This window comes from Brienomyrus brachyistius, chromosome 12, assembly GCF_023856365.1.
Source record: "Brienomyrus brachyistius isolate T26 chromosome 12, BBRACH_0.4, whole genome shotgun sequence".
Taxonomy (NCBI): Eukaryota; Metazoa; Chordata; class Actinopteri; order Osteoglossiformes; family Mormyridae; genus Brienomyrus; species Brienomyrus brachyistius.
In genome coordinates this window covers 1873791-1992251 of record NC_064544.1, presented here as the reverse complement: position 1 = coordinate 1992251, position 118461 = coordinate 1873791, and the positions used below count along the sequence as shown (strand labels likewise).

The 118461-nt window shown below is 43.7% G+C and overlaps 12 protein-coding genes, 1 long non-coding RNA gene and 1 gene segment (V, D, J or C); 6 read left to right on the top strand and 8 right to left on the bottom strand.

Annotated features, from left to right (window-relative positions):
- Positions 1-12445: 12445 nt before the first annotated feature.
- LOC125704706 (Ig kappa chain V-III region MOPC 63-like) lies at positions 12446-20311 on the bottom strand. The segment is given in 4 exon segments: positions 12446-13004; positions 14372-14403; positions 19769-20078; positions 20212-20311. Coding segments are annotated over 4 exon segments (717 nt in total).
- A 1022-nt stretch (positions 20312-21333) lies between these two features.
- On the bottom strand, positions 21334-27510 carry LOC125704686 (E3 ubiquitin-protein ligase TRIM39-like). Its single transcript, XM_048970616.1, has 6 exons — positions 26866-27510; positions 25303-25398; positions 23994-24227; positions 23515-23537; positions 23293-23408; positions 21334-22677 (listed from the first exon to the last, which is right to left on the bottom strand). The coding sequence occupies exons 1-6, from the start codon at positions 27346-27348 to the stop codon at positions 22133-22135; spliced, it is 1497 nt and encodes a 498-aa protein (XP_048826573.1). The 5' UTR covers positions 27349-27510; the 3' UTR covers positions 21334-22132.
- A 3985-nt stretch (positions 27511-31495) lies between these two features.
- LOC125704703 (endonuclease domain-containing 1 protein-like) lies at positions 31496-33303 on the top strand. The gene is made up of 2 exons (XM_048970658.1): positions 31496-31958; positions 32453-33303. Exons 1-2 carry the CDS (start codon positions 31656-31658, stop codon positions 33056-33058), a joined length of 909 nt encoding a protein of 302 aa, XP_048826615.1. The 5' UTR covers positions 31496-31655; the 3' UTR covers positions 33059-33303.
- A 147-nt stretch (positions 33304-33450) lies between these two features.
- LOC125704687 (zinc finger protein 287-like) lies at positions 33451-36282 on the bottom strand. Its single transcript, XM_048970618.1, has 4 exons — positions 35936-36282; positions 35413-35546; positions 35234-35339; positions 33451-34800 (listed from the first exon to the last, which is right to left on the bottom strand). The coding sequence occupies exons 1-4, from the start codon at positions 36174-36176 to the stop codon at positions 33794-33796; spliced, it is 1488 nt and encodes a 495-aa protein (XP_048826575.1). The 5' UTR covers positions 36177-36282; the 3' UTR covers positions 33451-33793.
- Positions 36283-36480: 198 nt separating this feature from the next.
- Positions 36481-40114, bottom strand: LOC125704726 (uncharacterized). Its single transcript, XR_007381219.1, has 2 exons — positions 39515-40114; positions 36481-39015 (listed from the first exon to the last, which is right to left on the bottom strand). It is a non-coding gene; the product is annotated as an uncharacterized LOC125704726 (long non-coding RNA).
- A 231-nt stretch (positions 40115-40345) lies between these two features.
- On the bottom strand, positions 40346-44268 carry si:dkeyp-121d2.7 (zinc finger protein 233). Its single transcript, XM_048970598.1, has 4 exons — positions 43947-44268; positions 43446-43645; positions 43141-43228; positions 40346-41970 (listed from the first exon to the last, which is right to left on the bottom strand). The coding sequence occupies exons 1-4, from the start codon at positions 44266-44268 to the stop codon at positions 40691-40693; spliced, it is 1890 nt and encodes a 629-aa protein (XP_048826555.1). The 3' UTR covers positions 40346-40690.
- Positions 44269-44858: 590 nt separating this feature from the next.
- On the top strand, positions 44859-48377 carry LOC125704677 (zinc finger protein 79-like). Of its 2 annotated transcripts, XM_048970602.1 has the most exons (5): positions 44859-45292; positions 45685-45974; positions 46225-46334; positions 46560-46635; positions 46857-48377. In XM_048970602.1, exons 2-5 carry the CDS (start codon positions 45695-45697, stop codon positions 48059-48061), a joined length of 1671 nt encoding a protein of 556 aa, XP_048826559.1. In that variant the 5' UTR covers positions 44859-45292; positions 45685-45694; the 3' UTR covers positions 48062-48377. The 2 variants fall into 2 exon arrangements, with proteins under 2 accessions (XP_048826559.1, XP_048826558.1); XM_048970601.1 differs by having other exon boundaries at positions 44859-45974.
- A 498-nt stretch (positions 48378-48875) lies between these two features.
- On the top strand, positions 48876-52126 carry mif (macrophage migration inhibitory factor). The gene is made up of 3 exons (XM_048970691.1): positions 48876-49133; positions 51418-51590; positions 51849-52126. Exons 1-3 carry the CDS (start codon positions 49026-49028, stop codon positions 51913-51915), a joined length of 348 nt encoding a protein of 115 aa, XP_048826648.1. The 5' UTR covers positions 48876-49025; the 3' UTR covers positions 51916-52126.
- Positions 52127-53512: 1386 nt separating this feature from the next.
- LOC125704682 (zinc finger and SCAN domain-containing protein 5B-like) lies at positions 53513-57403 on the top strand. Its single transcript, XM_048970606.1, has 4 exons — positions 53513-54561; positions 54958-55109; positions 55228-55333; positions 55770-57403. Exons 1-4 carry the CDS (start codon positions 54276-54278, stop codon positions 56741-56743), a joined length of 1518 nt encoding a protein of 505 aa, XP_048826563.1. The 5' UTR covers positions 53513-54275; the 3' UTR covers positions 56744-57403.
- Positions 57404-58853: 1450 nt separating this feature from the next.
- Positions 58854-70362, top strand: LOC125705200 (uncharacterized). The gene is made up of 8 exons (XM_048971641.1): positions 58854-59982; positions 60142-60284; positions 60377-60479; positions 60953-62194; positions 63844-64224; positions 65592-65764; positions 65955-66081; positions 67146-70362. The coding sequence occupies exons 1-8, from the start codon at positions 59703-59705 to the stop codon at positions 67943-67945; spliced, it is 3249 nt and encodes a 1082-aa protein (XP_048827598.1). The 5' UTR covers positions 58854-59702; the 3' UTR covers positions 67946-70362.
- Positions 70363-70510: 148 nt separating this feature from the next.
- Positions 70511-95665, top strand: loxl3a (lysyl oxidase-like 3a). 5 transcript variants are annotated; one of them, XM_048970579.1, is made up of 17 exons: positions 70511-71858; positions 74171-74491; positions 75329-75492; positions 77726-77934; positions 83096-83158; positions 84183-84239; positions 84964-85156; positions 86141-86321; positions 88119-88273; positions 89599-89769; positions 90202-90357; positions 91411-91570; positions 91731-91974; positions 93861-93976; positions 94471-94607; positions 94779-94890; positions 95090-95665. In XM_048970579.1, exons 2-17 carry the CDS (start codon positions 74185-74187, stop codon positions 95161-95163), a joined length of 2499 nt encoding a protein of 832 aa, XP_048826536.1. In that variant the 5' UTR covers positions 70511-71858; positions 74171-74184; the 3' UTR covers positions 95164-95665. The 5 variants fall into 5 exon arrangements, with proteins under 5 accessions (XP_048826536.1, XP_048826537.1, XP_048826539.1 ...); XM_048970580.1 differs by lacking the exon at positions 83096-83158; XM_048970582.1 differs by lacking the exon at positions 89599-89769.
- A 419-nt stretch (positions 95666-96084) lies between these two features.
- Positions 96085-99338, bottom strand: tubb4b (tubulin, beta 4B class IVb). The gene is made up of 4 exons (XM_048970629.1): positions 99181-99338; positions 98179-98287; positions 97527-97637; positions 96085-97307 (listed from the first exon to the last, which is right to left on the bottom strand). The coding sequence occupies exons 1-4, from the start codon at positions 99235-99237 to the stop codon at positions 96247-96249; spliced, it is 1338 nt and encodes a 445-aa protein (XP_048826586.1). The 5' UTR covers positions 99238-99338; the 3' UTR covers positions 96085-96246.
- Positions 99339-100591: 1253 nt separating this feature from the next.
- Positions 100592-108811, bottom strand: aup1 (AUP1 lipid droplet regulating VLDL assembly factor). Its single transcript, XM_048970634.1, has 12 exons — positions 108590-108811; positions 107973-108110; positions 105768-105918; positions 105482-105669; positions 104327-104399; positions 103523-103596; positions 102661-102727; positions 102362-102467; positions 102130-102273; positions 101735-101877; positions 101253-101341; positions 100592-101018 (listed from the first exon to the last, which is right to left on the bottom strand). The coding sequence occupies exons 1-12, from the start codon at positions 108628-108630 to the stop codon at positions 100973-100975; spliced, it is 1260 nt and encodes a 419-aa protein (XP_048826591.1). The 5' UTR covers positions 108631-108811; the 3' UTR covers positions 100592-100972.
- A 971-nt stretch (positions 108812-109782) lies between these two features.
- Positions 109783-112689, bottom strand: mrps26 (mitochondrial ribosomal protein S26). The gene is made up of 4 exons (XM_048971664.1): positions 112358-112689; positions 111870-112016; positions 110797-110920; positions 109783-110204 (listed from the first exon to the last, which is right to left on the bottom strand). Exons 1-4 carry the CDS (start codon positions 112615-112617, stop codon positions 110073-110075), a joined length of 663 nt encoding a protein of 220 aa, XP_048827621.1. The 5' UTR covers positions 112618-112689; the 3' UTR covers positions 109783-110072.
- Between the last annotated feature and the right edge of the window lie 5772 nt (positions 112690-118461).

Sequence of the window (118461 nt, the reverse complement as noted above, 5' to 3'; positions counted from 1 at the left end):
AAGCAGTTCAGAGAGCAGCGGAGCAGGAACTGAGACTGGGGGAGGTTTTTGTACGGCTCTCTATCACTGTGTGAGGTTTGGTAAACTATACCAAGCAAAACAGTAGTAATCAGCTGCATCGTCAGGCTGGACGTCACTGATCTGTAGAGTGAAGTCAGTCCCAGATCCAGATCCACTGAACCTCACTGGAATCCCAGTGTAGCGACTGTTTATGCTATATATTAAAAGCTTTGGAGCCTCTCCAGGTTTAACCTGGTACCAGGATAAAGCACTACCAAGCCCACTGGAAGTGCTGGTTTTACAGCTTAGGGTCACCGTGCTGCCTGGGAGAGCAGATTTCACTGGGGGAGTCTGAGTCACTGTGATCTGTCCTCTGGATCCTGAAACCAGCCGAAGAATTAATATATAACAAAAGGTTATATTATCAGCATTAGAGAAAAAGGAAAAGTCAAGCACTTTTATTACTCATTACTGTACAGCAAGTAAATGTTCTGCTGCAGTGTGATAAATGTGTTATAAGTGAGCAGTAAGAAGCCGCCTCCTACCCTGACTGCAGAAGATGAGCGTCCAGAGGAAGATGATGATGATGAAGCTCATGTTTGCCTTTATCTCCACGACGATGAGACCCGACTGTCAGTCATGAAGAGCTAAACACACAGGACTAATAAACACTGCCAGGGCACTGAAGTGTGTAACACTGATGCAAATGATCCTCTGCATGCAAAGTGTCTCTCGTGTCTCTCACAGTGACATCAGCTGTGTCACACTTACTGAAATGTGCCCTGACTGTGGCTGTATTGCGATATGATTGCAAATCAAACATAATTTGTTATTTCACAGTGCAGTCATGTAACTAAACGACGTTTCAGTCAGTGATGGACTGCATATACCATGGTTGTCCCCTAAGATTATACTGTAATGGAGCCGAACAATAACTATCACCTAGTGACGATAAACTGTCGTAACGTCATAGTACAACGCATTATTCACGTGTTTGTCATGATGCTGGTGTTAAAGAACCTACTGCGCTACAAGTCATATGAAAGTACAGCTCTCACGGCTAGGTACAGTACATAATACTTAATAATAATAATAATAATCACCTATCTTACTGCTTTATGTATTTACTATACTGTACTTTGTAATCATTATCTTGGAATGTACTCTTTATATTTATTTATTTATTTATTTATTTATATTTTCAGTAGCCTAGCTGTGTAGTACGGTATCCCATCTAGGTTGTGTAAGGACATTCTGTGATGTTCCCACAGTGATTAAATCACCTAACGATGCATTTCTCAGAACAAATCCCCATCAATTACAATGCAAGACTGTATTTTATTGATTTATTCAAAAATAAATACATAATGATTTTCTTCAGAGTTATTCATTTTTACCACTATTAACGAAATCATTAGGAAGCCAAAATCCGCCTTGTGAGAAATGTACTTGCTAGGTACTGTCCTTATCCAGATGTCACTAATGGTTTTAATGTTGATCGTAATATGACATCATAGTGTTAATTTAAGAAATCAAGGTTTTTTTAAATGATTTAAATATGATGTAATTTAGTATTTTGTACTATTTCTTAATGAGATTTGAATAACAGGATCAACATTTAAACACTGATACTCAGAAAATCCTGACAAATCAACATGTTTATCCTAAGCATTGACATCATTGTAATTTGGTGTTTAATGTCTAATGAAAACTGGCATATTCTGCAGATGTGACGTATCATTACATGTTAGATTCCTTTTATTGTCTATGAATTAGTGATTTTTTAGGATGAGAAACTTAATCGGTATAAAAAAAAAATTGTATAGCAAAAATGTTTTCAATGGCATAATGTCAGTCTCTTTCAAAAGGGATGGAAGACGAGGTTTTTTATTCTCTTTGTATAGTGGGGACACTATTTTTTAATCAAAATAAAAAGTCTTTCTATCTAAAGAATATTTAACAGGTCATTTAATCAGCACTGCAGCTGTTTCAAAGAGACAGCAGAAGTTCTGAGGACAGCGGAGCAGGAACTGAGACTGGGGGAGGTTTTTGTACGGCTCTCTATCACTGTGTGGGCATTGGACCACTGTAATAAGCCAAACAGTAGTAATCAGCGGCATCGTCAGGCTGGACTGGACTGATCTGTAGAGTGAAGTCAGTCCCAGATCCAGATCCACTGAACCTCACTGGAATCCCAGTGCATCGATTGTTTATGATATATATTAAAAGCTTAGGAGCCTCTCCAGGTTTGACCTGGTACCAGGATACATAACTAGCTGAAGCACCGAGTTTACAGTTCAGGGTCACTGTGCTGCATGGGAGAGCAGATACCACTGATGGAGTCTGACTCACTGTGTACTGTCCTCTGGACCCTGAAAGCAACCAAACCAAAGAATTAATGAATAACAAAAGGTTATTGTATCGTCATTAGAGACAAATAATTGAGAAGTGAAGCACCTTTATTGCTCATTATTGTACAGCAAGTAAAAGTTCTGCTGCAGTGTGATAAATGTTTTATAAGTGAGCAGTAAGAAGCCGCCTCCTACCCTGACTGCAGAAGACGAGCGTCCAGAGGAAGATGATGATGATGAAGCTCATGTTTGCCTTTATCTCCACGGCGATGAGACCCGACTGTCAGTCATGAAGAGCTAAACACACAGGACTAATAAACACTGCCAGGGCACTGAAGTGTGTAACACTGACGCAAATGATCCTCTGCATGCAAAGTGTCTCTCGTGTCTCTCACAGTGACATCGGCTGTGTCACACTCACTGAAATGTGCCCTGACTGTGGGGCACAAATATTGCAAAATAATTTGTCTATATTAACTGATGATTGCAGCTGTACCAAAAATCTTATTTATTGTTTATTTTATAGTATTTGTGATTTTTATCAGTTTCTTTAACAGTAAATATAAGCTTATTTTGTTGAAAGCTGTTTATATTTCTCACAGTTAACCCTTTGAGCCAAAATCCATTGAAGCAACTAAGTCCACAACTGTTCTTAACGTGTAAAAGTTAAACTGACTAGATTGGTTCAATTCACAGAATTTTAAGGTTTTGATCACAGATTTCTGTCTTTCTCCTGAACACTCTTGGTCTGATAGTACATTAATGACATTTTGGAAACATAAATAATCCTTAAACTACAAATAAACTTTGTAGGCACTGTCCACGCCATCCAGCTATCACCAGTGTTTTTAATGTCGCTCAGAATAGAACTGGAGTGGTGCAGTGGTTACCGCTGCTGCTTTACTGTGAGAAGGTCCTGGGTTTGGTCCTGAGTCCTTTCTCTGTACAGTTCGCACACTCTCCCTGTATTCACATGGGTTTCCACTGGGGGTTCCAGTTTCCTCCCACGGTCCAAAAGCGTGCAGGATAGGTTGATTGGTGAGTCTAAATTGGCCCTGTAGTTGTGTGTGTGTGTGTGTGTGTGTGTGTGTGTGTGAGTGTGTGTGTGAGTGTGTGTGCCCTGCAGTGTGTTGGTGACTGCCCAGGGGTGGTTCCTGCCTCTGCTCATTGTTCTGGTGATGGGCTCCAGTGATACCCAGTTGGGTTTCAGAAAATGGTGTCACTGGTCGTGGCATATTTTCCCACTATGTTTAATTGTGTCCAGCCCTGTGTCACTCACACTTGTCTCTTGTTGATAGCTTATTATCTGTGTGCATATGTGCTTGCTATTGTCCTGTTCCTTGGTTCAGTCATTATACAGTAGTCATTCAAAAGGTTAATATGGTTAATGTCTTAGTTCCTGCTTTGTTGTTCCCTGTGTGTCAGTTCCGGTTCCTCCTAGTTGCTCCGAATTGCCTCCTGTTTGATCCTTTGTGGTTGTTCTGTTTTTGTTAGTGTCTGTTTTTGCCAAACAAAAACTTTCTGAGTCCTAGAAGGCTGCATTCGAAGTGTCCCTCATGTTTAATTGTGACAATAACTTTGTGATATTTGTTATAGAAATACAAGATTTAAAATGATATGAAAATGAGGTCAATTATTGGGATAAACATTTTTTTATAAAACTTGATTAACAAAAGCTGCAGCATTTCAAAAACTGTTTTCAGAAGTTCCAGGTAACTTACTGTGCAGGTTCTAAAATCATTTCTCATTGTGAAATATTACTTGATGTTTTATACTATCGAAAAAATGTATTCTGAATGTATAACAATGCATTAACAACTAAATTTTTTTTATTCTCCCAAAAGTCAGGAATTCTTCTTTTTATGATCAGAAATTGAATCTGTGTAACAAATGCATATTGCAGTGGTCTTTTTAATGGCACAGTGTGTGTCACATTAATGAAAGTGCATTAGCTCTCTTAAGGTCTTAAAAAGTAAGGGACAAGTCTTTTTGTTTTCTTCTGATATTGGGAATATTGCATTTTTATGAAACTTTTTAATCAATTCTTACGTACAGAATATGTGACAGGTGCTGTTTCATAGGGACAGATGAAGTTTTGGTTTGGATTAAACACTGGAAGTACTCAGATGGAGTCTGAGTCACTGAGCTCTATCCTTTGGATCTTAATACAATGAATAAAAGAAAATAACAATCAGAAATGATAGTACTAGTGGATGGTAAAATTAATATAAGATCTGAAACAGAGAGAGATCGGTTATGTTACGTTTACTACATGAGTTTCATGAAATGCAACTGTTAAAACGGTATAAATATGATGTCATTATTTTTTAATAAGACTTGATTAACATTTAAACAGCAGTTTTCATATTTAACACTGCACATTACCATTTACATTTCTTTTATCCCCTGAAAAGTTGTGATTTTCTTCTTTTTTTTGAGGGGGGGGGGGGGGGGGGGGCGGACGGGTTGGAATCAGAAACTATATCTGCATTATACAGCTGGATAACAAAACTGTGGTTGTCTCATCACTGAAGGTGTATAAGCTCTGTTAGGTTGTGACTTTTAAAAAGTGGTGGAAGGGAGGATTTTTTGTTCTCATCTGATGTAAGTGATATTATATTAAGGGGCCATTGAGACACTTATTCTTAAAGTACAGAGGAACTGACAGAAATCAGCGTTTCAAGTAGATAGCAAGAGTTCTGAGGGCAGCGGAGCAGGAACTGAGACTGGGGAAGGTTTTTGGACGGCTCTCTATCACTGTGTGTAGTCTGGAGCACCAAAATTAGCAAAACAGTAGTAATCAGCTGCATCGTCAGGCTGGACGTCACTGATCTGTAGAGTGAAGTCAGTCCCAGATCCAGATCCACTGAACCTCACTGGAATCCCAGTGTGGCGATTGTTTATGCCATATATTAAAAGCTTTGGAGCCTCTCCAGGTTTAACCTGGTACCAGGACAAAGCCCCACCCAGCCCACTGGAAGTGCTGGTTTTACAGCTCAGAGTCACTGCACTGCCTGGGAGAGCAGATTTCACTGCTGGAGTCTGAGTCACTGTGATCTGCCCTCTGGATCCTAATACAATAAACAAAAGGAAACGGTCATAAGAAATTATAAAATTATTATAAGACAAAATACATATAAGATATGGAGCAGAGAGAGATAAATGACTCTGTTTGCTGCATGAGTTTCAGCCACAGCCTCCCCTGGACTCTCACCCTGAGTGCAGAAGACGAGCGCTGAGATGATGATGGTGATGAAGCTCATGGTTCCCTGTGTCTCTGTGCCAGTGAGACCCGACTGTGACATGAAGAGTTAAACCTGGGGGGTTATAAACACATCAGGCAGGAAACGTCAGTGACGTGTGCAGTGCTGACGCCCGCGATGCTCCATGCAGAGTGTCTCTGCGGGTCCCAGCTGACGCCCTTCATCAGGAGTCCTCCTCCTAACATCTTACGCATTTCCAGTGTCAATGATTTGTAACTGAAAAGCATCATATTTCCTTGTAGTTCACGCATTTCTCTTTCCTCTTGTATATGTAAAGTTTCTGACAGGACCACAATTTAATTGTTAACAAAGAAAATGATTTATTAAACGATAAAATAGCACAAAAACATATTAATTTAGATTGTAAAAAGGAGTGATAGAAATTTAACAAATAACTGACTGCAGAATGTGAGAGATAAGGACAGTGATCAGAATCATTGCTGTTTGTAGATTTTGAAACCCAGCTCAGAGTGACAAAAATCTAAAGATTCAGGATCACAAACATGACGCGTGTAACTGTGTCACCCTGATGTAGAGTGACGTCTCTATGCAAAGTGTCTCCCCACATCATATCAACACCGGCCATGTGATGCCACATATTTAAAGGTTTATTAACTTTTTGCCCTTGAGATCCATCCATCCATCCATTTCCCAAACCGCTTATCCTACTGGGTCGCGGGGGGTCCTATCCCAGAAGCAATGGGCACGAGGTAGGGAACAACCCAGGATGGGGGGGCCAGCCCATCGCAGGGCACACTCACACACCATTCACTCACACATGCACACCTACGGGCAATTTAGTAACTCCAATTAGCCTCAGCATGTTTTTGGACTGTGGGGGGAAACCGGAGCACCTGGAGGAAACCCCACGACGACGTGGGGAGTGTCACGATCGGTCGCGGAGGTAACGGCAATCGTGCGAGGCGAAGCGAGCAAGGAGCAGGCAGACAGGCGAATACGGGGCAAAACGGGAGTTTACTAGGGAAACAGGGACCGGGAAACGCTTACAAACATCAATGACAGACAAGGAAAACTGGGGAGACCAGGACTTAAATGCACAAGACTAATTGAAAGCAAACGGACACAGCTGGGTACGATCCGGGAAACACACATGGGTAAGCAGGGGGCGTGGTACACAGGAGGAGCGGACGAGCCGGGCATGACAGGGAGAACATGCAAACTCCACACACATGCGACTCAGGCAGAGACTGGAACCCAGAGGTGTGAGGCAACAGTGCTAACCACTGCACCACCATACCCTTGAGATTGTGCTAAAAACATGTGGATAGTGCAGCAGTTTAAGACGAACATAATCTTTCAGTGCAGTTATTCATCAATTAGCATTGACGATACCCCGCTAAGGGACAAGTGCATTGGAGTTACCTTCCCCACACTTTAGCTTGACCACACTAATATAGTTCTGCCTGGTATTTGTACATGCCATGGTGTTATGATGTCATGCTGTTTAATAGGTGATAATTTTTTATATGTTAAAATGAATAACGTCATTGGATCAGAGTGTATAATTGCTGCGAAGCTGTTTGCATGGGCTGCCTACTGTTAGAAACATGCAGTCCGGTGAATCATATCCTTAATGCTGCCATATATAGTCTGTGAAGTCATCATACCCAGGGAGACCCCCGCTCCATGGCCTGTGCTCTCTAGGACCCCGTCCATGCTTACTATCGCCCTCTACTGGACTGGAGGGAAAGATGATGCATAGATGTTTATGACTGAAATTAAAGTTTTTAAGTGATATATGATTGCAACATTTAATACTTTTTAGACTTTTATCTCATTAGAGTAACAGAAGCAACATTTAAACTACTTTTCAGATATTCCTGGCAACTTATTGTATGGGTATTTTGTCAGGTTTTATTAGAACACAACGGTGTATGTAAAGATTATGATCTCAAAATTGTAAAATAAACATTATTAGAAATGTATAAGCTTTATGAAACTGTTTACCTATTGAACGTGTTTAAGAATTTGATGATGCTTGCAGTGTTTAGTTTGAGTCCACTTTCGTCGAGTCCGAGACAAGACTGTATCTTCGATAAATCAAGTGCAAGTCAAGACCAAGTCCAACAGGGTGGCGAGTCCAAGATGAGAGAGATGCCGGTACCGAAAGTCGTTAAGTTACATTAAGTCTGAGTTCAGAAAAACTTGAATTCATTTTGAATTTGAATTCAAAAACCACATATTAAAGACTTACCAAATCTCATTTTTTACATTTATTTTTTTTAAAATAAATAATTAGTTGCAAGTAAGAAATAAAATGTCAAACACAAAGGTAACAAACACACACGTCCAACATCCTGTTGAACACGTTCGAAATCGATACTGGAGAATATTCATAAAACAACACAAAGTTTCTTCAAAAAGGCTTTTTTATTTAACAAATATTTTTATTAAACACTCACGACGCAGCTAAAGATAAAGCGCAACTACAGCTATGTAACGGTGAGAAAGCTAATCTGATGACGCCACCAAGACTCGACGTCACGGACGTTACCTTTGCACTTCGCTGGTGGTTTTCCGTGTCTCTCTGGACTCTGAATTTATAACGCATTGTTTGCCCGCGGCATGGTGGCATGGTGGTGCAGTGGTTAGCACTGTTGCCTCACACCTCTGGGACCCGGGTTCGAATCTCCGCCTGGGTCACATGTGTGTGGAGTTTGCATGTTCTCCCCATGTCGTCGTGGGGTTTCCTCCGGGTACTCCGGTTTCCCCCCACAGTCCAAAAACATGCTGAGGCTAATTGGACTTGCTAAATTGCCCGTAGGAATGCATGTGAGAGTGAATGGTGTGTGAGTGTGCCCTGCGATGGGCTGGCCCCCCATCCTGGGTTGTTCCCAGCCTCGTGCCCATTGCTTCCGGCTCCGGACCCCCCGCGACCCAATAGGAAAATGGATGGATGGATGGATGGATGGATGTTTGCCCGCGTTCTGTGTGCAAATGCAAGAAGTACATTGTTTATCTGATATCCTTTCCCATTTCTTGAATAATTGTTTTGCTTCAATGATCCTCTCTTCATTGGCTGCCAGTTAAGTCCCGAATTGACTATAAAATACTGCTATTAACTTATAAAGCACTCAATGGCCTTGCACCAGAATACTTTAGTGATCTGCTGACCACATACAACCCTCCACGCTTGCTTCGTTCTCAAGCCATGGGATACCTGTTAGTGCCTAGGGTAGAAAGAGCTACGGCAGGCTGCAGAGCTTTCTCCTACAGAGCTCCTCAGCTGTGGAATGGTCTTCCACCAGATGTGCGGGTTTCAGGTTCACTCTTAATATTCAAGTCTAGACTAAAACACACCTGTTTAGTTTAGCTTATAGGGACACTAGTTCTAGCTCTAGCTAACTCCTCACTCCCAGTCAGACCTGTAGTGTGAGGTGTAGAGCTGGGTGGGGATCGGTGCCATTGGCTTTGGATTAACTGGACTGTCAGTGCTGTCACTCTAGCTTCGCAATCCCTTGTGGGTTTGTGCTGACATTTCAGGGACTCCCCATGCCTGCATTCCCACTTGCCTCTCCCTCCTACTGATGCTGCCGTAGCCATATCTGCCGGAGCTTGTACATTGGACTTCATATTGCACTCATCTAGCTTTTAACACTGCTGATAGCCTCCTCTACTTTGACTAATTGTACATTTTATTTCCCCTACTCCTCCTGGGGGGTGATGCCTGGAGACCTCAATCTATCAAGATGTCCAGCATACCCTACTACATGTGACGTCGCCACCACCAGTGACGTCCCTGCATCCAGCTCGCCCATCTGCCTGTCATCTGTCATGTCTGACCCACTGCCTTACCTTTAGTTGCCTGGCGATTGGAAGAAGACTCGGCATTGGCTTGTCATCTTCCCTGCTTTCCAGTTATTTCCCAAATCTTATGATTGGGACAATGTGACTTGACTCTTATTTGACTATCCCTGCCGGTCCCTGGAGGATGGGCTCCCCCTTTGAGTCCCTCCCAAGGTTTCTTCCTTCTAGGGAGTTTTTCCTTGCCACTGTCGCCTTTGGCTTACTCACTGGGGGCTTTGGGTGCGGATGCTGTAAAGCGCTTCGAGACGATGTAATGTTGTGATAATACGCTATACAAAAATAAATTTGTTGTTGTTGTTGCTTATACAGAACCCGAACTAATTAACTTCTTAGAACCGCTATACTGAGCTAAGTCTTGTTCTTATAATTAATCCAAGAGTTTAACACATTTTTCATTAATGGATGTTATACGTTCGCGTATCTGTTGAATGCAGTATGCGACTGCCATCTACTGGCTGTTTACGGTAATGTAGCTGAAATGTTGCTGCTGTCTTGATCCGTGTCACATTGTGCATTTATTTGCCAGGACCACACACGCATAAACACTCACATACAAAGATACAGACAAGCATACACGCCTACCAACACTCTAGTTCCCACTAGAGTGCATCCATCCAAACATCCATCCACCTTCCAAACCGCTCATGGTTCCCCTGTGTCTGTGTGGCAGTGAGACCCGACTGAGACCCTGAACTGGTCCGGTTTGCCGCCCGGCTGCGTTGGTTGGTCAAAAGTGCCGTTGAACGGATAACTTTGGTTATCGCTAAGATGGTTATTTAAAAAAAGACATACAGCAGTTTCAGTTTCCAGCAATATGCAAAGCGTGTGTTACAACAGTGGAAGACATCTGGTGCAGCTTCTTAAATTCAAACACCACCCAGTAAACCAACCAAAGCTGTTAAAAAGCCCCCCCATATTTTCAGGGTATGCAACTAGTACAAACCATGGCTCATTTCTGGGCAGTGAAACTATGAAGTGAAAAGTGGGGACCACAGAGCCGTGACTGATGTTTGCATGGCTACGGTTGGTGTGACCCAGAGGCTCTGAGAATAGAGCGGCAGGTTTCGGCAGGTGCTGGGGAGGATCCCCCGTGGGCTGCAGAGAGGCAGAGAGTGAGAACTTAGAAAACAGAAGAAGCCAGAGATATTTTTGACATTTGTGTTCAATGCTTTGCTGCTTAACCTTGGGCTCTAAATGAAGAGCAAATTTCCAGAACTTTCTAAAAAGTCCGTTTGTAGCAGATTTTCAGATGAGACTGCAAATGATCTAGAGTCAGGCTTCCTCCGAATATGTGACAGTGTTGGTCTTCATGTCTGACCGGGGGAGGAACGGCCCAGAGGAAGCATTTGGGCTGAACAAAAAAGGGGGTCGAATTGAATGGGACATGAACAGGCAGAAAACAAAGGACCACAAGGGGTTTAAAGCAGGGCAGGTAGGAGCAGTGAGACAGGAGTGAGGTGAGCTGGAACACGGGGAGCCCTGCAGGGAAAGGAGGCGCTGGGAACCTAGAACACAACAACCATCAGTAAGAGCGAGAATGACTGAGCTGGGGAACAGTGAGGGTGGGCACAGATATACACCACTAACGAGGGAATAACATAAGGCAGGTGTGGGTGATTATCACATTAGACCAGGAGCAATTAGGTGGTCAAATGGGGACGTGACTGAGGCAAATCATGACGACCCCCCCTCCCCCCCTCCAAGGTATGCACTCCGGGCATGGGAGGCACTGCCCTGACCGCAACAAAAACCACACTAGACTGGGGACATAAGACAGACTCCGGACCGGACCAGGGATATGGAACAGACTGGATCAGATGGACAGGACAAAACAAAGCACAGAACTTGAGACAGATGTCAGACGGATAAACCCAGGGATGTGGGACTAGGGCAACAGAAAGGGCAAAGGCAGTAGGGATCCAGAAGGGCAGCAAAACAGACAGGAAAGAAACAAGACAGCAGGACCAGGCCAACACAGGGTACAACCCAGGGGACAGGGTCATGTGACAGGGTCATGGGGCAGGGTCATGGGGCAGGGTCATGGGGCAGGGTCATGGGGCAGGGTCATGGGACAGGGTCATGGGACAGGGTCATGTGACAGGGTCATGGGGCAGGGTCATGGGGCAGGGTCATGGGGCAGGGTCATGGGGCAGGGTCATGGGACAGGGTCATGGAACAGGGTCATGGGACAGGGTCATGTGACAGGGTCATGGGGCAGGGTCATGTGACAGGGTCATGGAACAGGGTCATGTGACAGGGTCATGGGACCGGCATAGAGTGGACTGACAGAACAGGGCACGAGACGGTGGACCACAGGAACAGTTCTACTGGAAGGAACTTGAGACGGGGACTGGCTGAGGAAGGGGAAAGGCTGTGATCTGGAGGGAAAGCAGGACAAAAACCCAGGAACCCACAGCAGAAATATAGGGCCTCTAGGTAGTCCATGAGGCCTTGTGTACAGAGACGCGGGCTGCTGCAGGTCTACCTGCCGAGGGCAGTCTGGCTGGATCTGAGTCGCGTGGCAGGATTACTGCTGTGGACGGCTTTGAGGCTTCAGGAGCTGACCTCTGGGCACTGAGGAGGACCAGCGGCGGTGGATGAACCACACCAGAACCAGAAGGAACCCGCAGCGAAGCCTATACCCCCTCCGACTCCAGCAGGACATCGCAATCTGACCCCACCTTCTCCAATAAGGAATGTGGCCCCGGGGGCCTCCCAGGGAATGGGTGATATGTGGGAGACCATGGACCACTGGGAAGGATCCTAGAGTGATGCTAATGGGGTTTGTTGAGTTTGTTGCTTTATTTCCCATTTACTGGGGAGGGAGGCACCTTTACGTGGTTTTATCACTCAGAAGAGCGAACTACTTTACAGAGGAGCGGACACATTTTTCTGTAATTGCATTGTCTGCTTTTATAATTACTCATTCATTGCTTCAGTGAAGCTGGATTGTGGAAATATATTCAATGTCATGTTAGGGCAGTAAAACCAAAACGACTGTGGTAATGGCAGATAAGTCTTTATTTTCCTTCTGTCAAAGCTGAAAGCATCACATTTTTAAAACACTACAAGGCGTCGCATGCAGATTACATAACTCACACGGAATAACAAGACAGACACAGACTGTATAAAGTATGAGATTAACACACAACTTCGAGCAAAGCAGCTACCACAAGCTACAGGAGAAGCCGACTTGTCGGTATTAATAAATGACAGGCAGTAAGTCAGGGCTCGTACGGTCACCCCAGACAGTCGCTCTTCCTCAGCGTGCTTGGCTTCGCGGACTGGCCGTCTGCGGTGGCCTCGCAGGTCACCTCCTTTGCCGAGTTCCACTCCTGCTCGGTCAGCGTCAGCGTGCTGCTCCAGCCGTAAAGGCCGCCCCTCTGGAGCAGCCCGGTGCTGCTCGCCACGGAGGAGCTCTTGGACGCTCCATCCACTTTCCAGCTCAGCGCCCAGCTGGAGGGGAAGCCGCCGTTGGCCAAACAAACCAGCGAGGCTTTTTGCTTGCTGGAGAGCTCCTCGCCAGAAGGGGGCAGCACTGTGAGGGTCGGGGTTGTGGTTTCTGGGGAGACAGAATAATTCACGTGAAGGAGGTTAACAGCAAATGGACAGAAGGAGTATGAACTAGACTTACTGTCTTAACAGGCAGCTGATAAGTGCCAAGCCATTTCTAATCAGAATTCGAATAAACTATATGTATATATAAAACATTTGAGTAACTGTGAAATGGAAACAACCTCGTTACATTCACAAACAGGAATGTCCTTTTTTGCTCTGTATTTATGGTTTTCGATGCTGGGCCTGAAAACGGTTTAGGTTCCGCTGAACTCCGAGTTCTATACGACGTGTGAATAATATTTCCATCGCATTTAACCACTGATTTTAAATAAAATAATACTTACATCTAGTTTTATTATTAATTCGGGAGAGATCAGAGTGTTCAAGCGCTTAGAACAAGTATTAGTTAAAATGAATTAAGGTTTAAAAAAATTAGTTATAAAAGTAATCGGAAAAGCAACGACGTTAATAAACATTTAGTCACGTTCGCATATCGCTACAGATATTCGTAATAAATATTAATACGCCAATAGTACATTTGCTTGCAATTAACCTATTAACTTGAATTTTGACTTACCTGACAGCTCAGTGCAGTCTATTTATTTTTTAAAATAGATAAATGATAGTATAATATGTTGCGGTAAAGGTGCAAAACTAATTAATTACGTTTATTAAACGTATTTTGCGTTTTCATAGTAAATTCGTAAAAGAAAAGCTGCACAAAAAAGCGAGACAGTGTTTGGACTTTATAAAGTATGTATGCTGTGCATGTTCGTATGATTCCCGGATATTAAAATTCATTATATTAGTTTGCTACATTAAAGTTATCGCTCTGATATTTAAAAAGATTTCTCGAGTGAATTTACGTTTACAACTGCAGAAAAACATAGAAACACAAAAAAATTATATCAAATAAAAGCAAGTTTAAACGCAGATTGTGAATCCAGTCGAACGACTCTTAATTACGTATTTACGTAAAAAATACAGAATATAATAAGTGATAACCCTGCACTTTTGACATTTACTAAGATAATATATTATAGACTTATAATAGATATATTGTGTGACATACAGTAGTAGACTTAATGAATAGTTGAGCCGATTAACGTAATATAATCACAATTAGAAAACATTTTATACATATTTTGGCTTTCATTTTTGTTAGCCTAGTAATTCATTACATTATACTTATTTATTACAAAATTCGGCATATATTGAAGTGTTTCACTTAGCTGTACATAGATCAGCATTGAAATAACACGGTCTAACAAATTTGTTGTGAAGATGAGAAAATTATTTTTTGGGTGCTTTCTTACTTTTGGAACAGATACAGGATATGGTAACATTACGGTAAATAGAGTGGATACTTACTTCCAACATCAAGCCTCGTGCCACCGCCGAAGATGAGCACAGTGTTTCAGCCCCGTTTAGTGGCTGTACAAAAACCTCACCACCTTCACTCAAGCAGTTTTATGCCTGTTCCTGTGGACATACGTGACTGTCCTCCTACGTCTCACATTCACATGAATGTACATGAATGTCCCTCATTTCTCACATACATGTGAACATGTCTGATTGTCGTTTCACATTATATCAAATGATATGACCACATCAACATGCGTGACTGTATCTCTGTCTCACATTCACGTGAACATGTGTGACTGTCCCTCTGTGTCTCACATTTATATGAACGTGTGTGATTGTCCCTCTGTCTGACATTCTAATACTCTCCTCAATATTTATCTTCTTTTCTTTCTGTGAGGCAAATACACGTTTATCATAAGAATAAAATTTTAAATTATTAATTTTAATTATAAAGCTTTCTAAAACAGTTTTAATAAAAAAGATAATAAAACATCTGACTTACTTCAGGCTGAAAGATGTAGGAGATGAAAGGTCTCAAAGGAGAAGAACATCCTTTCTAAGAGGAAACAAGCACCAGCAGAGACGACTGTAACCTCCACAATGAAATGGAATCCTTTGTATTTTCCTCAAAGTTGGAAACTCGGGGAGGTTTTATAAATTTCCATATCAATATGTTATGTGCAGTTTGAATGACCAAAGTCAGTCAAACAGTAGTAATCAGCTGCATCGTCAGGCTGGACGTTACTGATCTGTTCAGTGAAGTCAGTCCCAGATCCAGATCCACTGAACCTCACTGCAGTCCCCGTTTCACAATAGCTTATTTTATCTAATAAAACATTATGTGCCTGGAGGTTTGAGCTGGTACCAGTATACATGATTTCCTAGATTGCTTGAAGTGCTGGTTTTACAGTTCAGGGTAACTGTGATGCCTGAGAGAGCGGACGTTTCAGACCAGTGGAGCATGTGTAGGTGCAGTGAGACTTTGGGAGGTTTTTGTATGACTTCGTATCACTGTGTACGGTTTGTATTATCAAAGTAAGCCAAACAATGGTAATCAGCGGCATCATCAGGCTGGACGTCACTGATCTGTAGAGTGAAGTCAGTCCCAGATCCAGATCCACTGAACCTCGCTGGAATCCCAGTGTGGAGGGTTCTTGCTTTATATACTAGGAGCTTAGGAGCTTCTCCAGGTTTGATCTGGTACCAGGATACATCATCGCCCAGGTTACTGGAAGTGCCTGTTTTACAGCTCAGGGTCACTGGGCTGCCTGGGAGAGCAGATTTCACTGGTGGAATCTGAGTCACTGTCTTTTGCCCTCTGGATCCTGAAACCAACCAAACCAAAGAATAAAGGAATAAAAACAAGTCATTGTATCAGCATTAGAGAATAATGATTGAAAAGTTCTGCTGCAGTGTGATAAATGTGTTATAAGTGAGCAGTAAGAAGCCGCCTCCTACCCTGACTGCAGAAGACGAGCGTCCAGAGGAAGATGATGATGATGAAGCTCATGTTTGCCTTTATCTCCACGACGATGAGACCCGACTGTCAGTCATGAAGAGCTAAACACACAGGACTAATAAACACTGCCAGGGCACTGAAGTGTGTAACACTGATGCAAATGATCCTCTGCATGCAAAGTGTCTCTCGTGTCTCTCACAGTGACATCAGCTGTGTCACACTCACTGAAATGTGCCCTGACTGTGGCTGTATCTTATAAAACGTATCTATTAATTGATTATTGCTGCTGGATTAAACTTTAAATAATTTGATATCACTTAACAATAAGGCTACCCTTATAAAGGGTTTATGAATGGTTTATAATCCAGTTATTAATTAGGTTGTAACACTTTGTAAATCACTAATAGACAATTATGAACAAGTTATGACAAGTTTTCTTTTCATTAATAAGTAACTACCATTTATAAGTGGCAAAAGGTGGCCTAATTGTAAAGTGATACCAATAATTGTTAACTGGACAGTATTCATGATTAAGTTTAATCTTTTTTCTCTAAAAACGAGAGGCCATTGGATTTAAAGTATTTTGCATTTATCATAATTAATCCTTTAACTGTAATCCTAATATGTACAATGTTTATTACTTAAATTGAAGTTTAAAATGATTTAATGATAAATTCAATTGTTGGATTGTACTGCACTATATTGCCAAAAGTATTGGGACACCTGCCTTTACACACACATGAACTTTAATGACATTCCATTCTTAATATATAAGCTTTAATATGGAGTCGGCCCACCCTTTGTAGCTATAACAGCTTGAACTCTTCTGGGGAGGCTGTCCACAAGGTTTAGGAATGTTTATGGGAATTTTTGACCGTTCTTCCAGGAGAGCATTTGTGAGGTCAGGCACTGATGTTGGATGAGAAGGCCTGGATCTCAGGCTCCACTCTAATTCATCCCAAAGATGTTCTGTCGGGTTGAGGTCAGGGCTCTGTGCAGGCCAGTCAAGTTCCTCCACACCAGACTCGCTCATCCATGTCCTTATGGACCTTGCATTGTGCACTGGTGTGCAGTCATATTAGAACAGGAAGTGGCCATCCCCAAACTATTCAAACAAAGTTGGGAGCATGAAATTGTCCAAAATGGCTTTGAATCCTGCAGCATTAAGAGTTCCTTTCACTGGAACTAAGGGGCCAAGCCCAACCCCTGAAAAACAATCCCACACCATAATCCATAAACACCTAATAAACAGTTTCAGAAGAAAGTTCTTTGTTTCTGACCATTTTGAGCTTGCAATCAAACCAACAATTGTTTAGTAGTGAGGAAATTCCACAAATGGGCTTATTGCACAGGTGGCATCCTATCACGGTACCATGCTTGAATTCATTGAGCTCCTGAGAGCGACACATTCTTTCACAAATGTTAGTAGAAGCAGTCTGCATGCCTAGGTGCTTGCTTTTATACACTTGTGGCTATGGAAGCGATTCAATCTGAATTCATTGATTTGGACGGGTGTCCCAATACTTTTGGCAATATAGTGTATTTTTAATGAGACTTGATTAATAGGAACAGCAATATTTAAATACAAATTGTCAGAACTTCCTGGAAAATTGTTGTGTAGGTTCTAAAACCATTATTGATTGTTTTTTCTTGTAATGACACTATATTGGCCCCCGTGGGGTAATTCTCTTCTCGCCGACCCCATCCTGCTCACCATGACACACAGGCACACATGTAGGTGAGAGAAGCTTGACAGCGTAGAGCAGCCACCTACAGCGGCGCCCATGGAGATGGGGGTTAAAGGTCTTGCTTTCAGGGCCAATGACATGTGACTCTTCTGCTGAAGCTGGACTTGAACTAACAACCTTCCAATCAGAAGTGAAGAGGTTTAGTTCACTGCAGCACTCGCCACTCCCTAAATGTTTTTGTATTAAATTGTGTGCAAAGGTATTTTCAAGGGCACATGACTCGTTACTGAACGTATGAGTTCAAGGATTTAAAAACTGATGGAAGAGAAGATTTTTAGTTCTACTCTGATATCTGGGATATGATGTTTTAATAAAAAAAATCTCTTAAGTAAACAATGCTCAACAGGTCTTTTAATCAGTACAGCAGCTGTTTCGCAGACCAGTTGTGAGGGGAGCAGAGCAGGAACTGAGACTGGGGGAGGTTTTTGTACGGCTCTCTATCACTGTGTGAGGTCTGGAAAATCATACCAAGCAAAACAGTAGTAAACAGCTGCATCGTCTGGTTGGACATCATTGATCTGTAGAGTGAAGTCAGTCCCAGATCCAGATCCACTGAACCTCGCTGGAATCCCAGTGTATCGATTGTTTATGCCATATATTAAAAGCTTTGGAGCCTCTCCAGGTTTAACCTGGTACCAGGACAAAGCCCCACCCAGCCCACTGGAAGTGCTGGTTTTACAGCTCAGAGTCACTGCACTGCCTGGGAGAGCAGATTTCACTGGGGGAGTCTGAGTCACTGTGATCTGGCCTCTGGATCCTAATACAATGAACAAAAGGAAACAGTCATAAGAAATTAAGAAATTATTATAAGACAAAATAAATATAAGTTATGGAACAGAGAGATAAATGACTCTGTTTGCTGCATGAGTTTCAGCCGCAGCCTCCCCTGGACTCTCACCCTGAGTGCAGAAGACGAGCGCTGAGATGATGATGGTGATGAAGCTCATGGTTCCCTGTGTCTCTGTGCCAGTGAGACCCGACTGTGACATGAAGAGTTAAACCTGGGGGGTTATAAACACATCAGGCAGGAAACGTCAGTGACGTGTGCAGTGCTGACGCCCGCGATGTTCCATGCAGTGTCCCTGTGGGAGCCAGCAGGCACCTGTCACTCTCGTGTGTCTCAGCAGCTGTGAGGTCCTGCAAGGCGTCTCCTTATGGTGGGGAAAGGCAGCCATGAGCTTCTCCAGCAAATAACCGATAGTTGGGTAAGATTTTTATAAAATACTGTTTATCTGTTTGTCATTTTTTTTCAATATGGTAAAAGATACCAATACAGGGTCTAATTCTTTCATATCACCTTGTTAATATAATCACTAAATTTACTTTTTGAATCATTTTGAAGCATTGTGAATCATTTTGAATCATTTTGAATCATTGTCAATCATTTTGAATCGTTTTGAATCGTTTTGAATCGTTTTGAATCATTCTCCAGAGAAATTGATGGCCAGTATGAGATTAGAATCTGTTAGGACAGCAACAGAACTGAATGTGGCACGAGGACTGAAGGGTGGATTTTTTCATATTTATTAATATTTATTTACACCATAAGGACACAGCAGACCTGGCAAACAGATCAAACAAAGCAGTACACTGCATCAGGGAGACTCTGCGCTGGACGGTAGCGTCCAGTTTCTCTCTCTCCTCATACAAAATCAGCCTGTTTTATACCTTAAACAACCAGTGACCGGTTACTGGGGAGTGTAGGGGCTCCTCAGCTGAACCCCCCCCTCCTCCAGCTGGAACATCCACACCCCCCCCCCCAGTCTCAAAGCCAGATTAAATTATTGCTCTTTTCTTGTTTATGTAAGTGAAGCACTTTCTGCCATCATGTTGTCAATCGGATGTTAGAACAACTGTGATACATGAGTATAGAAAAACTTTACAGGTGCAAATGTACATAAGTGTATGAGTTCTGTTACATGTTAGGCATGTTTCATCATGTGATAGATAGTGTTTGAGCTGAAAAATGTGTCCCCCAAAAAAAGTTAGCTGTTTTATATAATTTTTTATATTATGTTATATTATATTATATTATTTTTTTTATGGGGATCTAAGTGTTTGTTGTTAATTACAGATGAGTTAGTAAAGTCCATTTAATCAGCACAGCAGCTGTTTCAAAGAGACAGCAGAAGATCTGAGGGCAGCGGAGCAGGAACTGAGACTGGGGCAGGTTTTTGTACGGCTCTCTATCACTGTGTGAGCATTGGACCAGTGTAATAAGCCAAACAGTAGTAATCAGCGGCATCGTCAGGCTGGACGTCACTGATCTGTAGAGTGAAGTCAGTCCCAGATCCAGATCCACTGAACCTCGCTGGAATCCCAGAGTTGAGGGTGCTTGCTTTATATACTAGGAGCTTAGGAGCTTCTCCGGGTTTAACCTGGTACCAGGATACATCATTACCAAGCCCACTGGAAGTGCTGGTTTTACAGTTCATGGTAATTGTGATGCCTGGGACAGCAGATTTCACTGGTGGAGTCTGAGTCACTGTCTTTTGCCCTGTGGTTCCTGAAACCAACCAAACCAAAGAATAAAGGAATAAAAACAAGTAATTGTACCAGCATTAGAGAATAATGATTGAAAAGTTCTGCTGCAGTGTGATCAATGTGTTATAAGTGAGCAGTAAGAAGCCGCCTCCTACCCTGACTGCAGAAGACGAGCGTCCAGAGGAAGATGATGATGATGAAGCTCATGTTTGCCTTTATCTCCACGGCGATGAGACCCGACCGTCAGTCATGAAGAGCTAAACACACAGGACTAATAAACACTGCCAGGGCACTGAAGTGTGTAACACTGATGCAAATGATCCTCTGCATGCAAAGCGTCTCTCGTGTCTCTCACAGTGACATCAGCTGTGTCACACTTACTGAAATGTGCCCTGACTGTTACATCATCTTAAAAAATGTGTCTATTAATTGATGATTGCAGCTGAATCAAACATGTAAGTTATTGTTTATTGCGCAGTATTTATGATTAAATGACACATTTTCTTTGAGTGTCAGTCACTTTTCATTTCTCCTTCTAGTTCACACATTTTTTTCCATCTTCTGCATATAAAGTGTCTGATAGGAGCATTTGTTACTTACAAAGGATAATATTAATTGATAGACAAAACAGCAGGAAGATAAATTGTCAGGGTCTGTACTGACTTACCCTGCCTTTTGTGCCTCTTCCGCATTTGGCCTGCAGGTGTTGCTGTTCATCCTGTTTCCCCCGTTCCTTAGCCCTTTAGTCTTTCTATGTTTTTCCTTGTTCCCCCAGACCCCCACAGAGCTCATGGGTTGATTGGCTTTTAGCCTGCCTCTCCATTTGTTTATTTCTGGGTTTTAGTTTATCCTTATTAAGGCTTTTGGTTTTTTATGCTTTATCCTCATGCTCCTGTTTTGGTTTATTGTCTCTGTTCCTTGTTTTATTATGTTTGCGAGTCACTTCGTTCTTAGCTCTTCCTAGTGTTGTTAGCTTTCAGTGCTTCATGGTTACAGTTCATTGTAATCCACCCCACCTGTTTCTAGTTAATCTGTATTCACTGTTAGTTGATTACAAGTAACAGCTGTCCCCTGTTTGCCCTGATGCTTTGTGAGTATTTAAGTGCCTGCTCTCACTCAATTTGTTGGTCAGGCATTGTTGTTAATGGCCTAAATTTACCCCCCAACCATTCTGGTTGGTTACAGGATACATTTCTGAATCTGTTTCTACTCCTTTTGCCCCTTTTAACAGCTGAATCTTTGGCTGTGATCTTTGGCAACATTAAGCCACAGGCAAATGCAAAGTCATTGTTTATTAACTCATAGATCTTTACTACTGGGCAAGACAGACAGCTTCCGCTGACCAGGAACAGGCTGCAATGTATCATATTTCCACTAGGTGTCAGAAGAGCTGCAGTAGTAACACGTGGAAACAGAAACGTTTTAAGACGTTGAATTTGTTTCCCTGTCACTATTTCCAAGGTCTCCCTAATAGCGGATACAGAGATGGAAGAATTAAGAAGATTGACCACAAATGTCCCATGCTTAGTTCAATGGCTGCAGAGGGCCGCATTCATACACATTTTCACCAAGGTATTTACATATATTATGTGTGTGTGTGTTTTAATTTGTTTTATATTGTAGTGACCACCAAAGCATCACCCACTTAACCCCCAATTATCAGTTACAGAGGCCAGACATCGAAAAGGAAAACAAGAGACCGGTGTCTATTCATCCTATAAAGTAGACAGAATACAACATTTTAGAATTTTTGCGAAATACGAGGTCAAAGAAAATAACAAAATGTTGGGGGAAAAAACAGAATACAGCTTATAAAGCCAGAGGTTAAGGACGACACTCGGCTGTTGTTTCTGGCCCAGTAAATTAATCACACATTGACACACAGAACCACTAAATAAAGCAATCTGAAAATCGAAAGATTTGTGATTTTCTGAGGGGAAAAAAAGGTCCACCAGGGGGCGTAGTAGAGTAGACATCTGCGAGCCTCGAGTTCTCCATACTGCCGCGGGTCTGTGGAGCTGTTTCTCTTACTCACTGGTCTGGCTGCCCCTTTGCTTCTCCACGCGGGACTCTATGTTAAGGTGGCAGGGTGACTATAACCAGCGGCTCCCTGTTTCTCCCATTCATGATTGGCCAGGGGTTAAAGTAGGGGTACACCTTTTCCTTGAAGGTGTCTGTAAAGGTGAAGATATGGCTCATGTCTCTGGCATCGTAGAAGGAGACCAGTCCACGGGGGTAGTCCAGGTAGATGCCGATGCTCTGAGGCTGCCTGGGCAGCCTGAGCAGGTTCTCCATGGAGGTGCAGGCCTCGTACTCGTCCCCGTTGCGGAGCACCAGCGTCCAGAAGCCGTCCTCGGGGCACAGGTTGATCTCCTCCTTCCGGTTGACGGACTCGGCGGCCACCCCCAGGCCCCAGGCTGTCTTCTCCCCGACCTCCACCTCCCAGTAGTGCCTCCCGGAGACGAAGCCTTCGGAGCCCAGCACGATGTTGTAGCGGGTGAACCTCTCCGGATTGTCGGGGAGATTCGGCTGGATCTCGCCTACGCTTACGCGGGTGCGGCAGGCGGACACCATCAGACGCGGGTAAGCGGTGTCTGGGTCCAGGGTCACCGCCTTCGTATCTAGGTGCCAGTAGTGATACCAAATTAAAATCTTTGGGAATGTTTCTTGTGCTATAAGAAAATGATGTCACTGTCTGGTTGAGGCTCTTGTGGCTAGCTTTTTAGTCATCTAAAACAGGGGTGGGGTATCTGTTCCAGGGAGGGCCAGTGTGGGTGCAGGCTTTTGGGATGAGCTCTCGATCAGCCAATAATAAAACCGGTTCTCAACTCCTGTTCAGGGGACCCACTGTTATTGGGTGTTGAGAGACCCTGGGAGCTAGGAGGGAGCAAAATGTGGACTGCCTGGGAGGGAGCAAAAATGTGGACTGGCTGTAGGTCCCCAAAGACCGGATCGGGAAACATTGATCTAGGGTAGGGATATATTCCATTACATTTAATTATTTACAAACACTTTTTTCCCCAAGTGAGAACCAGCGAGCAGGGTCAGCCAATTCTTGTAGCAGTCTGGGTCAAGGGCCTTGCTCAAGAGCCCAACGGTTACTTGATCACTCTTAGCCAGGATTTGACCTCATAACCTTCTGGATATGGTCGAAAACCTATAACTCGCCAAGCTACATCAGGGGACTAGGCCGCTGCCGACTGACTCACTCTTCTGCTCAGCCTCTCTCAACATACCTGGATGCAAGATGGAGCGCATCTTCCTCCAAACCCTGTACTGCAGCGGCCCCACAAACTCCCCGGGCTGCAGGTCAACAGACAGCTCCTTGGGGGGGTGGAAGACAGGCTCCGACCTGGGGGCGGCGTCAGGGCCCACATCTCATCATGGGAGCAAAGTCTCCCTCCAGGCAGCATCTTAGTGGCTTTGATTCATGCAGAAAAGGAAGCAGGACATCTTACCTAAGAATGAAATCCCTCATACCCTGGGAAGAAGAAGTGAGAACCTTTAATTACTCCTCAAAGTGCGTATATGCAACAGGAATTTAAAATTACAATCATGCAGAAGTAAGTATTACTAACAAAACAGAATAAATAGGTGAAAATGCTTTATTTTAGCGTAATCTCGTTAGGAAGCCGGTGTCGAGAGCACTTGGTGTAACTCCCTGAAGAATTTGCTCTCTTATATTAACTTGTGGAAACACTCTGGGGAAGGTGGAATGTTCTGTCGTCTTTGTTGACTTTGTTCCCTTTACTCTTTGTCACACTGTCTCTCTTCCAGCTTTTACTCACTTTGACTCATCCCGACTTCCTCCACCCTAATCCAGCTTAACCCTTCTCTGCCTCTTCCTCCATGTCACTTCCCCCTCTGGTACCCCATTGGTCACCCTGGCCCCGCCTCTTCCTTTATGTCACTTCCTGTTCCGTCTCTTTTCCCTCACCCTCAGTAGAGCAGGATTCTCCTCCTGCTGCAGTTTGCGGTGCAGCTGCTCCTCTGCAGCCTGAAGCGAGCTGAGCTGTCCGGCGGCGTGCGCCAAGGATTCGGCCAGCCGCTGCATCCTGTGCTCCTTCTCGCGCTGTAGGCGGCCCTTCACGTCCTCTTCCTCGTGGTCCAGGAATTCACGCAGCTGCCGGAACTCCTGTGCAATCTGATCCTCCAGGGCGGCTGTCTGCTCCTAAATGACATTATGGACATTTCAGATGACACCAAAGACCACCCACCGATATATACATGTATTCGCTGGAATTGTCATACCAGGCACCGACCAAAAACATACTGCAGCCTTTTTACATATTCCTTTATTTATTACTTTATCATCTTCTATTACTGGTTAACTAGTACAGAGTCATGGTATCCCATGATGCAAAGGGCATGAGGCAAGGGACCCTCCTAAAGGCAATGCCTGTCCATCACAGGGCACAGACTACAGTCAATGTGCCGTCTCCTAACCATGTTTTTGAACTCCTGGAAGATGCCCAAGTACCCAGAGGAGAACAGATGCAGAAACGAAGGCTGGCGCAAAACCCCAAGCCCGGGGGTATTGGGCACCCTTCACTTATGCCGTTTAAAATATCTGTGGGAAAGTCTGGGTGGCTGAGCGAATAGAACCACATGATACAGGAATTTCGGAGCACTGGCTTGTGGTTTCCTGTTTCGGGGGCAGATAGGAGTTTGCAGGAAACAGAATAAAAAAAACATCCAGAGTCAACATATTTATGCTGCACAGTTCAATGGCATGAAGAGAAACCCAGTCAGATTAGTGACACTCCGCTTAGGAACAACCTCTCCAGAACTGATTTAGAAAATTATTTGAAAACAAAGATATCTAGCTATAAGTTTCTGTTTTTCATTTGGAGACTGATAGTTGCAGAAACGGTGTTTGTGGTAACTGGACTCAGCAAAGATGGTACCAATCCTTCCCAAAAGTTAGAAGTAAATAAACTTCAGGACACTATAGTTGCAAGGAAAAGCAGACAGATCCGGCGAGTTTGTTCTCACTTTTCTTTTTCACTTCCTCTGTACACAGCTGGCTAGGAAAGCAGCCATTGGTGAGAATTATCACCGAACTTCCTGCATCAAGCCTGTCACCGCAGGTGCCCTTTTACCCTCTTCAGTGACTGCAATGGCTATTGTAAGCAGCACAGACCCACCACATATCTCAAAAAGTGCAATAAATACATAAAAAAAGTCCAAAAAGGAGAGAGACACAAATACTCTCCACTCGAACCCACGACTGAGGGCCGCCTCACCTTCACCGCCACTATGGTCTGGTTGGTCTGCGCCTGGAAACGCTCCGCCTGCTCCATCTGCAGATGGACCCTCTGCAGTGCCACGGTCAGCTGCTCCTGGAGACCGGTACAGGACGGGTCACACGGCATCCCGGCCCTTGGCGTGTTCTTAACCAGCGGGCTGATATGTTAGGACACTGTTTCCCGATCCGGTCCTCGGGAGCTTACAGACAGTCCATGTTTTTGCTCCCGGCTCCCAGTAGAGAACTGGGAGGGAGCAAAAATGTGTACTGTCTGGCATGGAACTCAGAGGGAGCAAAAACGTGGACCGTCTGTGGGTCCTGGAGGACCGGACTGGGAAACGCTGGGTTATGAAATTCACTTACGGGCTCAAAAACAAAACCAAGTAAAGAAGCAGATAAATAATTTTTTTAATCCAGAGATGAAGAGGTTAATAATACAGTGAAAGCACTGGCCAGTCACCTTATAGCTGCCTTGAGGGGATCTAAAAAATAATAAAAACAAAATAACTAAAAGAGTTTCTGACAATCGACAGAAAGAAGAGAGTACAGGAATCATGAATCAGAAGCACAAAATACTACTGCAGTCCACCAGGCTTCCTTTGAGACCTGAGAGGAGATCCGGAGCATGGAAACTACTGCGAGAAGTCAAAGGCAAGATAAAGGCCCTTACGTCGTAGTCAGCACATTAAAATGATCTACTAAAGAACTAGTATTTTTAAATACATATTAATCAGCAAGGTGCTTTCAGTAATCACGGTTTTTTATTTTTTCTAGCTTTTTTAACCAGTTTGTGAAACTACACGGCTCATCTGCAGTGTTCCTGTGGGAGGCTGTAGAGACTAACTAGTGACGAATAGGTGAAAAATTCCGCGCGCACCCTGAATCTGTGCTGATCCTTAAATTCTTGTTTCGATATGAACTCGAAAGGAAGCAGAGCACATGCGCATTTGATTGAAGTTATTAAACAAAATCTGTTTCTATAGCTTTTTTTGTTCCTACTTGTCATCCGTTATCCCGTCTTCCTTCGGGAAAATTATTAAGATATATATTCCGATTATCATTAAATAACAGTAAACCACAACCTCACCAGAGTACGTGGTACACACACGTCGATAATCCTTAAGATTATTTTAAGGTCCTTCAGATTTTTTTACTTTGTTAGCAATGCAAGTCTTTATTTATGTTTATTTCGAGGGGGCGATCACACTTATTTTTAACTTTTTAAATCACTTTCTCAAAAGAGGAAGTTAGTGATACTATATATATATTTTTTTTAATGTTTGTTTATGTTTTGTATGTCTTACAGCCATGTCTCGGTATGTCGTGTTTACATTTCTGGCTGTACACCATACAGCAATAAAGATATGTTGACTTGACTTTGAGAATGTAAACCACACCAAATATAAACCTAATACATGAAATGCATCCAAATAAAGTTTAAATACAGCTTTCCTGTCCACACTATTTAAATGGAATCTTACTCCGTGAGCAGGAGGAACAGCTCATGATCCCGACATTTGCAGGAGGGAGAATCAGCTGTGCATGACCAGGTGAAATGTACCTTGTAGTTCTCAAACGCCTCGCTTATCGGTATCACATTGTGCATCCTGTGGTCCCTGGACATGCCGCATACCAGGCAGATTGCGACTTGATCGTCTTCGCAGAAAAGTTTAAGCTTCTCCTCATGTTCCTGGCAATATTCACGCCCTCCATCGCTCCCAGAAGCGGCTCCCGGCGGTTTGTGGACCACGTCTCCCTGAGGCACAGACTGCACCCTCGGACGCGTATCCATCGCCCTGGCCCGTCTGACGCTCTCCACCACATTGCACAGCAGCGAATTGGGCCGGAGGTTCGAGGTGCACGTTTTCCTACACTGCGGACAAGTGGGGCTCTCATCGGGCTTGGCGTCCCAGCACCGAGTTATGCAGACACGGCAGAAGTGGTGTCCGCACTCCAGTATCACGGGTTCGCGGAAAAGATCCAAACAAACCGAGCAAGTTAACTCGCTGTGCAGCTCTTCCAAAGCCCTGACTTCGGAAGCCATCTCCGGCCCCTGGCACGTCGCTCCAGGTGCCAAACCAAATCATGGCAGGGCTGCGGACCTGCCCTGCCGTCCTGGGTGTGGTTAGTGAACCAGCGTGTCAGTTGGCTTGGCTGCCAGTGATTGTGCGGAGGCTTGTGCACACAAGTCCTTTTTGCACCCCTATGCACACACCCTGGCATTTTTGTAGATCGTGGGAATTAAGTTACAATAGGCAATATTTCGATTTAACGCAAGTTAATTAAACGCAAGTAACAGGCAGACACGACGATATATTAATATTTTTGGTTCTAAGTCAAGGAACAAAAGGATAATTACAGACTAAAAGATTAACTAAAAGTAATATATAAACTAGAGACTAACGTTATGTTTTATGTACTGTCATAACTTTAACTACTATAGGCCTTATCAACTGCGTTTATTAACATGTTCCAAAACAAGGACTGTGAACATGCCTTCGATTCTCCCCAAATGTTTAAAGTTGTTGCCTCGGGGAGTGAGCCTCAAATAATCTGATTTTACATAAAGTTCTCCCATCTCTGACCAGGAAAAGTGGTTAGAAGATAAATGGATGGATTTTTTGGGGTTCGGCTTGACCCGGTAACATGAGTTCAAGGGTACGTCAGCATTAATACTTTATATTTAACGCAAAAAATTCTTCCGATTTAGCCTAACGTCCGCACTAACGCGAATCTTATTTTTTCCACATAAAATGGGAAAATCCTCGCCATCCGACGACTGATCTTTCCGTAAACGCGTTTGTGTGGACGCTCATAAACGTGAAAATGTAGCTCCGCCTACATCAGTGAGCTCTGATTGGTTCGCACATAGCTCGCGACTTCCTCTTCGTTTCAATGTGTCTTTTCCAAATTGGTTATTCACAGGAATGATGAATGTTTCTCCTATGTTTTCACATGGAGGGCAGGACGAACAGGACTTTTGATACTTGCCATATTTTCTTTTGCTTACTTGTATGCTGCTAAATCGTGTTTTGTGTACGTTGCATGCTGTTTACAACTATTGTAATTTCCACGGGCCCCTGCTCTTCATAATGCAGACAGTCTCTGCTTAATGTCGATAAGATGAAGGAAATTATCGTGGACTTCAGAAGGACCCCAGTGGACGCGTGACTCCTTGTAGATCGGCGACTCTGCTGTTAGCAGAGCTAAACGCGTCAGATTCCTTGGTGTGTACTTTACTGAGACTCTCTCCTGGAGCTAGCATGTGTCCTGCTCTGACCAAGACGAGTAGTGACCTCACTTCCTGCGGTGCTTCAGACAGATGAGAATGCCGCATCACTTCCTGTCCACCTTCTACACAAGCCCCATGAGAGAATCCCCACAAACTGCATCACAGCCTGGTTCGGGTCCAGCAATTCCTCACAACTCCAGTCCCTCCAGCAGAGAAGTGGCCAGAACCACTCTACCTTCTCTGCTGAATATCTGTAATGACCACTGCATCCAGATGGCCACTGAAATGACCTGGGGTCCATCGGACCCCTGTACAGATATACACATGTACATATACATTCCATAAGTGTATGCATGTATGTTCACTCAGTGACAAATAAAGCACCCAGGTGGAACGGTGGAAATGAAATTAACCTGCGCGTGGCGAAAGGTCATGTGACTGTATCGCAATGACTGTAATATCAATATGGGCACACTGCTGGTCCCATGTCAGTAGGGTGTGGCACCAAGAGGCCTGGATACATGCGGCGATATGGTGCAGAAGGGAGTCGTACAGCCGTTACATCCCCTCCGGCAGCAAGTCGGCCCACAGCTGTTGTAACTGGCCCTCGAGATCCTGCAGATTGGCATCGGGTCTGAGTTGACATCCAAGCTGATCCCACACATGTTCGATTGGGGAAAGGTGCAGGCAGTCCATAGACACAGGTGCCATGTGTGGACGGGCGTTGTCTTGTTGAAAGACTGTACCAGGGTGCAGGCAGGATTGGTCCTCTCCCCTCAGATCCAGCATACGCACCCACGACGGTCATCCAGGGTAATGCAGAACCGAGATTCATCGCTGAGCATGGTGCGATGCCACTTGTCGTCGGTCCATGCCTCCCGGTTACGGCACCACTCCAAACGCAGCTGTCACTGAACAGCCTACACGTGGCATGGTGAACCCGTAGTCCGGCTGATGCCAGTCGTGGAGGCACGGTGTGGGATGACGCGGTGTTGTAGAGAGTCCAATACCTGTGTCATGGGGTTCTGTAATGCTTAGCGCACAATACAAGTAACCTCCCTTGTTGTGGTCTGTCTGGGGCGATCAGAACCTTCTCGACATGTTTGGGTTCCCTCACGTGTCCATTGGTTCCAACATTGGCCGACTGTGACATCTGCATGGCCCACATGCCAGGCAATTGCACAATATGACCACCTGACCTCATGCAAACCCACAATGTGATCGCTATCAAACTCCGTCAAATGCCGGTAATGCTGTCTAATGCGTCTACGAGGAATTATCTGTGTCTGGTGCCTAGACATGCCAGCTCCTTGCAAATCTAATCATTTACATACCCATCGCTCGTCTGCACGTGTACCAAACATGTTTTTTTTTTGTCACTGAGTGTATATATGTGTGTGTATGTGTGTATATATTTGGTTGCATTTTCGTACGTCTTAAATCCATGTCTGAGTATGTCGTGTTTAAATTGTTGGCGGTGTATCATGCAGTTAAAGATAGCAATAAATATATTTTGACTTGACTTTGAGAATGTAACCCTGACCTCATACATAATGCACATCTATCCATCCATCCATCCATTGTCCAAACCGCTTATCCTACTGGGTCGCGGGGGATCTGGAGGCAGGGAACAACCCAGGATGGGGGGCCACAACCCAGGACGGGGGGCCACACTCAAACACCATTCACTCACACATGCACACCTACGGGCAACTTAGCAACTCCAATTAGCCTCAGCATGTTTTTGGACTGTGGGGGGAAACCGGAGTACCTGGAGGAAACCCCACCATGACATGGGCAGAACATGCAAACTCCGCACACATGTAACCCAGGCGGAGACTCGAACCCGGGTCCCAAAGGTGCGAGGCAACAGTGCTAACCACTGCACCACCATGCCACCCCTATGTACATCTAAATAAAGTTTAAAAATTATTTTCATGTCCACACTGTTTAAATGGAATTTTACTCAATGAGCAGTTTGTTAGATACACCTGCTCGTCAACGCAAACAGTCTGCTCCTCCAAACAGCCAATCAAATGGTTGCAACTGAATACACAAAGCATGCAGATGGTCAAGAGTTCCAGCTACAGTTTAGCTAAGCAATAGCATGGCTATTGTGGCTAAATGTGGTGCAATTGTGGGTTCCAGCATTTTGGGAACTACCACCTAACCACCTAAGATTTTACATGCTACAATGTCTAGACTCTTCGGTTCACAGGGAAATGGTGCAAGAAATGAAAAACATCCATTCACAAGGTAGTTTTGTGCAGGGCTCACGAAACAAAATGATTTAAAAAAATACATTCTAAGCAAAACCAATATTTTAACATTTCTTTTCTTGTCCCACAACCCCAACATATTGTTGCTAAACCAGAAAGAAATATATTTTTAGTATAATTGAATAGTTGGCTTTCATTACACTTCGCCTGTTCACCTGTGTAACTGTTCTTCCGTACATTGCTTAGGCAGTCAAGAGAGGCTGGAGATGCTCCATTGAAATCATATCAGTCGTTGGAGGCATGGCTGATTAAAATTTCTAAGTTGTTGGCTACATGGGAAAATAAAAAACCATCAATAACCAGTAACAGATATTTCAAGTTCAGTGCAGGAACAATCAAAAGTAATTCAATTTAATTGTCCTGATTAATGAAATATCATTTGACCTCAGTTTCTGTTTTCATTCATCAAACCTGATTCAATTAAACTATTGCGCAATTGTAGACATTTTACTTTATATGATCATCGTTCTGATGTGTTGTTCTGAAATATTCAGTTCTTCTAAATTTGGTTTCTTTGCAATGGTCAGTTTTTTTTTTTTAGCAGTTGCTTAGTTTCAATGTTGTGTGAATTGTCACTGTTCAGCATTTGTGTCACAAGTGAAGATGTAAGAGACTTATTTTCCATCGCACAACTTTTAACAAATGTGGAAGTGCTGCCCCAGTAGAGGAAGTGATGTCACAGTGAAGCAGCAAAGCTTGAATAAAAGCATCAAGTTCCAATAAGCCCTAAAGAGAGGGAGAGAGGCGATCTGATCTCGTAGAACCTGCTCGACTTTGATTCTTATCAGTTGTTTCAGGTCTAACAAAAGGAGTGTATAACTGCAGAGCACATTTCAAAAGATGCAGAATTTCAGGCTGTCCCACTCCTGCATGATAGGCCTGCTTGTGGGGCTCGCCACTCTTGCTCATCGAGTCAGGGCTGAGGTGGGTTCGTTCTCCTCCTGCCTTCAGTTTTTCCACAAGGCGTCTTCCCCACGCGGCCTGGGGGGCCCAGGCTATTCGGAGATATGCCAGCGTTATGAAAACACGTACCATTTTGCAAGCCTCTACTGCAAGCAGAGGCGGACCCCGATCTACTCTGCATACGTGTTCAGCTCGGGGGGCAGGAAGAGGTATAGAGTCGCATGGATGTACGAACCGCAGGTGAGAAAATGACTAATGAGTAATAATGAGTGATACGTTGTCTGTTACTTGTGGAGGAGCTTCGCCAGTTGAGCCTTGAGTAACCTCTGAGTTCACAGGCTCTGTATGACTGCTTCACTTGTGAATTGTATTAGTGGTTTGCCATTATTAAAAAGTTTCCCCTGTAGACATGAAATCAAACGTTCTGTGACATATATACTTTGTATGGCAATAAATAAGCAAATAAATAAATATGCACACTTTGTAAATGCACTTAAAATGTCTGGGCACCTGAAAGTAGTTACAGACTACTAAATGACAATGTAATAAGAAGTTTCACTAAAAAGTGTCCTTCGAGTCATTGTGTATTTGTTAATAGAATTTCCTCATAACTGAATTACGACTGGCCATTCGTTTCCTGACTATTTTTAGTATTTTCAGAAAACTAGGAACTTGCGGGGAAAAAAATATGAGAAAAGAAAAACCGAAAGTTTTTCCTGTGCCTTTTCTGACAGCTGGCCAACTCCAGAGCTCGGCCTGAGATGGAACCCATTCCTCCAAATATGACAGACCAGAACGTTCTGGAGAGCCAGGCTGTACTGCAGGATTACATGAACTCCACGTTTACCAAGGGCCACCTGAGTCCTAACTCACACCACAAGGAAGATCAGGACAAAAATGCAAGTTTCACGCTCACCAACATAGTGCCACAGAAAGCTGGTTCCAATTCTGGCCCGTGGGCCGTGCTAGAGAATGAGGTGGCGGCCAGATTAATCGCTTACTGCACTGGACCGGCGTACATCGTGACCGGGGTACTGCCCTACGTCCGGCCCCGCTGGATTCGCAACCGTGTGGCCGTGCCTGAGTACCTATGGTCAGCCTACTGCTGCCCCTCCTTCAAATCCAGCCTCCCAGAATCCCTCCACGACACTTTTCCAACATTCGCCGCCATTGGCCGGAACGACCGTCTCAGCCCCCAGGACATTGTGCCGGTGAACCCCAAGGCCCGCAATTCCACCAGGGGCTACGATGTGAGGCGTATGCCCCTCGAGACGCTGGAGGGGTATCTGAGAGAGCGGCTGGGAGGCCCCGTCAATGTCTTCCTAGACCAGTGTTTGTAAAACCGCCGATTACGAATGCAGAAATGCTAATCGCCCCCTGCTGTGTATGCCAGCTCTAGTCACACAACTGCCTGCACTGCATCTAAATGCTTCGATATATATTTAACAGGATCTATATGTAGAAATCTATTATATTTTATAATAGATCATATACATTTTCCTGTTATCTATTATTGCTTGAATTCTATTGTGTTTATCTATTTGTATCGTATCACCTTTAATAAAATGATTCTGGTAGTACACAAGTTTTAATGACTTATGTTAACTATGTGTCTTGCTTTTTTATATACTATCTATATAGTTACCCTTTTTCATGTAGTACTCAAACACCCCCCCCCCCCCACACGTCCTATGTCAGGAGAAAGAAATAGCTGATACTGAGTCAAATAATATATAATAAACTAGAAAAATACTTTTATTCTTGGTTAGTACAGAGCAAAGTACATTAACTAAACAGATCCAGTTCCAAAACCCAGAGCAAGCATGCATTTTAAAATAATGAATTACAGTATGATGCAATTTAATGTAGAATTTTTAAAACATTAGTTTGCATGTTTTTAACATGTAATTAGCATTATGTAAATTATGTACAGTTCTTGTAACAACTACAGAATGTAAGGTTACGGTTCTATCCAGGGTTGGGCAATACAACCAAAATATCATAATATTTTTGACTGGAATCACGATCCACAATATAGACCAGAATGTTTCGTTCGTCTACAACTGCCAAGTCCACTACCTATGTGTGACGTAGTGTTTTTTGAGATGCGCTGACTGGGTGAAGCACCTCCCACACAGATGGCAGGTGTATGGCTTCTCGCCAGTATGGATTCGCTTGTGCCTCTTGAAATTGCCTCGGTCCCGGAAGCTCTTACCACAGTGAGCGCAGTGGTGCTTCTTCTCCGCAGAATGCTCCTTCAGGTGCAGGTTCAGCATCCTCTTGTGCTTGAACTGCCTACCACAGGTTCTGCAGCCATATGAGATCTCTCCCGAGTGCTTGCGCAAATGAATGTTCAGATCCAACTTGAACATGAAGGTCTTGTCGCAGTACTTGCAGGCGTGCATCCTTTCACTCGAATGAATCAGCTGGTGCTTTGCGAGACTGAACTGATACTCAAAGCGCTTCCCGCACTGCGAGCACTGGTGCAGCTTCTTCCCCAAATGGATCTGATTGTGTCTCTTGAGCCCTCGCAAGCTGATGCACACTTTCCCACACTGAATACAGGAATATGGCTTCTTTTCGGTATGAATGCTCTGGTGGGCTTCAACACCTCGCTGGTTGTGGAAATGACATTGTGGTTTGCGTTGGGCCACGTCACGTTCCATCACTACTGCATTGACAGCCCCCACAGCCGACAGCTCAGCCACACTGCCAGCCGGGACAAAATCCACAAAGACCTCGTCAGTCCTTGAAAAGCTTCTGAGAGTCGTACACCTGGCATCCTCTTCTATGTAGGGGGCAAACTGTAGATCTGAGTCACTCAGCCAAGTGAGCCGATGCCCATCGATAGCCGCATGACTATCCTCCTCACTGCACACAGGCCAGAACTCACTGGTTCTCTCTTTATTACTATCTGTGGTATCGTTCTGGGCTTCTGCCTGGTGGGCTGCATGTATGTCTTGCACATTGCTGGACTCGGTCTTAGGAATCTCCCAGAACTCCCTTGTTTCAGTAGCAGCATCTGCTGTACCTACAGTGGCTGGTGTGTCTTCCCCATCATCATAGTCGTCCATTAAATGTTCTACAATGAAAAATTAGTAATGAGGCTACCACACATTAAAAAGTCGTATTGAAAGTAAATACAGGTAGGCTAAAAAAAAAAAATCATGTGCCTATTAACCATACAGGTACTTCAAAATATTCACAAAATATCACTTGGATATTTCAGGAGTGGAATATATCTAGGCTAGTACAATTCTCCAAATCCTCTGTTATCGGTAACCAAAAGATCATTTGTGAATTACAGTATGATGCAATTTAATGTAGAGTCATAACTAGTCACATTGTGACTAGTTAGACTAGTCCCAGTTAGACTGTCTACTGACCAATGCCCCGCTTCTATGTTCCTCTATTGCTGACAAAAAAGACCTTAAGAACTTCAAAGACCAGACACGATCACAGTTAAAACTATTCCTCAACAGACTGCAATGTAACGTAGCCGATATGTTCCTCACTGTCCATTGACGTTCCATTGGCTGGATCTCGGTTGATAGATGGCGTCTCGTGTAGCTGCTTACTGACCACAGGCAATCCAGACATGCACTCCTCAGGGTCACTCTCCTGAAAAAGAAATGATGCATTGAGACTGAAACTGTCCACTGATATGGTGAGCATTAGTTCCCTTGTTACTGACCTCTTGTTTAATAAGCACAGACTCTATTCTGGGAACCTCCTCCTTCTTGGGAATGGTCTCCGGCCCCCTGGTCGGAGCTGTGGTACCACCACACAGCCTTGGTGAGCAGTTCTCTGTGACCTGAGTGCATGTTTCTGAGCACAGAAGTTATTATAGCACAGTCAATTAGAATTTAGTGATCCATGGTCATTGTTAACACACCACAGCACGCAACAACGAAATTCGTAACACAGTTAACACACGTTAGTAGTAAACTCAACTTGGAATCCAATTCCATTTTATTCTTGCCGTTCACAGGTTTCATATCCTTTCTTTCGCGGAAACGGTGTCATAAAACATGTTTTTGTTAGCTTAACCTGATGTATAATTACTGTTAACTTGTTACATAATTTACCCATAATTATTTCTTTTCGACTCAGAAACAGAACGAAGTCATCATATTTTACTAATCAAAAAGAAGCAAAGGTCACAGGCGTCATATTTATTAATACAAAATAAGCCCATTAAAAACTCGAAGTGTCACCTTCACACTTTCCGCAATTTACGCAGCCTCCAGCCTCCTCCCGCGAGCTCGGGCGCGTGCCGCCCAAAGACATCAGACTCGATTTCAGATTTTCATTTTCTTCTTTAATATTAGCTATTTTAGCCCTCAGCTGGAAGACTCCCGTTTCAAAAAGTTTTGTGGCTTCACACATAACCGATTTGACTAAAACTTCCATAACACTGCCGAGCTGTGACTGAAAATCCAGTATGTTTTCAGACATACTTTCTTCGGTTTGTACAAGACACGTAAATTAATCTGTCCTGAGTTTATTGTCTTTATTCTAACGAAACCCTAGATCGCCTTCCTAATGGCTCTGCTGACCCGGAAGCACTTCCCATATGAAAATATGCGCCTTACCGTATTTCTTGGATGATACAGCTCATGTAATGTGTTCTACAGAATAACCGAGCCTACAACTTTTCAGTTTCTACGTCTCGTTGAGGAATGCCAGCGGCAGGTAATCCAGCCAAACATTATACACTAAAGAAATTCGTGAAGGAAAGTCAGTGACGTTTACAAACAAATATAACATTTTACTTTTATTAATGTCACATTATATGCATTAAATAAACGAAAAGGTCAATCTGTACATAACAGCAATGTTATTGAAAACAGTGGTATACATTTTCTATATGAAACTGAGCTGATAAAGTATTTACCATGTATAAGGCCATTTCTCTTGGAGTCCAAATCCAGCATTGTCATTTATGTCACAAAATGCTACGAGGGAGGCATCCGTAAGATCTTTCCCGGGTGTGAATACACTGGTGTCACTCCAGATCGCCCAGGCAGCTGAAATTGCTGTCCCTGTCATCTAACCATATAAAATAATACAATGATCAGAACAGATAATCAGCCATGTGCCCATGCAACTGCTGATTACTCAGTGAAGTCCATCATAAAATAAAGTTTAAGTCCTTGGGAATTACTATGTTTCAGGTCTTGCAGCTGTTTGATCGTAGCTGCTTAATGGCCTGTCTGGATGGTTAGTGTGGTCACAGTGCTCTTCTTCCATAGAGGTGGGAAGGGATACAGTTCCCAGCAAATGAGTGGCTTTCTTTTCTTTTTTTTTACTCCATAGTACCGTCCGTATTGTACCTAGAGAACAGACGGATGGAAAAAAAATAGGAAGAGGAACGAGGGACAGTGGACAGAGACGGAGGAGATCAAAAGTCAGGTTTTAACTGGTTACATATCCAACACAGAAGGCAATAATCGGCAAGTATGTACAGTAACAGTCAAAAATCTGGACGTGCCAAGCTGCCAACAAAAGAGCGCGGCAGTGTCTGGCCACCTGACCTAAACACAGGAGAAATGGTTTTGGAAGAGTTTGACCAGAGAGTGAAGGCAGAGCGAACAATGAGTACTTAGGATATGTGGCCTCTCCTTCAAGACAGCTGGAAAAGAATAACAAGAAACCAACTGGCGTAGAAACAGTAGGGTCAGCCGGTCCCTGAATGAATTGGGCTTAAGGGCCTCGCTCAAGGGCTCAATGGTAGGATCACTCTACCGACCCAGGGGTTCAAATCTTATGATTGGGACAGTGTGACTTGGCACTTAACCATCTCTCCTATTTGACTATCCCTGCCGGCCCCTTTGGGTCTGGTTAGGGTTAGGGCTTCCTCTGCTGCCCCCTGGAGGATGGGCTCCCCCTTTGGGTCTGGTTAGGGTTAGGGCTTCCTCTGCTGCCCCCTGGAAGATGGTCTCCCCCTTTGGGTCTGGTTAGGGTTAGGGCTTCCTCTGCTGCCCCCTGGAGGATGGGCTCCCCCTTTGGGTCTGGTTAGGGTTAGGGCTTCCTCTGCTGCCCCCTGGAGGACGGGCTCCCCCTTTGGGTCTGGTTAGGGTTAGGGCTTCCTCTGCTGCCCCCTGGAGGATGGGCTCCCCCTTTGGGTCTGGTTAGGGTTAGGGCTTCCTCTGCTGCCCCCTGGAGGATGGACTCCCCCTTTGAGTCTGGTCCCTCCCAAGGTTTCTTCCTTCTTAGGAGTTTTTCCTTGCCACTGTCGCCTCTGGGTTACTCACTGGGGGCTTTGGGTGCGGATGCTGTAAAGCGCTTTGAGACGATGTAATGTTATGATAATGAGCTATACAAAAATAAATTTGTTGTTTTGTTGTTGTTGTTTGAACTGCCGACATTCTGAGTCCCAACCCATAGAGCTGCTCCCCCATCTAATTATTATTTTTTGTTTAATACGTTTTTGGTAAGTGAATAATTCCATATGTTATTTTATAGTTTTAATGTCTTTTTGCTGGGTTGGCACCCCCTCCTGGGTTGTTCCCTGCCTTGAACCAGTAGCCTTCAGGATATGCTCCTGACTCCTCAGCACCCTGAATATGGTCAAGTCTGTTAATCACCTCCAATGAAGAGTACATGTGCAAAGAGTACAGTTTTGGAAAATGGATGGATAGATGGATGATGTCTTTATGCTAAAATGCAGAGGATATTGCAATTAAGCCTTTCTATGGGTGGTTGTGTCCAGGCTATTGAGTAATACGTGTGTGGTAAAATAGCTGAGGTCATGCACCGTAGGATCTGCAGAGGTTTTTCCAGTTCAGATTGATTTACACAGCTTCAGATTGCTTAAGTGCCTAAAGAAAGTTTACCCACATACCTCACACAGAATTGGAACTGGAGCGAGCTCCCTGCATTCTCAACTGGAACATAAATGTTTCATGTTTCAGTCTTGTAACCTCCTCTCAATCATGCTGTCTACTCAATCACACGCCATTTGTATGTGACCCCTTTCAAGGTTGGTTTGCTTCACGAACGTGAGCTACGAATGAAGCAAAATCGTCGGCAGGGAGACCAACTTCGCCCTCACGTCGCAGATAAATTGTGACGTAGTGGAATGTCATGTCAAAGATGGTGAAGTCGTGGATTCCAATCATGATCCCGGAACACAGGGCAGAGGCTTGTGGCTTGGGGTGGAGCAGGAGTTCCTGTAGATCCACACCTGCCTGCTCTTTGTCATTTTGCTGCAGAGCACATGACGTGTGTTTTCTTTAAAGCGATGCTCCTCCCATGTAGAAGCATCACGGTTCCCAGCCGGTGTCGCAGCAGCCTTTGGATGAAAACGAGACCAATTGAAATCATTGAAAATGTTGGAGAACACTTGCACTAGAGAGTATTTCATACACTGAATACAATGTTGCTAATATTCACTGCTGCTAAGAGTTTGCAATGGCGGACTTAACCCTGATTTTACACTGCTGACTAGTACTCTAGCCTCAGAATATAGATTTTCTCAGAGTTCTCTGACTTCCTCCCACAATTCTCCCTGGTGACTTTAAACTAAACTGACAATGAAGAGTGTTCCACAGACTGGCATTTCTATACTGTTTGCATTTATCAATATCAGTGGTTCTCAACCTGGTCACGACCCAAAAGTGGCTATGTAACCACTTTCAGTGGGTCGCGGATTTAAAAAAATAAATACTTTTTATATATGGTTCAAAATGCATTTGTATTATGATTGGTTCTTTGTGACCCGAATGCATGTGAATTATTACAGTGTCATAATATAGTTTATAACATAATACACCTTAGCTGTAACTACTTACAACAGATTTTATTAAATGCAAGTGAAGGAACACATTTTGGTGTAATATGCTTATAATGTCCTTCGGTCTGTTTTTCGTCTACAGGGTTTATAATCCGAGCCCTTCGCAAGTGTCGCTAAACATATTTATGTTAGTTTTACCTAGTAAAACAATTTAATTCTAAACATTTAATTCAGGAGTACAAACAGAAAAGGGCATTTAAAATGAAGAAAGCTGACTGCCGTCCTGATTACAGATTAAGCCAATATAACACACATGGGTGATACGTTCACATTTCTCGCCGTCTACACTCTCAGGTTTGAAGCAGCCTCCAGCATCCTCTAAAAAGCTTCACCCTGAGTTTTTCGTTCTTTTTTGATATTAGCTGTCTCAACCTTCGGATGGATGACGCTTAACTCAAAATGTTTTGTTGTTTCACTCACAACCGCTTTGACTAAAACTTTCATAAGAGCAGCGAGCTCTGACTGAAAGCCCAATAATTTTTCAGACATAATTTTCCACCTTTGTGCAACACGTGTAAATTAACCAGTCCCAAATTTCTTTTCGTCGTTATGCTAAAGATTCCCAAAACACTATAGCAGCCGCCCCCTATATATTCACACGTCACAGACTTGCTTTTGCGTCCTTACCCTTCACCCGGAAGTACTTTCAATGTGAACCAATTCCCTTTACCGTATTACCTGTAATGTACAGTGGTCTTCCTCGGAATGAAGTTAAAAGTTTACTATTCTTAGTCTCTTAAGCTTATTAATATTCAATACAAAGAAAATTAATTCCTTAATTCCAAATATTCCATAGAAAAGCATGAATGAAAGTCAGGGTCATTTCAAGCCAATATAACATTTTACATTTATTAATGTAATACGCAAGAAATAATACAAAAGAGAAAATTTGTATTAAACAGCAACATTGAATAAAACAATGGTATACATTTTCTCTGATGATTATTAAACTGAACGGATAAATTCTAAATATTATAAATAAAGTACTACGCCATTTTTCTTAGAATCCAAAACTTCACTTATCTACCAAATCCACCACTGTCATTTATGTCACAAAACATACACCTGTGAATTTCTTCCAAAAAGGTTTTTTTTCACCCAATGAATGCTGCAAACTCGATTTAAATGGCTGTGTGAAATAGTCACCATTAGAATAAATACTAAAGGATTCCTACTAAATGTTATAAAAACATTGGTGATTTTTCAGTTGTTCTGCCTCACTGAAAGATTTCCCGCAGTGACCGCACTGGTGTGCCGACCTCTCTCCGGTGTGAATCTGCTGGTGTCTCCTTAGGTATTCCACGCGGCTGAACCGCTTTCCACAAGCAGCACAGCCGTAAGGTCTCTCCCCTGTGTGAATACGCTGGTGTCGCTCCAGATTACCCAGGCGGCTGAAACTGCGTCCACACTGAGGACATCGGTGGGGTCTCTCACCAGTGTGCACCAGCTGATGTCTCTCGAGGGAGCGTGAATGGGTGAAGCGCTTCCCGCACAACTCGCACCGGTGCGGCCTCTCCTCGGAATTAACGCATTCGTGGTTCTTGAGGTTCCAGGACTGGCTGAATGATCGACTGCACTGGGTGCAGCGGTAGGGTCTCTCCTCGGCCTCCGCAGTGTGCAGACGCATGTGGGCCCGCAGCTGAGAGGCCTGGCTGAAGCTCTTCCTGCACAGAGTGCAGCTGTGTTGCTGGTTTTGGGCAGAATGAAGGCATGGGTGGTCTTCCAAGTCAGCAGCTGTATTAAAGGTATTACCACAATGGTTGCAAAGATGAACAAATTCCCCCGGATCTCCACTAGGTTCAACTACATTCCCACTCACAGGCTGGGTGATGTGGGTGCCCCCTGACCCCTGCTCTATCTGAGCAGGCTGTGCAGCCAATCTCTCTACACTCCCCCCTTCTCCCTCCCTCATTCTCTTCAGCCAATTGGACCTCAGCTCCCCACCAACTGCAGAGAGCGACCTAAGACCATCTTTGACACGCATGGAAGCGAATCCTCGGACCTCTACATGAGGAAGCACAGGCCCCAGTCGACTGTGCATCTCCAGCAGGCCATCGGTGTCCCTGTCAGCTGGCTGGCCAGCCTGAAGTCCAGATTCTTGCTCGGAGCTGCACAAGCCATCCAGTCCAATGTACTTCTGAGCCATAACATATTCCAGGTCTCCCAGAGCGTTAACTATACTTTCCGAAGCCTGGATGCCAAAGTCTTCGTTGTTATGTTCAGATACCGTCTGGTTGAGTCTGGGGGCCGGATGTTCGCTGCTGCGCTCGGCCTTCAAGGCGGTTTCCAACCCGCTGAGCTCCTCCATACCATGTCTGGCCCTGTGTTGCTCTGTGAACTTCTCAGGACCATCAGCAGATGTAAGCTGTGTGCCCCACTCATTCTGACAATGAGGTTGTTCCATAGCAGCCCTTTCCCGGGACACGGGAACTCCAGCCACAGGGTTTGAATTTCCTGGTGAAAAGGGTGAGAGGAGGAGCTGAGAGCAGCACTTGCTTTGTACCTCGCAGCGCCCAAACTTCACGTCATTAATGACAAGATGACTGTGTATTATTTCTCAGTGGAAAGTCTAGAAAACTCGATTCTACATTTATTCTGAGCAGAAGAAAAGTATACTGCTAACAACCATGAGCATTCCACGTAAGACTGTGGAAGATAATATCTCTCATAAAAGTTCTTCAGTGGTAGGCAGGATTCGGCTAATCCGTCAACTGCTTATTGTAAAGAACTCTTAATGCTGCAGCACTCAAAGCCATTTAGGACAATTTCATACTCATAACTTTGTGGGAACAGTTTTGGGATGGCCACTTCCTGTTCCAACATGAACATGACTGCGCACCAGTGCACAATGCAAGGTCCAGAAGGACATGGATGACTGAGTCTGGTGTGGAGGAACTTGACTGGCCTGCACAGAGCTCTGACCTGAACCTGACAGAACACCTTTGGGATGAATTAGAGCGGAGACTGCGAGCCAGGTCTTCTCATCCAACATCAGTGCCTGACCTCACAAATGCTCTCCTGGAAGAACGGTCAAAAATTCCCACAAACGCACTCCTAAACCTTGTGGACAGCCTTGTGGACAGAAGAGCTGAAGCTGTTATAGCTACAAAGGGTGGGCCAGCTCCATATTAAAGCTTATATATTAAGAATGGAATGTCATTAAAGTTCATCTGTGTGTAAAAGCAGGTTTCCCAATACTTTTGGCAATATCGCGTACCTTGCAACTCGAATATCATTGAAAGAAAATGTATTCCAGAGGTTCTACAGAACCCAACGATCCCAAGTTGGCTAAAACATGAATATGCCCAGGTAATAACTTCAGCCCTGAGGAACTAGATTGATAAACGGGTTACACTTTCAGCTCTCTAGAGGTTTCATAGCCCAATATCAAACCGATGCTAAATTCATATAATAAAAGTCAGGGGTTATCTTTAGCTTCCGCTAAATTTTTTTATGGGTTTATCCGTTTAACATCATTGAATTAAATGTTACTTGAAGTTAACTTTTCGGTTAGCTGTGCCCACAACTGAAAATAATCTCTATGGGGTATATTCCCTATCCTTTAAAATCTCATTCATATTTCCCTGGCTATACAAAAATTGAGAATGTGTGTGAAAAATTTACCAAGGTTTGGGTCAACCGGATCCATTTGAAGTGCTTCGTGTATCAGTCGAAGAGATTCGGGTCTGTATCCTCCCTCCATTTCTGTGGACTGCAGTAGAGAAGAGATTTTATGAAATTCTAAGTACGCTGCATGAATCCTGAACACATGTTGTGTAAATATGTAAAAAATCTACGTCGATGTCTAATGCTTAACAACCAAGACCAGCTGTATTTCATATAAACTGCGAGCAAAATCTAGGCTACATTTGAGAGAGCAATGTAAGCAAAATATGGGACTGATGATCCGTAAATAAAACCAGCCTCACCTCCTCTTTGATGTTGGTGGTCTCTTCCGTTGATCTGCGGGCACATTCGTCTTCCTCCTCCTCTTCGCCTCCTCCCGGGAGTTGGACAAGGTACACGTCTCGTGGCTCCTCACCAGTCTCCCCTGTGGGGGCGCTCCCTGCCTCCCAAGGGTTAGCTGGCCAGTCCTTATCAAAAGTACCACCTGTCCTCTGCTTAACTCCTGTAGTGAGGTGGAGAGACACAAAGCTTGAGTCCAAGTGGCACACCATTAAAACGTAAGAAACTAAATAAGTTTCTTTTTTGTACTAGAGTATTAACCCCTTCTGTCTAATCCTGGCCATGTAAGCAAATTACACTTCAATTTTAGGTTGTCATGTACCATTTAAAATCACTGGAATCCCGAAGGCAGAAACGGATACCAAGTAATATGTTGCACATGCTGTTTAAAGACTAAAATGATTTAAGAGATTGCTGATCTTTTGAAGTCTTTGAATTCGTATAATACGTTCAGTTCGACTTACTACTCATTTCAATTTTTCGTTTTTTCCGCCCACTCTCGTCTGATACCAGAAGGCTGGAGCTGCGCCGGCTCGCTGCCCACCCCATCCCGTATTTCCGTTCATTTCTCAGTTTGTTTTCAGTCAATCTTAGCCTTAACTTCAGGGCCTCGTTTTCCTTCCTGTTCAGTGATATCTCCACCAGGTAATCGTTGACAGTATCCTGAAATAGCTTCGTGATCTCACACACCGACGCCCTAACCAGGCTATCCATAACCGAAGTAAGGTGGGACTGGAAGGTCTTCACGGAGTCAGCCATGACTCCAGGATCGCCGATTTCACACATACGGTTTCGGGCACAGTCCTTGTATTACTTTTTCTTTCGAACAAAAATATATAAAAGTGTTTCACCGGTCCTGGGTCACCGATGCAGAAGATCGAAATGGCTGAAGATCCTCTTTTCGCAATATGAATATTGTCCACTGTTCATCAAGTAAGACTTCTGCTAATGTTTTAAATTGCAACTTAGAACAAGCATCACCAGTATACAAAAGTGCTTGAATCAGCCAAATTGTTAACTAGTCGAACAGAACTGCAAACTTTAAAGTAATCGGAGTGAGTTGGAAAAGGCAACATATATATCATGGCAATGAATCCAAGCAAATAATCGTTTGCTGACAAAAAAACATAGCAAGTTCGCTTTATGCAACATGCGGGTAATGAATACACCACGAATCGAAAATACGATTGAATTAAAAAAATAACGAAAGATGTTGCTCAAATCACTAAAATCACTGTATGTATACGATATTTGTTAATATAAAATACTTTCTTTATCCTGTCTATTAATCCACCGTGTTTTCATCATCACCCACAGTATTTGCGTTCCGGATGTTGGTAACTGAGCGTGCGCGTTTTTTTTACCGTAGAATCTGAAAAAAAAGCACAAACAGGCGAGCGTATTGACGGATGTAATGTCACAATCATGCGCCGAACGCAAGTATCTGCAGAATTTGTAGTTTTAGTGCTTTGTCGTTTTATTGGGAAATGCACCTACACTTTTTGTTTAGGTGCATTTGGAGGATTAAAGCGTAGTAATTAACGAACTGTTGTTTTAGTACATAATAATTTGGGGGTAGTAACGCAAAATACTAATTTGCATTTGGATTTCTATATATATAAGTTTCATATTAAGAGAAAGTATAGTCGCGTGAAATAAGGGGTGTGTTCCTTTTGTCCCTTTTCGGTATCCGTAATTTGAGTTTTTTTTTGACGTAGATCAGTATCTCTGGGTTTAACTAGCTACGAAAATGTTATAGGCTGTATTGACAGTGCAAAAATACCAGTGGATTTATAAGCATTAGGTTTCGGTAAGATGATTACTGTTGAGTCAGTTAACTAACTGAATGCTATCAGCGTTTTTGTGTTTCGAAAAGTGTCGTTCATTCTAAAATATCTTTTCAGTTATTGTTTTGTAGGTGGGTAGCAAATAATGTTAAGAATATCCAGTGTCGATCCTCATTGTTTCAATGAAGAGAGAATAAGGATATAGATGCAAAGATGGACTAAAATAACCATTTTGGACACTTTATATATGTGGGGCAATAACTGAATGTTTACTACATTATAAACAGATAAATAGCGAACTAAATACATCGCGTAAACTCATTTTTTTAATCGTTTCTGAGAAGTCAGTTGTTCATAAGAAGAACTTGGGGAATTTGACCGACGGGTGAGAAACGTCGCTATTCTGTTGTAACAGACTATATACAATGTCGGAGGACATTCTCACATTTCAAGCACAGCTCTCCGGCATCATGGAAATGGTCCTGAAAGCGGCCGTGCAAGAAATTACCACCTTGGTGGAGGGCAGTTTCCAAGGAGAGGTAGTGCGGAGCAGAAAGGAGGTGGAGAGCCTCAGACAGAGGCTTCAGTTTTCCGAGAAGAGATGGAGGGATCGAGAGCAAAGAATGAGAGCAAAGTGTGCGGAATGCGGTGGAGCTGGACTCTCCGCTGTGGCGATGGGTCCTGTTCCCACACTGACGGAAATTGGTGGGTTGAGATTAATAACGTTTTAATGGCAGCTGCAAAAATTATAAGTATTTGCAAGCATCACTGTTAAACACTTGAGGCTCCTCTGTCACCCACATTTGGAACTGTGCATGTATTTCCAGTATGTATATGTGTTATGAGACCTGTCACCATCTGCATTCTGTATGTCTGGTAGTAATACCCAACTAGAAAACCAAAGATGGCAACAAGGGGATGCTTCTGACCTCTAATTCTTTCATTTTGAGAATAGAGGAAGGTGGTGTCAAGGAAAACAATCATTTGGAGGGAGCCTGGAGTATTGCTCCCTGGACAGCAGTGGATGTGGAGGAGGCTGCTGCCAGTCCCACACATAGCGCAGAGGTTTGAAATGCCTTGCATATTTCTAGATATTATTACTGGCTATAATTCTGACATTGAAAAAGGCCATGCTTAGTACCTTATAACCAAAGAGTTGGCTGTTCATAAGCCAGGTTTGTAAATTTAGCATTGTTAGGAATTTTGCAGAATGTCTTTTATTATCTATTACTGTGTTTACAGGATTTTCAATGTGGAAGATTAGTGTGTACCCTTTTATCTTTGTCACAGACCACAGATACTGAAAAGGACGTGTTTGATGTCATACACAAAGGAGAGACCCAGAGCAGCAGAATGAGTGTGGAGGGTAAGCATTTACCAGGGGTGATTTTATTTGTGTTTAAAACAATTCGTGGCTTCAAGTGTTTGCATAATGTCATGTAAAAGACATACATTTTTTATCAAGGATGAAATTTTCCTGTTATTACTATTTCACAACAGTGCTGAACTTCTTTTTTTCTGCATTTGAGAAATAACTCAAATATTTATTACAGCATATATATCTTACCCTGTGTTTTTGTCCAATAGTTGAAGAGGTCTGTGTTCCGTGTCACAGTAAGAGTCCCACTGAACCAGATTTACTGAAAGGTGAAAAACAGCGGGACTCAACAGGAAAAAACACAGACTACCTCACTGCCAAGGCTCTCAAGGCAGAGCCAAAGGATGTGTACATCACCCCATACATAGACCTGAACAAACCCGGCCTTGGAGACTCACTAACTAGAAGAGGCCAACTGCAGAACAAGAAACTGTCTTGTCACATTAAAGCTGAGCAGGGTACCTTCAGTGCTGATATCCGCACCTTGGACAACTTGTTTCATGTTCAGCGTGGCTCGTCTTCAGGACCTTCTCGCGGCACTGTAAGTATGAGAGATCCTGTGAAAGAAATCTCCTATCCCCAGACTACTGGCAGTCCTGATGTGAAACAGTATAGAATACAATCAGTGGATGAAGAGGACTTGGAAATGCATCCATCTTATAACCATGGCCTTTGGATCTCACCTGAGAAATACACAGAGAATGACCTTAATATTAGCATAATTGAAAATCAGCACTTCTGTCCTTATTGTGGTTATGCCACAAGTAGCATCGCCAATTTAAATGTTCATCTCCAAAGCCATAATGCGGAGAAACTCTTCAGTAGCTCGCAATTCCAGATAACTTCACCTAGGGGGGATTTCCGGACTAAACCGCAACAGGACAAAAGACAGAGTTCTGCTTATTCTCGCTACCACGGGAAGAAATTTCACAGTGGGGGGAATCTGGAGAGACATGTCAGCGTTCACAGGGATGATGCTTTACACAGCTGCTCTGAGTGCGGGAAGACATTCAACCGTGCTTACAATCTCAAAATCCACAAGCGTAGTCACACAGGAGAGAGACCCTATCTTTGCACCCATTGTAAGAAGGGTTTTGTTTCTCCCACCGACCTGAGGAGACACAAGCGTATTCACACTGGAGAGAAACCATACGCCTGCATGCTGTGTGGTAGCAAATTCAGGCAGTCGTGGAGTTTGAAAATGCACCAGCGTATTCACACACAAGAGAAACCCCACTGTTGCATTCAGTGTGGGAAGTGTTTTAGGTGCTCTGGGGATTTGAGTAAACACATGCGTGTCCACACTGGTGAGAAACCCTACATCTGTAAGTCATGTGGAAAGGGGTATTCTCAATCCCAGAATCTAAAATCACACAGATGTTTTATTCAATTTCAAGGAGATGGTATATGTTAATGAATCTTACATGTCATGTATTTAGATGTTCCTGATACCTTGCACAATATTATTGGCAGCACCACAAAGGAAAATGTGAAATCTGACACTATTCTTAAAATGAACTGACACTGTGCCTATCTTGTTAATCTGTGCAAAATGTGTGTTTAAGGAAATTACTTGAATTGTGTAGGCTAGGACATGTTTTATAGTTTTCTTTTTCTCATGCTATATTGCTTAACATATTGATGTAGATTTGTAGCAGTTTAAATTCTAATGTTTCAGAAGTTGAGCCTCATGCTAACAAATACAACGAAAATATAAAGATTTAAGTTCATACTGTTTCTCTTAATGAAATGCATCATTTTACAGCAGCAACACTGATAAAAAAATTGTAGAATACATAAAAATATTTGCACGCATGAATACGCAGTCGGTTAGTTGCGGGTGAATTGTATAAGGTGCGAAAGGTTTGATGTCACTAATTTTAATTGTCTGCGAGTGATCGTCCTGTACTGAACTTAGGTCTTGTGCTTCCAGGTACATCGTAATTGTAATGCGTGGTTCTTGTTGATTGATGCGACATCGACGATATTGTAAGGTTTAAGAGTACTACAAAAATACGTTTCTGCCTGGATTCGTAATTTTTACACTTGCTGCACACTGATTTTCCAAATATCGTCACATACACTATAAAAAACGCGTGTATTTTATATAGTTACTGCATTTTCAGTGCGTTCGCATGCTGCCTGTCCGCACGGAGCACGCGCGGCCCGCCCTGCCTATCAGCCTCCCTGATTTGTCAAATTCATGTGAGCGGTGTATTGTGGGTAAATTGTAACTAGAATACGCCCACATAAGAGATCGAGTCATTCAATGTTCAGTAAGTTGCAGGGAAGGGACAAAAGCACATTTAGCGTGTCACCATATATAGTTTCATTCTGTAGCTGTATATCTGCAATCAGAAGATCAGATCGGAGCCACGATGCCTATGTTTCTCGTGAACACCAATGTGGCGAAGGATGCTGTGCCAGCCTCCCTCATGTCTGAGGCCACGGAGGAGCTGAGCAAAGCCATGGGCAAACCTGTGCAGGTGGGTTAGCCTTGTCAATGTAGCTGGACAGGTAGTGCATTTTCTGAATGTAATGTAAGGGGTCGCATTGATGAATAAAAATACGTCTAAATCGCACTCGGGACTCGAGCAGAAAGCAAGTTTGAGTACGTAGATCAGGGTTTCCTAAAAAACTATTCGTGTTTTTAAGTAACTATGATCTACGTCAGAGGTGCCCAACTCCAGTCCTGGAGGGCCGGAGCCCTATGTAGTTTCGTTATTTCCCTGTTCCATCATAAATGATTCAGCTCAAGAGCTGTGTGGTAATTAGCACAAGGAGTTGAATCAGGCGTGTTAAATGAAGGGAAACCCAAAAATGTGCAGGGCTCCGGCCCCCCCAGGACTAGAGTTGGGCACCCCTGACGTAGATCATAGTTACTTAAAACACGAATAGTTCAAATATTGTCTTTATCTGTAGAGGTGGTACGATAGCTGACTAGTCCCTGTCCAAGAGACTACAGTAGCGTACCTTCTATGACTATTGTATACTCCTCTGCCTCTTGAGTATAGATACATGTAGGTGCCGGAGAGAGAATTTGATTTAATGGGTTAAAGTATGACTTACAGCACACATTTGGAGGAATGAACTTGGGACTTGTGTCCTGGTTTGTCCTTTGGTAAGAACCGGAAAGCATATTTTATTATGCTTTATTTTGTTTTGTTTTTCTTTTTATTTTAAAGTGATCTCCACTTTATAATGCCTGTAAGGGAAATTTCAAAGACATAATTGTGGGGAAATAGCAGGATAGTTTTCAGATGCTTCTCGGTTTCATCATCATCATACTTTTGCCTAATTAACTGTATCACATTCCTGGTACTTGCACATCTCTTACTAAATCACCTAATGCGGCCAGTTTTGTGATGCAGCGTATTCTATATTGTAGCGCGCTGCATTTACTGTCGCAATTAAAAGTAGCGTCGCCACTCGTCTCGTATAATGCGTGATCGTCTCGTGCTGGAACTTAAAGTCCTCCTTACCGTATTATACTGGACCATCCCGCATTAAAAGGGACTTGTTTTTCCATAGTTGCTTTGGAGTCACACGATTTGGTGGCTGTTATGAAATATTGTGACCCCTCCGAAGAAGGTGGATGGCGCAAAACAGTTATGAAATCTTTCTAATTTTATCTTGTACAACGATGACAAGTCATCTGAAGTTATTTTGACTGCAGAGTCTGATTTTTTTCACCCCAAGTTTCTTTCAGGTCACGAGATTTGGTGGCTGCTATGAAATATCGCGATCCCTGTGCCATGGTTCATCCACAGTAAAGTCTCAGCTCTTTTTGGTCATGAAACCTTTTTGTCATGGTCTGTGCTTGATCCTAATCACAAGGCTTACTTTTCTGTTACTGTGTTAAAAATGCTCCGATGGAATTTGGTCAATGATTTGAAACGTAGAAATAATTCCCCAATTCTACAGCATTACCTCCGCAGAATGAAGGTGTGAATTCAACATACATGAGTGTTCACATTTTTAAGTATTGCCCAGTATATTAAAGTAACCAAAACCTTAATAAATGTAACAACTGAACAATTAAAAAAAAAAAGACATGCATACAGAATATGTTGCACCACAAAATTGGCTACATCGTCTGATTTGGTAAGAGTTGTGTAAGTACCAGGAATGTGAGACAGAAGTTAAGTTGTCTAAAGTAACATGATGAAACTGGGACACAGAAATATCCTGTTGTTTTTCCACAATTATGTCTTTGAAATGTCACTTACAGGCATTAGGAAGTGGAGATAACTTTAAAATAAACTTTCCCCCGAACAAACGGGGAAATTAAGACACAGCACTGCCGACCTGATTTGGAGCTGAGACATATCCACTCTCGTAGCCTCCTGTATTATTTGCAAGAACACGCAGTTAAATTGCATTGCGTAAAATGCGTAGACTGCTCATGCACGTGAACGGGAATCTTGCAAACGTGTGCAGCAGCACCTCTAGGGTCACGGAATTCGATGGTCACAGAACGGTCACTCCATTCCGGAAGTTTCGCACTTCTATACGTATATGCATTTAGAATTATATAAGAAATGACTATTTAATTCACAGTATAATGCTGTAAATTTAATAGATTGCAGAGTTTTAATTAGCGTGAAATATGGCATTTTGACCTACTTTGAAATCACACAGATGTTTGCAAAAGACGTGATGATATGCCCAAGGCACAGCTTGCTGATCGAGTGATGGCTTATTTCCCCGTCATTTTGGGAGGCTGATGTACTTGCCTGGCTGTTGTGTAACTTGTCTTGTGTTTGCCAGTACGTCGCGGTGCAGATTAACTCCGGCCAAATGATGACCTTTGGGGGGAAGCCCGATCCGTGCGCGCTCTGCTTCCTACACAGCATTGGAAAGATCGGAGGATCGCAGAACAAGCAGTACTCCAAACTGATATGTGGTCTGCTGAATAAGCACCTGGGAATCTCCCCTGAAAGGTACACTTTGCCGAAATCTACAAAAACACATACTTATTTTATTCGGACATTTACTTGAGTTGGATACCATCGCGTTCTGTGTGTGCATGTTAAAAAAGCAAGCCGTTTGACTAATCGGATATATAGTTTTCTTTTAATCTTTTCATATTGATATTAAGCAATATAGAGTCTCTGAATTTTGCAACTTGTCTTATCATATAGTTCACGTTAAGCCAGTTTTAAATGATGTAATCACTCCTGGTGCACTATCCCCTTCAGGATCTACGTGAACTTTGTGGACATGGATGCTGAGAATGTGGCCTGGAACAACACAACCTTTGGCTGAAGGTCAAAGCTGCTTGTGAATAACAATTAATCTAAATATCCTGTTTAGGGTCCGGGACGTAGTAAATTCACTGTTTCTCCTTCCTGATTTAAATCTGATGGCTACATTTACATACGGATCTACGTCAGTTTGCTTTGTAGGCTGTTAGAAAATGCTTAAACCGACATGTCTTATGGTGACATGGAAAATAAAGTGAAAATATCCTGTCTTATTTGGAGAGTGTTATTTTTTGCAGTGCCTGGTTCGATAACATTTCCCGCATGGTTGGTTGTGTACTTCTGACGAAGTAAAAAAATTCAAAAAAAAATTAACAAAATGAGTAAGAGAGGTGGATCAGTGTGCAGACAGTTGCGACATCAAACACAAAGGCAATTACAGGCAGTACCCAGGTTACATAAAATATCTGTTGCTTAAGTATATCTTTAGGTCAAATCTGTAGGTAAGTCAGAAAAATAATACAGTACATAACTATATAGTAATAATAAAATAACTGCATGCTGTACTGCACCTCGAGCCAATGAAGGGCCAAAGACGGAAATGTTTTCATGAGTGTCACAAAGTAGCGTCTGCATTCATTATTATAAACCATTGTTTTTGACACATTTTTTTATACAATAGGCTTTATGGCAGTTCAGTACAAGTTGTCTGTAAGTTAGAGGTTCTTAACTTGTGGATGCCTGTACAAGATGAAAAACAACAGAGGACCAGAAGAAGAAAAAGATGCGTAAGAGACTGCTTTACTTGGCAACTCTGCAGAGTTATGGAATGATTAAATGCGGGTGATGCATGTAATATATGAATATAAACGTCCTGTTGCATCTATGTGCCAAATCATGGCTGCTGCCTGGGGATGAGGCAGCCAACAGTGAGAAGAAGTACGGGGCGTCGTCTGATGGCAGCAAGCAGAAATGGTCACCAGCATCACCTCCTGGAACACCATGGTGGAATGTGCCGGAGGAGTTTCTCCTCAGAAAGCACTACCTGTTCTGGCCTGTGTTTGCATCACATCTACACTGCCTGTCCAGTCTAGCATACTGTTTAAATGTACTACTTCAGCATTCTCTCCCTGGACAGTGGCTAGTGTTGGAGGATCCCAAGTCGGTTGGTTCCTCCCCATCATTAGACAAAGACCTCTAGCTACCTGTAGTCTGTTTGTACCCTGTATGTATTCTTCATGTAGTCTGTATGTATTATTCCTGTAGTCAGTATATATTATTGCACCAGTGTACGGCAACATAGATTATTATTGGCCATTATAGTAAAAAGTGTATTGCACATTACCATCATAATTTATTGTACATATCTAGTGAGAGATTGAAGCGATTCAGTTGGTCCACTTGTATTCAGTGGGTCATCCTCTTCCTCTCTTGCCTTAATTTTTTTTCTGAAGGCATCTAATCCGTCTGCGTTTCACCGACTGCTCTCTTCAGCTGGCCTGGAAATGGCTCAATATATCGCTACTGAATCTAATGTCGTACCACATATAATATCGGTGCCGTCGCTCCGTAGAGATTACGTGAATGACAGCGTGAGATGACCTCGTTCGTGTGTTTTACAAACGCTTTGTAGTTCATGGACCTATTAGGCTTCCGTAGTATTTTCATTGCCGTGTCTAAGGATCTTTGGATGACCGTACTGATAATGTGTAGGATATATTAACGCCTTTATTCAAAATGTATATAATTGAATAACTAGCTGAACAGTAACGTTATCATTGTTTTCCTGCTGATGCGCTCGCTTCATTGCACCAAACGGCTAAGTTCCTAATAGTAGAGGTTATTATATTCGCCTCAGCTACTGTGAAGTGATTTTTTTTTCCAGTTAATGCTGTAAGTCAATAAAAAATAGCAGGTATGATACCTATTGCCTTTTGTCTTAGCTTTCAGTCGTACGAGATGGCTAAATGGAAACCTAATTTTCACTTGGTGATTCACTAAAACGTTTTCTTGTATTCCAAAAGGGACAGTTTACTTCAGGAAACTGTCCATTGCAAGTAACATTTACCCCCAGGATATTCAGCCTATGGAGATGATTGGGGCTTTTCCGTGAAGAGAAGTTAAACGAGCGGTGTATCACCAACTGATGCTTGTTGAATGTTTTTTAATGCGCTAAATATGATTTTCAGTGTTGGACATGATGTGCAGTTAGCTTAAGGAAAGGTCTGCAATACAAAGCAGATTTACTCTCTTGCGTTGCAAAAAATACACCTCGTAATAACTGAACGAGTTATAGGTTGATCGTTTTTCGTGGATTGTTCGTCGGGAATATATTTAATATAGAGTGATCGGTTGTATTTTGAGGGTGGTAGTCAGTACACGCTTCGGGCCTTGGTACCTCGCACCCTGAAACAGCAGCGCAGGATGTCGGAGGCGATTCTGACTTTCCAGTCTCAGCTGTCGGACATTATGGAGACGGTCCTGAAGACGGCTGTGCATGAGATCACCTGCCTGGTGGAGGACAGCTTTCAGGGGGAGGTAGTGCGGAGCAGGAAGGAGGTGGAGAGCCTGAGACAGAGGCTGCAGTGGTCCGAGAGGAGATGGAGGGATCGAGAGCGAGAGAGAGGAGGAAAGAGCAAGTGCACGGAATGCGGCAGGACGCCGGATCCCAGTGCAGAAATAAAAAGAAAATCAGCCGGTACTAAAAACGGTGAGTTCTGGAGACGGGTGACATTCGGTTGATAAATGATGCAATGCGACGAGAATTGTAATACGGCATGTTTTAATGCAGTACTGATCAAAACGGTGTGTATGGCTTTAAGATAAATAATTAATTACCTGGTGTCAAATTTATATCAAGATATTAATTAATTACATGTAGATCACGTGTTTAAGGCTCTGTTACTTTCAGAAAATCTCTGCTTTTTATTCTGTGATGCAGCTGCTACTAAATACATTAGGCAGATGAGATGGGATAACTTTTCTGTGCTTCAAATACATTTTTAAAAACGTAAGAAAAGAAGTACCACGTAATGCTTACATTATATCCCTCCAGTGGATCAGTCCTACTGATAGAGCTTTAAAGATGTAACCGTTTTTACCATAGGGTCTGAGGAGGGACGCGGTATCAAAAAGGAGAAGACAACAAGGAACCGTGGCAGCTGTCTTTGGGAAGCCTTGGCTACAGCCCCCTCTAGTGTTCCAGATGAAAAGGACAGCCCCGGATCCATCAGCTTTGGAGAAACGGCAAGAGCGACGGTGAATGATAATTATTATAATATTCTATTAATCTTTCTATCACATCCTAGTACAGTCCAAGTATACAGATGACATTTGTTTAATTGGTTTATCCAATTCCCTCATTTTAAAACCATAGTTTCCGGATTCGGAAGGTAGTGGGAGTGATTCGATCCCTGAAAAGGCAGACCTCCCCGGATCTCAAAGCATCAGCTGTGTTCGCAGGAGGCGACGGCGTCTGCTGCGTGAGTATTTTTCTCATGGTTAGTCTTGCGTTCAGTCTTGTATTCTCCCAGCCTTTGCAGTGCCGGTCCTTAACAAGACGTCCGAGAAGTAGGACAGCGGGTAGCTTAGTGAAGGGGGGGCACTGAGGCTACTGGTACTGGACTCGGGAGGGGTCCTGCAGCTATATAAGCAGATGTAAGCAGATGTATCAGGGGGGAAGTTACCCTTGTAGATCCCAGTGTTACAATTTTTCATTGTACTTTATATAAGGAAAAGCAGTTAATCCAAGGCTAATTAAAAAGGCTCAAAATAATTCATTAGAAACCATGAAGGATGAAGTGAATCTGGTTCTGTTAACTGGGCGTCGCTCTACCAAAAGCGCTTTTTAGTTATATAGGGAATTCGGCTCAGGGCAACGTGGTTATTAACATGTTTTGTGGCCTCTCCCCCTAACAGTTACTGTAAATTTTAGCGGTCACCCTGATCCTGAGAATGAACTGTCCCCAGATGAGGGATGTACAAAGGAGCTGGTTAGTGAATATACGATAAAGCAAAATGTAGAGGAACTCGATGAGGCAGCCCTCGAAGGAGGATGCGTGTACAGTGGGAGAAGCATGAATGGTCTGAATCCTGAGTACCAGAAGGTCACAGTGGACCACGACTTGGTGATCGGTGAACCTAATGTCTCCTGCATTTCACACGAAGACCCAGAACTTAGGTCAGGGCTGATTAATATGCAAGCAGAAGTTCACCAAGACACCAGGAAGAGTGAGGGAATACAAATAGAAGATGTGGTCAGTCTGTCTAGCCCACACAACGTCGTCAACCACATAAGGAGGAAGAACTTGAAGACCGAGAGTCTGTCAGTAGATGGGTGGGAGAGTATGGCACAGACAAATTCAGATATTCAACATGGTGATCAAGGAAGCTTCACCACAACCGGGAATATGAGAATATCTCATGACGGAGGCAATGGAGATAATCAGAATGTCTGTATATACTGTGGAAAGAGTTTCGCTTACGTGAGTCGCCTTAAGATACATTTGCTAAAACATACCGGTGAAAAGCCATTCAGTTGTGTTCAGTGTGGAAAGAGGTTTACTGTTGCAAGAAATTTGGAGAGACACCAGAAGATTCACTGGGGTGATGCAAGTTTTATTTGCGCCCAGTGTGGGAAGAGCTTCAGAAGAGCTGACCACCTCAAGGTCCATCAACGAGTTCACACGGGAGAGAGACCCTACTGTTGCACTCACTGCAACAAGTGTTTCCGCTTCTCTGGTGACTTAAACACACACAAAAGGGTCCACACCGGAGAAAAGCCGTACTGCTGTACGCTGTGTGGAAACAGGTTCAGTCAGCTAAGACAGCTAAAATCGCACATGCGGGTTCATAAGGCAAATTTGGGCAGAATCAGTCATTTGACACAGTAGTTAAATCTCCTGAAGGACTTCTTCAGAACCCTTTTATGATGTTTCTATGTGTTACCTCCATTTTAAGAAGAATATCCTGTAATACTTTACATTAACTGCCACCTTTATAACGCTTTTATATTGCATTCGTAAAACGTTAAGTACACCCTCATAATGTATTCATTAAGTATTCAGAAATCATTCATAAACATCATGCATTTATACCTTAAGGGATGTTAGGATGTTAACAGATGTAATATACATTAATAACAAACATTATATAATACTAACAAACATTATTGTTGTATAATCATGTGATATTTGTTATTAATGTATATTAAAGCTGTTAAGGGATGTTAGGATGTTAAGGTGTACTTGCATGCTGCTTATGAATGTTCTATGAATGCATTATGAAGGTGCACCGAATGTTCTATGAATGCATTATGAAGTGTTACCGAATGTTCTATGAATGCATTATGAAGTGTTACCGAATACCCTTTTAGAAGTATGAATCGTTTTTTCCATTAGGTCTGAGATAGGAAAATAAGCCAGATCTGATAATTCTTTGCCCAAATTTTTGAATATGCCACATATCCATATCCAGAAATGATTTTCAGGGTGGGTTCAAAATCATTCTGTCTGGTTATATGTCTGGTTGGGAGCAAAAATATTTCGGGGGGGGGGGGGGGGGGTTTCAAACTTATTTTCCTTGTTATCTGCCTATGTGTCTGGGGGGGGGGATGTCAAATTTTTATCAGTAATTTTACTGTGTGACTGTGCCTGATACAGCAGTTTTATGACATTTTCTTTCTTCACTTCTTTTTTGAAATACGAAGGACACCGTTACAGTAAATGTTAACAGGAAATGGCTGTCATGCATGTGGCAACAGGGTAACATCAGTCGTTTTCATGTTAATTATAAGCAGTAGGTTCACATTAGTTGTTTGTATCAGGTGCGTTAGGAGGGTGACGAGGAGAGCTAAATGACCAGGTTTATTCATGTTAATTGGTTATAATCCCTGTGTATTGGTATGGACAGTAACTCTAGAAACCCAAAACTGATACGAGTCCCAAGACCTGTAATCTCGCAATGTTTCAGTTCTCGGTCCGCCTGTAAAACATCACCCCCAAAGTTGTTCTTTGTTCCAACTAAGGATTTTGTGCTTATGTATGTTTTGGATTGTCCTCAGTTCTACCCTTGCCCTGTCTGTATAATAAACATATTCTTGCTGTCCAGTCATATGTTCTTGTTTGTTGTACTTAGCTGAAACCACATGACAGTCACGACGAATATACGAGTAAGGATATTAGTGTTTGATGATGATGTTGCTGTTTTCCACTTGATAAAGACTGTATGAAATAGATGCTTTTCTGTTCTTCGATTAATTTGACTATGTATCTACTAATAACTTATTTTCGTAATCATAGAAACAGGTTTCTTTTTCTGAATTGATATGAGATGCATACCGCCGTTCTATTTTGGCTATCAGCTGTATACCTCGCCCAAAACAATGCTAATATTAGCAATTTAATTCGTGTTTCTTGGATTTTAATTTTTTTTGTGAACTTTTGTGTGTGTTGTGCTGTATGTAGGTTTATACTCCTGTACTGGGAAATACGAAGCAAGCACGTGGTGCTCATTTGAACAGTCTACGAAGAATAAATGAATTATATGTATGTTTCTTTGGTATTGACCATTTTATTGCATAACTAATGCACTGACATCTATATATACACTGGAATGGAATGGAATTATAACGCTTAAAATTAGTTGCTAAACTAAAGTTTCCTTTATTTCCAGAAACAAAACACTTCGCGTCCATAAAGTTTCCTTTCATAAATAACATAAATATTATGAAACAGGGGAGGATTCGTGCCACGAAGTTCTTTGACGGGGTTAATATTTGTTGTTTCAAACCCTTGCACAAATTTATTTTAGTCTAGCATATAGTCTGGATATATAGTGTGGAGGAAAAAAACATGCGTGGAACCTGGAAGGACCATCGCTAATTTTGCATTTAAATATTATGCGTCGCATTAAAGCCCCATAAACTATACCTTCGCATTTTTCGTCCGTCTTTTTTGGACCTGCGCGTTTTCCGTACAGCGTAGTTTGGCGTTTCGGCACATATAGTCATTATGGTATTTTATTGATAGGGAAGCGGATCGTGAGCAGGGAGTAAAATAACTTTATCTTGATAAAAGATACCTTAGCGCGTTTGCACATCTGCCGAGTGGAATTTCTTCATTACATTTATTATATTACCGGCAAAAGGAGATTTTTAGAAGATCAAGCTGCAGTACTAAACCTTACTTGTACGTAGCACTTTTACACTCTGACCCTGACAGCCGCCAATGAATCTCATAGTAATATTAGCTAACTAGCTGCACATTTTATATTGAGCATTAATATCTGCAATTAGAGTGAGCTATCCCAATACAGTGCGAGTCAGATCGATACGAAACAGTTATTTCGCATAGCTCTAATTATAAATAAGGGATTAAATCTATAGAACAGTTGCTGCTCGTTTGGAAGTCTCAGTGCTTTTCGTGAGGGGGTGTAAATAACCTAGACCGATAGCACTAGATCTATAACCGCTTAGTTTACATGGTAATATATTACTAACTTTAAAGCGTCCAGCAGTATTTTGCCAGGACTGTATTATTAGTATAGTAATCATTAATATTGCGTTAGTGTAGTTTTATATGTAAAAGTAGTTGATCGTTGTTTTTGGGTAGTTAGAAAAGTATATGATTAATGACAGTATGCTACTTACTACAAGGTGTCTACTAATCATATTTTTTCGTAATTACTTTTTTTTCTCTTAGTCACGTTCTTGCAAAAAGGAGCATACCTGACCCAAATCTATGTGAAGTTTACGGCTATAAGGCTTATTATCGCCGACCTAGGAGTGAACCTGGGTCTTAACTGTTGGACAGCAACAATAAACCGTGGACCACAGATTAGGACAGTGGCAGAATGTCGGAGTACATACTCCACTTTCAATCTCAGCTGACGGGCATCATGGAGACCGTCCTTAAAGGGGCCATCCATGATATCACTAAACTGGTTGAGGATAGCTTCCTGGAGGAGCTGTTGCAGAGTAGGCTAGAGGTGAAGGCTCTGATGGAGAGGCTGCAGACCTCCGAGAAGAAGTGGAGAGAGCGAGAGGAGCTTTTGATGCTGAAGCACGCGGATTACAGCAAAGCTGACGTTTTCAGAAAGAAAGCAGTTCCCAAAGTCGCGGAAACACAGTCTGGTGAGTGCAGATTAGCATGCTTGCAACTGCTGTCTAGTTGACGTTCACAGAAGCTGTCCTTATTTTTTTGAGACCCCTCAATGGATCCAAACTCTCCGTTTGACTCACTCGTGCTGCTGTGAAAATTCTGATGGTTTGGTTGTTGGTCTTTTTCTCAAGATGTTGAGGAGTGGTTTGACGTAAAAGACGGAAAGGTAAACCACAGCGTCTGCCCTTGGGGTGCCCTGGATACAGCATCTGCTGTCACGGCAGAAGTAACCGCATGCAGACCAGCCAGGTGCCTGGATGTGGCCCCGCAAACTGTAAGTGGCATCTATACATCAGTTATAAATTCAGATCCATCATAAAGCTGTTTATGTGGGACCTTTAGCCTTGTTCTTTTCTTGCGTTACAGCCCACACATATGGATGCAGATGGTTTTGAGTTCACTTGCAAAAATGAGCATGACAAAGATACTAGTTGTGCGAACCAAGAAGGTTACAAGGCATGTTTGGATGGTAAGTGCTGTGAGTATTGTTTTACATTCTTTTGATATGAATAAGGTAGTTTGGAGGTAGTTAATGATCAAGCGAGTCCATAAAAGGTGGACCAGAACACGAAAGGGTTAGCCGAGCTTAATGAGTTTAAATGCTGCTTGACTTTGTTATTCATAGCATTTCTCATATTCTCTCTGCCGCTGAATCTTTTTTTCTAAATATTTTGTACCCATATTTTTTTTATACAATTGTGTTTTATTTCATTACTTATTTGTATTTCTATTTTAGATTGTGTTTTTATTTAATTTTATTCTTTATTTTTTACTTCGTTTAATTTTATATTTTCGCTGTCTTTGTGAAACACTTTATTTTATTTGTATAGCACCTTTCATACAATGGAATGTGACCTAATTATTATCATTATTGTTGTTATTATTCAGTTATGATTAACTATTTAAATTTAAAGCTGTAATCCTCTCGTTTTTCTCCACCAGGAGATGATCCCGCGTATTTGACCTGCTTGTACAGTAGCTCCAGGGAATCGGCCTGCACAGGAGTAGTGGACCAGAATCTCTGTGCTGACGCAGAGCTCTCCCCTGTGCAAGGCACCACTGACAGTCAGAGACACAGGAGGACTCCAGCTGAAGCACAGGGGGCGGAGCCTGGCTTGGAGGCAGCCAACGAGAAAGACCCTCAGAGGTTCGATCCAGCGGAAAACGACAATGAACAGGGCGCAGGAAGGATCGGCTGCCAGGGCTTTGATTTTGTCGCGCGAGAAACCCTCAGTCGGCAGCATGCCGCGTTTGCCCAGGGAGACCTGAGCGTAGCGACCGAAAGGCCAGGTTTACCTGCACTCGCAGAACAGGACTCGGAGTCTCAGTCAGCCCTGGAGCATGCTAGTCAGCGTCTCTCCTCATTAAGAGCTCCCGCCGAGAAACCGGACAGTGCCGATTCGGTTACTGTTAAAGACGAAGTTGAAATACAGTCCGTGTGGAGTGAAGAGGCCAGAATAGCGGCGGCAGGACACTCGCAACACGACCAGAACAGAGAAATCGGACAAAAGCTGCTGCAGATTCGCTTCCCCTGCGTAGCGCCCGTGGGGAATGCGACATGGCTTCAGAAACTGTGCTCGGTAAAGGCCAAAAACGCAGCTGCGGCGCATGCCGAGCTTCAGGACAGGGTGGAAAACCCCCAGACGGTCGATAGTGGGAGAAGCATGCCGGTAAACTCTGACTCCTCAAAAGACGTAGAGGGTATCCCGTGCGATACAGGGTTCCCAGGAAACACTGGTGTCCCCCAGCCCTCTTCAGCTGAAGAAAAATCATTCAGCTGTTTGCACTGTGGAAAGAGTTTCACTTTGCTAAGAAACCTCAAAGATCACCAGCGGTACCACACCGGGAAGAAGTCCTACACTTGCACGCAGTGTGGGAAGGGTTTTGTTTATATGTGCCACCTGAAAGTGCATCTGCAGAGCCATACGGGAGAGAGGCCGTTCAGCTGCACGCAGTGTGGGAAGAGCTTCACGTACCTGTGCAATTTAAAGTCGCACCAGATATATCACACAGGAGAGAAACCCTTCAGCTGCTCTCAATGCGGCAAGAGCTTCAGTCAGCTGAGTCATCTGAAGAAGCACAGGTTGATCCACTCTGGCGACCGGCCACACAGCTGCAAAGACTGCGGAAAACGCTTCTCGTCAAATGGCGAATTGCGAAGACATCAGCAAATTCATGCCCGATAGACTGCGTCTTACTGGTTCCTAGAGTCTTCCTAAAAGGTTAAACGTACATTTTTCTTATTGTAGACACCTGCTGTTATAGTTTAACTTAATCAAATGAAAACAAATGTACTTAAAGCCCTTTTTTAAAAAGAAAAACAAACAAACAAACTTTGTTTTATTATTAACGTCAGGGTTTTGGAACATGTAGTTTTAGCGTTAAGCCTTTGTAAGTTTGTTCTGACCCAAAAAAATAAATGGGGAAACTGGAATGTAACAAAATATCTATGACCTGCATTTGCACTGATGTTCGACACGATCTTCCCCCAACAAACGTGCGCTATTTAATCCCCTTTGTTCCCATCCATTGTCACAAATTGCTATAGCTTTTTTTATAGGAGACATATTTTGCAAATTACTTTTGTTCGTTTAGCAGAGTGAGGCAAATAACACATAAACAAATTTATGGCAAGAATGTCCTTCAGAGGTACCAAAAAAATCGGTGCATTGATTTGTACATAGCGCATCACTTGTGTGGAATCCACAGTGTAAAGCAATATGAGGGTTTTCTACTTAGCGATTATAATACCGTGGCGTCATGGTGGTGCAGTGGTTAGCACTGTCGCCTCACACCTCTGGGACCCGGGTTCGAGTCTCCGCCTGGGTCACGTGTGTGGAGTTTGCATGTTCTCCCCATGTTGTCATTGGGTTTCCTCCGGATACTCTGGTTTCCCGTCCAAAGCCATGCTAAGACTAATGGGAGTTACTAAATTGCACGTGTGAGTGAGTGTGCCCTGCAATGGGCTGCCCTCCCCCCCATCCTAGGTTGAGACCCCCCTGCTTATAGCCAGAAATATTTTAAAAAGCTGCCTTATCTCCAACTCTGACCTAATCATCTTTGGAAATTGTGAAAAGGGGAAAATGGTTAAGACTGTATTCTTCACCAAGGCTGTGTCTGATATGTGACAGTCTAACTGTTACAATATTCTCCACTAACCTAAATTACAGGTAGAGACTATATTTTACCATTAACATTAATGCTCAAACTTTTTTCATTTCCTCCAAAGAAGGGAAGTTCCACAGCTTCTTTTAAATACACTACCGAACAAGGATGCCGTGAATGCAGTACATCCATGCCACAGTGAGGCTGAATGAAGTATCTCTGGGTTTTAGCACTGTGTATAAACTGCAGTTATGATTAATATCCCTTTCAGCCTGTTATTAAAATATCATACACCTGGCATTGTGGGCAACCAATGTTGGTCAGCTGGATGGAGTGAGATTTTTAATTCGAGACAAGTCTGCACGCTCGTTTACATGTATGTAACGGTTTTATTACCTTGTAAATATTCTGTAGGGTTTGCAAACTGCCCCAGTGCTTTTGTAGCTAATTTTAGGTTCATAATGAATTAATATAGATTTGTTGTAAGATTTCTTGCGTATGCGTGTGTCACAGCATTATTCCCTCCTCCAAGGCAGTAGGGGGCGATATACGCTCCTCTAATTGAGTCTGGAAAATAAACTGACCGGCGAAGAAGAGCAAGTAGAAGAGACTCTTTTCATACGCTGATGTTGGGTTGTAAATATTGTTTGATACTGGCAGTTGTGATCACACCTCCGGATATGCTGGAAGCTTCAGATACTTGATTCTCACCTTTTGCATGCGCTGAGTTTTTACTCCTAAAACCAGGAAATATGCAGTATTAGTCGGTGTATTTTTTTTAGATAGTTGTGCCCTGCCCGCATCTCCTTGGGTCTCCAGCATGTCGGACTCCGTGCTGAACAGGACCTTCAGCAGCCGCATATCGGCGGTGATGGAGGCGCTGCTGGGAGCCGCGTCGCTGGAGATAACGCGCATCTTCGACAGCAGCGTCTCCGAGCTCCGGCTGGAAATCGTCCGGAGTCGCACCGAAGTGGAGACCCTGAAACGCCGGCTGGAGGCGTCCGAGAAGCAGGCGCAGGATAGGAGGACCAACCGGGCTCCGGACACCAGCGGTCCGGTTCGGTTTTCTAATGCGGACCCAGAGACATCGGTGCCGGAACAGGGAAGCGGTGCGTAACGCCGATGTTAGAAAGTGCTTTTAGCAAATGATGCATAGGAATTGACAAAATCATGGATGCGACTAGTTCGACTATGACACCCGCCGAAATGTCCACCATTACCCTGACACAAGGGGTTACACAGGTTCCTTCACTAAGAAGGGCAGAGTCGTGTCTCCAGGTACAAGATATCATTTATTAATGCAGAGTGATTTTATACAGGAAGACGGTTGTATAAAACAAGAAACTTGGCCCATCTCACCTTAATCCAGACACAAGGGGAAAAAAACGGGTAACAACCCGGTTCTGACCAGCAGGGAGGTGTGCTCAGTAAGAGGCCATGCATGTGCTCCATGTGCACGCACACACCCACCCCCCTAAAAAAACAACAGTTTCTTTAGTGGACACTTGGGACACTGCACTACAATTCAATGGTATCTGACCACCCTACGAGCGAAGATAAAACTGATAACAATAAAACAACCAAAAAGGGAAAAGAAAGGCAAACATGGAAGTAAAAATGTGCAGCCCGTCTTCATTTAAAACAGATTAAATGTTACTCATACGACAGCAGCAAAACAAATAGTCAAGCAGCAGCTCAAAACGAATAAACCACAAACACGGAGCCGCAACTAACCTGCCGCCGTAGCACACAACAACAACAACAAATTAATTTTTGTATAGCGCATTATCACAACATTACATCGTCTCAAAGCGCTTTACAGCATCCGCACCCAAAGCCCCCAGTGAGTAAGCCATAGGCGACAGTGGCAAGGAAAAACTCCCAAGAAGGAAGAAACCTTGGGAGGGACCAGACTCAAAGGGGGAGCCCGTCCTCCAGGGGCCGGCAGAGGAAGCCCTAATCCTAACCAGACTCAAAGGGGGAGCCCATCCTCCAGGGGGCGGCAGAGGAAGCCCTAATCCTAACCAGATCCAAAGGGGGAGCCCATCCTCCAGGGGGCAGCAGAGGAAGCCCTAACCCTAACCAGACCCAAAGGGGGAGCCCATCCTCCAGGGGGCGGCAGAGGAAGCCCTAATCCTAACCAGACCCAAAGGGGGAGCCCGTCCTCCAGGGGCCGGCAGAGGAAGCCCTAATCCTAACCAGACTCAAAGGGGGAGCCCATCCTCCAGGGGGCGGCAGAGGAAGCCCTAATCCTAACCAGATCCAAAGGGGGAGCCCATCCTCCAGGGGGCGGCAGAGGAAGCCCTAATCCTAACCAGACTCACAGACTTTTATGTCAGTGTCCCCCCCCCACCCCCCCACATTCAAAATGCTTCTGACACCTGCATAGCCCTCTGCTACAATCGCATCCTGTTGATCTGATGACCGCTGTGTATGTTTGGCCTGATTTTGTTCCTTGTGTTGTCTCTGTCTGTAGAGATTAAGGGTGGAAGACCCCTAGGAGCTGAAGATGCCCTCGCTCAGTTAGGGGACAGCGTGCAGGATGCCCCCAAACAGCCCCATAGGGTCAAAGATGAGGTGACGATTGGGGTGTCGGGCGTATTCGAGCAAGCTGGTCCTGAGGTGGTCACCATTATCGTCAAAGAGGAGGTCTGTGTTTTCATGGATTGTGAGCGCTTAAAAAAGTTTTCATTATCAGATTATTTTAACCATAAAAGCTACATGCATTTACTTAAATTGCTTAAATTGCTGCATGGGTCTTAATACATTTTGGAAATGAGAATCGTTCAGCTGTGGCTCTGTTGGCCGCGATTTAACGAAGTCCTGCCTTCCTGTGCAGCTGGTGGAACCGGACATGAAACCACAGCTGGTGGAACCGGACATGAAACCACAGCTGGTGGAGATCCGAAGACCAGGGAGGTCCAGTCTAGGGATGCAGGGCTTCAAGCGTCCAGGGCCTGCAGATGGTGAGGGATGCTGAGGTTGAACATGTGGAAGAAGGTTGGAAGGAACCTGACGTCTGAATCCCTTATCTGTAGTATATCAGATATTATGACGGATATAATATGTATTTGAGTCTGGATGTATATATCATGTATTTGCAATTTGCAAGTGAGCTTCAGCCTTATGCTGCATGGAATAGGCTGCAGGCCTGCAGTGGCACACACCAAACATTTGGAAGACGGATTGAGTAATATTAATTTAATTGGGCTGCTCAATGTCAAATCTTGGTTATATCGCGCGTGTGCGATATTCACCTGAGCTTTACGTGAGCATGAATATTTGACTGGACGCTGGCTTTTTGCTGCTTATGCCCACAGTTTGGCAAGCAGAGTAATAGTTTGCCTAAGATGTTAATGAGAGGCGTATTGTGAAGTCCCAGTTACGTTAGTAACCTGTATAAATTCGGTGTTATCCTTACGCTTAGTGAACGTGTCGGACCTTAAACTGCAAAAAGTACCGCCACAACTCTGACACCTGTTCACCTTGTTTATCGACAGCATCTCCTCTTTTGAGATGATGTGGCTGTTGAGCTGCTCCTTTCTTCGCCGCAGTTTCAGTGCTTAACGATTCCATGGTTTACCGAAACAGTAGCAGGTGGCGCACTCCGCTAACTGGATTTAATAAGCATCAGGATATGCCAAATTTATACAGATTACTAAGTTTTGGGTGAAAAAAGTGCGCATCGCATAAATATTTTAGGCGTACTACTTAATCATCTTATCAAACTGGGCATAAGTGAATGTCCATATAGCACCAACAATGGACATCAGGCAACCCTATAATTTAATATAATGTGTGTGGGCATGCTAACTGTTCGCTAAGAAAGCTGTGTAATGAGGTGTCACCCATTCAGGGAATTTCCAAAGGACTTGGTGTTAGTGCTTAATAAGTAGAAGTTATAATAAAGGTGCTATTTCACTGTGCCAGGCAGAGCAGTCTGTCCAGAGTATGTTTGTTTGGGAGTTAAACCCAGGACACGCCGGTTGGTTGTTGGATCAATCCCATGTCACTTTTGTTTACTTCTTAGGTGCTGGACAGGAGAACAGCTGGTTTAGACCTCAGCCTGTCAGGGACCAGACTGCGTCGTCGTGTTTCTCAGCGCCACCGAGGCGGCCTGGTCCTCTCGGGACAGATTACTGCTTGCAGGGATTCAACGGCTTGGGACATGAGAGGAGAACGGTGACCTGTAGCGCGATGGTAGGGGGACAAGAGCCGGGCAGTTTGGTGGGGGAGGGGTCCCAGAACGTCTCCCGGACGCTTCGGACGGTCTGCAGGCAGCCGAGGTGCTCGGCACCGGATGCCCTCCAGCCCCATTCCGTTGCGACCCCAGTCCAGTTTCAGCCCCGCCTACCTCCTGGCCACAGGGTCCCGCGCGCGACCGGATTGGCCGACGGCTCGGAGGTACAGCTGGTACCCTCACAGCAAAAGGCAGAGCCTCAGAGCAAGCGGAAGAGGCGGTCGGTACTCAGCACCACCACAGACAGACCGTACTCGTGCGCCCTCTGCAATAAGGGCTTCATTAGCCCCTCGCACCTGGACATGCACATTCGGGTGCACACGGGCGAGCGGCCCTTCAGCTGTGGCCAGTGTGGCATGAGGTTTGCCCAGAAGGGTAACCTACGGGCTCACCAGCGGCAGGTGCACCAGGGCAAGAGGCCCTTTCCTTGCCCCGAATGTGGCAAGCGATTCACCAAGCGAGGCAACCTGAGGACACACCAGCAGCAGGTGCATCTGGGCAAACGGCCCTACCCCTGCGCCCATTGCAACAAGGCTTATTTTTCCCAGAAGGACTTAAAGATTCACGAGCAGGTCCACTCTGGAGAGTAGGCCAGCACCCCATCTCCTCACTTCCTGTGATGGTGCCGGAAATGCGAGGATGCCGCATTATCAGGTGGTTGAAGATGGGGGGTATTGGGGATGGTGTGTGGCTCAGCGGGTTGGGATGGTCTCATGCTCGCAAGGTTGCAGGTTCAAATCCCTGGGATGGCAGAGTAATTTCAGCCTGAGGACCTGCGCGACACCCTTCCACCCCAATTAGGGGATTCCCCCGTATCTCCTCAGAATGAAAGTGGGGGCCCAAGGTGACATTGGGCCCCCGATTGCGTGACCCTGCCTGCTCCATTGTACGTCGCTTTGGATGAAAGCGTCTATTAGATGTGATGTAAATGTAAAGACCTGTGCGCTGAGCGAAAGGCTGAAATGGGAAAAGCGTTTGACTATTAATTTGTTCTAGTTTCTTTAGCTAAAACCCTACGTTTATTTCCTCTTAGGAATCTAAATAGTACTTTTCTTGAATATAAGAGCTGAATGTGTGTTTGCAGAGCCCCGCCCTGGATATCGGACTGCAGACTAATGGATTTATTTTGCATTACATGCAGACGCTCTGGGTGCAGTTGCCTCACACGTTTGAATGATCGCTCGGCTTCTGAGTGCAGCCAAGGGCATTTATAGACTGAGGAATCTGTAGCATTTCTCTTATAGTCTACATTTTCATTTTGACATTTGAAAATGTATGTGCAGTATCTCACAAAAGTGAGTACACCCCTCACGTTTTTGTAAATATGTTATTATATCTTTTCAAGGGACAACGCATTATTATTATTATTGTGTAGAGCGATAATTCTTTCTTTCAGATCCTCAGAGAATTCTTTGCCATGAGGTGCCATGTTAAACGTCTAGTGAGAAGTATGAGAGTGTGAGAGCGATAACACCAAATTTAACACACCTGCTCCCCAAGGACACCTGAGACCTTGTAACACTAGCGAGTGACATGACAACGGGAAGGGAAAAGGGCTAATTGGGCACAATTTGGGCATTTTCATTTAGGGGTGTACTCACTTTTGTTGCCAGCAGTTCAGACATTAATGGCTGTGTGTTGAGTTATTTTGAGGGGACATCAACTTTACACAATTATACAAGCTGTACACTGATTTACTTTACATTCTATCAGAGTTTCATATCTTTAGCGTTGTCCCTTGAAAAGATATAATAAAATATTTACAAAAATGTGAGGGGTGTACTCACTTTTGTGAGATACTGTATATTTTTCAGAATTTTTTTTTGTAAATCTCAATTTGGGATCCTCCACTAACCAAAGTAAATGGATTGATTTGGTCGTGTCCACACTTTCCATTATGTGGTCTGGTTCCGTTTTCTGTCTTATCTCTGGGTAGCAGAGGTTTGGGGAAGCTGTGGAACGTGTATCTGTAACCAAAGGGATCACATTCACAATGTAGAAGGCAACGTAAATGCGACGAGCGGCGTGACGGTAATTGACGCGTGACCCGCCGGTGCAATTATCCGATCTGACATCGACGGTCAGAAAGCTGGACTTTGGGTGAAAAGCTTGGTGGAGCATCTGTGTAATGATGCACGATCTTTTTAGGGCGACCTTACAGTCACTGTCACCTTATCTGATTGCGTAAGTGTAGAATGGAAGAAACTGATCAAAGAAATCAAGCTGATGTTTTCGTTTGCTGAGGAAGTACATGTTTTTGACGAGTCATTTATGTGGAGTCTGTTCTTCACTGCAGGCGGTCTTTTACTGTCTTCGTATTATTTCACTGTGAGCAAGTGGTGCTGTTACAGTAAACTGCCAGTAGGGGGTGTCGTTAGCATCAGCAGCAGCTGAATTTAATTTTGTCATTCTTTTTACCTGTTATAATTTTCCAAATGCAATATATTTTATGAGTTGAATTTCTTGCAGATTAAAGTGTGAAATTCAGATTCCATTCCAGTCAGATGTGACTAAAAAGTTTTAGTGTTATTTGCCAAAGAACCTTTTGCATGCAAGCATCCATCCATCCATCCATCCATCCATCCGTCCATCCGTCTTCTAACCTCTTATTCTGCTCGGGGGTCATTTCAGACCTTTTGTAAACATGAGTTCCAGAGAAAATTATTTTTTTTAACCTCTGGGTTGAGAGAGCTTTTATTGCCGTATAATGAGGTTCAGTGTGTGGTTCCTAGAATTACAAAAGTAAATATTACCTCAGAAACATTTACACATTTACGCAAAATGCAGAGTTATAAAACGTGGAATGTGCAGGAATGCGTATGCATGTACGTCTGGCCGTATATACAGCAGCAGTATGCTTTCATGCTAAGGTGCAATGGATAGATCATATCTTGTGCTTGGAGTCCAAAAGTACAGTGAGTAATGTACAGTATGAAATGAATATTAACTGTGAGCTAAGTATTTACAGTCCATGATGTAATAAATAATGATTAGTGCTGTGAGTGAATCTTGGGAGATGTAGATTGCTGATGGCTTTTGGATACAAACTGAACCTCATCTGGGTAGTGTGGGCTTTGGTTCTGCAGAACTTTCCTCTCTGTACTCTGCAGCTGCTGTACCATGCTGAGATGGAGTAGGTGAGAAGGTCCTCGATGCTCTACGTGGCAAACAGGTTGCAGAAGGTTGCGCCAGTTCTCATAGGGTGACATTAAAATCCCTTAAACTCCACGGAGCAAAGCCAATACATGCAAGGTTAATGATACAGAAAGGGAAAATTCTTCATAATGTATATAAAGGACATGGCGTTTTGGCAAAATACTCTCGGCTGACCCCATTTAAATCACCAATGGTAATAAGGTCGGTAATGAGGTGCAGGTTTCGTTAATGAATGACCGTGTCTCATGAGTTCACCTTGTTGCATCTTGTCTTCCAAAAATCATTCCAAAGACAATATTTGGTAACAGGATGTTTTTTATTGTCGTTTAAAAAGTTTTTGTGTTATTTGCCAAAGAACCTTTTGCATGCAAAATAAATATATTAAATATCACAAAAATTAAATCACAACGGCCATAGCCTCTTCCACGTGAATGAGTTCAGGTAATACTCCTACTGCACCGTTCCCGGTAGCCCCCTACTGGTGAGTCATCGTTAATACAACCGCCTTCTACGTTTCGCCGCCGACGGTGCATGAAAAATACGTTAAAGTTGACGAGTACTTAATCGTCGTAGATACGTTACTGCGTTAAATGGCGAACTAGTTACCCTGCAATGTTTTGACTCTGAAATTCTCTATAGTTGTCTCTAAATTTCTGAACAATCAAGGAAATGAAAATCATAGATAAAACGAAAGAAGTAAATATTATCATACTTCCATTAAGTTATAGTGTAATTGTAAGTATAGGAAAACATTTAGCTAGTCATAGTATGAGTTGTTTCGCTGCATCGACCACTATGGGACAGGCTGCAGGCTCCCCCACAGCGATGTGCAGGATAGGCTATTGTAGCATAGGCATATTGTAGCACTAGGCATAGTACAATATGCATCTAAATGCATAAGATACGAAAAAAGAATCAGATACAGCACATGCAACGCATCGATAAGCTTATAATTCAGCTATTGACTTCTGTCGCAAAACTCGTTTTCATACAAATTATTATTTTGCACCAGAAGGATTTTATGAAAGGTGAATTCGTTTAATTTCTGACAGGAATGTGCGTTTAATAAATTATACATCCAGGAGCGTCCCAGTTACGGAAAAGCTCTCCGGGCCGATGAAAAGGGGCAGTGTTTCTCCGGAAAGCCGCCCCCTTTGTAAACCATGCAGACGTCCACGGCTCAGTCAAACCCAGAGAAGATACCAAAAGATCCGGAGAAGCCACGATCCCCCGAGCGACTGTACCCGGACCAGCAGAGCAAATTCAATGCACGACGTTTCTCAGCGTTTTTCTTTATTTCATACTTAGATCGACTGTAATTTTTTTCCTCCTGACTAATCAATAGAGGTAAGTGCAGCGTTTTCGGCATGTTATATGAAAAAAATAAAAAGCATGAAAGCAACTTCTAAAATAAAGTTGTGAAGTCTTCCAGATGTCCATATAATCCCTCTGCTTTTGGTTAGTTGTGTATTCTGCTGTTTTAGTGTTCACAGTGGGGTGTAGCATCACACGTCTGCAACAGCTGTCTGTGATGTGCTTTTGTGTCCGACTTGGGTACGTTTAATTAAAAACATCATTTGCGAGTCATAGTAAAACCGATTTCTGAGTTATTCTAAACACACTTTATCCCTTAGTGTGTATATTTGTAATCGCAGCATACAGATGCGTACTTTAATCGATATAATTTTATGCAAATGAGCGGACACATAATTAAAGAATAGCTATAAAACGGCAACATATTTTCAATGGACTTTAATTTCTTTGTCACTAATTTACGTTCGGATGTGATTTGCTCTTTTCATTAGTCTTTTTAGAGACATGACGCTACCCTTCCCTCATTTCAGACCTCAAATACATTACAAATCAGTATATTTTCAATGGTTCTTTATTATATTACACGTAATCAGACCGTCATTACAGATTTTTTAACCTTTAAGTATTTAAACTGAGTAATGTTGATGGCCTTTAAGGAGATTTCACCAACCTGGCATTGGTTTGTTCATTTCTCCTATGCTTTTGTGTAATTTTCACCATCTCTGGATTTCTGCATTATCCGTACGACAAAAAAAAGCAGATCCCTTTAACATGTGAAAATAAATAATGAAATGCGATTACAGTGTCAACACACCTGGTTTTTCTCCGAGGGTCGTTCCAGTCCGAAGTTTCTCGTCTTATTCAGACCTGCCAGAAGTCCCGATCGTGGCGGTTATATTTGCATTTCGCAAAGGCGCTTCTGGGACTGATTACACTAATTACATTGCACGATGCCGGCCGCTTTCTAGCTCAGTGGGTAGCGTTGTGGCCTCCGATTGTTGGCTCGTTTCCTGCTTGCGGTTCCTTGCTTATTACCTCCTTCCCTCCTGTGGTTCAAAAACCCACAGATTTGAAGATTGGTGTCTCTGAATGGCCCTTACTGTATGATTATGACCATGTGTCCTGTGATGCACGGTCATCATTGTGTTCCCAGTCTGGCTCCATTCCTATCATGTGCGCAATGGTGTCTTAATGGTTAGGGTAGCGCACTTGTAATTGACAGATTGCTGGTTCAAATCCCCAACCAATAAGGCGCCACTGAGGTACCCTGAGCAAGGTACCGCCCCCAATCGCTGCTCCCTGGGCGCTAAATTAGCTGCCCCTTGCTATGTCACGATGTCACATATGGGTTAAATGCAGAGGACACGTTTCATTATGGTGAGTCAAAAATAACCACGATTTCCAAATTCTAACCCTACTTTGGATGAGCAGCTATGGAAAATAAATCATGTCGGATTTATGAAATTGTTATGAAACTGATTACTTAGGACATTTTGAGATCTGGTTTCAGATGACCGTAACCCAGTGGTTATCAAATGTGAGAGTGCAGCCTGTGATTGGGCTTTGAATAATGGAAGCTTGACTTGAGCAAGTATTTAGAAGAAATATGACATTGGTTTGTCCGCTATTAACAGTACAGAAGAACATTGCAGAAAACAGCTGTTAGCTGCAGTGTATTCAGATAATTTTCAGTGAACAGCGAGTGTCCGGTGCCCTGTTAATGTTTTTCCAATAAAGATCTCTGGCCACCTAAACCATTCTGGGATGACCCTCAAAATCACAGCAGTCCTGCACAGCTTTAGATCTGGCTGATTTGGTTTTAATAGCCAGTGTTCAGAGTGAGCAGAGGTAATTCTAGGGTTTGACCATTAGGGGCGCCCAGCCTGCAGTAGGATTGGCATTTTTATTAAACAAACTGGTAAATGGATTGAGAATAATAATTGTTCTGGGGGTGTGAAGCAAAAAACGGAGGTGGGGGGAGGACAAGTGAGCCGTTATTCTTGGTTTATTAACTCGTACAGTAAGTTAAGAACCGTTTCAGATCGTGCGGGTCCAAAGAAGCACAGAAATGGCATGTGAGGCTGCTTTGTATTTCAGTCTCCATATTTTTCGACCGTATGTTGAAATCTCTTAAAATTACTCTGTCCATTTTTCTGTCTGTTCCTAAAAAGAAGCCCTTTTGTTTAGTGCAGTATGTTACATGTGCTGTTAGCAGAGATATTATATCAAAAACTCAGTTGTGTTTAAAATGGCTACTGCAAGCTATTTTTTTCTTTTTTTGGCTTAAAAAAAAGCACATTTTCAGACCGTTGCTGCTACATGATGTTTTGTGAACCGTCTCCTAGTCATTGGCCTGGAGATGAAGCAGCCAGGATGGTGGCAACCTTGGGGCGTCGGAACAGCTGTGCTCGTGGCCTTTTGGCTACCTGTCTGCCTGGGCCAGGTGTCGCCCTCCCCCCCGCCTCAGGGCAGCACCCTGAAGTTCCGGCTGGCGGGCTACCCCCGCAAACACAATGAGGGCCGCGTGGAGATCTTCTACAAGGGAGAGTGGGGCACCATCTGCGACGACGACTTCACCATAGCCAATGCCCACGTCCTGTGCCGTCAGCTGGGCTTCGTCACCGCCACGGGCTGGACGCACAGCGCCAAGTACGGCAAGGGGACAGGTGAGCTGATTGGTGGCTAAAGGCATGCTGGGAAATGTAGGCAGGCAAATGGTTAATTGGCAGCCGAAGAAATACATGTCATACTAACGCCATTAATTAATATTAGAAGGGCAGGTCGTAAAAGTACGTAGGGTAACACTTTATTCGAGGGGACAAGAATAACATAATAGTACATGCTTAATACATTAATTAACCAGTAACTAAGTGCTAGTTACATACTGATCCCATACTTGTTCATCATTAATTAATCACGACAGTCCACGTATTCATTCAGGTACTAGATTAGTTAACAGCTAATTAGTTAATAATGGTAAGACTTCTCTTGAGAGGGCAAAATTGTTTTAATTCATTTATTGCTCAAAAACAAATTATGAATTAATATAGTTTTCCCCATGAAATACATGAACTGTCATTATTAATTAATGATGAATGAACATCGAATCAGTACTAAACTAACACTTAATCAATGGTTAATTAATGCATTAACTAAGTGTGTAGCGCTTCATTATTCATGTCCCTCAAAGTTACTGTATGTAGCAAGAAACTAAAAAGTGTGATTATTGTGAGAGTTCAAAGAATCAATATCAGGAAGGACAGCTGGGGAAATATGTGCATTATTGAAATTCAGGAAATGTGAATTATTTTACTGTGGATTTATATTCAAAAGCAAACAGTGGGAAGTAGAATTAAATGATGCAAGGCATAGCAATGGCTAAATTACAGGAAACAAAAATAGAAAAGGAGTGAATTGTTTTGATGGATAAAATCCATGAATTAACCGATGGGTCCCTGGGCTGCCTTGCTCTGTTACTCTATGGGGCTTTTAACCGTGTCCAGGGAAGATCTGGCTGGATAATGTGCAGTGTGGCGGCAGCGAGAGGAGCATCGAGCTGTGCAGGTCCCGCGGCTGGGGAAACAGCGACTGTACCCACGACGAGGATGCCGGCGTGATCTGCAAGGACGAGAGGCTGCCTGGCTTTGTGGACTCCAACATCATCGAGGTGAGGGGGCTTGGGGGGGTGGTCAGAGGGCTGAAGCTATCTAGCAAACCTGTGGCGATACTAATCTTCACTTATAGCAAACAGAACAGCTACTACTGGGCAGGCAAATGAATCTGTGTGATATGGAGGTTAAATTGTTACAATCAATAACTATTGTAAAAAGCATTGTTGGGCATTTCAATTATAGATTTTGCTTCAACCAGTTGAAGAGTCCTCTGTGTCTTTATGCTGAACTGGTCGATAGAAACAAAATCTTGGTCTGGGTTTTCAGCTTCTATTACTGAAATGCCCGACACTGGTAAAATGTTATGTTTTTATGTTTTTTTTGCAACAGATTGTTCAGTTGTTCGTGACAAATAATGACAACTACCAGAAGCTTAAAAGTCGCACCTTGTCTTGAAGCATTGGCCTCTTAGATTGATAGTCATCATGGACGTGTAAGATCATGAGCACCAGGCCCGGACTGGCCATCGTGCATACCAGGCATTTTACTGGTAGGCTGATGGATTTGTCAGCCGGCAAAATTCCCCCCACCCTCACTGACCAAAATTCAAAATGGGGAAACCCCCCCTCCCACCACCACCACCACCACCACCACCACCATCAGGGGCAAAGTCCTCACTGCATGGGATAGAGTTTGCAGCATTCTGAACTGTATTGCTATTTTCTTAATGAGTTCTGCTTTAGTATCTTGAGGAACATGTGGGAACCCAGTGGATCTCCTCTGAAGTCTACAGATCTTAGGTGCTAAATCAGAGATCTTCCCCAGTGCTTGACCTTTGAAGGCTTAGGACAGGGGGACTCTTTTCTCTTTTTAACTAAAAAAAAAGTGGTTCAGGATACGTTTCACTGCACGTTGACTATGCATGTGACAATTAAAGAATCTAGAATCTTGAAATCAGTGGAGAAATCACTGTGTTTGTTCATTGTCCTGGTTGGGCTTTTCTGTCGCGCCACATTATATGAAATTCGTTCCTTCAGTTCTGGGTGGCACTGTAAGTATCGTAGTTACTTTGAATGTCTTGAGTTGGTGGTTCAAGCCCCAGATCAGTGTGTTTGGTGTGTATGCGTGTCCATTTTGAGTGTGTTCAGGGTGTCCTGGGCCCTCTGTTTCCTGAAAACGGATGTAGTACGTGTTAAACACGTTTAATCTTATTCCCAGTTTCAGTATCGGGTTGTTTTTTTCGCTCCACAAAGAGGTCTCTCTCTCTGCAGTCGCTGCTTCAGAAGCCATTTGTGCTCTGCCTCCTTCAGAGATTCCCAGGAATGGAGGAGAGGAACCCGGGACACGGCCTCCCCTTTGATTTAACTAGATCATAAGCAAAGGTTTCATAAGAGGTTGTGGGAATGCCGCTAATCCGGGGGGGTGGGGCGGCGATGCGGCCAGTACCTCCGGCGTTCCTTTGCCACCTCAGACAAGAAATCCCACTGGCCGACACCCCCTCCCCCATCCGCGGGACCCTGAATGGACGGGTTCATTCAAGGCTCTTAGCTATGGGCCAGTTGTTAGACAAACCTTGGAAAAGTCATTTCAGCTGCTATGTAAACAGTCTGGTGCTATGAATCAGCCTTTAGCTGGCCCCCCCTTCGGCATGTCCACTGCGGCTGGGGGCGCAGCAGGCCGGAGACGAACGCTCCCTCCATAAACAGTGTTAACAGCAGGCGCTTATCTGCCTCTGTGTTCCGTCTGCAGCCTTCTTTGCTGAGGATATGGTCAAATGTTGAAATGATGTATTAGTTTTAAATTAAGTGGCAGCTACTCGGACTGAAATAGATTTCAGTAATTAAGTATTTTTGAGTTTTGCTTTTGCTTTGTGTGTCTTTTTTGTTGGTTGTGCGGTTGCGCAGTGGGCAGCATTGTAGCATCACAACTCCAGAGCTGAGGGTTCGAGTTCTCCCTGTGGTGTTAGTATCCCATTGCGGGTCCCTTCATCCATCTCATTTTGATCCTGTACTGGGAAGAGAGTAAAATTGATAATTTTCTGGGAAAATGGATGGGTGGCTAGACAGAAGGAATGATCACTTGTTTTTCAACGCGACCATTGCAGTCAGGTTCTTCGTTGCAGGTGGGTCCAGCTGTTTCTCTGGAGCAGATGTTCTGCTGCTCGTTCTTGATTTGTTTGCATGCCCTGAGGATTAGCAGAGCTGGAGCTGCGGGGTGGGAGGAGACCCCCACCAACGCACCTAACAGGCTGGTCACAGGAGTATCCCTGCCCTCTCCACCCAAACGCAGGTGGACGAGAACCACTTCGAGGAGGTGCGGCTGCGGCCCCTAGCAGAAGGGGGCCCAAAGCGGATGCCCATCACAGAGGGAGTCGTGGAGGTGAAGCTGCAGGACGGCTGGACGCAGATATGCAGCCAGGGATGGAGCCCCAAGAACTCCCGGGTTATCTGTGGGATGATGGGCTTCCCCAGCGAGAAGAAGGTTAGGAACACCTACAAGTAAGTGACTCCTTCTCAATGTGCAATGGCGCCCCCTGGTGGCAATTGCAATTGCCTCGCAATGAGACTTGACTGTGGAGCCAAAACATTATGAATAGAACAGAATAGAACGTTCAAGGTCTGGCATAGGATCTCAGCCCTCTCGTAATTGGCATGTTGAAGACCTGAGTGACTTTGATAAGTGCTAAATTGTTATGGCCAGACTGCTGGGTCTCTGAAACGCCAAAGTTTGTAGGGTGAGAACCCTCTGAGAGTCGTCTACAGTGGTCAAAAATGGTGCTAGCACACTGATCTATCATTTTACTCAGATATTAGTCAGAGTTTTGAGCCCTAGGTTTGTGTCACGTTTCAGTTGCAGTTAATCCTGTGGCCTTGTGGCATAATGGTAGCGCATCTGACTCCACATCAGAAGGTTGCGTGTTCAATTCATGTCTGGGTCAGTGTGTTTTTTCATGATCTGACATTTCTGCAGTGCATGTAAAGCACAATGGTGTCCAGCATTTTCTGACTGAGTGCTTGTGTTGATGCTCAGTGTCTCGCTGTATTAATTTACTATTTGATAGTTTATAGAAAAACGCAATAATTTATAAATGTAAGGGTTTGAAGTTCCAAAGTTTTTGTCGTATGTAGTGATGACATTCTTGCATGTTGGCTTTCTACATGACAAAAAATAAGTTTTTAAATACTTATGTGATTAATTATGTAAAATCGGTATTTAAAAACTACAAATAAATACTAGTCCGTGTATCAACACCAGTGAGACTGTTCTTGCTACATTACCTGGCTGTCATCAGTCTTGATGATAGGAAATCCTGGCCCCTGGTTGGGAATGAGTGTCATAGGATTTGGAAGAGAACTCAATGGTCCACAGATTGAAAGAGATTGGTTTATACTACCATGCCAAAGAAATTAGACCTGAAGGAATGTGCGGACTAATGTACAATTTTCCTCATATCACATGCAGTAAGATTAGATGTGGACAGAGAATGGAAAGTTCTAGACTCTAGAGCAATGCTGCCTATATGACTGCCTTGAGTTAACATTGATTTGATGCCATCTAACAATAATCAAAACATCTGCATGCGGTGGATCCTTGGTGGAGAAAAAAAAATGTTAATCTGAAATAAAAAACAGCAGTGAGAGAAAGCAAGATTTTGGAGGTTGTGGAAAATTAGAGATCTTTAGTTTTTTTTATTGCCTTGGATTGTGTCTCAAAGGAAGGTAGCCCCTGTCAGGCTGTGTCCCACTTGCTGTCGTCTCGGCAACTGAATGTCAACCTCAAAATAATACGTTGTAAGAGCATCCATTATGCTGTCAAGGCACTGCTATAGAAAGGGGGGGAATTCTAGAGGCATCCAGAAGCTAAAATAAGATATAATATATATTTTCTAAAACAGAGGACAAGTAAAATCCCAATGTTAATGCAACATTTAATGTTTAAATACATATACACACATGTGCACACACACATACACACACACACACTGATATATATTTATATTTGTCATTATCAAGCTAAATATGCTAAAATTCTGTGATATACGGTATATGTCCATATAACATACTATTTATAATCATATTTAAATCAGAGGTCTTGCCAAAGATGTGTTTGTGCCATGGAGAGACCTGTCTGTCCCAATGGCTTTGCTCATCACGGTTTCATGGAACAGAACAGAGGCAGGATTGAACCCCCACCACTGAACCCCCCACCACTGAACCCCCCACCACAGCGGTGCGCAGTAACACTAAGTCACCACACCAGCTTAGCAGAGTTATTATTGCAGACTAACTACAGCTAACAATAACTTAATGGAATAAACTCGCATTAAAAAACTGGACCTCGCATAACTGCAGTGAACTGACCATCAAAGCAGAGAGTTACTGGTTTGCTTTTGCTTAGATGCTGCTAGGAACCATGCAGTCAACCAGTGTGATTTAGTGGTCAAGCAGCATATCAGATAAGTTCCAGAGGGGACCATCTGCCATACTGGGCATTTTCCAGATGGGTTTGTGATCCGGCCAAATTTATTGTAGGACCCCCCCCCCTCAGTATAATTTAAGGGGGACCCGAAAGTCCCAGATTTTTAATCCCAGTCCAGCACTGCTTCCAGACACTTAGTCTTAGTGACTCGAAATATGGACAGAGAAGCATTTACAGAGTGCGAGATCAAACACTCTGGGCCATTGTAGTGCCCTGGAGACAAAGTTGATATGGACAGTTGTCAGCCGTTTGCTCTGTGGATGAATTCCATTCATAACACCGTCATCTCCGCGACTGACTTTCATTTACGGCAGCGCAGATTCTCCAGGGGAATCTTTTCCTGGCCCGGATCTGAACGTAGCCTGCGGTACGCGGTTAGGTGGCCGAGGTCCACACATGGACTGAGTCACGGATTCACACAAGCCAGCGAAATGCAAGACTGACATGACACGGCTCGCCGAGAGAGAGGGGGCCAGAGAGAGAAAAAGAAGGATGGCCTTGGGCTTCTGCTGTCTGACGTCGGAGTGTGAGCTGTGCTCTGTGTGCGGTGTGTGCGCTGTGTGCGGTGTGTGTGGGGCTCGACCTGGGCTGCAGAGGCTTGCCTCGTGTGATCAACATTACACGCATTTTTGAAACTGCAAAACAGTTCGCAGCCGACCCGTTCTGTGCCTGCTCCTTCGAAAATAGTATGTGGTCAGTTGCCACAGAGGTAGTTATTTTATGGAATGAAATACAGTTTCAGTGAAACTGTTCAATGACATATATTCCCTTTTGAAGCCACTTTCATGCTTAACTGAATGGGCCAAAATCCATCGCCACATAATGTGCTGTTACACGATATATAATCATTGCTATTTTTTTATAATGGATTTTATATGCTTATTTTATATGAAGACTGAAGCAATTTTTTTTCACATTCTCAACAAAAAAACCAGCTTCACAGAAGAAACTGGACAACATATTGAACAGTGACAGAAGCTCTATCCTTCCTAGTGAATTCCACAGATACGTTTCAGGCTGATGGAATGTAACCAACCAGCAGGAATCTTGCTATTATCAGTATTTTCGGTCGCCCTATTAATACATCCATGAAAACCCACATTTATGTGTTCAGGGACATACTGAACCAATTACGGGGATTGGTGAATCTTCTCAAATTCCCTAACAATCCACATAATGCCGAATTATGGGAAAGGATATGAATGTTTTTGTTACAGGCTGCTCACTGATTACCAGCTGCACCAAAAATGATGTCCTCTTTAGGAAGAATCTGAGATGCACTTTGCTCCAAACTGCATCTTTGCAGACGGTCCTGTTTAGCCACCTTAAATCTCTTGTTATCAGATGGCAGATTTGCTGCATGGGGCAAATGGATTGTCCTGCTCTCTCCTAGATGCAGGAAGTCGAACGGTTTTCTTAGTGAGTGCAATAGACCTTGTCAGGGACAGCTGAGATGACTCCAGCTCTCGAAGTGCTTGGAGTTTCCCTCTGGGCTTTTGTTTTGGAATGACACTCTTCAAACTTGCAGCATATAGTGGAGAAACAGCCGCTTCGGGCTGCTTTTTATTGCTGTCATGTGACCAACAGCAAAAGGTCAGAGGTCGTTGTTATTCCAGGGCACTGGGGAGGGTCGTGATGGTGCCACGTTCATCTTTAAGCTTTCTTGATAGCCTGCCAGCAGTTTGTAAACCCGGGGGTCTGGTTCGAGAGAATGCCATTCTGCTTAACGGAGCTCTGAGTAATAACCTAGCAGAGAATGTGACCGGGACTCGATTTTCGCCTGATGTTATTCCACTGCTATTCCAAAAGCAGATGGTTGGCAGCTCAATCCAGAAAGACTTCCACAGGCTGTGTAAGGAATATGCAAGTAGTTTCCAGAAAAGTAAAATTTAAATGGACCTAACCACTTTACCAGCACATTGTCTTATATTTATATTGCAAAAAAGTACCACCCAGCCTTAGTTTTGTCCTGAAGAAGGCTGATGTGAAGTGTCTGTATGCAGCGGAAATGCCATTAATTTTGTGTTAATCAGTTAATCGCTTTTGTAAATTCTTTAAAGTGATCCTTTATTGGTCATTTATCTGTTTGCAAGTTGGTGATTGGACCAATTCTAATCTTCCTTTGACACTCTTTCTATTTTGTTGTGTATTTTCTGGTATAATAGGTATAATAATAATAATAATAGGAAAAGTATCTATCTATAGTAATAATGTGTATCTATCTATCTATGCGGACATGCATCCGTGGGGCGGGGGTTTGGGGGCCGTCGTTTATACAGGACCCTGCAGCCCCAAAGTCAGACATGACTGGTCCCCAGGACAAATAAGTGTGAGAAACGCTGGTCTGTGCTATATATGGTAAACGTGCACATTGTGGATGCAGTTGGCACATTCTGGGTCAGAGTGTAATGTTTCACAGTTACTGCTATTCAGATGCATTATTCAACGAGGTCTCTGTGCTCTTTCTGATTGCTGCATGTGACTGAGGAGAAGGGGTAAGCTGCCAGTTTGTTGTTCCAGTGTGGTTGCCCTCTTTTTATACAGTTTCACATTCTCTTGGACTTTGTTGAAATAGTTTTATATTTACTAGTATTTAATAACTTTATAGTTACCTTGCTCAGGGTACCTCAGTGGTACCTTGCTGGTTGGGGATTCGAACCAGCAATCCTTCAATTACAAGTGTGATTCCCTAAGCGTTAAGCCACCACTTATTATTGCACTTATTTGGGGAGTGGAGGCAGAAGAGGGGCCCCCAGAAAGTGTAGCCTAGGGGGCCCTGAGCTCTTAATCCACCACTGACTGCAGCTACTATAGCAAACCATTAGTGTTTGTTAGTGCACCTTGTCCTGACTCACCTGCATTGATTATGCCTGTAACATGAGCGTAATCCGGAGCAGAGCTGCAGCATAAGGTCTGGCCACAGACAGATTGAGAAATCATGGGCCCCTGGGCGTGAGACTTCTGAGGCCCCTAGCTAACTAAAAAGGCCCTGGGGCCCCAGAAACCACAGTGTAGTATCCATGACAAGCCTGGGCTTTAATAAGTGACTAGCACTGCCATAGCTACCGGACGACTTAATCTACAAATGCCTTCACAACTTGGGGAACATGGACCCAAGCCGTAATCCACTCATGGGTCTGGCGTGGGGATTGATAAAGCTTTGCTCTTTTATTATTGCAGACACGTTAAAAAGATCAAAAAGAGAGGCGCAAAGCCCAAGGCTGCTGCTTCCTCAGCTTCCAGGTACATTCTAAGGGGGGCAGCTGGGGCTGCCGTCTCCTTGAAAGGGGTGTGAGAGCATGTTTGTGCTGGGGGGGTGTGCTGGCTTTATCTCCCTTCTGCTCACTGTGATAACATCTCTCAAGTCACATCTCACAGCTTACAGTACGCCAAAGCTAACAACAATCACAATGACTGCAATGATTCTAACGGCGATGATGATATGCAAATCATGATTGCGATTTTACGTCATTGAAATAACGTTCGGAGGGCAAGTTTCTCAAACTCACTCAGTGCGCGGGATACATTTTTGATACAATTTCTTTGGACCCGTGAGTGAATTTTGGAAGTTTCTCAAAAGTACCATATGACGAGGAAGCCGGACTTTGGGTCAACGGCGGTCTCATCTCAAGAGCAGCAAAAAATGGGCCGAGTTTTGGAAATTTGCTCTTCATTTATCAATGTCTGACTAACAGATGTATCATTCAGTGAACTTTAAATAAACGTCGAAGTGTCCCTGATAGCTGTATAACTGATCCTCAAAGCCCACAGGCAAGATAAGTCACTCAGGCACGAAGCGAGTGCCTGTTGGATCATTTTCTGGCCTTTTTCCAGTTCTGCACATGTGGAGTCGGTGACCTTCACAAGATGGAGCGCTTTTCCATCTTTCGGATAATTCTTAATGTTTGTTATTTCACTCGGAGTAGCTTGTCCTATCAAAGGGCAGAAAATAAATCATATTGACTTGTTACCTATATCCAGTGATGCTCTGAGTGAATATTAAACTCTGAATGATCATGATAATTTTTAGTTACATAGTTCAACAACTTAAGTTTGTGGTTTATAGTGTCATGGTGCCTCTGATCACTTTCACATTCATTGTGACTTTCAGTCTTGCAGTGTGGACTTTGATTGGTGAGACGTCATTGGATTGATTGTGTGATATTGCTTGAAAATGCAGTTTAAATTGATTTGAAATGGTCAAATAAATATACGATCAGACGCTTCTTTTAGAAATGACGGCTCATAATGGCTGTTCACTTTGCAGGGATACTTTAAAAGGCCGATCTAATTCCAAAGCGAACAACCACAGGCCCCAGAAAAGGTCAGGTTTGTATTGCGACTCGCCTCATTGTCCTTGCTCTGACCTTAGCTGTCTTCATTCTTTATGTCCTGCTTCACTCTCCGTGTGTCCTGTCCCTCTTTGTAGATGTTCACACCCAAAGGCTTGTTGCTGTGTATCGGGTTCCCACCTGCAAATAAATACCACTGCCTGTCCGTCATTATTTCATGCATGATCCTGTCATTTTATATGATTATTTATTTCTATTCTTACTGCTTACTCTGGGTTTTGGTGATATGTGCAAAATATAGTTTCTAATAATTTATGATTTTCCTTCTATGTATTAGTATTTATGTGTTTTTCTTTACTGGTTAAAAACGTTGGAATGATTTTGGAAAGGGACGTTCCATGATTAACTATATAAAGTGTAAATTTACTTACAGGTGTTTGTCTTCTTTTTTGCGTTAGCGCTTCCGTAAACTCAGAAGTTTTTTGCGTAAGTCTAGATTTACTTAAGTCTGATTTACATAAGTTGAGAGCTGCTTGCACACAGCTTTTTATTCTACCGTTATGCTGTCTGTAGTTCGTTCATGAACATAGTATGGAGATGATATCCAGTAGCAGTAAGGCCAGTTAAAAGGAATAAAACCCATCATCCTGCTTAGTCGCTTGATGCGCAGAGATCCATCATTGCATGCGTACTGTGAATTTGACCCCGCCTCCATCCCCATTGACCCCGCCCCCATCTACTTGGCCCCGCCTCCAGGCACACAAATGGCTTCCGCATCCACTCTGTCGCCTGCACGGGGAACGAGGTGCACCTGTCTGTCTGCCCCCTGGAAATCTCGAAGCGCAACAGCAGTGCCCCCTGTAACGGTGGCACACCGGCTGTGGTCAGCTGCATGCCAGGGCCCCTGTTCTCCCAGGTTAATGGCCAGAAGAAGAAGGCCAAGACTCTGGTAGGGTAACGTCATGCTAAGGAGCTGTATGGACCCTTTCTGCTTCCTTTGAAAGCTGTGCTGTGACATATGGTTCTGTGACTATTTATACTCTGCATCCGGTCATCTCACCTTTATTTACATGCCCAGTCAAAAGTCTGTACACACCAGCCTTTAATGCACTTTAATGTTCTTCATTTTATAGTTTAAGGCCTCATTTGCAGTGACACATCAAATATTGCCCCCTTTTGCTTTGATGACAGCACTGCAGACTCCCTGCATTCTTTCAACCAGCTTCCAGATGCTACTTGACTCTCCCTGCCGGCCCCTGGAGGTCGGGCTCCCCCTTTGAGTCTGGTCCCTCCCAAGGTTTCTTCCTTCTTGGGAGTTTTTCCTTGCCACTGTCGCCTATGTCTTACTCACTGGGGGCTCTGGGTGGGGATGCTGTAAAGCGCTTCGAGACGATGTAATGTTGTGATAATGCGCTATACAAAAATAAATTTGTTGTTGTAGTTGTTCTCCAACAGTCCTGAAGGAGGTTCCGCAACTTTTAGGCACAAGTCGGCTACTTTACTCTTACTCTTTGATCCAACCCATCCCAATCAGCTCTATAAGGGTTCAGGTGAAAGAATTGTGGGGGTCAGGTCATCTGTCACAGAACTCCATCTCATTAGAATACTCACTACATAACCTCACGCTGTGCTTAGGGTCGTTATCTTGCCGAAAAACAAGTGATTTTCAGTAGGTGTGTTTAGACTCTTGACTGATAGTACACTTGCTTATTTATTTCTATCTCTATCTCTATTTTTATTCTGTTTTTTAATTTTTGTACACTTTTGTCTTTATTGTGGGTTTAATTGGATGCTATTTATCACCATGTCCATCAAAACAAATTCCCCGTACTATTTGAAGTTTGTGAACATAATGATTTCGATTCTGATGATACATTTTCAAACCGAACCCTTCTGTGTACTGTGCTGTCATCCCCCCCCCCCCCCCCCCCAGACCAAAGTGAGGCTGAAGGGAGGTGCTAAGATCGGGGAGGGTCGCGTGGAGGTGCTGAAGAACAGGGAATGGGGGACGGTGTGCGACGACCGCTGGAATCTGCAGGCGGCCAGCGTGGTGTGCAGAGAGCTGGGCTTCGGCAGTGCCAGGGAGGCCCTGACGGGGGCGCGCTTGGGTCAGGGTGAGGAGGGGTGCCGGGGGTCGGAGACACATTCAACACTCAGTTATCGCGATGTACTAACTCAATTAGCTACCCCAACGGATGGCAACAGCTCACAAGCGTAGCCTAGGAAACAAACCCCCCCCTGTAGGCACCAAACTTAAACTGCAACGCAGAACACATGCAGCTGCAGTTGGCATATTCAGAGCATGTGCGCAGAGGTCAGCGGGTCGGCACTGTGGAGAAAGCATGGTGGTGTCAGGCCTTGTCTGGAATACCCAGCATGCATCATTCCCGGTAGAGCCGCTGACCAGACAAAGAGACACTCCGAAGAGAACAGTCTGACATGACTATGTAAGTTTGTCTGTGGAGTTTGTCTGTAGAGTCAGCTACTGTAGTTCCTGGGAAAACTGGGAGGCTTGCACAGGAGCCCAACGGTGACATCACTCTGCCAGTCGCGGTTTTGAACTTGTGATCTTCTGATCACCAGTACATGCCATGTAGACCCGAAGTTCTCAGCAGGCATTGTGTGAAAATTGCATATAATGTAAAACACGATGCTATTAATCCAGATTATAATAAAAACAATTTGTGAGAGACTTAAGAAATCTTAGATGCCTGCAAGACAGAAAAATCTCCCCCAGCCTGGTCCCACCCCCACTCCATGGCTGGTGGGGTCATGTGAGTCTTCAAAAATGGAAAACACAGAAAAATAGCTGAGATCCTCCCACCTCACCCCCTTCAGATGGAAAAACAACCACGGCCTCTGTATTTTATAGTTTTTGCACATCTGTGTCACAGAAAGGGCAATAAAGAATATTATTCTGGAAAAGATAATATTATTAAGATGAAAAATCAATATTATGAATAACGGACATCTTTCATGTATTAAGTACAGCGTTTTCAAGAATTATAAATATCGTAAGGATCTTAAATGTAATAGTATCAGATTCTGAACACTTCAGTGGAATGACCTCATTGTCCCAGAACGACCAAAACTAAAAGTTAAATAAAAGGCCCCTTTGGGGCAGAGGGAGAACCTCAGGGGTCTTGGGATCAGGGATCATGTGAGGGAACCACAGATGAACTTTGTGAACGTCTTGCTGTCGTCCAGAGGGCACTGCGTGGTCCACAGGAACATCAGCATGACTCTGCTGACTGAGAGAAGACTTTTGGAAATATGCAATATGCAGTTTATCAAATGAGAGAACGACATGCCATTTGGAATACATCCTAGCCTTGTCCCATATGCTGTATGGGATGGATGGATGGATGGATGGATGGATATATTATTTTATTTTAGTATTTTCAGTCTGATTCCAACTCTTAAAATGACAAATACACAAAGATAACTGGATTTCATGGTAAATATTAAATGACAGGAACTGAGACCTATATGTATATGTTATACTGTTGAATTCTGCTGGATGAGTCACACAGAGCTCACAGAAAGTCTTGGGTCTTCCTTAATTTGGGTCTTGCTTAATTCTGTAACAATGTTGCAAATTTAATAACAAAACTCCATTGACAGGCGATGTTAAATTTATCTCCACGTATCATCCACGCAGACATTTTCTTTTTATTAAGTATCATAATTTGTTGACTGACTCATTCAGTTCCGTTCTTGCCATTTTGCTATTAATTACTGTTGTAATCTTTGGCTCCCTAAGGGATACTAAACACAAATGTCTGATGTTTTGTGTTATTGCAAAGGGTCCCACGACTTTTAGTGAGCACTGTATATAAGAATTATAAGTCTGATTTATAATGCGGCTGCAGTATGACAGGGCGAGACCCGCCCCCCTGTGCTGTCTGCAGGGGTCGGCCCCATTCACATGAACGAGGTCCTGTGCGCTGGTACCGAGAAGTCCATCTGGAATTGCCCCTTCAAAAACATCACGTCAGACAACTGCAAGCATGCCGAAGATGCCTCCGTCAGGTGCAACGTGCCCTACATGGCCTACGAGGAAACGGTTAGACGGCGGTCGCCCGATCTGGTCCCATCTGCTGAGTGTTGAGGGGTTTTACGTATATAGACGCTGCCTGGGTTACGGATGTTTTGACTTTACGATAAGTAAATGTTTTTCACTTTCAGTACATTATTCGATAAATTACATGAGATATTTAACATTTTATTATAATATAGGCTTGGTGTTAATGATTTTGCCCAACTGTAGGCTAATGTAAGTGTTCTAAGCATATTTAAGGTAGGCTTGGCTAAGCTATAATGTTTGTTAGGGTTAGGTGTGCGGTATCAAAATGTATTTTCCCCTTACGACATTTTCCTCTTATGATATCTTTGCTCGTGACTGGATGTTTTTACTCATCACACTGGTCTCTGACTCTCTACATTGTGTAAAAATTCTAGGAAGGTGACTGTTTACGGAACCACCTACTTAATACATATAACAGTAGTTAATAATACTTAATAAACTGGCCACTGAGTATGGATAGTGTCTGATGCACCATCAGGCCATTTCACAAGGTTGCTCCACCATTCATATCACATACAGGCCCTTATGAGTGCGGATTTAGCATTTGCAACTCAGTGCTATTTTTTGATATTGTAAGATGATGATCGTTTTGTCGATTAATTTTAGTCAAGCTGAGTGTCAGTGTTTTGAACAAACTGCAAAATCAAAGTATTTCATTTGATTTTTGCAAATTTGACCCTGGGTACCTTGAAATCTGCCCTGAGAGTGTAAGCATTTCATTTTTGTGTCCGTGAGCATGAAACTAATGTTAGTTTCTCAGTAACTCTAGCAATGTTTTTTAACCCGGTAATGTTTATCTGATACTACTGACTTAGAGTACTGACATTCCAGAAACATGAATGATATTTATATTACAAAAGTACAAAAGCTATTGGTTGTGAAGGTGTAGTAAAACCTGTTCATATCTCTAGGCCAATGAGCTAATTGGCAGCAGGGGTATGATGTCATCCTGTTCTGAGATGACCTTGCCATTAACAGGGATTTTGTATGATGTCATCAGCACCAGCACTCTGTTCACCTCAGTGTGTTTCTAGGATTTTTTAAGGTGCGAGGATATGTCATACAGAGGGGCCATCCTTATCATTAGCCAATGATATGTTTTGAATCAATGAGTAACAGGGGAGGGGCACTCTGGGGACCAATCAGCTTTCAGGTTTGGCGATGCCCTTATGGCCACGCCCCTGTGGCCCCACCCCTGTATACTCTCCTTTGCAGAATGCTGGTACTCATCCATCTGCAAGTCTCTGCTGTTTTACGCCTTGCTTTGCCTGTAACCCACGAACTAACCTCCTGCCCCGGCACAGATGCGACTCACAGGGGGGAGGACTCGCTTCGAGGGGCGCGTGGAGGTGCTGGTGACAGACAGGAATGGGACGGAGGGCTGGGGGCTGGTCTGTGGAGAGGGCTGGAGCACCCGGGAGGCCATGGTGGTGTGTCGGCAGCTGGGCCTGGGCTACGCTAAGAGCGGCCTGCCAGTAGGTGGCGCCACACTCACTTATCTCACCCTGTGATGTCGCTCGGGGGGGGGCTAACAGTCAAGCTAACACTCTGATCAGAACCAGAAATCAGTGCCAACTGACACCCACTGGGGTCGATGGGATGGTGGTGGTGTCAATTTTTCCACAGGAAACATTTGTCTCGACCCCAGCTGTCCTTGAGACAAATGGTTTTCTTGGTGCTAAGGTTGTGGTGTCTGGAGAACAGATTGCTCAAAACTCATCTGCCTCAACGCCCTTTGTGGCACATAACCCCAGACAACATATCAGATCCCTCAAAGACCCAGGTGAAACTTCTGAAACAGGTGCTGTGGCCACCCACAACCAATCAAGAGAGAGCGTCCCCTACAGGGCTCAGAAGACAGGCGGGCTGCTACTTGCATGCTAACACCTGTTAGGGCCTCTCCGCAGATCCGGATTGTTGGCGGACGCACCAACTACGAGGGTCGGGTGGAGGTTAAGGTGGGGTCCAGGTGGGGCACTGTGTGCAGTGAAGGATGGACCACGAAGGAGGCCATGGTGGCTTGTCGTCAGCTAGGGCTGGGGTACTCCCTGCATGCCATCACAGTGAGTAAGGCTGGGGGTGACAGGATGTCCAGGGCGCCGTGCATCCAATCACTGCGTCCTTGTAGCTAGGCAACAACGATGGCCGTACCAATGCGAATGCGTCCATGTCCACAAATGCAGATGTGCGATTAGTAGATTTAAATGTAGAATAATACTGCTTGGGAATAACCAGTAATAAAAAAACGTAATTTTTTTTTCAAGAAAACGTATACAGGTAGTCCTTATGAATAACAAGTTACAAATGAGACCCATCCCCCAAGTCTGTTATTAAGCCATATTTGCAGGTACGTCAGAAAATAGTAGTACAGTACATAATAATGATAATAATTATGTAGTAATAATAAAAGTAACAGTACTGTACTGCAAGCTGATAAAGGGCTGTAGCTGCGTAACGTTTTCACAAGCAAAACAAAGTAGTGCATCCGGGTGCTATTACGTTATTACGAACTCTTATATTTAACCCAGATCTTTAATATAATATGAGTTGTCTGTATGTCAGATGTTTTTAACTCAGGGACTATTTCTATAGGAAACATTTTATTTAACTCATTTATTTAAATCTTGTAAATTGCTTAACTTCTTTTCATTTGCCCATCTGAGCACAATTTACTATACGAAAGTAGAGCATATTTTTTAATTCCATTAGTTATTCTGTATTTTATTGATTCAATGTTAATTGTTCTGTTTATGGTAGCATTTAATTATATATTCCTGTAATATTTTGTCATCCCTGGGTTCCAACTCAATCCGTTTTTTTCACAGTCATGGGGCAGAAATAGTGTCAAGGAATAAAGTATCGCCTAAATAATAGTTACATATGACAGTTACTCAAAATTACAGATCTGTTCTAAAACTGGGAATCCATTCAGCTTAATACGAGATTTTGTGTAATGTAAACGTATCTTTGATGTTTTGATGATTTATTTAACCACATTTCTTTTGTTACATTGTTGTGTAAGTGTATTATGCTACAGCAGAAGGACACCAGAACTTGTCACTTTTCACGTGTGACGTTGTCCTCCCTGACTGCCTGCGTCTGTGCCTGTTGCCAAGGAAACGTGGTACTGGGAGAGCAGTAACATGACGGACATGCTTCTGAGCGGGGTGAAGTGCACCGGTGAGGAGATGTCACTCAGTCACTGCCAGCACCACGCCACGGTCACCTGCCAGAAGGCCGGGTCACGCTTCTCCGCCGGTGTCATCTGCTCCGAGAGTGAGTGACCTCTTGCCGATGCCTCCAGGATGAGCAAATTCATCGTCATGCTTGTTGCCGGAGCTTTTTCCCCAATTCGACACAAAACCATTGGAAACAAAGTATGAACTTGTATCCCTTGGATATAGTAACTAAAACATCCCCCTTTCCCATGTTCTAGCGTCGTCTGACCTGGTGCTGAATGCCCCATTGGTCCAGCAGACGGCCTACATTGAGGATCGGCCCCTGCACATGCTCTACTGTGCCGCCGAGGAGAACTGCCTCTCCAAGTCAGCCGCCAGGGCCAACTGGCCCTATGGGCACCGGCGGCTGCTCCGCTTCTCCTCCGAGATCCACAACATCGGCCGCGCCGACTTCCGCCCCAAGGCCGGCCGTCACTCCTGGGTGTGGCACGAGTGCCATAGGTAAACGCCGGCCCCCCGCTGTGGCTTGTTGGCATGCCCTCACCTTACCTGTCCCATTCTGGTGAGGCCTCGAGTAACTCTGCAGCATGATTTCCTCGTTGCACGGTTGGTGTAGTCGCAGCTCTGTGTATCTGCACTGGTGCACGCTCATGTTCTGTCTTGGTCTGCAGTGCTGCATGTCTCTGTACCTCAGGGTGTCCTTCGGATGCTGAATGTGCACTTTGGTTGCACGTTAACTTCCGCATGTTTTTGTTGCTGCGATTTTTCCAATTAAGTTCTATTTAATCTCACAAGTGCACTTAAGAAGAATCTCTGATGACTGAATCTCTGGTGACTGAATCTCTGGTGACTGAATCTCTGGTGACCCTGCTGTGAGGAATGATAATCAGCTTGCAATGGGAGAAATCGTTATCTTTAGGTATCTGGATGCAGACCATTACTTACGTAAGGCTAGCAAATCCTTTTGTGTGTTGTTAAAATGTAGGAGAGATTTCTTGGCTGCTTTCAGTCTTTTTTGTTTCTGAAATCCAATTTTCCGGTCTAAGGTCAAAGTTCAGATTCCTACTTGGTGTTAAGCTGCAGGAGATTCGATGAATTTGAGGAAATGTATTGCAATGCTTGGTGCCTCCTTTGTGTAGCGCTGACTGTCATCTATGAAACCAACAGATAATCCTGGGCATTTTCAGGGAATTATTTAAAGAAGGCTTTAAATTGACTTTAAGACATGCCGAAACCTCGAAATTATGTTTTAGAAGGCCGTTGCCATGGAAATGTAAACTCTAAAAAGCCATTATTTGAGGAGCATGAAAAACATATTTTCTCAGGAACTACTTTAGAAAATAAACCTAAAACAATGAAAAGAGACTATTAGTGTCATAAAGAGAATCTTTACACAGCCGACAGTGAATGGTTTAATTTTTTTAAATGGACTTATGTGCATTGTTGTCAGTGTGGCAAATATGCCAATGTCAGTCACATACAAACTCACTTTATATTCATAATTAACAATAGTGTTAGTTAGCTAACTGTCAACATTCAGTTGTTAATATCAACGATATAAAGTAATCAATAGAAACATGGTATTGAATACAAATGGCAATGTATAAACATAATTAGTTACTACAGACGACTTCAGCGACCTCTTTTCATTAGTCCATTAACTTTCAAACGCTATCAGTAAAGAGAATGGCCGTATTTCAAAAAGTCTGAATCTTCGAAGAGGAGACATACGTGGTTCAGATAGCGACTTTTTATACGTTGTAAATATATTTCTTTTAATAGGCCTGGATTAAACGGAAGTAATGGTATCAGTATACGTAATTATGTAAGAATTGGTTTTGTTTTTGAAGTCACTGCTGTGGAGTTGCCTTTTCGGGGCGGATGCATCCAGCTACAACATACACATGACATGACATTTCTCCAACAGGAATGTCGTGTGGGCAGTGTGTGTTCACTGTGGGACAGATCTGGGTTTTACCACCAGCCAAAGCGGTGACCGGTGCTTGCTCCATGGGCTCTGACATCATCCTGATGATCCTTTGCTGTAGTGCTTTATTAATAATAAAGTTTAATCATATTAAGAGCAAAAACAAGTCAAGAGAAGGGAGAGGTCAAACTAGCCGAACTTTGCACGGATGCAGATTACAGCAAATTGAGCTTTGGAGTCTTATTGATTTAGAATATTTTGTTTAATGATGGGTCAGTTTAAGAGGTTGAATCATTGTATGTATGCATTTATATAGGCAGAGTAGCTACACACTGAGATGTTATATTGTAGCTGTTATTTCGAGGAGTGCTGGTTAGGTTTTCACACTGAGAATGTTCAGTCAGCTGGGGGCCTCTGTGTTCTGTGAAAGGCTTTACATTGTTTCCCCTGCCTCCCCCAGGCATTACCACAGTATGGACATCTTCACTCACTATGACCTTCTCTCAGCCAACGGCACCAGGGTGGCGGACGGCCACAAGGCCAGCTTCTGCCTGGAGGACACTGAATGCCAGGAAGGTACAATCCAGTGCTTGCCGGGTTTGAGAGCAGAACCAGTACTGATTCTATCTCCGGACATATCACTATCTCATTTGGCATATTTTTGAACAATGATTTTTTTTTTTTAGTGTCAATGTCTTATCTTGCTTTTGAGATTCACATTTAGAGGAACACTTTTCGCTTCAATTTCACTTAAAGCTTTGGTTTGATTAGCATAATAAAACAATTCAAACCAGAGCTTCCAGAAGTGCATCTTTCCCCTCCAGACTCAGGTGTAATTCGCTAGTAGCCCTTAGTCAGTCTATTCACACAGGTTCATAAATCCTTAGACGTTAACTTCCGTTGACCTTCGCCTAACCTTCAGGCAAACTTGTATTAATGAAAGAATGTATTTTTTGTTAGTTACATGTGTTTGCATGAATAGTTATGCATGTTTGCATATAGTTATTTGCGTACTGTGACTTGATTTTCGATTTTTAATATTTGAGTGATGACTGAAATATGTGTCCCAGGAATCGCAAAGCGTTACGAGTGCGCTAACTTTGGCGAGCAGGGCATAACTGTGGGCTGTTGGGACGTGTACCGTCATGACATTGACTGTCAGTGGATCGACATCACCGACGTAAAGCCGGGAAACTACATACTGCAGGTAACCACCAGCGGAGTCCAGCGAGAACATGAAATTAGGTCAATAATGAGATTTAAACTTCTTCCAGCACTGAGTGTAAAATTCCTCATTATCCTGTACATCTATTTGAAAAGACCTTTAAATACAAAATTAACAAAAATCTATTGTTTTCCTCCTCGTGTATCATTACAGCTTGTAATAAATCCTAACTTCGAAGTGTCCGAGAGCGATTTCACCAACAACGCCATGAAGTGCAATTGTAAATATGATGGGCATCGGATTTGGCTGCACAAATGTCACCTCCGTACGTAACTCCTCACGTTTCTTAAGACCCTGACTACGAATTGCAGTGAAAAAAGTGCTTGAACTGAAACCTTTAATATGCATATACAGAAACGTTCCACAAGGTGGAGCTATATTTCTATTCGTTCCTTAATTAGGGCATCTTCGTTGTTGCATTCTATTGTTCACAAGCTATAAACAAAAGTTATTCTTTCTTTCAGATGATGCATTCAGCGAAGAAGCAGAGAAGAAATTTGAACAGTACCCTGGGCAATTGAATAATCAAATTTCATAACTTGGCCAAACCTTCAAAGTACACGAAGGTGGTACTGGGTACTTTCCACTGCGTTGTTGCATGTAGAGAGCCATTTTACTTCTCTCAAAGAAAACACCCAGTTGAATATGAAAACAGCTCTGATAAGAGCTGGATGGTGCTGAATGTCCATTTTTTGTGATTGAGACATTTCCCTGTTTCAGGGATGGTGGTTTATTTACACCAAATGCATGAGATGTAAGTAGTTACTCATTTTTATGAAAAGTTATCCTCTATTGCCATGAGAGCTTCAGCTCCTTGCTTCAAAAAAATATTTTGGGAATTAAAAAAATTGTGAAAGTGTACAAAGACTAAACATTTTAGTTTTTCGGGATCTTTTTAAACCATCCAGGGCCTCTGACGTCCATTTCATGTAACACATCAGGCCCAATTGACCAGACCCGTTCTCTTTGGAATAAAGATACCTATCTTAGAAAACGTTCACTTGCATGTCTCAAAATAAATTGTACTTCAAACTGTGGAACCCTCCCTCAACAAAAGTGAGACCCTGCCCAAGACAAGTCCTCCATCAAATCTGATGTTCTGCCCAAAAGGCTGTAGTCCACAATACTGCAGCGCCACACTGAGAGGAACAGGTCAACATGGAACATTGTAAGGAGCAGGCAGAACTCTCTTTTTTCACTTGTGCCTGTAAAACAGGCCGTCGTATACCGACACTAAAGCTTCTTTTGGATCTGCTTTGCTACGATCCACAGATACAGAAACGAGCTCAGCATCCTGACAGCCTGTCTGATGAGAAAGCACTAGACCTTTTAAGCAGGCAAAGTGGTTGCGAGTTTCCCCAAAAATGGTCCAAAATTTGAAAACATCTTGGGACACCTGGAAAGCATGCGGCCGTGTTAAATGAAGGTAGGCAAGAAGGAAGTACCCACACAGAATACGTTACACAATGCATAGGTTTTTATTTAGTGTTACCACTACTACAACATGACAGTTGAAGGTTGACAATGAGTCTCCACTATTGGGGTTCTATAATCTTAACAGTGAAAAAGAACGAAAGATGCTTCACAGAAGAATGGTTTAGTAGGGAGAGTAGGGGACCAATTAAGCCAGTTCTTCCTCAGGCTCTTCCTCAAATTCACCCTCTTCCTCCGCAGTGGCGTCCTGGTACTGCTGATACTCAGACACCAGGTCATTCATGTTGCTCTCGGCCTCTGTGAACTCCATCTCATCCATGCCCTCGCCGGTGTACCAGTGCAAGAAGGCCTTGCGGCGGAACATGGCGGTGAACTGCTCGGAGATGCGCTTGAAGAGCTCCTGGATGGCCGTGCTGTTGCCGATGAAGGTGGCGGCCATCTTGAGGCCGCGGGGCGGGATGTCGCAGACGGCCGTCTTGACGTTGTTGGGGATCCATTCCACGAAGTAGCTGCTGTTCTTGTTCTGCACGTTCAGCATCTGCTCGTCCACCTCCTTCATGGACATGCGGCCTCGGAAGACAGCAGCCACGGTCAGGTAGCGGCCATGTCGAGGGTCGCAGGCTGCCATCATGTTCTTGGCATCGAACATCTGCTGGGTGAGTTCGGGCACAGTGAGGGCACGGTACTGCTGGCTACCCCTGCTGGTGAGGGGAGCGAAGCCGGGCATGAAGAAATGAAGACGAGGGAAGGGCACCATGTTGACAGCCAGCTTGCGGAGGTCAGCATTGAGCTGGCCGGGGAAACGCAGGCAGGTGGTGACGCCGCTCATGGTGGCCGACACCAGGTGATTGAGGTCACCATAGGTGGGCGTGGTCAGCTTCAGCGTGCGGAAGCAGATGTCATACAGAGCCTCGTTGTCGATGCAGTAGGTCTCGTCTGTGTTCTCCACTAGCTGGTGCACGGAGAGCGTGGCGTTGTAGGGCTCCACCACGGTGTCGGACACCTTAGGAGAGGGAACCACGCTGAAGGTGTTCATGATGCGGTCGGGGTACTCCTCGCGGATCTTGCTGATGAGCAGGGTGCCCATGCCTGAGCCAGTGCCCCCACCCAGGGAGTGTGTCAGCTGGAAGCCCTGTAGGCAGTCACAGCTCTCTGCCTCCTTCCTCACCACATCCAGCACAGAGTCCACCAACTCTGCACCCTCTGTGTAGTGCCCCTTCGCCCAGTTGTTACCAGCTCCACTCTGCCCTAATGAAGCATTAGAGAATCAAAAATTAATTTCAGACTGTTAAAGCTGTCAAGCATTAAGGGCTACTGCGCTGCTCAGACAACTGAACACACCAATATGCTTAAACGAAAGTAGACAACAAAATACATAACCTTTGTACTCAATTTATCGATAAGCAATAAAATTCACAAACTTCCCTTAAGACTTTAGAAGTACTACTAACCACAGGAGATACATACCAAAGACAAAGTTGTCTGGCCTGAAGATCTGCCCAAAAGGTCCAGACCTCACAGAATCCATGGTCCCAGGTTCTAGGTCCACCAGAACAGCACGCGGCACATACTTTCCTCCTAAAACACAAATCAAGTTGTTCTTAGCGTCATTTGGAGACACTGGTACATCCTCTCATACAAACTGCCCATTCAGCAGACCCACCTCCCCCAGATGCATAGTAGCTGTTGGCAGGCACAGCAGACATTCAAGGTACCTATACCATTTGCACATTAGCCACTGAGCACTAATGAAATTGCACATTATTGATCCCCATGGGGAAATTCTCTCACCTACTTCATCTTGCTCCACAGGCAAGAGCAAGCTTGATGGTGAAGGGCAGCCACCCATAGAGGGGCAGCAAGGAGATGGGCCCAGACAGATACGTAGCTCTCTGCATTACCATAGTGGTAAAAATATCTGCAGATGTCCCATTAAAAAAATAAAAAAAAATGTATTTTCCTGTACATATCCATCTATTTTTACATGATGGAACCTTCATTGCATTACCTTTGTGCCACAAAACCCAGATCAATACACTTCTAATATATATTGACAGGAAAAAAAAAACTCATTTCAGCTTTTATACTAGGAATACATCAGATGCAAGCATGTCAGTACCTGTGGCTTCGTTATAATACACATTGATCCTGTCCAGCTGGAGGTCACTGTCGCCATGGTAACTTCCCGTGGGGTCAATACCGTGCTCATCACTGATAACCTCCCAAAACTGGAAAATCAAAACAAAAAGCACGTTACATTAGGACGATATTCTGGATGCAACCACTACCCCCCCCCCAATCACTACCACGATTAGTCTACATGGGGACATGGCGGCAATATGGCTACGGGGGAGTCGGATCAGGCTGCATTACCCGGCTTGTAAATGCGCCATTAATAAATCCGCGAGTTCACCGCCGGGCATTCCTACTGCGCATTACTGGGATTCGGCAGCTCATGAAAACGTGCCTTCAAATCCGTAACTTCCACATATTTCTCGGTACCGCGTTATCTTACTGGCAGTCATACAACCCCGCCTTGTACAAGCAACAATTTCAAGAACATTCTTCAAATAGCTTGAAGGGCTGAATCGGATCGAAAGCCGCATAGAAGTGTTATTTAACCCACTTCTGCATTCGTCGTGTTCAAGACACAAAAAGAGAAAGCGATGGAAAAGTGTAGGAGAAAGCGCGGCGTAGGGTGTTGGCCGGTCTGGAAGCGGTTCGCTCCAGCTGCCCTAAACCAGAACCGGCCATGTTACTTCCTGCAGCATGCGGCCAACACCCATAACGCGGGCTACTGCAGGGCTGCCTAAAGTCCGATCGTGCCACAGACCCAACTTTTCAAACCCAGTTTTAATGATCCATTAAACTGGAGCTAAAAATAATAAAATCATTTAGAGCCCAAATAAATAATTAAAAGCAACTCGGGGGGGATATAAGGGCGGCATATCTGAGGTTGTACTTACCCCCCGCCATATTTTAATACACACACAAAAGAAAAACGTCGAAAATTAAATCGTTTCGGAGTTTTAAAATGTTTTACACAGCGTAACTCGAGGAACCTGAAAATACCGCCAAGTTTAATAAATGGCAGGCTAAAAATACACGGAACCACACAAACCTTGGCGCCAATTTGGTTTCCACACTGGCCGGCCTGCAAATGAACGATCTCCCTCATTTTCTTATTTTTAGTTTTTGCAACTATCAAATTACGAGAAAACTGCGAGCGACTCTACTTCTGCTGCCTGGTCTCAGTAGGTGGATATTATATTTCTTCAAAATCGCCCGCATTTATTGGTCCGCCGGCTGGCGGCGCCCACCCACCCTACGTTACGATTGGTGCATTTCTAACAAATGCTGCTGAGTCACGTCGCGGTGCTCTGATTGGTCCGTCAGACAAGATGGAGAGACGACATTGGCCGAATAAACGCAGGATTAATTTCCTCCATTTTAATCTGCTAAATGGATTCGGAATCTTCCTGAACGTTCGGAAACGTAATGCGGTGAAATTTTAACCGAATAAAAGACATCGAATGACTTAATATCCAGCGACTGTGCTATTATGTCTTCTGATAGATATTGTAGACCAGGTAAATAGATTAAAATTACGCTAAAACTAGTGGGCAGGGTTTGATGTCCGACACGGGATTGTAGATATTTCAGTAGATGTCGTACTTAACGCCCCATCCTTTTTTGAACTACGCATTTATGAAATTAGGAATTTGTCTCATAAGCACGACATACTCAGTAGCCATATAACATTCATTTAACACGCCGAAATTTCCACTTCTCTAATCAAACAGTACTATCTACATGGCACTTGCAGTTTTTTTGCTGCCAGTAACGGGAAAATTAAAGCAAGACTCATATTAAAACCACAACGAAGCTCTTCACTATGCGATTTCACCCAGAACTAGTACTTAAAAAGGGACATAAAAGATGTCAAAAATCAGAATAACGTTTTATTCATCGCACTGACGGCAATTGTCTTTGCTATATGTAAAGCCTTACAACCCCCCATCCTGAACCTAGGATGCACCAACCCAGCTCCCGGGCTACCATGGGGAAGAAAATACAACTGAATGTCGAATCACCTTCTGGGACGTGGGAGAAACAGGAACGTTACCCAATAGCAAGCCTGAATTTGCATACGGCAGAGTAAGATTTTCATACAGTGAAAGTGATGCACAATAGACAATTACATCATACTGTGCGCAACTGGAGCACAGGTCATACATGCTTGAAATTCTCATGCTAATCAAGGGGTGGGTAGATTTATGTATAGGACAATAAACAGCTTTAATACAAGGAAGTGTGAATTCCTGCAAATGACTTGTATTTAAACAGCCAATCATGTCAATTTAAAATTGAAATTTTGACACAGGAAAACTTGCTGTATACACATTCAAAATAAACAGAAATGATGAATTCTGATTTCCAATGTTCTATTTGTTCAAAGTGGTATGTTTCGGGTCTTAAAATGAGGACGAACAAAAGTGATGTTTCTGGATTTATACTCAGGAATGATGCCATTAAAAGCAGACTCAATTTATTCAAATGTATCTGGACAATGAATTGTTATGAGCGCAGACCAATCGGACACCTGCTTCTAAGTTATTACATCACCTTTGGACTCAAAAAATGCATCACTGACAACAGGTATTAATATAAACTGTTACCAAAATAATCTTATCTGTGGAGAGAATCAAGGTACATGCATGATTGCCATGCAAAATAATTAAAACAGAAATCCACATAGGCTTCGAGAAGTGCATCTTTCTCGCCGCCCCAACAAGTGGCATCATAGTGAACAATCCTTAAGGAGGCCTCACGGTTGGCCTCTTTATTCCATAAATCCGCAGACATTAATGACAGTCTCTCTTTGCTCCTGGTCTTGCACGGGTCTTCCTTTGTCACTGGACGTTCTCCTCATTAAGCCCATGTTTTTCTATATAACGTCTGAAAAGGAAGATGGACAGCATGTCAGTGTACTACTGTGTGAACCCGAAGGAAAGAGCATGACTGCCTGGATATGATATGATTTAGAACCAAGTTAACTTGGTAACCTTGCAGTGTACCACTACTGCCAAGAGTGGTGGTGGCAGGGTAGCATACAAACAGCATCACATGCTATGCAGCTGCCCAGCTACAATTTCCATGTTGCTATCTCTTCCTGTGCTCCGTGTTCCTTACCGTCTAGCGTACTCATACAAGGCCTCTTTTCTCTCCTGGAGAGACATGTGTCTGTCGATCTGACAGTTCCCAAAGGTATTAGCAGCAGACTGGCAGGAAGCAGAAACATTTGTTTAAACACAAATTATCCAAAACATCATTTTGCTACATTTAGTTTCTGGATTTGACTTCTCCTTTAACAGCTGTGTTTTCATATCCAAAGGGAATCCAAAAAGCACATGATTTAGGGTTAGAGTTTGCTATCCTCTGGCTGTGAAACACTTGTGTTTTTATACATTTTCCCCACAACAAAACTCATTCTAGTGGCACAAGCTACATTTTAGTATAACTGACAACTAACCAGTTTCCATCACAATCTGCTACAAAGACAAACCCCACTGGACGACCGATCCTTCAGAGACTGAAATCACCTGGTGTGATGTAATCACAAGCTTATGCCAACCTTTCAGTCGACAGCGGGGGTGGGATGATGAAGCACTTACCCAAGGAGGATTTGCATGCCTGGACATGGCGGGGGCCGAGCTCTCGCCTGGGGTGGACTCGGCTCCCGCCAAGGCCTCCATCTCCGGTTCTCTGCTGCCTTCCAGTAGATTTGTGATAGTAGTATTCACGCAGTTGGTCTGCACTAAACGCACAGAACAGGTGAATCTCACCATGTGACCTCATTTCCTGCGCCCACCGCTATAGATATTTTAGATTAAGCAGAATAGCACTCCAGCGGCTTGCGTGATTTACAGCACAGCCATTTCGCTCCATTTAGTGCCGACGGGACGAACAAGATCGTGCTCAAAACAAAAAACTGAGAGTGAGGTGGCAGAGAAGCCGTGTTTAGGCAACGAGCCGTGTTTAGGCTGGTCGAGCCAGAGCTGACGCTTACTGAGATCTCTCATGATGATGTTGACCGGGAAGTCGGGGAGGACTTCCTTCACCTGCTGGGCCATCTTTGCCATCTGTGCGTCCTCGACCCCAGGCCGGGGGGCTAAGTAAGCTGCCGAATGGGCCTGTGCCCTCGTGACCGTATCTGGGTGACATGGATGAAGTATCACACATGGGTCGCCGGTTTTCTAGAGACTAAGAACATACAGGAAGCAGGCATGTTTCTGCCTTACTGGAGCTTCTTGTCCAAGGGACAATGTGCCTTCTCCTTTTGATGTGCTCCGCTTTGTCTCCCTTGGTGATCTGCGTGGGTACCAGACCAAGCTCACCCGCGATGACCTGCAAATTTTAAGTATGGGAGGGTGAAGAAAAAAAACCCAAAACTCGTCATTTTGGCACATTTAAAAGCATACTGGCTGGTACTTTCACAGAAGCAGTATAAGATAAGTGGACACGCGTCCTTTCAGATCTTACGAGATTTCGTCTTAAAAACGAAACCGAAAGCAATGTGACGGCTACCACTAGGCCACACCTCCTGAACTCTGTTGGCGAAATCCTGTGACGAATCGCCATCTCGTCGGGACATCGGGGCAAGCCATCTGTGGGAAAATGCGGAGCAGAGAGACAACCTTCACCTGAGGAGCAGCAACTCCACCTTCCTCCACCCTAACCCTATATAACAACCACCTGCACGCACGCAGAAAACCTCAGAGAACATCACTTGCTCATGAATGACCCTTTATCGTACATTATTACACACATGCTAAAAGACTCTCGGTCTCCAGACATAAGCACCAATGTGCATTGTGCTGTAACACTTGCCGGTAAAATCAGTAACTGGAGACGCTCAGCCTACAGCTTTGGCTCCGGCACCTTAATGCATGACAAACACAGTCAATCCCGATTCTGGCTGATATTGGGAGAGTAAATGCTGAGAATAACTAGCTCATGCAAGCGTCACGCGACAGATACGAACTACCCAGCAACAAAAGCAAGTTGGGGCGGGGGGGGGGGGGGGGTGGGTAACATGTGATGGAAGAGCCGGGCAGATCAGGGCATTTACAAGAGGTGGCTTTTAGCGTGAATCGTTTGGAGCAGAGCTCTTTAAAATGGCTTTGCAGTTCAATGTCAGCTTCGGAGATATCGTACCACTGAGGAAAGTTAATTGTGAGGAATGATTAAAAATAAATAAAAATCTATTGGTCTGGTGTAAAAAGATCAGGCAAGTGCAACTATAACAGCGACGGACTGTGAACAACAAGTACGAAGACGAGTGGAGACCAACTGATCGACAGCAAACGTAACAACCATCGAAAGCGAGAATAAAACAAAAGCAGACATAGCAGATGAACACTATACCTTCAAAAAGGAACAAAGAGAATAACAGTTAGTACCTTACTTGGTATACTGTAAATGGGACGAATAGAGTCCACAATAGCTCTGTCACCCAAGACGACTCGGCTGTACTCTGAGTAAGATGGGGGCGAGAAGCATTAGAAAATCGCCTGCTTGACAAAATCATTAATTAGAAATTCACTTCTGCATATTAATAACTTCAGTTCTCGGAGCAACCTGAAACATATCGCACACAGAAGAGCTACTAAAAATTCCTGATACGGGTGCTGTCGCCAGAAAGCTAACCGCACATTAACACAGCAGCGCCCCCAACTGTGTACCAAATGCATTACTTCAGCGTAAATAAGTCCAGGAGTGACCTCATTTGCTTCCTTATAAAAACAAGATTTGGGTCAAATCTGGTCAAATCGACTGAACTGTTACATTAATGACAGACATAGAGTTTTAGATACAGAACATTAAGAGAATATTGTGAGACAATCATAGGTCATCGTAACAAAGCATTCATAAGTTACTGTAACAATTAACAAACAACAATTACAGTAACGTTAAACCGCTGCTCATCAGACACATATAGCAGCTGCCCTTGCATTTCCCTGAAAGCTTTCATCTGAACCATTTTAGGGCCACGTGATTCATCATGACAGAGGAAGCCACTACTTCGGTTACACTATAATTTCCAGGCAGGCGGGGCCTGGGATTTCACAGAATGGCGTCATTAATGCTTTAGCGATGACCATACGGTGAGCCGGGAGCCTGCGACGGCAAGAATTTTCCAGAAGAAACACACTGTCCAACGCGATCTCAACTGCCAGGTTTACTGTAAAGGAGACTCGATTTACCACGGCTAGCAGGGGTCGCCTCGCGATCAAGGCCACGGGCTGGACGGTGTCCGTCACAGTAAAGGGCCAGGAGCTGGAGAGGGGGAGGAGGAGGAAGAGGAGGTGGAGAGCACAGGCGTTAAGATCCCATCCCCCCCGGCGAGTCATTACACAGCTTAGCAGTGACTGGCGCCCTTGTGGAGACAGACTCACCTTTAATCAGCCAAGCTCATTACACTCCCAGCCAAAAATACAACCGCAGGGTCAGCAACTAGCTGCACGAATGGAGCCAACACCATGGCCCCAGTGTTCCCAGTACCGTAATGGTTTTAAACCATTTCTCAAGTTTCCATTAAACCAGAAGCACAGTCAATAAGCTATAGTACCAGCATGCTCCTCATTCTATAGTTTTCTTAAAGATCCTGCTGACGACCAATTTCCCTACATTAACTTTAGCGTTACGCAAACATACTTGTACGTTTTCAGAGCACGCAAAGATTCCGTTGCAACTAGCAGCTCTGCACAGGTTAGTACAGGTTAGGCCTCATTACGCAACAACCTCTTATGCTACGGATTGCCCAGCTTTTAGCACAAAGAGACACTTTAGCGCTGAATGAAACAGGGAGAAACAGAAAAATGCTAAGGCACAGACAAAACAACTAAATGTTTCCTGTGAAAACAGTTTAATTTTATATTTCCATTTTGTCTTTAGCTGGTACTTTTTTCTAGCATGATGTACAATTGAGACGGAGGGTCGGACAGTCCCTAGGGCAAATGGGGTTTAAGGACCTCCCTCAGGGGCCCAATGGTGGAATCTTTCTGCATGTGTGTTTGGAAATCTTAAATGTAAATGCATGCATCTTATTGGCAGACTCGATATTATCGATATAGGTCTGCCTGGATGATTACTATGTAAATACTGCCAGGATTTGTGTTGCATTAAAAGTTGAACTGAGCAGGAACCCTTGATCAACATACATCTGAAGACAACCCAACCCCACACACAACAGACTTCATAGCCTTTGCTATCCGGGCCACTGGCTGATTCCTACTGGCTACAATTTTAACTCTTCAGAATTGGACACCGTGAAGGGAGATCAAGCATTTCGAAAACAAAGCGCTCCAATGACCTCAAAGCCGTCAGCTAGCATTAGTCTAGCAGGCCAGACACCTTACCTGAATTTGAGCAGGCCATGCCGGCCATTAGTGATATCCTCCTCCGGGAAGAGCAGTAGGGGCAGAGTGCCCTGGGCCATACAGTACTGCTGGAGAGCCTCGGCCAGGCCGGAGCGGCCCGACACCATTCCCAGCTCCAGGAAACCTCGCGCCCAGCACATAAACCCTGAAGAACCTCCCAACATCGGCTGCGGAGCAACACACACCGCAAGTCTGTGACATACAGAAACAACTAGCAGCCGTGCAAGACGCCGATAAAACATCCCAAGTGCTGCAGGATACTTACTGTGTTACACGGTGCTATGATGTTAATGACATTGTGATCGAACGGCGTCACGTGGTTACAGACGAATAGCCTGGCGGCCCTCTCTCTCAGCCGTGGGCTGTTTTGCCTAACGTAGATCCCCAGCACCGAACACATAACCCTTACAACAAACCTAGGACAAAGAAATGGGGGGGGGGGTACATTTTAAACCAGGCTGTTTCCAGTAATAGTTTCTGGCGTACCTGAGGAAGTCTGCTGATTACTGATTATTAACAAGCCAGCAGACATGCATCAGTGGAACATGCCAACAAATATGGCTGTACGATATCACACTGCGATACAACTGCGATTATATAGCGCTGGCTGTTCGGTACTAAATGGGTGTTTTCTTATAAACACAATCTGGTAAGCGGATTAGTAGTGCACCAAAAATATTAATCTGAGGTGCATTGCGGTGCCTAAAATAATCTGTATAAATTTGGATTATCCTCATGATTAGTAAATTTCAGTTTGCAGAGCAGGCCACACGCTACTGCTCTATCATGGGAGCGACAAGCACTGAAGTGGCGGTGAAGAAAGAGACAGCGCTGCAGCCACATCTTTTAAAAGAGGAGCTGGTGCTGTGGCAGTGCTTTCTGCAGTACAAAATCCGACATGTTCACCAAGCATAAGGAAACGCCGAGTTTAAACAGATTATTAACTTTGGGGCATCACAGTACGCCCGTCATTAATATTTTAGGCATGCTACTGATCTGCTTTACAAATCGCGGGTGTGTAAGTGTCTGTATAGCACCAAAACACTGGGGTCCAGACAAATGAATACGCCTGTGATCTAATGCCCTGGTCATTATCGCAAATACGCCATACAATCGCCATGTGATATGGTGCAGCCCTACCAACAAATCAAATGAGTCACGCCATGCGGACGGATAAGGCAAACGTCTGCTCCCCTCTTGTGTTATAAACCTGTTCCTGCCATTCATGCTACATGGTTTGATTCTTCTGACTGTTTTCTTTGGCCTAAATCGGCGCCTCGCCCCTAAACAAACATTTCACTCCGGGTGCGGCTCATTTCACCAAAATTACTCATTTTCTGAGCACAGTGAATGTATGCAAAATATAAAACAATAATAAAGGGAGTAATAAAGGAAGGGGACAGGTGGATGACCCAAACTGAGGGGCAGTCACATTCACTACTGGCTACACAACAAGGGGACCTTTGCTAGATGGCATTTAATGCAATGATCTGAATACTCAATAAGTAATCTTCAATAAAAGTGGTTAATGTGGAATTATAGGCAACAATGGATGTGCATTACATAACTATTAACATAACAGTTTTATATGGTGAATGGATTAGTCATTATTGACATACCATGGCACACAGTGCACAACAAAGAAATGTGTCCTCTGCATTTAACCAAAATGCGACTTAGCAGTGGCAGTTGTGCAGGGGGGGCAGTACCATGCTAAGGGTACCTCGTGGTACATTGCTGGTCAGGGAGTCAAACCAGCAATCCTTCAATTACAAGTGGGCTTCCATAATCATTAGGCCACCACTGCATTGCAACCTCTATCACACGTGAGACTCAAGTTCTCACTGTTTGAAAACAGTGCTTGTCTGACCCTACTGTCAAAGTGTTTTATGTTTAAGAAATCCAATTCATGCTTACGCAAGCTCACTTCAAAAGCATTTGCTGACTCGCCAGCGTAGTTGTTTTTTGGAGTGTTTAAAAGAAATGGGGGGAAAACGATTTTCTCCAAAATATCAATACATTTAACTATATATAAACTGGTAGTGAACTGAAAATTGACATCTTGCTATCGGTTCATTGACAGCAGTGTCCTATCAATTATCTGCAGTGGTATAACCAATGCATCTGGGACGTTTACTATAGACAATCCCAGTTCAGATCCAGTGCTGGTGTGTAAATAGAATATAACATATTTACTGTCAATGCTCATGCACAACAAAACTGCGTACTTTCTCCACCAATGCTATATATTATACAAAATAAAAATAATACAGATGTACAGTACACAGGTGAATAATGCCAAGTGCAGCACTGCATCCATATTCTGTTTGGGAGAATTAAAGGAAACAATGGAAATTTAAAGGAAATTAACAGCAGTCATATGGTTAAATAACGGTTATACGCGGGTAGGAGATGGAAGAGAGGGGAGAAGTCGGCAATCTAGTCGACAGAGGCTGGGAGCAGGTCTTACCTTCGTATAAAGCTATGGGGAAGGGCGCAGCTGACTAAAAACACATGTACGCCGACGAAGATGCGGAGCAGCGTCAGGCACACGCCGAAGGGGAAATACAGCATGAGCAGCAGCCGCAGCAGGCCATCGTCCGGCCACCTGTAAATCACACCCCCACAGGTGACAAACGGCTCATTGCTGGGGGGGGGGGTGGGGGGCAGAGCCTCGAACACGCCGCTTACAGATGACAGAACAGCGGAAGCGCCACATGAGCCAAGACCATCTAGGCCATGTATTTAATAAAAAGATATTGTGAGATCAGCTTGCGACGCGAGGAACATGTAGACACCCCCCCCCCCCCGCCAGCTAGCGGTTATACACACAGCCAGCACGCGCAAAGTTAAATAAGAGAGTTCACCAGCTACAGCGCAGGCTTTAACGAGGCGTTTCGCTACGATTACCAGAGGTTAACTTTAAACGAGCTCCTCATGAAGGAGACACCGCCCGACAACGAGCCGCCGTGGGCTCTGCTGGGGTCCCTCGGCGCACCGCCTGACCGCAGAGCCGTTTACCCGGCGGAGTAAACAGGGTGAAACTCGCTAGCTGGCTAATTTTAGCCGCGGACGGCTCCGGCTCACCGTTGGAAGTCGAGCAGCTGTTCCAGCCCCGGCGCCTCCATTATTTAACTATGTCTCTGTTCGCGAATCTCAGTGGCGACGGGCTAAATCCCCGCATGCTATTGTTAAGTTTGGCAAGCCAGTGGACTAGCTACTGGTTGCAACTTGAGGCACAGTCGCGGCGCCCGCAGCCATGTTGTAAAGTCGCAGCGGCCCGTCATTGGTGAGCATAAGGCGCTTTTTCTTCGCGGGACTCAACGGCGTGCGCGGGAAACACTGACGCCTATCGGTGTGGAGAAGGTACTGCAGGGCGAAGACCTACGCGTGGGCGAGGGCTTGCATGTTATTTCGCAGACGCGCTGCACAAAAGTCAGTAAGTCCGTCCCTGGCGTAACTGGGATTAAGGGTCTTGTTCAAGGGTGAAATCACTCTGCCGAGTCTTGGAGCTGAACCGGCGTCATCCACACACAGGCACAGCATCCTAACCCGCTGAGCCACACACAGCAGTAATAAAATAACAGAATTGGGTAGTTCAGGTCCAGAGAGTGAAAGTCCAAACCAGGATTTAGAGCGCTAGTCATTTGGACTTTTACTCTCTGGACTCGAATTACCCAATTCTGCAAAATAATTATTATTGCCACTGATATTATTTTGACGAGTGTAAAATACCCCCGATGAAGAACTTAAATTAATCGAGTAACATAATATCCAAGAAATCCACCTAATATGATTGTCACCCTATTAAAACATTCTAATCCAATACGTCGGTGTTCTATACAACCAGCCGTGCGTTACATGTAAATGCGCATATATATTAACGTTTAATAGAGTGCTAACACGAGCTTATTATTTCTGTGCCATTAGCCATTTCACCAAAACGTTTCTAAATTCCAAACATGGTATGAATAGGTAGCTTTGTAATGGGTTCCCATTCAAAGGTGCACATCTTAACAAATTACTTTATCTGCATTGTTCCATTAAAATATTCAGCTATATAAAAAAAAAGCTAAGAATTCATTCCAGATTAAAGCATCAGTTAAGCACCTAAATACAAGCACAATTTATGTAATTTGTCAACAATCCAATAAGAGAACTTGTGTTTGCTACTAATGTTGATAAATGATTGTCAATTATCCAACAAAACCATAAGCACATATGTATTCTTTTCACATTTCAACTGGATGTTCATTAATCTGCATAAAATTACTATGTCATGCTGTCACAAGAACCAACTTTAATATTTTTAATAGACTTGTACAGATACAAGTAAAACGTCAGAGAACGAGATCACGTCTCAAAGGCTGAGTGCTGTCTGATGGTTAAAAAGCACACGCAGAAAGCAAACATTCATGAAAACTCAGATGTCTCTGAAACCTCTGCCACCGTCAAGGGTCATCCGTGATTAGCACATGTACAAAACAAATGTAACGTGACCGCCAACCAGAGCCACAGTTTAGGGGACTCTTGATAATTCCGTCTCAGACGAGTTCAATTAATCTCTTATTCAAGGGATTACAGTCCGTTTCACAACCCGGCCGTCCTTGTCAATGGCGAAATTGTAGTTCTTTGGGTTGTCAAGCGCTTCCTCGATGCGCTGCTCCAAATTCTCCAGGGTAATAAACGTCTTCACCTCCTCCTATAGAAAAACGACAAATCAGGTTTATAGGTAAACTTTGCTGCTTAACCAAGAGCAATCAATGAGTGGCAAGGCAACTTAGTTTAAGCATACTTAAGGTGAACATGAAAGGGAAGAGATTTATGTTATATATTCATTATAAATGATCTAGTTTTAATAACTAACATTGTCATCCTGAACCGTCATCCCTTACATCAAGGCACTTCAGAGCTTAGACCACGTACATTTACAAAACGGTAATTTTTAAATAAATTACTTATGAATGCACAAATTAAGGTATGAACCTTCACTTTTCAGATCTATGAACCAAACATCCTGGAAGTGGTTCATTTTTATTAAGGAAAAAGTACAAGTAAACACAGGTAAGAATGTGGAATATAGTTTGTTCAACATTTTACAAAGTACAGCTTTTAAACTGAAGTCTTACGATGAAAAGAAAATTGGAAGCATTTTTTAGAAGAAAAAAAAAGATACACTTGAGCAAAGGCAACATTTCTCATCTGTGACATTTTGACTGTCAGGAAACATGGTGATATTTAACATGAGTGTCAATGGAATCATGGACAGATTTACAAATCGCTCTGCATCCCACCTGGAGCTGCAGGATTTCTTGTTCTTTTTCTTTCAAAATCTTTCTCCTTTTCTCCTCTTGACGGCCAATGGCCTCCTCCCTCCTCATTGCCAACTCCTCCACCTCCTTCTGAACTCGGATCTCTCTGCGAGTTTCACACAAACAATGTTTACCGGGCCTTTATCAACATCGACACAAAATGACCGTTTATCAGCCAATCCTTTGCCCAGGAGGAGTCAGAGGCTCGGCCAATGAAAGATGAGGACTCAAGACCTCAAAGTGTGAAAAACTTGCCCTGCGGCAACAGACTGCGGGCACTTTTCCACTGCACCATCATTCTTATCTTTACTGTTTAAATCACTGAAAAGACTTTTCAGGTTTGTGAGAAATTTATGAACTCCCACCCCAAAGTACTGAAGTATTAAAGAAGTACCCCAGCTGGTTTGGCACTTTTGGTACTGGAACTTGACCGGAAGTCAATGGAAAAGCAAAAGAACCAAAAGTATGGTACTTGGTGCAGTGGAAAGGTGCCCCTGTAATAATCATGACAGACTTATTAAATCCCCAAAGCCCTTTTCCCATTAGAGAAAACTCTAGACCCAATACACCAGTGGTCCCCAACTCCAGTTCTGGAAAGCTACTGTCCAGTAGGTTTTCCCATCCCACCTGGCTTCTGATGATCTCATGTAAATACCAGGAGCAGGTATGGCTCTTCAGAAGCCAGGAAGAGTAGAAAACCTACTGGATAGTAGCTCCTCAGGAATGGATGGAGACCCCTGATACACACAGTCAGAAAAAAGAGGTAGGACCCTGGTCCAGTTTTATTCCCGAGGTGCAAAAATGACCCTCAGAATCTACTCTAGTACCTTAAATTAGACTAAAAGGTACATTTATCTACAGCTATGGCAAAACTGTCAAACTATTGAGGGTACAGCCCCAGTGACAAGTAATTGTACCCCCCAAAGGTACACACTGGTACTTTTTTCCTAACAATGTAGGAAACTACTAAGCAACAGCTAAACTGAACAAACCTTCTGCAGTTGCATCACTGTTTTTATATTTTTATGACCAACCACTGAATCGTGTCCTCTTACCGAAGCTGGCGGAGCCGAAGGTTCTCCGCATCGTTCCATGCCATAAGGGCGCGGTGTTCCTCCGCCTCCTGCTTGGCTCGCTCCTCCGCTCGGGAGCCCACCTCCTCCTCGTAGCGTCGGCGCATTATTTGCTCCTTGAACTCCACCCTGCGCCGTCACATTTACGATGACCATGTTATAACGCACACGTGTGCTTTCGAAGTTAAGGAGAAGCATGTTGGCAGCAAAATTTTGGATTTGGGGACGAGAACCAGCAGCGGAGACGCACTAAGAAACGGTTCAAGAGTAATCAAAAGTGTTCAATGAACTGACTAATTGGCTACTTAGACATTGGTCTTTAGGCGATGTGTATAAACATTTCGGTACATCATGGACATACACCCTGTGCGTTATTTTAAACCAAACATGAAACTGCTGTCAACAATAAAGGGAAACCAAATACGCCTATACCAATTCCTATTTTTAATGAAGAAAAAACAGTCACCGACCTAAGAGCTCGCATGATCATCTGATACTGTGTGTATCTCTCCTTGAGGACAACCATCTCCACCGGGTCTATGGGAGGCGGCATCTTGACCCGGTCTTGCTTAGACTTCGCTTTTTGGTCATTCCGCGACTTCCTTCCCCTGACCGTCTCTATCAGCACGCTTCCTCGGGGTGAAAGGAAGCGACAGACTTGGACAGGACATTTAGCAACCTGAAACATAATAGCTGTACTCATTTTTATACGATTGCGATCCCAGGGCATGTTACATGCAAGCGGCCATTTTTGCGGACGCTCGCTCCTCTTGTTCGCCGATTCTCCGCTGTAGGACTTTGCGTTATGATTGAGGAGATGCTTATCGCCCCCTGCTGTAGTGGAGTGCAAATAAAAAAAAACAGCTGCAGATATCTGCTATTTCACCAGTATGTCTATACATCACATGAAAATGTGCTTAACCCTTTAAATCAATGAATCAATCAATATCTATCTATCTATCTATCTATCTATCTACTGTGTCCGGAGGCAATGGCTGTTAAGATCTTTTCCATTTGTTTATTTGTTCATCCCTTCAGTTGTTTACTTATTTTTTAATAAACGGAAAACATTGGCCTTGCAAACCAGGTATGATTACAAATTATTCTGTATTATTTATCTGTTAATTTAACCACAATTATTTGCTTGCTTGATTTTCTTACGTTGTTTCTTGTTTAATTCTGAAGTAAACACCGGAATTAGAATCTCGAAGTCTCTTTACAGATGACATAATGTCCACCCTTACGTATATCATCCCCGCTATGGGTGTACACAATGGTAAACAAGGTTTGTCCACGTTGCAGAGAATTAAGCTGTTCTGAATTCTTACACTAGAGGGCACCATTGGTACAAATTCGATTATGAATAGTACAATGAAACATGCGATGTATGTAAATCTGAATGATATTTCTTTTCAAATCTAATCACAGAGCTATCCTCAACACTTTTAATTCCAGACACAAATCGGAATAAAGTGGTTAGAAGATGGACGGACGGAGTAAAATATACCAATGTTTATTTGTCGTTCTGATTAAATATTTGTGTTTATGTTATATAACTATAAAAGAACACTGGGAGTATAATCTTGTTTCACCTCCCCATTTGCATGAACTGTGTTATGTAGCATTTGTTTTGTGCCTTTTGGCACGACGTCATGCAGAGCTTAAGAAAAGCGGCAGGCCTGCAATTCGCGGCCCGCCCCTCTTGCGGAGGCCTGCCCTCCACGCCGCGTGTCCATCACGGGCCTGACAGCCCCCCTGCTGTTTGACAAATAACAGCGGCGTACCTTTAGCATCAGGCTGTATAGCCCCCAGCTGCACATCCCCTATACATCTCCCTAGCAGAGATTGAATTTGCCCCATTCATTAGTCTAAGTGGATAAGGCTCCCTAATAAGAGTTCCCTTCCCCTCAGTAATTGCTGTTGATTGGCGTAAATTAGACCCTAGTTGCCAGACGGGTGATTCTCGACGACGATAATACAATTACAAACTCAAACTAATAGGATTTTAACTCTGGACTCGCCTAATGTCCGTCTGCAAACTCTGGCTGGGTCCTTGTGCCCTGTCTACTGCTGGACTCTGTTTCATATCCGTGTCCCCCCACGCCACCCCCCGCCACTGGCAACGTCCCCCTCCTCGTGAACGCGCCCTCTTTCGTTGTGCCCCCCCCCCCCCCCCCCCCCCAATTCTTATCCTTCCTATGAAAAAAGTGGGGAAAAAATAACGCAAGAGTAGCACATTAATATGCAACACAGATGGAGGATGAGTAAAGGGTGATTAGTCATGGGGGGGGCATCGTGTGTTTGGCGGCGATGCAGAAAATCCACGTGTGACTTCACAGTTTCTGTTGACTTTCTGTGACGCTTCGGGAATGGAGCGCAATGTCATTCAACTTCGGAAAAGGAGCATTCTGGCCCCTGCAATTCTCACCCTCTGCACGCTTACGGAGGCTTAACGCAACCATATGTCCGCGATCAACATATCCAGCGCATCTTTACCGTTTAATATCAGGTTAACAAACCCTGCATGTGAAATAGACCTGTCACTGAAAGTTCCAGAAGCTATAATGCAAATGGTGAAGAACAGAAGTGATACCCCTCAATGTTTCTTGGCAAAACAAAGTATGTGAAATATGTCCTTGTATCAAAAGAGACGTTTTCTTTTTGGCAGAATAGTTACAAGTTGCATGACATTAAGAAACAGGCACAAAGATGATTGTATGGCTCGAATTCCCAGGCACGCGCTTTAGTTGTGGGATTTATATTAGCCTGCTGGAGAGTGATGACTTCATAATGTTATGTCACTTTGTAACAATTGTGATTGCAGCACTCAATCAGTCACGTAACATCCACAAGCCTATGATTCATTCACTAACCGGCCTTCAATGAATTTTATCACCATCATTCCACAATCATTATAATCGCTGTTACTTATTTTCTCTGCAGAATATTAATGCTGTTTTTAAAATGTCACGTCCACTCTCCTGCAGACTTGATGTTTATCCTTTTTGGTTTTCTTCGAGTCTTACAATATTTATTTTCATTTTAAACTGTATGTATTAAACTGAATCTTTGATTGACTGTTGCAATAAAGGTTGTCGCTACTGACTGGTTTCGTTAAAACATTTTTTTTTGTTTATAATTAAAAATATTTCAATTTGCAGTGAAATATTCTCTATATTTCTGTTTTATATGCAATTAATATTACACGGAGAGCATCTTTGTGCTATTAACTCTTTAATCTGATTTGTTAGCGGTTAATTTGATTAACAGTCGGAGGGTGAGTTAACATCAGCGATGCTCTAGGTGTCCCGTTTGCACCGGCGCTTCCTGGATCACTGCCTCGCACACTTCTGTCCGTCACGCCACCCCCGTGAGTGACACGCGGCCACTGACACCGGGGTATGGAATTAGTGTCACGGTGTGTCGGATTTGATGCCAAGCATTTGCACCTATTGTGATTTATTCACTGTAATCCCCCCCCCCCCCCCACTCTTTTGGTCTATCATCTGTTGCTCTTCATCACTTCGTCTGAAAAATACATCTGACTTCCTTCAATTGCCACGATATAAGAATATGTAGTATATAGCCCAAACAGCTGCATCATATATATGCATATAAACATATGTATATATTATTAATTTATTCTAAACATTTTGTTATGTCTCCCTGTGACAGGTTGCCTACCAGTCCCGACTTGTTCCTTCCATGCACACGTAGCTCCCTGGATAGTCTCTGGACCCCCCTACTCCCCTGGTTAGGACGAATAAGTACAGATAATCGATGGATGGATTTTATTGATTGTATGTTGGTTGTATGACTGACTGTCAGAGGTGAGAATGACAAGCGGATGCTTTTCCTCGTTTTACTTTTAAAACGTTCCTTCAAAGAATACTGAACCTCTGAGAAATGGGTTTCAGCATTAATGAACACATATACAGCTGAGAATATGTTCATAGTAGCGCAAAATTTATCGAAATGATGCCACAAATAACAGGAGAGGTTTCTAGATGTTTTAGTTCATCAGAACTTCGTAGCAGTTGCTGGAAAGCAGTTTCGAACCTTGATGCTGCCACTGTCGTCGGCTGGATGGGGAAGAGCAGCGTTATTTAAGAGGTACATGCGTGTCTCTTATGCTGCCCGTCTGTTGTCGTTCGTAGGTAAGGGGAGTCGTCGCTGTCTAGGCCCGAGGCCTAATGAAACTCCACTCCATTAGCGCTGAATCGGACAGATTGCTCTCCCGGAGAAATGAATTGAGTTTTTTGTATTTCTGAGATCATTCTCCCTCCATTAACGGCTATTTATCCCATCTCTTCATCACGGCTAAATTGCGTTAGGCGGCCATGGTTAGCTAAGGATGCCTCCCTTCTTAAGCGGTAATTGGGTTTGGCGGCTCAGCTGATAGTGTCATTAGGGCCAATAAAGCCTGGGTTTGGCTCATTGAGTGAAACAGATTCTTCAGGAGCAGATGGCAGATGGCGCATAAAGGATCCCGCTACATAAACAGAGAAAACAAAGTTTGCGTAGCCGGTGTGTACGTTATCGTCCGCTTTTCTCTGTTTCACTTTGCGAATTTCTTCTGGGCCATTAGTCCCAGATTTAGCGCACTTTTGACCGAAAAAATCGGTATCTCTTCCGAAATTAATCTAGGCAATGATTAATCGTGATTATTTTTCTTGAAGTGGCTTCATCTGATTTATAAATCTAGATGACTGCAACCTTAACATACAACTTTAAATGCACTTTGTACATAAACCATTCAGTACTGTGATTTTGCCCTTTGAGTACTGTGAAAACTCTCCCCTTATTACTTGCTCTCTGTTTGTTGCACTGTGGTTCTGTAGGAACACTATTTTGTGCCACTATGTACTTGTATACGGATCGTACGACAATAAAGCTCACTTGACTTGACTTGTTTAAAGCTTGGTCATTGACGTTGTTTTCTTTTTTATGGATTCCTGAATCACCCCTCATTGAGACGTGTGGCAGAGCAAAAGATGAGTGATTGTTTTTACTTCTTGGGTTAAGGGTGTGAGGAGGAGAAAAACGTGAGGTTTGGATGGACAGGGGATAGCAGGAAGACGTGCGATGGTGAGATAATGGTTAGCATTAGCGGCCAGCAGAGATTCGGAGTGCAGAGTTACATTGACGACTTCGTAAACGTGACGGAATGCCCCTCACGCTCCAGCTTTATGACTGATGCCGTTACGCACGCAGTAGCAGAAATTATCCCTGCGTAACATTGAGGTACGACATTCAAACCGCACTATCGCACCTGTCCGTCGCTGAGGAAATGTTTTGCAAAATATCCATTTGTCATTGAATATTGAAGTGGTTGGCACCCATATAACAAATCCATACACAAACATAATTAATCTGTGTCCCAGTACCTGCCCATCCATTTTCCCTAACTACTGATCCCATACTGGGTCCCCATGGGTCAGGAACCAATAACAAACAAATTAATTTTTGTATAGCACGTTATCACAACATTACATCGTCTCAAAGCGCTTTACAGCATCCGCACCCAGAGCCCCCAGTGAGTAAGCCAAAGGCAACAGTGGTAAGGAAAAACTTGGCAGGGACCAGACTCAAAAGGGGAGCCCAACCTCCAGGGGTCGGCAAGGAGAACCCTACGGAGGGAGCATAAAGAAGGGAGCACAATGGACACTTCAGGCTTTCCTTTGTCCTTTTGGCTCAGGGCATTGACTCCCCATCGCCAGGATGGACGTCAGAGATTTTTCGCTGGCCTGTTGCCAGAGCTGTACTACTGACTTACTAATGCTGCTTTTCCATTGGCCATTCCTGAGCCTTACCCAGAGAGACCAGTTACAGCTCGCTTCGGTTTTCCACTACAGAAGGGTCGCCTCAGGTTTGGAGAGCGACACTGACGTAAAACCAAAGAGACGCGTATTTACTGTTCACACGGTGTCATGATTTACTGTGTGCTAATTTCCACCAGCACGTCTGTGAGAATCGGTGACTTATGTTAGCATGAAACGCTAACTAACGAATTAACATGCACATGTGCAAATTTACATTATGAATCCATTCCATTCAGCTCAGTTGGAGGTTCTCAAGTATCGAGTTGTCAGGAATGCATCAATACATCACAACGTGCAATACTACTAATAATGAATAATATATAGAATATACCCCTTTATCCTTCAGACAATCCATGCATATTGATGCAAATCATTGGTATTTCGATGGTTTTCTACCAATCCGATGGTGGCGATGCAACAAGCTCAGTTTGGTAACGCTTTTAGTCAGTCAGTACAGGTACGATCTGGAGATACGACTCGCACAATTTACAGTGGAAAACCATCAGCTGGCGGTATGGCTTGGTTTTTGGGGGCAGTGGAAAAGCACCATAATACTGTACATGTAAGAAATGTTATGCAGTGCAATCATTTCTCCACCTGGTGTATGATCTACACCCTTCAGTGTTAGGATGTGTTTCCCCCAGTTTCCTACACTCCGCATTTTGGATGAAGTGGAGTCCGGATATTTCCGTGAGCTTGTGACGGTGGGAGGGGGCGACGTCCATATCCTAAGTGCCTCCTGCCTTCCTGCC

What these genes read in the sequence shown, in the direction of transcription:
- LOC125704686 (XM_048970616.1), bottom strand. Translation starts at nt 27,348, where the DNA reads ATGGCTTCCGAAGTCAGGGCTTTGGAAGAGCTGCACAGCGAGTTAACT. An exon ending in AGGCGTTTGAGAACTACAAG is followed by an intron (nt 25,399 to 26,865) that starts GTACATTTCACC and finishes ACCGGTCTCCAG; the next exon opens with GAGCAGCTGACCGTGGCACT. An exon ending in GCGCTCCATCTTGCATCCAG is followed by an intron (nt 22,678 to 23,292) that starts GTATGTTGAGAG and finishes ACTGGCACCTAG; the next exon opens with ATACGAAGGCGGTGACCCTG.
- LOC125704703 (XM_048970658.1), top strand. Translation starts at nt 31,656, where the DNA reads ATGCAGAATTTCAGGCTGTCCCACTCCTGCATGATAGGCCTGCTTGTG. An exon ending in CATGGATGTACGAACCGCAG is followed by an intron (nt 31,959 to 32,452) that starts GTGAGAAAATGA and finishes CTTTTCTGACAG; the next exon opens with CTGGCCAACTCCAGAGCTCG.
- LOC125704687 (XM_048970618.1), bottom strand. Translation starts at nt 36,176, where the DNA reads ATGTCTGAAAACATACTGGATTTTCAGTCACAGCTCGGCAGTGTTATG. An exon ending in AAATTGCGGAAAGTGTGAAG is followed by an intron (nt 35,547 to 35,935) that starts GTGACACTTCGA and finishes TTCTGTGCTCAG; the next exon opens with AAACATGCACTCAGGTCACA. An exon ending in CTGTGCTTATTAAACAAGAG is followed by an intron (nt 35,340 to 35,412) that starts GTCAGTAACAAG and finishes TTTCTTTTTCAG; the next exon opens with GAGAGTGACCCTGAGGAGTG.
- si:dkeyp-121d2.7 (XM_048970598.1), bottom strand. Translation starts at nt 44,268, where the DNA reads ATGTGTGAAATCGGCGATCCTGGAGTCATGGCTGACTCCGTGAAGACC. An exon ending in ACGAAAAATTGAAATGAGTA is followed by an intron (nt 43,646 to 43,946) that starts GTAAGTCGAACT and finishes ACCTCACTACAG; the next exon opens with GAGTTAAGCAGAGGACAGGT. An exon ending in CCACCAACATCAAAGAGGAG is followed by an intron (nt 43,229 to 43,445) that starts GTGAGGCTGGTT and finishes TCTCTACTGCAG; the next exon opens with TCCACAGAAATGGAGGGAGG.
- LOC125704677 (XM_048970602.1), top strand. Translation starts at nt 45,695, where the DNA reads ATGTCGGAGGACATTCTCACATTTCAAGCACAGCTCTCCGGCATCATG. An exon ending in TCCCACACTGACGGAAATTG is followed by an intron (nt 45,975 to 46,224) that starts GTGGGTTGAGAT and finishes TTTTGAGAATAG; the next exon opens with AGGAAGGTGGTGTCAAGGAA. An exon ending in CAGCAGAATGAGTGTGGAGG is followed by an intron (nt 46,636 to 46,856) that starts GTAAGCATTTAC and finishes TTTGTCCAATAG; the next exon opens with TTGAAGAGGTCTGTGTTCCG.
- mif (XM_048970691.1), top strand. Translation starts at nt 49,026, where the DNA reads ATGCCTATGTTTCTCGTGAACACCAATGTGGCGAAGGATGCTGTGCCA. An exon ending in CCATGGGCAAACCTGTGCAG is followed by an intron (nt 49,134 to 51,417) that starts GTGGGTTAGCCT and finishes TGTGTTTGCCAG; the next exon opens with TACGTCGCGGTGCAGATTAA. An exon ending in CTGGGAATCTCCCCTGAAAG is followed by an intron (nt 51,591 to 51,848) that starts GTACACTTTGCC and finishes TATCCCCTTCAG; the next exon opens with GATCTACGTGAACTTTGTGG.
- LOC125704682 (XM_048970606.1), top strand. Translation starts at nt 54,276, where the DNA reads ATGTCGGAGGCGATTCTGACTTTCCAGTCTCAGCTGTCGGACATTATG. An exon ending in GAGAAACGGCAAGAGCGACG is followed by an intron (nt 55,110 to 55,227) that starts GTGAATGATAAT and finishes TTAAAACCATAG; the next exon opens with TTTCCGGATTCGGAAGGTAG. An exon ending in GAGGCGACGGCGTCTGCTGC is followed by an intron (nt 55,334 to 55,769) that starts GTGAGTATTTTT and finishes TCCCCCTAACAG; the next exon opens with TTACTGTAAATTTTAGCGGT.
- LOC125705200 (XM_048971641.1), top strand. Translation starts at nt 59,703, where the DNA reads ATGTCGGAGTACATACTCCACTTTCAATCTCAGCTGACGGGCATCATG. An exon ending in TGGATGTGGCCCCGCAAACT is followed by an intron (nt 60,285 to 60,376) that starts GTAAGTGGCATC and finishes CTTGCGTTACAG; the next exon opens with CCCACACATATGGATGCAGA. An exon ending in GGTGCCGGAACAGGGAAGCG is followed by an intron (nt 64,225 to 65,591) that starts GTGCGTAACGCC and finishes CTCTGTCTGTAG; the next exon opens with AGATTAAGGGTGGAAGACCC.
- loxl3a (XM_048970579.1), top strand. Translation starts at nt 74,185, where the DNA reads ATGAAGCAGCCAGGATGGTGGCAACCTTGGGGCGTCGGAACAGCTGTG. An exon ending in AACCACAGGCCCCAGAAAAG is followed by an intron (nt 84,240 to 84,963) that starts GTCAGGTTTGTA and finishes CCCCGCCTCCAG; the next exon opens with GCACACAAATGGCTTCCGCA. An exon ending in GCTGCACAAATGTCACCTCC is followed by an intron (nt 94,891 to 95,089) that starts GTACGTAACTCC and finishes TCTTTCTTTCAG; the next exon opens with ATGATGCATTCAGCGAAGAA.
- tubb4b (XM_048970629.1), bottom strand. Translation starts at nt 99,237, where the DNA reads ATGAGGGAGATCGTTCATTTGCAGGCCGGCCAGTGTGGAAACCAAATT. An exon ending in GAAACCAAATTGGCGCCAAG is followed by an intron (nt 98,288 to 99,180) that starts GTTTGTGTGGTT and finishes TTGATTTTCCAG; the next exon opens with TTTTGGGAGGTTATCAGTGA. An exon ending in GTATTATAACGAAGCCACAG is followed by an intron (nt 97,638 to 98,178) that starts GTACTGACATGC and finishes TTTGTGTTTTAG; the next exon opens with GAGGAAAGTATGTGCCGCGT.
- aup1 (XM_048970634.1), bottom strand. Translation starts at nt 108,630, where the DNA reads ATGGAGGCGCCGGGGCTGGAACAGCTGCTCGACTTCCAACG. An exon ending in GGCGACCCCTGCTAGCCGTG is followed by an intron (nt 103,597 to 104,326) that starts GTAAATCGAGTC and finishes CATCTTACTCAG; the next exon opens with AGTACAGCCGAGTCGTCTTG. An exon ending in TTGTATGAGTACGCTAGACG is followed by an intron (nt 101,019 to 101,252) that starts GTAAGGAACACG and finishes CTTCCTTTTCAG; the next exon opens with ACGTTATATAGAAAAACATG.
- mrps26 (XM_048971664.1), bottom strand. Translation starts at nt 112,617, where the DNA reads ATGCCCTGGGATCGCAATCGTATAAAAATGAGTACAGCTATTATGTTT. An exon ending in ATGATCATGCGAGCTCTTAG is followed by an intron (nt 112,017 to 112,357) that starts GTCGGTGACTGT and finishes GTGACGGCGCAG; the next exon opens with GGTGGAGTTCAAGGAGCAAA. An exon ending in AAGAAATCCTGCAGCTCCAG is followed by an intron (nt 110,205 to 110,796) that starts GTGGGATGCAGA and finishes GTTTTTCTATAG; the next exon opens with GAGGAGGTGAAGACGTTTAT.